Genomic DNA, 143,215 nt, shown 5'->3' with positions numbered 1-143,215 from the left:
TCACTCCACTCTCACTCCACTCTCTCACTCCACTCTCACTCCACTCCACTTTCTCACTCCACTCTCTCACTCCACTCTCTCTCACTCCACTCTCTCACTCCACTCTCTCACTCCACTCTCACTCCACTCTTTCACTCCACCCCCACTCCACTTTCTCACTCCATCTCTCACTCCACTCTCACTCCACTCTCTCACTCCACTCTCTCACTCCACTCACTCTCTCACTCCACTATCTCACTCCACTCTCACCCTCTCACTCCACTCTCACTCCACTCTCTCTCCACTCTCACTCTCCCACTCCACCCTCTCACTCCATTCTCACTCTCTCACGCCACTCTTTCACTCCACCCCCACTCCACTCCACCCTCTCACTCCACTCTCTCACACTCCACTCTCACGCTCTCACTCCACTCTCACTCCACTCTCTCTCACTCCACTCTCACACTCTCACTCCACTCTCATTCCACCCTCACTCCACGCTCACTCCACTCTCACTACACCCTCACTCCACCCTCACTCCACTCTCACTCCACCCTCACTCCACGCTCACTCCACTCTCACTCCCTCACTCCACTCTCACTCCACTCTCACTCGCTCATTCCACTCCCACTTTCTCATTCCACTCTCACCCTCTCACTCCACTCGCACTCTCCCACTCCACGCTATCACTCCACTCTCTCACTACACTCTCACGCTCTCACTCCACTCTCACCCTCTCACTCCACTCTCACTCCACCCTCACTCCACTCTCACTGCACTCTCACTCCACTCTCACTCCACTCTCACTGCACTCTCACTCCATTCTCCACTCTCATTCCTATCTCACTCCACCCTCACTACACTCTCACTCCACCCTCACTCCACCATCACTCCACTCTCACTGCACTCTCACTCCATTCTCCACTCTCATTCCTATCTCACTCCACCCTCACTCCACTCTCACTCCACCCTCACTGCACCCTCACTCCACCCTCACTCCACTCTCACTCCACCCTCACTCCACTCTCATTCCACTCTCACTCCACCCACACTCCACCCTCACTCCACCCTCACTCCACACTCACTCCACCCTCACTACACCCTCACTCCACTCTCATTCCACTCTCACTCCACCCTCACTCCACTCTCATTCCACCCTCACTCCACCCTCATTCCACTCTCACTCCACCCTCACTCCACCCTCACTCCACCCTCACTCCACTCTCACTCCACTCTCCACTCTCATTCCTCTCTCACTCCACCCTCACTACACTCTCACTCCACGCTCACTCCACTCTCACTCCACCCTCACTTCACTCTCACTCCACTCTCACTCCACCCTCACTCCACTCTCACTACACCCTCACTCCACTCTCACTCCACCCTCACTCCACTCTCACTCCATTCTCCACTCTCATTCCACTCTCACTCCACCCTCACTCCACCCTCACTCCACCCTCACTCCACTCTAACTCCACTCTCACTCCACCCTCACTCCACCCTCACTCCACTCTCATTCCTCTCTCACTCCACTCTCACTCCACCCTCACTCCACTCTCACTCCATCCTCACTCCACCCTCACTCCACCCTCACTCCACTCTCCACTCTCACTCCACTCTCACTCCACCCTCACTCCACTCTCACTCCACTCTCACTGCACTCTCACTCCACCCTCACTCCACCCTCACTCCACTCTCACTCCACTCTTACTCCACTCTCACTCCACCCTCACTCCACTCTCCACTCTCACTCCACCCTCACTCCACCCTCACTCCACTCTCACTCCACTTTCACTCCACCCTCACTCCACTCTCATTCCACTCTCACTCCACCCTCACTCCACTCTCACTCCACCCTCACTCCACCCTCATTCCACTCTCACTCCACCCTCACTCCACTCTCACTCCACCCTCACTCCACCCTCATTCCACTCTCACTCCACCCTCACTCCACTCTCACTCCACCCTCACTCCACTCTCACTCCACTCTCATTCCGCCCTCACTCCACCCTCACTCCACTCTCACTCCACTCTCACTCCACTCTCTCTCACTCACTCCACTCTCACTCTCCCACTCCACCCTCTCACTCCATTCTCACCCTCTCACGCCACTCTTTCACTCCACCCCCACTCCACTCCACTTTCTCACTCCACTCTCACCCTCTCACTCCACTCTCTCACTCCACTCCACTCCACCCTCTCACTCCACCCTCTCACACTCCACTCTCACGCTCTCACTCCACTCTCACTCCACTCTCTCACTCCACTCTCACTCCACTCCACTTTCTCACTCCACTCTCTCACTCCACTCTCTCTCACTCCACTCTCTCACTCCACTCTCTCACTCCACTCTCACTCCACTCTTTCACTCCACCCCCACCCCACTTTCTCACTCCACTCTCACTCCACTCTCACTCCACTCTCTCACTCCACTCTCTCACTCCACTCACTCTCTCACTCCACTCTCTCACTCCACTCTCACCCTCTCACTCCACTCTCACTCCACACTCTCACTCCACTCTCACTCTCCCACTCCACCCTCTCACTCCATTCTCACTCTCTCACGCCACTCTTTCACTCCACCCCCACTCCACTCCACTCTCTCACTCCACTCTCTCACACTCCACTCTCACGCTCTCACTCCACTCTCACTCCACTCTCTCTCACTCCACTCTCACACTCTCACTCCACTCTCACACTCCACTCTCACTCCACTCTCACCCTCTCACTCCACTCTCTCACTCCACTCCCTCCACTCTCACTCTCTCACTCCACTCCCTCACTCCACTCTCACTCCACTATCTCACTCCACTCTCACCCTCTCACTCCACTCTCACTCCACTCTCTCTCCACTCTCACTCTCCCACTCCACTTTCTCACTCCACTCTCACGCTCTCACTCCACTCTCACGCTCTCACTTCACCCGCACTCCACCCTCACTCCACCCCACTCCACCCTCACTCCACCCCACTCCACTCCACTTTCTCACTCCACTCTCACTCTCTCACTCCACTCTCTCACTCCACCCCCCACTCCACTCTCTCACTCCACTCTCACTCCACTCTCACTCCACTTTCTCACTCCACTCTCACTCCACTCTCTCACTCCACCCCCCACTCCACTCTCTCACTCCACTCTCACTCCACTCTCACTCCACTCTCTCACTCCACTCTCACTCTCTCACTCCACTCTCACTCTCTCACTCCACCCCTCACTCCACTCCCTCACTCCACTCTCACTCCACTCTCACTCCACTCTCTCACTCCACTCTCACACTCTCACTCCACTCTCTCACTCCACTCTCACCCTCTCACTCCACTCTCTCACTCCACCACCACTCCCACTCCACTTTCTCACTCATTTCCTCTAACCCAGGACCGTGCATGGAGGGGGGGGGGGGGGGGATTGCGGGGCCCGGGGCACCCCCACCCCCTCCGACGCCTTCAACCTCCACCGGACGAATTACATCTCGCGGCATGACGTCGAGTCGCCGTACCCTCTGGGACGGCTCCACCCCTACCCGCTACTACCCCTCCCACACCACCTCCAACCTTACTCACTCTAAGTTTAACCCGTGGTAGGGCTTTCGCGAGCAATGTTATCCACAATAGAGGGGGGGGGGGAAGTTTTCCCTGCGGGAGAGTGCGCGTGGGGGTTAGATGGCGTAAATGTAAATGTGTCGTCAAACCCACCACCACCCGACGCAGCCAATTAGTAGACAAAACGTGCCAGTGAGTTACGAGTACAGCGATGTGTTGGAAAGTAAACCCACGACATTTGCAATTCGAGTTACGACGTTTCGCTGGTGATTACAACCGCCTGCATCAGTGCGATAGCCACAATTGTAAAGAGAAATTCTCCCGTTTCGGTCTATAACTTTACCCCTTCCACCACGAGCTAACCTGAAGACACGACCTTTCTCTCTCCCTTACCTCCAATCTATACCCCTCAACCCGACCTGATCCTTACCCCTGACCTCAACACCCCCCCCCACACACACACACTACTCCTAGCCCCCCAACTCTGACCCCGGAGTCTAACCTCCCCACTCCCGGACCCGGCAGCTCGTTTGCGCTGAGTGGATAATCGTTGCGTGCGCTAAAGGCCACGATCTCCCCACTGAGACATCGACCGCGGACTTTGGCCATTAAAGGCCATCGATCGGGTGCCGCCCCCGCAGCCTCCCGCCCCGCCCCCACCCCCAGCATGCCCCAAGCTTCACCGTAAACACGGGAAATGTCAGCGGCGTTCCAAATTAAATTCCCACTCAATGGGCGAAATGGGTGCCGTCGACAAAGAGGCAAAGAGGAAGAATCCAGCAGCCCGTGCAGCCCCGCACGGAACTTCTGGTGGCGAGTGGCGGCCTGCATGATGGCGGCCACGTCACGCGAGTGTGGACCAACGCCGCCACTCCCGGTTGCCTTTGTCTCCCTCGTGCCGAGGCATGCGTGTGATGGACTTCGTTCGCACCGTACGTGGCCAAACGCGCTAATTCGAGGGGCAGTGTTGAGTCTATGGTGCAGTGTTGAGTCTATGGTGCAGTGTTGAGTTGATGGTGCAGTGTTGAGTCTATGGTGCAGTGTTGAGTCTATGGTGCAGTGTTGAGTTGATGGTGCAGTGTTGAGTCTATGGTGCAGTGTTGAGTCTATGGTGCAGTGTTGAGTTGATGGTGCAGTGTTGAGTCTATGGTGCAGTGTTGAGTCTATGGGGCAGTGTTGAGTTTATGGGTAGTGTTGAGTCTATGGTGCAGTGTTGAGTCTATGGTGCAGTGTTGAGTCTATGGGGCAGCGTTGAGTCTATGGGTAGTGTTGATTCTATGGGGCAGTGTTGAGTCTATGGGTAGTGTTGAGTCTATGGTGCAGTGTTGAGTCTATGGTGCAGTGTTGAGTCTATGGTGCAGTGTTGAGTCTATGGTGCAATGTTGAGTTGATGGTGCAGTGTTGAGTCTATGGTGCAGTGTTGAGTTTATGGGTAGTGTTGAGTCTATGGTGCAGTGTTGAGTTGATGGTGCAGTGTTGAGTCTATGGTGCAGTGTTGAGTCTATGGGGCAGTGTTGAGTCTATGGGTAGTGTTGAGTCTATGGGGCAGTGTTGAGTCTATGGGTAGTGTTGAGTCTATGGGCAGTGTTGTGTCTATGGGCAGTGTTGAGTCTATGGTGCAGTGTTGAGTCCATGGACAGTGTTGAGTCTATGGTGGCAGTGCTGAGTCTATGGTGCAGTGTTGAGTCTATGGGCAGTATTGAGTCTATGGTGCAGTGTTGAGTCTATGGGCAGTGCTGAGTCTGGTGCAGTATTGAGTCTATGGGCAGTGTTGAGTCTATGGACAGTGTTGAGTCTATGGGCAGTGCTGAGTCTATGGTGCAGTATTGAGTCTATGGGCAGTGTTGAGTCTATGGACAGTGTTGAGTCTATGGTGCAGTGTTGAGTCTATGGGATGTTGACATTTTTTTAGGGCTGAGTCGACCTGGAAGAGGAGTCTCACCAGGACCGGTTGAGATAATCGCCATCATTGGTGTCGGCGTTGGTGGGTTCCGTGGGCGGCAATCTAACTCGGACCTCTGCGCCGGGTTCGTAGCGCAAGGGCGCGCTAACCGCTGCGCCACCGCTCCCCCACATCTCCCCGCACAAGCGCAGAACAAGGATCTCATTGAGAGAAATCTCAAATACCCCATAAAAGCAACACGACTGGCCCTGTCAGGGGCAGTGCTTCCCAGGTAGCGAGCGATAAAACAATCGCACATCACGGGACCCGATGTTTCAACTTGTATTGAGCCTCATCAGCAGGGCGTGGCCAGGTCAACAACTGCCAACAACGATGCCGCCGGCTCTTTACAGGCGAGGCACTCAACAAAGACAAAGATCCCCCGTGTAGCCTCTAACAGACTGTTGGGGCAAGTGCTGTAAGCGAGTAGCAGCAGCGCCTATGAAGGAGACAAAGACAAAGATCCCCCGTGTAGCCTCTAACAGACTGCCGGGGCAAGTGCTGTTAGCGAGTAGCAGCAGCAGCACCTATGAATGTGACAAAGACAAAGATCCCCCGTGTAGCCTCTAACAGACTGATGGGGCAAGTGCTGTAAGCGAGTAGCAGCAGCGCCTATGAAGGAGACAAAGACAAAGATCCCCCGTGTAGCCTCTAACAGACTGCCGGGGCAAGTGCTGTTAGCGAGTAGCAGCAGCACCTATGAAGAAGACAAAGACAAAGATCCCCCGTGTAGCCTCTAACAGACTGCTGGGGCAAGTGCTGTTAGCGAGTAGCAGCAGCGACTATGAAGGAGACAAAGACAAAGATCCCCCGAGTAGCCTCTAACAGACTGCTGTGGACAAGTGCTGTAAGCGAGCACCTACGGAGGCCGCCACGGTGGCACACGAGGGGGTGGGTGGCCAGCACCCACGCCCGGCCGCCTTTGTCTCCCCAGTGGCGATCTTTACAAATTGCACCAGGTACTCGTTTGAGGCTGAGTTGAGTTAGGGGAGGCACCACCACAACATCACCACCACAACATCACCACCACAACATCACCACGACAACAACAACCACCCCAAACACGAACGACGTCCGAAGGCCCGCGTTGCGGCGAGCGGGCCTTGGTCCAGCAGTGGATCGAGCAAAACAACTTTAAAAAAACCACGGGGCGCCTTTGTGTGAGCGACACGAATATCTCGCGGTCTTGATGAGACGGTGCTGGCTGAGGGTGTCGTGGCCAGCCCAGCGTGGCGCCTAATGCCCTCAAGTGATGAGCCCGTGGCCGGTGCAATTAGCGACACCAATTATTGGCGGGAAATTGCTCGGTTATTGGATCTATCGATTGCACCCCTCCCTCCTCGTGACCCCCACAACCCCCCACCAACACCTCACCCCACCCCACGTGACCTACACCTCACCACCACCATACTCACCCTAAACCAGCCATCCTCACCCCAACACCTCACCACCACGACACTCACCTCAAGATACCTCACCTCGAGCTCGTGACACCTCACCACCACCATACTCACCTCAACGACACTAGCCCTCACCACCACGACACTCACCTCGAGCTCGTGACACCTCACCACCACCACACTCACCTCAATGACACTAGCCCTCACCACCACGACACTCACCTCAAGCTCGTGACACCTCACCACCACCATACTCACCTCAACGACACTAGCCCTCACCACCACGACACTCACCTCAAGCTCGTGACACCTCACCACCACCATACTCACCTCAATGACACTAGCCCTCACCACCACCATACTCACCTCAAGCTCGTGACACCTCACCACTACGACACTCACCTCAAGCTCGTGACACCTCACCACCACCATACTCACCACCACCATACTCACCTCAATGACACTAGCCCTCACCACCACGACACTCACCTCAAGCTCGTGACACCTCACCACCACGACACTCACCTCAAGCTCGTGACACTTCACCACCACGACACTCACCTCAATGACACTAGCCCTCACCACCACGACACTCACCTCAAGCTCGTGACACCTCACCACCACGACACTCACCTCAATGACACTAGCCCTCACCACCACCATACTCACCTCAAGCTCGTGACACCTCACCACCACCATACTCACCACCACCATACTCACCTCGACCTCGTGACACCTCACCACCACCATACTCACCTCAATGACACTGGCCCTCACCACCACGACACTCACCTTACTCCCGCAACAGCCCCTCACCCCAAGAACAGCTCACCAACATGGTACACACAACTCACTCTCATAACGCTAACCTCGCCACTACGACCCTCACTCACCTCACCTACGGACACCTCACCTCAATGGCACCCCTCACCTCCATAACGCCCCCTCACTCGCGTAACGCTCACCTAACCCCAGTGACAGCTCACCTCACCTCACCCACCACGACACACAACTCACTCAATATCTCCCACGGCTCTGTGCACGCCACATCACCTCCCCCCCCGCCTCCCTGCTCCTCACCAAACTCCCACCTGCACCACTCACCACAACTCTCGCCTCAACCCTCACCGAACCTGCAACGCGCCCTCAGTACGGTGCGAAAGAAGTTCAACGTTGCCCAGATGGCCCCTCACCCCGCTCACCACCCCCGTGGTGTCTCTGCTGCCCTCTGCTGTCGAGAGGCGGTATCGCGGGCAACGACAACGACAAGAATATAAAACACGTAAAATTTTGATTTGAAGCTTTCGTGACTGCAGGGATTCATATTCTTGGTTCTTTCGGTAAAGTCACCACGTAGAAGGGAAACAATAAGATAATAAAATATATTTTATAAAATAAAAAAATATATATTTTTATGATTTTATTGTTTCCCTTCTACGTGACTTTACCGAAAGAACCAAGAATAGAAAACACGTTCGTTCGGAGTGGGCAGGTAGGAACTTGGTTGGACAGCGCATCCGTGCGATCCGTGTTGGATTACCGTAGTCGTGTTGGAGGTGGTAGCTGTTACCATTGCATCTGATGATGATTCTCGATTTATTGCTGATGTTGCTCTTTAAGTTCATGCAGGTCGCTACCCCTGTGCTGTGACGCCGCCTCCTGCGTGCACCACGCGCGCCAATCCACCTGACCTGGTCCTTGATCGGCCACGATGCCGTCGTGATCGCGCACCACGGTGCACGATGTTGAGCAGGGCGTAGACGCCGCAGTCGGAGCCGCTCGGTTGCTGCGGCACAAGAGCACCGTGGCGATCGCCACCGGCGCGCTCGCCGGCTCGGCGCGCACGACCCGGGCCACCACCGCGCTGGCGAAGGCCGCGGTCGTGTTGGCGTTGCGCGACTGTCCCGCGCAAGCAGCCATTGAGTCTTAACAGCATGGCAGTCGACCTTGGTGGGCACGTGGCGTTGACGATGACCATATGATTTGCGGATTTGCGTACGGAGGATATCATACTTTGTTCAAGCTAAAAACAACACTCACCAAATACGGATACAAATTAGTGCCCAAACTCCCAATTATGCGGATGGGATTCCGGATATGCACGACAGACAGACAGACAAATAATCCCTGGTGGGCAGTGTGGAACCTGTTGTTCCTACCTGTAAAACTACAAACTATTATTGTGTTGCGATCGGAACGTCGTGGTTTTTGTTTGCTTTTATTTTTAATTTACCTTTCATTTACATTTTATTTTTTATTTTCTATCTACGTGACTTTACCGAAAGAACCGTGAATACGAATTACTGCAGGCGCGAAAGCTTTAAGTAAACATTTAAGTCAAATTTTCATCTTGATTTAAAGCTTTCGCGACTGCAGGAACTCACAGAAAATAAGAGATCACGACGTTTCGATCAGGGCAGGCCTGGTTCATCATAGCCACGTCGAAGTCACCAAGTCAAACCAAGTCAAGTCAAACTCGCCGTAATACTGGTTCGAGACTTGGGTCTGGGTGTCTCTCTCTGTCTCTCAGAGGTGTTCAAAATGGCCTTGTCAGGGACACGGCAACCTGGTTCAAGTCCCAGCCCGGGGTCTGGGTATCTCTCTCAGGGTGGTTTATAATGGCCTTTCCCATGTCACTGATGACCTGGGTTCAAGTCCAATCCCTGGGTATCTCTCTCAGGGGGGGTTCATAATGGTCTTTCCTATGTCACTGAATACCTAGGTTCAAGTCCAAGCCCTGGGTATGGGTGTCTCTCTCAGTGAGTTCATAATGGCCTTTCCCATGTCACTGAATACCTGGGTTCAAGTCCAAGCCCTGGGTATGGGTGTCTCTCTCAGTGAGTTCATAATGGCCTTTCCCATGTCACTAAACACCTGGGTTCAAGTCCCAGCCCTGGGCATGGGTGTCTCTCTCAGGGGGGGTTCCGAATGGCCTTATCAGGGACACGGATTACCTGGGTTCAAGTCCAAGCCCGGGGTATGGGTGTCTCTCTAAATCGGCTCAGAATGGCTAAGTTTGCCTCCACATTCAGAAAATTGCATTTAGATTATTGAGATTATTGAGATGATTTTGCTGCTGTGGCTTTCCGCATGGTATATGACTTTGTTAGGCTGTCATTTCTGACAGCCAGGTCGCTTCTGAAGTTAATGGCTAAGTGGGCCTTACCTGCCAAGATACAATAAACACAGTTTAGTTTTATGCGCGTATACATTTGAAAGTTATTTACCTTTTCTATACGTTGCACTCCTATCGTGTTTTTGTAATGTTTGTTCTACCATTATGGCCTGCCCCCTTACTGGACATCTGTAGAGAAAAAAATAGCTGGATAGCTTATCGGATTCCTCCAGTTCCTAATAGATTCAGATATCAGAGACACCGATGACGTCACGCCGATGTCGCCGCGTTGGTTGCGTCATGTACACGGTGCAGATGTTGATGACGTAATCGCCGCGCGGATGGCGTCACGTCGCCATGGCTTCCTTCGCGCCGGGAGATCCCATCACCACAGTGGTGGTGAGCGGCCGTGATGGTGGTGGTGGTGTGCTGATGGTGTGGTGGTGTGGTGGTGATGGTGTGATGGTGGTAGTGATGGTGTGGTGATGGTGTGGTGGTGATGGTGGTGGTGTGGTGATGGTGTGGTGGTAGTGGTGTGGTGATGGTGTGATGGTGGTAGTGATTGTGTGGTGATGGTGTAATGGTGGTGTGGTGGTGATGGTGTGGTAAGGCGATGGTGTGGTGAGGAGCCGTGATGTAGTGGTGATGGTGGTGTGGTGGTAGTGATGGTGTGGTGGTGATGGTGGTGGTATGGTGGTGATGGTGGTGGTGTGGTGGTGATGGTGTGGTAATGGTGTGGTGATGGTGGTAGTGATGGTGTGGTGATGGTGTGGTGATGGTGTGGTTATGGTGTGGTAAGGCGATGGTATGGTAAGGAGCCGTGATGTAGTGGTGATGGTGGTGTGGTGGTAATGATGGTGTGGTGGTGATGGTGGTGTGGTGGTAATGATGGTGTGGTGGTGATGGTGTGGTGGTGATGGTGTAAGGCGATGGTGTGGTGAGGAGCCGTGATGTATTGGTGATGGTGGTGTGGTGGTAGTGATGGTGTGGTGGTGTGGTGGTGATGGTGTGGTGGTGATGGTGTGGTGGTGGTGTGGTAATGGTGTGGTGGTGGTGTGGTGATGGTGTGGTAAGGCGATGGTGTGGTGAGGAGCCGTGATGTATTGGTGATGGTGGTGTGCTGGTAGTGATGGTGTGGTGGTGATAGTGTGGTGGTGATGGTGTGGTGGTGGTGTGGTAATGGTGGTGTGGTGGTAGTGATGGTGTGGTAAGGCGATGGTGTGGTGAGGAGCCGTGATGTAGTGGTGATGGTGGTGTGGTGGTAGTGATGGTGTGGTGGTGATGGTGGTGGTGTGGTGGTGATGGTGTGGTAATGGTGTGGTGATAGTGATGGTGTGGTGGTGATGGTGGTGTGGTGATGGTGTGGTAAGGCGATGGTATGGTGAGGAGCCGTGATGTAGTGGTGATGGTGAGGTGAGGCGCCGTGATGGTGTGGTGGTGTGGTGATGGTGTGGCGAGCAGGCGTGATGGGGCTGGTGATGGCGTGGTAGAGTGGATGGTGGTGGTGACGGTAGTGTTGACTGGTGATGTTCGTGGCGGTGTTGATGATGGAAGTGATGTTGGTGATGGTAGTAAAGTTGATGGTGATGGTGTTGATGTTGGCGATGGTGGGGAGCGGTGGTGCAACGGTTAGCACGCTGTGCTACGAACCCGACCACCCGAGTTCGATTCCCACTCACGGCCACCACCAGTGACGATTATCGGAACCGGGCACGGGGCTCCCCTAGGTCGACTCAGCCTCAAATGATCACCTGGTGCGGTGTGTGTAGTAAACATCGCCACTGGGGAGACAAAGACGGCCGGGCCTGGTGCTGTCCACCCACCCCCTCGTGTGCCACAGCGCCGGCCTTCATAGGTGCTGCTGCTACTCGCTAACAGCACTTGCCCCGACAGTCTGTCAAGGCTACACGGGGGATCTTTGTCCTTGATGTTGGCGTTGGTGATGTTGGCTCCTTCGATTATCACGGTTGGCTACGTACAGTGCGAAAGAAGTTCAACATACATACGTGATGTTGGTGTTGATGGTGGTGGTGTTGATGGTGGTGGTGTTGTTGCTGGTGATGTTTATGATGTTGGCGTTGATGATGTTGGTGGTGCTGATGGTGACGTTGATGTTGCTGGTGATGTTGATGATGTTGGCGGTGGTGATGTTGGTCGTGACGGTGTTGATGCTAGCGGTGTTGATGTTGATGGCGGTGTTGACTTTGACGATGTTGACGTTGACGGTGTTGAAGTTGTCGGTGATGATGTTGGTGGTGTTGATGGTGGTGTTGATGGTGACGTTGATGTTGCTGGTGATGTTGATGATGTTGGCGGTGGTGATGTTGGTCGTGACGGTGTTGATGTTAGCGGTGTTGATGTTGATGGCGGTGTTGACTTTGACGATGTTGACGTTGACGGTGTTGAAGTTGTCGGTGATGATGTTGATGTTGGTGATGGACCCAGGAGCGGATTGAGATCCACAAACTGCGCCAGGGAGAGAACCTCATCCTGGGCTTCAGCATCGGGGGCGGCATTGACCAGGACTCAGCGCAGAACCCATACTCACTTGACAAGAAGGACAAGGTACTGTCTCCCCGCCGTCTCCCGTTGTCTCCCCGTCTCCTCTCTCTCGCTCGCTGTCTCCCGTAGTCTCCCCATCTGCTGCCTCCCTGTCTCCCACTTTCTCCGCTGTCTCCCGCTGTCTCCAGCTTTCTCCGCTATCTCCCTGCTGTCTCCGCTGTCTCCCACTTTCTCCCCATCTCCCGCTGTCTCCCGCTGTCTCCCGCTGTCTCCCACTTTCTCAGCTGTCTCCGCTGTCTCCGCTGTCTCCCGCTTTCCCCACTCTCTCCGCTGTCTCCCACTTTCTCCGCTGTCTCCGCTGTCTCCCACTTTCTCCGCTGTCTCCCGCTGTCTCCCACTTTCTCAGCTGTCTCCGCTGTCTCCCGCTGTCTCCCACTTTCTCAGCTGTCTCCGCTGTCTCCCACTTTCTCCGCTGTCTCCTGCCGTCTCCCGCTGTCTCCGCCGTCTCCCCGTCTTCCGCTTTCTCCGCTGTCTCCCGCTGTCTCCCACTTTCTCCGCTGTCTCCAGCTGTCTCCCGCTGTCTCCCGCTGTCTCCCACTTTCTCAGCTGTCTCCGCTGTCTCCCACTTTCTCCGCTGTCTCCAGCTGTCTCCCGCTGTCTCCCACTTTCTCAGCTGTCTCCGCTGTCTCCCACTTTCTCCGCTGTCTCCTGCCGTCTCCCGCTGTCTCCGCCGTCTCCCCATCTTCCGCTTTCTCCGCTGTCTCCAGCTGTCTTCACTGCCTCCCACTTTCTCCGCTGTCTCCGCTGTCTCCGCCGTCTCCGCCGTCTCCGCCGTCTCCCCGTCTTCCCGTCTTCCCCTTTCTCCGCTCTCTCCCGCTATCTCCCACTTTCTCCCACTTTCTCCCACTTTCTCCGCTGTCTCCCGCTGTCTCCCGTCCTCCCGTAGGTGCTGCTGCTCGCTAACAGCACTTGCCCCAACGGTCTGTTGAAAGGCTACACGGGGGATCTTTGTCTTTGCAGGGTGTGTACGTGACCAGGGTGAGTCAGGGAGGGCCAGCTCAAGCGGCGGGCCTCCGTGAGGGAGACAAGATCATGCAGGTGAGGAGGTGGTGGTGAGGAGGTGGTGGTGAGGAGGAGGTGAGCGTGCGCGGGGATGATTGCTCAACCCAGCACCCCGTACTGGAGATCTGTGAAAAAGAGCTTTGTGGCTCGTCGGATTATTCCAGTCTAAAGAGTCCGATTCTGAAAAACAAAAGAGTGATGACGAAAGTGACGATGGTAGTGACTGTGACAGTTGATGAGAGTAACCATGGTGATGGTAGTGACTGTGACGGTTGATGAGAGTAACCATGGTGATGGTAGTGACTGTGATGGTTGATGAGAGTAACCATGGTGATGGTGGTGGCGATGGTAGTGACTGACGGTTGATGAGAGTAACCATGGTGATGGTGGTGACTGACGGTTGATGAGAGTAACCATGGTGATGGTAGTGACTGTGACGGTTGATGAGAGTAACCATGGTGATGGTAGTGACTGTGATGGTTGATGAGAGTAACCATGGTGATGGTGGTGGCGATGGTAGTGACTGTGACGGTTGATGAGAGTAACCATGGTGATGGTGGTGATGGTAGTGACTGTGACGGTTGATGAGAGTAACCATGGTGATGGTAGTGACTGTGATGGTTGATGAGAGTAACCATGGTGATGGTAGTGACTGTGATGGTTGATGAGAGAACCATGGTGATGGTAGTGACTGTGATGGTTGATGAGAGTAACCATGGTGATGGTGGTGGTAGTGACTGTGACGGTTGATGAGAGTAACCATGGTGATGGTAGTGACTGTGACGGTTGATGAGAGTAACCATGGTGATGGTAGTGACTGTGACGGTTGATGAGAGTAACCATGGTGATGGTAGTGACTGTGATGGTTGATGAGAGTAACCATGGTGATGGTAGTGACTGTGATGGTTGATGAGAGTAACCATGGTGATGGTGGTGGCGATGGTAGTGACTGTGACGGTTGATGAGAGTAACCATGGTGATGGTAGTGACTGTGATTGTTGATGAGAGTAACCATGGTGATGGTGGTGGCGATGGTGGTGACTGTAATGGTTGATGAGAGTAGCCATGGTGATGGTGGTGACTGTGATGGTTGATGAGAGTAACCATGGTGATGGTAGTGGTGATGGTAGTGACTGTGACGGTTGATGAGAGTAACCATGGTGATGGTAGTGACTGTGACGGTTGATGCGAGTAACCATGGTGATGGTGGTGATGGTAGTGACTGTGATGGTTGATGAGAGTAACCATGGTGATGGTAGTGATGGTAGTGACTGACGGTTGATGAGAGTAACCATGGTGATGGTAGTGACTGTGATGGTTGATGAGAGTAACCATGGTGATGGTAGTGACTGTGATGGTTGATGAGAGTAACCATGGTGATGGTGGTGGTAGTGACTGTGACGGTTGATGAGAGTAACCATGGTGATGGTGGTGACTGTGACGGTTAATGAGAGTAACCATGGTGATGGTGGTGACTGACGGTTGATGAGAGTAACCATGGTGATGGTGGTGATGGTGGTGACTGACGGTTGATGAGAGTAACCATGGTGATGGTAGTGACTGTGACGGTTGATGAGAGTAAGCATGGTGATGGTGGTGGTAGTGACTGTGATGGTTGATGAGAGTAACCATGGTGATGGTAGTGGCTGTGATGGTTGATGAGAGTAACCATGGTGATGGTAGTGACTGTGACGGTTGATGAGAGTAACCATGGTGATGGTAGTGACTGTGACGGTTGATGAGTAACCATGGTGATGGTGGTGGCGATGGTGGTGACTGTGATGGTGATGGTGGTGGCGATGGTGGTGACTGTGACGGTTAATGAGAGTAACCATGGTGATGGTGGTGATGGTAGTGACTGACGGTTAATGAGACTAACCATGCTGATGGTAGTGGTGTTGGTGATGTTGGTCGTTGTAGTGACTTTGACGAAAGCAGTGACGCTATTGGTGATGGTGTTGGCAATGACGGTGATGGCTGTAGTGTCGATGATGATGATGGCGGTGGTGTCAGCGTTGATGATGATGATGGCGGTGGTGTCAGCGTTGATGATGATGGCGGTGGTGTCAGCGATGATGATGATGGCGGTGGTGTCAGCGTTGATGATGATGATGGCGGTGGTGTCGGTGATGGTGGCTACGATGTTGCCCGCGTCTGTCGGTGACGATGTCGTCGACGACGGTGACGTCGCGGGCGACGATGCGGGTTGACGTCGCGGGCGACGATGCGGGTTGACGCCGTGGGCGGTGGTGGCGGTGGTGCAGGTGAACGGCTGGGACATGACGATGGTGACGCACGACCAGGCGCGCCGCAAGCTCACCAAGCAGGGCGAGGAGGTGGTGCGGCTGCTGGTGACGCGGCGCTCGCTGCAGACCGTCGTGCACCACGCACAGCACATGCTGTGAGGGCAGCGCCACCGAGGGGGGCAAGGGGGGGCAGGGCTGCAGGGGGACACGGCCCAGTGGGACAGGGCCCAGTGGGACAGGGCTCAGCACGGCAAGGGCTCAGCACCTCAGGGGTAAGGTCACAGAGAGAGGGGGGGGGGGGCTGGTGGGACCGACCACAGAGAATCCATTTCAGCTTAGCGAGGTGCGCAAATGGATGGGACCGGACGTTCCGCCACCCTCCCCCCTCTCTGCTGCCGGTGCCACGGAGTTGCAGACTCCGAGTTCGATTCCCAGCGCTGCCGACGCGGTGGGGGGGGGGGGAGGGGGCAGGGGAACGTGGCGCCGGGTTTATTCAAATCGGCGCCTGCTGAACGAGAGGTGTTCTGAGTCGGGCGTAACTTATGCAGTTTCCTCATCCAGCGTCTTATCACTTCGGTGTTTCCTATGCAGGTTTACAGAGCTGCGCGACGCGTGTACAACGAACCAAACACAAAAAGCCGTCACGAGCGTTACATTGTTTACACTCCCATCAATTGGCGATTACGTCTTCACGATATGTAGAAGACTGCAGAGCTTGTGGCGAGGTGGGAGATATTTGGTGCCGGCTCAACGCGTGGCTGCTGCTGCTGCTTCCCCGCTCCTGGCGCCTCTGAGTTGTTCCCTCGCTGAGCGAGCGTCACGCTGCGGCCGTGTGTGCGTGTGTGTGCGCGTGTGTGTGCGCGTGTGCGTGTGCGTGTGTGCGCGTGTGTGTGCGTGTGTGTGTGCGTGTGTGCGCGTGTGTGTGCGTGTGTGCGCGTGTGTGTGCGTGTGTGTGCGTGTGTGCGTGTGTGTGCGTGTGTGCGCGTGTGTGTGCGCGTGTGTGTGCGTGTGTGTGTGTGCGTGTGTGTGCGTGTGTGTGCGTGTGTGCGTGCATGTGTGTGTGACGCGGCGTTGCGCGAGTGGAAATCATCCTCACAAACGGTAAGAAAAAACTCGACAGCACTGTGGGCTTCAAAAAATCAAAACTTATGCAATCCGTGATGACGTTTCAGGGCCAATGGTCCCCTCTTCACAGCACGTGGAGGTGCAGTGTTGAGTCTATGGTGCAGTGTAGCGTCTATGTGCAGTGTTGAGTCTATGGTGCAGTGTTGAGTCTATGTGCAGTGTTGAGCCTATGGGCAGTGTTGAGTCTATGCTAAGTGTTTTGAGTCTATGGGCAGTGTTTAGGCTACGGACAGTGTTGAGTCTATGGGCAGTGTTGAGTCTATGGGCAGTGTTGAGTCTATGGGCAGTGTTGAGTCTATGGACATTGTTGTGTCTATGGGCAGTGTTGAGTCTATGGTAAGTATTTACACCATTGGAAACCTCATTTGCCAGTAACAAAATATGATAATTGTTTTTTACCCTTTTATCTGGCAACAAAACTGATACCTGCGTTCCGACCGCAGGTATTGTGGTCAATGTAAACATGACTCCTTGTAAAAAAGGTGTCAGTTTTGTTGCCAGATAAAAAGGTAAAAAAACAATTATCATATTTTGTTACTGGAAAATGAGGGTTCCAATGGTGTGAATGCTTACCCCGAGCTCTCATACTCTGGTGGTGCATTGCCTTTGAGTTGTGCGCCTTTTGGCGTCTTCTGGTCCAACACCATGTGAGACGAGGCTCTAAAGAAAGCTGTCTCGGGTGTGGACCAATCAATTTCAAGGACAGTGCACACATTATCAGAGTTGTTTTTTGTTTGCGTTCCGACCGCAGGTATTGTGGTCAATGTAAACATGACTTCTTGTAAAAAAGGTGTCAGTTTTGTTGCCAGATAAAAGGGTAAAAAAAACAATTATCTACGGTAAGTGTTTTGGGTCTATGGGCAGTGTTGAGTCTATGAGCAGTGTTGAGTCTATGGGCAGTGTTGAGTCTATGGTGCAGTGTTGAGTCTATGGGCAGTCTTGAGTCTATTGGCAGTGCTGAGTCTATGGGCAGTGTTAGTCTATGGGCAGTGTTGAGTCTATGGTGCAGTGTTGAGTCTATGGTGCAGTGCTGAGTCTACGGTGCAGTGTTGAGTCTATGGGCAGTGTTGAGTCTATGGTCAGTGCTGAGTCTATGGGCAGTGTGAGCGTATGTAATGTTGAACTTCTTCCGCACTCTACGTAGCCGACCGTGCTAATCTGCGGTGCGGGGGGGGGGGGGGGGTAAGAACTGTGTTGTGAAGAAGGCCCCTTTACCGAAACGTCACCTATTTTATATGAATAATTTGACATTTTATTTTCAAGGCCACAGTGTTATCGACGAGCTATTGCCGAGTCGTTTGTGGTAGCAGCGGCGCAGGATGACTTGTCGTCACCACAGCGGTGTTTGTGTGCGGTCTCCCGAATCGTTTTCCGCGAGTTTTCTGCAATCGAGCGCTTTGTGTAGGCAGTTTTTTTATATATATATCGAGGGTACCCCTTTTTATAATTATCGACCCGGTTTTATACCTCTCGGATTTGTATTCCCCCGCCACCACCCACCCCTATGCAGTGTAAAAGTCGACGCTTCTTATGCGGCCGCTGTTCAACGCGTTGTGGGGGGGGGAGGGGGTGGCGGATGGCCCTTCCACACTGCCATGCAGTTTTCACTGAATCGGCGATTCTCGCGCGGCGTTTCCACGTCGGGTGTTTTTTTCAACCGGTCGGTATCGAGCAGTGTTATTAACAAAAAGAGTTATTAAAATAAAGAATAGAAAGTGACGTTTCCTCGCAGCCGTGTCCGTCCCGGAGAGGAGTCGTGCGCGGTGTTGGGACGCGAGAGTGCCACGTGACCCCCACACCCCCGCCGGGACCACCCGGAGGAGATGGAGCGGGGCTGTAATCACGAGGAGCCACGTCTCAGGATCTGAACTCGCGAGTCTATGGTGCAGTGGTGAGTCTATGGGGCAGTGTTGAGTCTATGGTGCAGAGTTGAGTCTATGGTACAGTGTTGAGTCTATGGGGCAGTGTTGAGTCTATGGTGCAGTGTTGAGTCTATGGGGCAGTGTTGAGTCTATGGTGCAGTGTTGAGTCCATGGGCAGTGTTGAGTCTATGTGCAGTGTTGAGTCTATGGTGCAGTGTTGAGTCTATGGTGCAGTGTTGAGTCCATGGGCAGTGTTGAGTCTATGGGCAGTGTTGAGTCTATGGGCAGTGTTGAGTCTATGGGCAGTGTTGAGTCTATGGTGTAGTGTTGAGTCTATGGGGCAGTGTTGAGTCTATGGTGTAGTGTTGAGTCCATGGGCAGTGTTGAGTCTACGCGCAGTGTTGAGTCTATGGTGCAGTGTTGAGTCTATGGTGCAGTGTTGAGTCTATGGGCAATGTTGAGTCTTTGGTGGGGTGCAGTGTTGAGTCTATGGGGCAGTGTTGAGTCTATGGTGCAGTGTTGAGTCTATGGGGCAGTGTTGAGTCTGTGGGCAGTGTTGAGTCTATGGTGCAGTGTTGAGTCTATGGGGCAGTGTTGAGTCTATGGTGCAGTGTTGAGTCCATGGGCAGTGTTGAGTCTATGGGCAGTGTTGAGTCTATGGTGCAGTGTTGAGTCTATGGGGCCGTGTTGAGTCTATGGTGCAGTGTTGAGTCCATGGGCAGTGTTGAGTCTATGGGCAGTGTTGAGTCTATGGTGCAGTGTTGAGTCTGTGGGCAGTGTTGAGTCTATGGTGCAGTGTTGAGTCTATGGTGCAGTGTTGAGTCCATGGGCAGTGTTGAGTCTATGGGCAGTGTTGAGTCTATGGTGCAGTGTTGAGTCTATGGTGCAGTGTTGAGTCTATGGTGCAGTGTTGAGTCTATGGGGCAGTGTTGAATCTATGGTGCAGTATTGAGTGTATGGGTGGCAGTGTTGAGTCTATGGTGCAGTGTTGAGTCTATGGACATTGTTGAGTCTATGGGCATTGTTGAGTCTATGGGCAGTGTTGAGTCTATGGTAAGTGTTTTGAGTCTATGGGCAGTGTTGAGTCTATGGGTGACAGTGTTGAGTTTATGGTGCAGTGTTAGTCTGGCCAGTGTTGAGTCTATGGTGCAGTGTTAGTCTGGGCAATGTTGAATCTATGGGTAGCAGTGTTAGTCTATGGCAGTGTTGAATTTATGGGTAGCAGTGTTAGTCTGGCCAGTGTTGAGTCTATGGTGCAGTGTTAGTCTGGGCAGTGTTGAATCTATGGGTAGCAGTGTTAGTCTGGCCAGTGTTGAGTCTATGGGTAGCAGTGTTAGTCTGGGCAGTGTTGAGTCTATGGGTAGCAGTGTTAGTCTATGGCAGTGTTGAGTCTATGGGTCGCAGTGTTAGTCTGGCCAGTGTTGAGTCTATGGGTAGCAGTGTTAGTCTATGGCAGTGTTTCTTAACCTGGTGTGATGATGATTGAGAACTTAAGGCGTGCTTACTGCAGTAAAGGTGAAGAACCATTGGTCTATGTACGTTGAACTTTTCACGTCGTGTATAGCCAACCGTGCTAATCGGAGGTGCAGTGTTGAGTCTATGGGCAGTGTCGATCTATAGGCGGTATGTACGTATGTTGAACCTCTTTCGTACCGTACGTAGGCCACCGTGCTAATCGGAGGTGCGGGGGGGAAGGACAAACCAAAACAAAAAAAGCAGTTCGAAATAAAATTAGTTTTCCAATCTAGACGACGATTTAAGAGTGCATTGCGAGCACCGAGCTTCCCGGGCCGGATGAAGCCTTTAAATCGCGGCACCAAAGCACTGCTCACACAGCCTGGACCAGGAATCTCACTCGTCACATAGCAGCCGAGCTGACCCACGCGCGGTTAATAAACGTGGGTTTTTTAGTTTTTGTTGTCAAGCACAGAACCCAAGGTCGAGCGAGCAGCTTGCGGTTGGAGCGTTGCGAGATCTCATCCTTGTTTGGGCGGTGGGTCAAGTCGGCCCATCATCCCTCCAGGGTCTATAAAATGAGCACTACTTTACGGCGGAAGACAGCAGTGGTTGTCTTGTGTGGACTCGTTCCCCCCCACCCCGGCCCACCCAACACGTGACAGGAATGAGGATTTTCCACCAGTGGCTCGGCGGAACTGTGCACAGTGAGCTGATCACGGATGGCCTCGGTGCTCGGTGGAAGCCGGAAATCACCCTTTCACTTTGTTGTTGTCATGCACCACCACCCCCTGCCCCCTCGCGCGAATGCAAGAATGAAACTTTGGGAAGCCGTACGAGAATTCACGCAGAGGGCGGCCGAGAACGCTTGCACCTCCGATTAGCGCGTTTGGCTACGTCCGGCGCGAGAAGAAGCTCAACGTACATACATACATACGTGCACCGTGCATACAACAGGGGCCGGCGTTGGCAGAGAGGCGGCGGAGACGGCATCCAAAAGCAAAACCCTGGGGAGTCTCTCCGCAGATGGCGCCTTACGCCGCGCTCGCTCCCCACCAAACGATCCCCACCTGGGGCCTCGTGTGGCTTTGGGAATGGCGCTCGGTACACGAGTCTCTCCTCCGTGGGCCTGACGGGCGTGGAAGACTTCTGACCAAGCACCCCCCCCCCCCCCCCAAGGAGGGGGTTCTCGCTTGGCGCCGTGGTCCGTGCGGTTCTGTCAACGACCACGAGAGAACGCCACGTGTCCCCAGGCCCCCTGGGGGGGGCGCTGCGAGTTGGGAACGGCGCGTGATATGCGATGCGTGACATGCTGCGACACGCTTTCCGCGCATTCTCCACGTACACACTCCAAACACACGACGCGCCAACACAAACACGCCACTCCCAAAACACTCCACGCTCCAACAAACACACTCCGCTCCCAAACACTCCACGCTCCAACAAACACACTCCGCTCCCAAACATTCCACGCTCCAACAAACGCGCACACGCACACCGAAAGGGCACTACCCATGCTCCTCTCAAAAACACCCCCACACGCTCCGTAACACTCCCAACGCAACTGCCACTCCTCTCCCGAAAACTCCACGATAGACTGCCACGTTCCATCCCAGAAATACTACCCCCCCCCCCCATTGCTGCACACCGCACCACTCCTCTCCAAAGCACTCCAGCGTGAACCGCTGTGTTCCACAAACACTTCACACGCCCCAAAACGCTTCCAAAACAGTTTGGGGGGGAAAAAAAAGACATTTATTTGCACTTGAGACGAAAAGTGGGGGGGGAGTAAACTAAGTGAAAAACAGCAACGACAACTGCACGCACGCGCCACGGGGACTCGCTGGGACTCGGGGACTCGCGGGGACTCGGGGACTCGCGGCGCTGGGACTCGCGCCACGGGGACTCGGGGACTCTGGGGGACTCAGGAACTCGCGGGGACTCGGGACGCGGGGACTCGGGGGGACTCAGGAACTCGCGGGGACTCGGGACGCGGGGACTCGCGCCACCGGGACTCGCGCTGGCGCTAGCGGGCGCTCTCTGTCGCGCTGCCACCGCCGATCGATTGGGGGACCGATTGGGATCAAAGCTACAGGAAAGCGTTAACCACGGGGTTTGTAGATTCTCACCCAACTATATTACAGCTCATTAGTGGGGGGGGGGGGGGGGTACTGGATGTGGTGTGTTGGGATGGGTGGCCAACCCAGACTGAGCTGCTCACGCAGCTCTTTTTCAGAGGCGATCTGGCCCGTCGCAAATGATAGCTCGCGCGAAGCCGCTTGCCGTCATCGCGTGGAAATTTAAAGCGGCAGCCAACCACTCTTTTTAAGTGCGTGATGCCGATTCTAATTGTGGAGGGGAGGAAAAAAAAAACGGGAGGATCCGGAGAAAAATCCACACGACCAGCAGGAGGCGTCAGGGTCGGGATCGAACCCACGACCTCCTGCATACCACGAGAGGTAGCTGACATCTCCAAGCCACCGTGGCCACAGGGCACCGGCGAACACACAACCGCCCGGAACACCACATCCAGTAAACCACCACTCGGGAGAACGGACGCCACCAGCTGCCCGCGACACACCCAGAGTGAATTATTGCCCAGAATAGGAAGAGGTATCTGTTCACCCCCCATCTATTCTCGGGACCACCACCCCGACGACGACGCCCTCCCCTGTGGTGACGCGCCTGCCGCTTCCCCCGAGTGGGCGCGGAGGGTGGCGTGGAACGGGGTGGGGGGGGGGGTGCAGGACTGCGAACGGCAAATTAAACCACGGGCGTCTTCGTCGGCTCAACGACGACTCGGGGCTCCTCAAGATGCTCTCCGGCGCTTTAGACGGAGAAGAAGGCCTCACCGAGACCGTGTTCCACGACGGCTCGTCAACGGTGGCGGCGGCGGGAGGTGGGTGGGGGCGCTCGGTGGAATGAGCACATGGTTGCAGCTACTGCCATAAATGTCGCTGGTTCTGACAGCCCGAGTATAAATCAGCGACGCGATCAAATACCAGCGGCTCGTGCCAGCGTGTGTGTAATGCTCACACGAAGATGCAGATGCCCCCCCCCCTCACTGCCCCCCCCCCCCTGCCGTGTATCCGACACAGGCTGCTGGGGAAAGTTCTATTATGTCCAAGGACGGGTGTATATTGTTCAGCTCATGATTATTAATGAGGGGGGGTTGCCCCATGTGGAGTGACGTCACCCACTAATTATTATTGGGGAGGGGTGTGGCATGTGGAGTGACGTCACCCACTCATGAATATTAATGAGGGTGGGCCTCATGTGGAGTGACGTCACACGGGGGGGGGAGGGTGGGCCTCTTGTGAAGTCACACACGGGACGGACAGACATTTATGGATGATTGCAGTCGGTAACTTGACCAGGTAAGGCCCAGTACAAAGGCAGAAGTGGCCTGGCAACAAATGACCGTGCGACAAAGTGCCTTGCCATCGTGTAAAAATTTATAGCAGACAAATACTCTTAAGCGCGCGACGTCGATTCTCAATGTGGGAGGGGGAAAAGGACCCGGAGAAAAATCCACGCGACCACGGTTAGAGACACGCAAACTCCAAATATACAGCAGCAGCAGGCGTCAGCGTCGTGATCGAACCCCAGGCGAAGGAGCTAACATCTCGCCACCGCGGCACCCCCCTGCACCTACGAAGGCCGGCATGGCACACGAAGGTGGTTGGTAGTGGCGGTGTAGCCAGCACCACTACCGGATCCTGTACCGAGTCTTCCCCACAACCCCCCCCCCCAGTGCCGGTGTCGCTAACGTGCCAGGTTCTGATTGAAAGCCAGAGTTGACTTATGGGAGGGTGGGTCAAGGTATCGCGAGTGAAACGTGCTAGCCGTGGGTGGGCTATCGCATCCGGGTCGCCGGGTTCGTAGCGCGGTGCGGCCAGCCAGTGCCACCGTGCGTGTCTGCGCGCACACACACACGTGTCTGCGCGCACACACACGCACACACGTGTCTGCACACACACACACACGTGTCTGCGCACACACACGTGTCTGCGCACACACACGTGTCCAGACGCGCGCAGGCACCGCGAGTCATTCCTCGACCTGCGCCCACCTCTCTCGCCGCGTCCACCCCTCCCTCTCGCCGTTTAAGTGCTCGGTTATGGTCAACTCGGCCTATCGTAAACATCACCATCTATTTGGGGTCATTAAAGTGTACCACCGTCAGCACCTCCGATTGGCTTCGGACGGCGAGAAAGAAGCTCAACATACAAACACACGACCCTATTCAACAGATTGGGTCCTGCCATGGGAATGTGGAATTTGGAGATGTTTGTCTCGAGTTCCCAGACACCTGTGCCACTAAACGGGGGGGGGGGGGTCCAAAAACACAACTTTCAGAGTCTTGCGACTGCACACGTGTACACGAGCACACGCCATGCACCAAGGTGCTGCCCTAGCAATGTTGAACAAGCCCGGGCCTATCTTACGATCGCAAACAACGCAGATTCTAGCGTCCCTCTATAGATTTGCCTCCGTCATGTATTTTATATACTTTGTATATATATACACACACACACGCCATAATACTTGCTCAAGCAACAATTTTTTGTACACGGGGCTTATATATACACACACACAAACACACGTACATGGCACGTGTGTACACGCGCGCACACACACACCGACAATGGTAGCTTTTAACACTCTCGCGGAGCGCAAGCGAGCACATCGCCACCGTTACTTTCATTTCCGCCGCCCCACTGTTCCTACACAGTGAATGCCGCGCAGGGCCCAGGAACTAGCATTAGATACCACCCGCTACCCGCCCCGGAACATGGATTGGAAGCCACGGGCCCCGAGCGGCTCGTGTTTGGTTACCGTCGAAACAACTGTAGTGGTATTTCTCCGTTGGCTGTTCGGCACTTACCGGGATGGGGGGGGGGTGTCACTCCCACGCGGTCACCGCGGAGGGGAGTCTTGCGCAAGGCAGCCGCGGGGGGCGAAGACAACGGAGCCCTGGAATCAGAATAAAGGGCCCTGAAACTGGAATTTGGACGCTCGGACCAATCAGTGGCGGCGTCCCCCTCTGGGGCTCACGAGGTGAACGCCCCCCTTTACTCGAGCCGCTCGATGACGTCGAGCTCGCTAAATGGGCGACACGGAATGGAATGATTTCGATCGGGGGGGGGGAAGGGGGGTGTCGGTGCTAAGGAGGATTGAGGAACGGGCGACGGCGATAGAGAGGTTCCACTTTAGGGATCACGAAGGGAGGAACGGAGGGAGCTTAAGGAGGGGGGGCAGCTTCGTGTACAGGGGGAAGTTGATTCTAGTGGAGGGGGGCAAGGGAGGGAGACGGATCGGAAATGGGGATTGGGCACGGTGAGATTGAAGGACCAAGAGAGACCGAGAGAAGATTGGGAAGGAAGAGGACGAGTGAGGGAGGGGGAGACATGGAAGAGGAAGGGACGAGGGTGGGGCGAGGCCATCGAGAGATTTACAGACGAGCACCATCGTCACCATCCTCCTCGTCCATTAGCTGAGCACGGTCCCCCTGGTTCCCCCATTCTCCCGACGGAGCACGTCGCGCGTACAGGGACGAGAGCTAGGGGGTTTAGGATTCAGACTGAGGCGTTAATAGTTATGGGTTGAAGGTCTGGGGGATAGGGTTTAGAGTCAGGGTAACTACGTGACTTTACCGAAAGAACCAAAGAGTATGGATTCCTCCAGTCACGAAAGAAGCTTCAAATAAAGATTGTAGAGTAAAGGTTTAGGGGCAATCGGTTTGGGGTGAGGGTCAACGATTTGGGATTACGGTGTCAGGCTGGGGGGGGGGGGGGTGTTTGGGAACCGAGCTTGGGAAGTCGCGGTCAGGGTCAGGAGGTCGAGGCTACGAGGCCGGCAGGAGGGAGCGCAGAGCGTCGCGCGTCGCCGGGGCCAGCTGCTCGGGGAAGCGCACGCTCAGCTCCACCACGAGGTCCCCGCGCCGCCCGGGGGCCTTGGGCAGCGGGAGGCCCTCCCCTTGCACGCGGCGACGCCAGCCCGGGGACACCACCTCCGTCAGCTCCAGCGTCATGTGGCGCCCGCCCAGCAGCGGCACGCGGACGCTGCCCCCGCACAGGGCCTGCGAGGCAAAGCGTGCGGCCGGTCACGGGGGGAGGGGAGGGGGGGTGTCTGTCACGCGGCGGGTCATGCGGTCGCGGGACTAGCGTGTAAGACATTGGGCGAGTACGTGCGCCGGTTATCAAGTGAACGGGTGGATTTGCGATGTATTAAGAGGGTTACGCGGGCGAGCTGTAAGGTGTTAACAGGGCGAGCTGTACGGTGTTAAAAGGGCAAGCTGTTACACAGGCAAGCTGTACGGTGTTAAAAGGGCGAGCTGTTACACGGGCGAGCTGTTACACGGGCGAGCTGTAAGGTGTTAACAGGGCGTGCTGTTACACGGGCGAGCTGTAAGGTGTTAACAGGGCGTGCTGTTACACGGGCGAGCTGTTACACGGGCAAGCTGTAAGGTGTTAACAGGGCGTGCTGTTACACGGGCGAGCTGTTACACGGGCGAGCTCTAAGGCGTTAACAGGGCGAGCTGTTACACGGGCGAGCTGTTACACGGGCGAGCTCTAAGGCGTTAACAGGGCGAGCTGTTACACGGGCGAGCTGTTACACGGGCGAGCTCTAAGGCGTTAACAGGGCGAGCTGTTACACGGGCGAGCTGTTACACGGGCGAGCTGCAAGGTGTTAACAGGGCGAGCTGTTACACGGGCGAGCTGTAAGGTGTTAACAGGGCGTGCTGTTACGTGGGCCGAGCATTTCCGCGCAAACACGAGGCGAGCGGTCGCACCGACCTCGCACAGGGAGACGCTGGCGACGTGCACGAGGTCGGAGCCTTCACGCTTGAACTGGGGGTGGGGGCGGTCCTTGAGCACGAAGACGACGTCGGCGGGGATGCTGCGCCCTGTGTCGTCGCCCTCGCGCGGGAACGTGATCTTGGTGCCCTCCTTCCAGCCCTTCTTGATCTCCACCTCCAGGATCTTCTCCTCGACGCGCGACGAGCGCCCGTCGGCGCCCGCGCGCGTCCGCGAGATCTTCATCTTCTTGGTGCAGCCCGTGAGCACCTCCTCCAGCGACACTGGCAGCTCGCGCACCACCGCCGGGTCCTGCTCCTGCTGCCGGCCCCTGGCGCCGGCCCCCGCCGGCCCGACGCCGCCAAACCGGATGTTGCCGTTGCTGGACGCGCCGGGCATCCCCGGCATCCCCGGCATACCCGGCATCCCCGGCATGCCGCCCATACCCGGCATGCCGCCGAAACCGAAGGGGCCGAACGGGTTGGCGCCGGCGCCGGCGCCGCCGTCGTCCGTGTCCATGGACTCGCGGCTCTGCGTGAACATGCGGAAGGGGTCGCCGTCGCCGAAGAACGAGCGGAAGGTGGCGTGGGGGTCGCCGTGGAACTTGTAGTTGAAGAAGGTGGCCCCGTTGCCGCTGCTGCCGCTGTTGAACCTGGTGCCTCCGTTGCCCCGGAGGCCTGCGGGAGACAAATTTTTCCGCGTCACCAGGTGAGGCCCCGCTGAGCTAGGTGGGGGTTCTTTTTCAGAAGCGACCTTGGCCATCACAAATAAACGGCCCGAAGAAGTGGCTCATCATCACGTGGAAATGTACAGCAGCAGCTCAACACTCTTTAAACGCGTGACGTTGCTTCTAAAATGTGGAGTGAGAAACCGGAGAAAAATCCACGCGAGCACAGGGAGAATTCGCAAACTCCAAATATACACAGCAGGAGTCAGGGTGGCGATCGAACAGACGACCTCCTGTATACCTGGCGAGTTCATATCTCGCCACCGCGGTGCTTGGAGCTGGTTAGCCAACTGTGCTAATCGGAGGCCGAAAGGGTTCCGACGGCTCGGTGCTTGGAGCTGGTTGTTTCGGTTAGGAGGTGTGGGAAAAGAGGATGACGGGAAGGGGGGATTGGGGAGTCGATGAGATTAGTCGAGGGGTGGGTCACTCACGATGCTGGCGCCATTCTCATGCGGTGTGACCGATGAGGACCGTGATAGGAGGCTGCAAAAACAGCCGTAAATACACGACGCATGCAAGCTTGACCGTGCGAGACGGCGGACCATGCGTTGGCGACTGTCGCGTGTGCGCGTAAACCCTGCGACCAGAATTGGATTCCCGCTCACGCCCAACGGCGTCGGTGACGATTATCCGAATCGGTTCTGGGCCTCCACGAGGTCGAACTCGGCCTCAAATGAGCAACCCTGCTGTGACGTGTACAACATTGGGGAGACAAAGGCGGCCGGAAGTTGTGCCGACCACACCGCGCCCCCTCATGTGCCATGCCGGCCTTCATAGGTGCTACTTCACTAACAGCACTTGCCCCAACAGCCTGTCAAGGCTATACGGGGATCTTTGTCTTGTCCGTGAGACTGTAGTTGTAGTCTACGTGCGTAGGACTGTGTGAGGTGTGAGTAACTATGGTCTGCGCGAGCGTGTCCGCACCTGTACATAAGCCTCTGATCTCTGTGTGAGTAACTGTGTGAGTAACCGTGTGTCACACCATGCATCTGTACCGACTGTGTGCGTGTATGTATGTACTGTATGTTAAACTTCTTTCCCACCGTACGTAGCCAACCGTGCTACTCGGAGGTGCGGGGGAAGGACAACAAAGAAAACACAAAAAGCAGTTTCGAAAGAAGTGAGTTTGTCAATCGAGATGATTTAAAAGTGCAGAGCTCCAGTGGCTTTCTAATATCGGAAGGAGAGCGTTCCAGACGGCCGCAGAAGCGCATCCGAAAGCGCGCGATGCGGTGACCATCCTTGGTTCGATGGTTAGCCAAAAAGCTGCTTGCGTGCGTGGCCCTGTGTGGTCTCCAGAGAAGCGGGAACTCTGCATCTGGCAAAGCTCAGAAGGCCGAGAGTGCGTCTCGCGTTTTTGGAAAAAACATTCCCGGTTTCCTCTCCGAGCGCACGGCCTCACGTGACCCCCCACCCTCACGTGACCCCCCCCTCACGTGACCCCTACGCGTGACCCCCCCACCCCCACCACGTGTGCCCCCCCCCCACAGCCCCTCTACGTCACGGCTCCCCAACCATTGGCGGCTTGCCCGACACCACTTCCAAACCGTTCCATGTAACAGCAGAACCCACAAGGACCGTCCGCTTCTGTCAACTGCTTCAGAAAGCCAGATTCGACTACGGGACCTTGGCATGGGTGGCGCAGGGGGGCTCAACAATTGGACTCCCAGTCCCCTACACCCATCGGGTGACCTTACTCCCCTCGAACTCCGTGAGTTTCACTTCCACCGCCGAGTCCCCTACCATTCCCTGTTCATCACTTCCCTCTCCGGGAGTCGCGGTCTCTCAGGTCTACGCCTTCCTCACAGGACCCTTAGCGGGATCCCCACGGGAACCCCAAGTCTACCCCCAACGGAACCCCCCTCCCCTTAGCCTCTCTAATTCCCTAATACAACAACACAAAGACCCCCCCCCCCGCCGTCATCCTCTCACCCAGGTAGCTACAGTTCTCACCTGGTCACACACAAATAATCATCAACTCGACACTTGGAACTCGACTCTCACAGTCCTCATCCCATTATCATTTAGCCCACCCCACCAACCCCACATACCCCCACCACAGACCCCCAATTCTCTCCACGGGTGCCCGCCTCCCCCCCACGAAAAGTCTCAGCTACCCTCACTGCACCTAAATACCCCCCCGTACCCACTCCCCTCAATCCCCCCCTACTGCCCCCCCACACCTACCCCCTGTACTACTCCCCCCCCCCCCAAACCGACCCCCTGTACTACCCGCCCCCACACCTACACCCCCTACTACCCCCCCAAACTACCCCCTGTACTACCCCCTCCACACCTACCCACTACTACCCCCCCACACCGACCCCCCTGTACTACCCCCCACCTACCCCCTGTACTACCCCCTCCACACCTACCCCCATGCCCCCCCCTGTACTACCCCCCACCTACCCCATGTACTACCCCCCCCCCCCCACCACACCTACCCCCTACTACCCTCCCACACCTACCCCCTGTACCCCTCCCCCCACACCTACCCCCCCTCTACCCCCATGCCCCCCCCCCCATCACGTCAGGCTGCCCCCGCACCTTCCTCGCCGTACGAGTCGTAGACGCGGCGGCGCTCGGCGTCGCTCAGCACCTCGTAGGCCTCGGCCACCTCCTTGAAGCGCTCCTCGGCCCCGGGCGCCTTGTTCTTGTCCGGGTGGAACTTGAGCGCCATCTTCCTGTACGCCTTCTTCACGTCCTCGTCGCTCGCATCCCTCGCGAGGCCCAGCGTCTTGTAGTAGTCCTTAGACATCGCGGCTGCGGCGGATTTCTGGCGCAAGACTTCTCCCCGCCTGTCTGCGGCTACCGCAGATACCTACTGCGGCTGCCGCGGATTTCTAGCGCAAGCCTCCTCCCCGCCTGTCTGCGGCTACCGCAGATACCTACTGCTGCTGCCGCGGATTTCTAGCGCAAGCCTCCTCCCCGCCTGTCTGCGGCTACCGCAGATACCTACTGCGGCTGCCGCGGATTTCTAGCGCAAGCCTCCTCCCCGCCTGTCTGCGGCTACCGCAGATACCTACTGCGGCTGCCGCGGATTTCAAGCGCAAGCCTCCTCCCCGCCTGTCTGCGGCTACCGCAGATACCTACTGCGGCTGCCGCGGATTTCTAGCGCAATATTCCTCCCCGCCTGTCTGCGGCTGCCGCAGAAACCTACTTCGGCTGCCGCGGATTTCTAGCGCAAGACTCCGCCGCTACTGCTGCCTTCGGGCAATTCCAACTGCCTACCGCGGCTGCCGCGGATTTCCAACGCGGCCGCTGTTATTACTGCGGCTGCCGCGGATTTCTAAACCCCCCCCTGTTCTTCTGTGCAGCCCACGAGCATCAAAACAACCCCCCGAATAGTAAATCCCTCCCGCAAAGCTAACAACGTACGCCTGTTAAACTCGTTACGGTATTCCGCAATTATACCTTACATTTGCGAAAGAGCGTTATTTTTTCGTAATCTATATACGATGTAGTTTTGTTTTCATATACACATCTGACAATCGCGTGAACTCGACGGAAAGAAGTTTTTAAAAAATATATATTTATTTAAGAAAGTTTTTGCGCGAGCCACTTGCTAGCTTGTCGCAGTTCGAACGCCGCTCCCCGACGTCTCCTCAGGGCCTCCCTCAGCGACAGCGCCGGACGAACTCGCCACTCGCAGGCGAACGCTGCTGCTAGCCGACTGGCGGGGCTGGGTGGGGGGCAACCCGCCTTTATATAGACGAGGGGCGGGGTGAGGGGGCGCCCTGACGTCACGTCCGTGAACCGTCCAGAACGTGCGCGAGACGTCCCTCGCGCGGCGTCACTTCCGCCCGCGGCGAGCCGCGCCCCCCCCCCGCCGCCGCCGCCAACCCCCCCACGCGGCAACCGCAGCACGTGGGACCCCCACGCCACACTGCCACAACACGTGGGGACCCCCCCCACACTCACCACCACACAGCCACAACACGTGGGGACCCCCCCCCACTCACCACCACACAGCCACAACACGTGGGGACCCCCCCCCCACTCACCACCACACAGCCACAACACGTGGGGACCCCCCCACTCACCACCACACAGCCACAACACGTGGGACCCCCCCCCCCCACACACAACACGTGGGGACCTCCCCCCCACTCACCACCACACAGCCACAACACGTGGGGACCCCCCCCCCCCACTCACCACCACACAGCCACAACACGTGGGGACCCCCCCCCCCCCCACTCACCACCACACAGCCACAACACGTGGGACCCCCCCACTCACCACCACACAGCCACAACACGTGGGACCCCCCCACACACACAACACGTGGGACCCCCCACGTGGACCCCCCCCCACAACACCAGTCACAACACGTGGGACCCCCCCCACCACACACAACACGTGGGACCCCCCCACGAGGACCCCCCCCCCCCACAACACCAGTCACAACACGTGGGACCCCCCCACCACACACAACACGTGGGACCCCCCACGTGGACCCCATCCACACAACACGTGGGACTCCCCGCCCACCACAGAAGAGTTTTGCTTGTGTGAATGAGCATTACGTTGAACTTCTTTTGCACCGTACGTAGCCAACCGTGCTTATCGGTTGGTTGGCCGATTAGCACGGTTTTTGACCCCCCCCCCCTCGTCACACGGCGTCACAAAAAGTCAGACCCCCCCTCAAATATGACGTCACAAAGCTCTGCCCATACCCCCCCAAAAACCACATTTCCATTTTTAAAATAAAACATGCTTAAAATCGCTTTAAACTATTTTCATTGTAGTGCGTATCTAATGTGGCGCTGCACTCTGATGTTGTAGGAGTGTTGTTATAACAATCAGTGTTGTTACAACAATTCTATATTTAAAGTTGCGCATTTTTATGTGACGTCACATTTCTCAAACCCCCCCCCCTCGTCACACATCGTCACAAATTTCTGACCCCCCCTCCCCAGGTACGTGACGTCATTTATGGACGGCCCCTTATGCACCTCCCAGAATGTCTTGGGGGGCGGCGATTGTTGGCAATGGCGGAGCCAGAATTTTCAGGTAGGAGGGGAGGGCAACCCCTCCAGCAATGAAAAATGATAGAGTTGTTAGTAAGTAAGGAGTTGTTAGTGAGTAAGGAGTTGTTAGTGAGTAAGGAGTTGTTAGTAAGGAGTTGTTAGTAAGTAAGGAGTTGTTAGTGAGTAAGGAGTTGTTAGTAAGTAAGGAGTTGTTGGTAAGTAAGGAGTTGTTAGTAAGGAGATGTTAGTGAGCAAGGAGTTGTTAGTAATGAGTTGTTAGTGAGTAAGGAGTTGTTAGTAAGGAGTTGTTAGTAAGGAGTTGTTAGTGAGTAAGGAGTTGTTAGTAAGCAGGGAGTTGTTAGTAAGTAAGGAGTTGTTAGTAAGGCGTTGTTAGTGAGCAAGGAGTTGTTAGTAAGCAAGGAGTTGTAAGTAAGGAGTTGTTAGTAAGTAAGGAGTTGTTAGTGAGTAAGGAGCTGTTAGTAAGGAGTAGTTAGTAAGCAAGGAGTTGTTAGTAAGTAAGGAGTTGTTAATAAGGAGTTGTTAGTAAGGAGTAGTTAGTAAGTAAGGAGTAGTTAGTAAGTAAGGAGTTGTTAGTAAGTAAGGAGTTGTTAGTGAGGAGTTGTTAGTAAGGAGTTGCTAGTAAGTAAGGAGTAGTTAGTAAGTAAGGAGTTGTTAGTAAGTAAGGAGTTGTTAGTAAGGAGTTGTTAGTAAGCAAGGAGTTGCAAGTAAGGAATTGTTAGAAAGTAAGGAGTTGTTAGTAAGTAAGGAGTTGTTAGTAAGGAGTTGTTAGTAAGTAAGGAGTTGTTAGTAAGGAGTTGTTAGTAAGTAAGGAGTTGTAACTAAGGAGTTGTTAGTAAGTAAGGAGTTGTTAGTAAGGAGTTGTTAGTAAGGAGTTGTCAGTAAGGAGTTGTTAGTAAGGAGTTGTTAGTAAGGAGTTGTTAGTAAGTAAGGACCTGTCCCTTGCTTTTTATTCGACGTGTGTGCTCGCTGAATGTGTTGATGCCTTCAGGGAAGTCGTGTGCTGTATACGCAACTGCGCCCAATTCTGAGTCACTTATAACTGCTTTGCCGTTACGTATTGCCAATTATGGACTCAGACTATTGTCCTATCATCTCATAGAGTCCCTGGCACGTAATAATATACTACACAGTGGCAGTGGGCGTCGCAAAATGCCGATTTATTACTAATAAACCCCAATGATCCGATCGAGATTAGGGATTTCGATCGGATCATTTGGGGGGGCACGTGCCACCCCACCTCCCCCCACTGGCTCCGCCAATGATTGTTGGGATGCATCGCTCGGAAATTAATCTCCGGGGGGGGGAGGGGGGGAAAGAAAGCTTAGTTGAATACAAAGAGCTGAAAACGTGAATTCTGGCCAGCCCTCGGCTTACGAAGGGAATTCGTTCCTGGGACCCGTTGGTAAGTCGAACGGTGCCTAAGTCGGAACACTATAACCTGGTCCCGTGACATAGCCTCCTCAGCCCGAGCTATACGTGCTCTGATTCGTGCATTGCCTTTGTACTGTCCGCCTGTTGGCGTTGCTCTCTGGTCTGACACCGGCAGTGAGACTAGGCCATAGACAAGGCTGCTGCTGCTGATGTCTCTGGTGGAGGCCAATCAGTCCCAAAGACAACGCCCGAAATATTAAATATCAGAGAACGTTTGTGTTCGCATGTTCACCACAAGAACCGCGTGCGTGGCTGATGACGCAGACATGATTCCATGCAGAAGGTTGCGGCTTGATGTTTTAACATCTTAACCCAAACTGTTTTAAACCTATTCTTACATTTTGATCCAGGCAAAGGGGGGGGGGGGGGGTCCCGTGAAGTAGCTCCACACCCGAGCTCTCAATGTCTGTCCTGAGAGTGGCATTGTCTTTGTGCTATTCGCCCTTTGGCAGTACTTGATGCCGTGCGTGATGTTTCTATTCGGTGTTTGAACATCTGAACACAACTCCTTGTTGTGTACTTCCAGAAAGGGTAAAACGCCCATGATTATTTTTAATTCTCTTGACGGTCTCGATTTAAATGCCCATAGGGCAAGTTGCGCGCTTCTTAGGCCCACGGGAACTCATCAGCAGTGGCCAGCAGCAGCAGGTGTCGCTGTACGCCCAGAGATGGCGAGGGGCTTGGGACCGCTACCGAGGTTCAAGCGACGTGGGGTTCGCGACAGCTCGGAGGCTCGGCTCGAATCGACGGTCAGGGGAAATCGCTCCCTCGCCTCGTCTCTTGCTCGCCATGGGATGGGGGGGGGGTGTCACAGCCGCGTAGCTTGAAGGGTGTCAAGTTCGACTCTGTGAATTAAGCGAGTGGGGTTCATTGATTCATAATAAAGGTTTTGGGTTAGATCGCGTTTATTTATAAATGTGTCGTAACCCTCCACCACCCGACACGGCCAATCAGCAAAAAAAGTGTCACGTTGACAAAAGACAAATAATTCACTACTTCAGCCCACCGGTGTGTTGAAGAGTCACGTTTGTCAACGTGACACTTTTTTTGCTGATTGGCCGTGTCGGGTGGTGGAGGGTTACGACACATTTATAAATAAACGCGATCTAACCCAAAAACCTTTATTATGAATAATATTGGTCGCGAAAGCCTACGTGTTAAACGGGGTTCATTGAGCGAGCGAGCGAGAACGAGCGCGAGTGAGCGGTGGTGCGGCTAAGAACCCAAGTTCGACTCCCGCTCATGGACACCACCAACACCACCGGTGACGAGTATCCTAACCGGTCCTAGGCCCCCTCCCCTAGGTCGACTCAGCCTCAAATAAGTACCTGGTGCGGTGTGTAAACATCGCCACTCTGAAGACAAAGGCGGTCGGGCGTGGTGCTGACCACCCACACCGTCGTGTGCCGTGCCGGCCTTCATAGGTGCTGCTCGCTAACAGCACTTGACCCAACAGTCTGTTAAGGCTACACGGGGGCTCTTTGTGTTTGTCTTGAGGGGTTGATTGAATGTGTGAATGGACGATTGGGGTGAATGTGTTCGGAGAGTGAGTGGATGGGTGAGTGATTTATCGGGTGAGTGATTTATCGGGTGAGCGAGTGGGCGATTAGGTGAGTGAACCAAAGAGTGATTGGGTGGGCGAGCGAGCGAGTGAGATTGGTAAGCAGTTCACCGAGCGGGTGGGTGAGCGAGTGAGTGTTTAACCGATTGGGTGGGTGAGCGAGTGAGTTGGTGAGCGAGTGAGTTGGTGAGTGGTTAACCGAGTGGGTGAGCGAGTGAGTTGATGAGTGGTTGAGTTGGTGAGTGGTTAACCGAGTGGGTGGGTGGGTGAGCGAGTCAGTGGTTAACCGAGTGGGTGGGTGAGCGAGTGAGTTGGTGAGTGGTTGAGTTGGTGAGTGGTTAACCGAGTGGGTGGGTGAGCGAGTGAGTTGGTGAGTGGTTAACTGAGTGGGTGGGTGAGCGAGTGAGTTGGTGGGTGGTTAACCGAGTGGGTGGGTGAGCGAGTGTATGGGTGAGCGAGTGGGTAAGTGGTCGAGTAGGTGGGCGTCGACCGGTGTCCCAAGCCGTGTGGGGTGAGGTGTCCGACGTGGTTTGTCGCTGACACAGAACGAGGGGATCATCCCTCTTAAATTCGATATTTTATTCGCACAAACAAAACGACACGTACAACAGCACACGGTTGAAAATCATCCCCTCCTCCCCCCCCGAATATTAACCACAATAACCACATAATAACCGCATAGCAACCACCACACCCAGGGCAGTGGCATTGGCCGTGTTGACCTCTTGACCTTGACCAGATGGCTCAAGGGCGCCGCTTGCAGGGGGTCGCCTTGGGGTTAAGGCGAGGTCAGGTCGGGTACAAGTGAGGTCGGGGTGAGGTCAGGTGATCGCAGCTGCGTCGTTCTTGCGTCAGGCGTCTACTCGCTGCTCCCCCCCCCCATCTCAAACCCACGCTTCCCCACCACAATTTCTCTCGCACCACCATCTGACAGCCTCTGACAGCTCACGTGCCCAGGAACCGCTGCTGCCCTTTTCTTTGGGGAGGGGGGGGGGGAGCTGCCCCCATCGTGAGGGGATCATCCCCTCGTCTGCTGCCCCCCTGCCCCCCTCCTGCCCATTCCCTGCTGCCCCCCCCCCACCCCGCGCCACGTGAGAGGGCAGCCCCTCCCTGCTGCCTCCTGCCACTGCAACCTTAAGGGGGTTGCCTCCACCCCTCCACCGCCGCATCCTCCACCACAGCCCTCCCCCCCCCCCCAACTCCTGCTGCCCCCCGGCACTTAGGGGGGTAGGGTGCTGCCCCTTGCTCAGAGCAGCAGGGGCAGCAGGGCACGGCGCATGCTGGGGTAGCCCGGGAACTCCTTGACGTAGGCGGAGTGGCGCTCGCGTGCCCACACGGCCATCTGGATGAAGGCGAAGACGGCGAACACCCACACTGCACACGGACAAAAGGCAAAGGTCCCCCGTGTAGCTTTAACAGGCTGTTGGGGCAAGTGCTGTTAGCGAGCACCTATGATGGCCGGCACGGCACGGCACACGAGGGGGCGGGTGGCCAGCAACCACGCCCGGCCGCCTTTGTCTCCCCAGTGGCGATGTTTACACACCGCACCAGGTACTCATTTGAGGCTGAGTCGACCTAGGGGAGGCCCAGGACCGGTTCAGATAATCGTCACTGGGTGTTGGCCGTGAGCGGAAACCGACGCTACCGCTCTCCACACACGGTTATTTACATTGCATGAATACTACAACATACACCAGACACACACACACACCAAAGTATACACACCCTGTCAACACGCACACACGCCACACCGTGAACACCCCTCACCTGAGAGCGTGTGGGTCATGACGGCGAAACTGAGCCACGACCCAACCTGCAACGACATGAGGTCACCGTTAGCCACAAGCAGGGGGCGTGCGGGGTCACGGTCAGGTGTTGAGGTCAGAGATGAGTAGGTCGAAGGTTAGGGCTCTAGGCAAGGCTGGTCAGCGGTCGTGGTGATGTATGTATTGTATGTTGGACTTCTTTCGCACCGTACATAGCCAACAGTGGTCAAACAGTGAGAGATTGGGTCAGGATGAGGGCTTGGGGTCAGGGGTCGTGGTGAGAGATTGGGTCAGGATGAGGGCTTGGGGTCAGGGGTCGCGGTGAGAGATTGGGTCAGGATGAGGGCTTGGGGTCAGGGGTCGTGGTGAGAGATTGGGTCAGGATGAGGGCTTGGGGTCAGGGGTCGCGGTGAGAGATTGGGTCAGGATGAGGGCTAGGGGTCAGGGGTCGTGGTGAGAAATTCGGTCAGGATGAGGGCTTGGGGTCAGGGGTCGTGGTGAGAGATTGCGACAAGATGAGGGCTTGGGGTCAGGGATCGTGGTGAGAGATTGGGTCAGGATGAGGGCTTGGGGTCAGGGGTCGTGGTGAGAGATTGGGTCAGGATGAGGGCTTGGGGTCAGGGGTCGTGGTGAGAGATTGGGTCAGGATGAGGGCTAGGGGTCAGCGGTCGTGGTGAGAGATTGGGTCAGGATGAAACTCAATTATTCTAAAATTATTTTTCTTTACCGGGTAAGGCCCCACTGAACTATGTAGCTATTTTTGTCAGAAGCGGCCTGCCTTTCACAAATGATAGCTCAACAAAGTGGTGGCTTCATCATCGCGTGGACATTTCTAGCAGCCAAATACTCTAAACGCGTGACGTCGATTCTAAATTTGGAGGGGGAAAACCGGAGGACCGGAAAAAAAATCCACGTGACCACAACATGGAGAGCGAGAGAGACACGCAAACTCCAAATATACAGCAGCAGCAGGCATCGTCAGGTTTGGGATTGAACCCACGACCTCCTGTATACCGGGCGAGGTAGTTAACATCTCCTAGCCACCGTGGCGAGATGTTAACTACCTCGCCCGACCTACACTGGGTCGGGGGGGTCGTGGTGTGAGATTGGGTCAGGAGGAGGGGTTTGGGGTCAGGGGTCGAGGTCAGGGGTCGGAAGTCGTGCCTCGTAGGTGTAGTTGGGGCACGAGACGAGGGCGAACGGCCAGGTGAAGGGGTTCATGCCGGGCGATGGGTACGGGAGTCTGCTGCGGCCTGCAACCACAACCACCACCACCACGATTACAACCACAGTCATCACAACCACCACAACAATTACAATAACCACCATCACAACCACGATTACAATTACAATAACCACCACAGCAATTACAACAACCACCACTACAACCACGATTACAACCACCACAACAATTAAATAACCACCATCACAACCACGATTACAACTACAATTACAATAACCACCACAACAATTACAACAACCACCACCACAACCACGATTACAACCACAACCACCACAACAATTGCAATATCCACCACAACAATTCCAACCACCACTACGATTACAACCACAGTCATCACAAACACCACAACAATTACAACAACCACCATCACAACCACGATTACAACCACCACAACAATTACAACAACCACCACCACCACAACCACGATTACAACCACAACCACCACAACAATTACAACCACCAAGACGATTACAACCACAGTCATCACAACCACCACAACAGTTACAACAACCACCATCACAACCACGATTACAACCACCGCAACAATTACAATAACCACCGTCACAACCACGATTACAACTACAACCACCACAACAATTACAACCCCCAAGTGGGGGGGGGGGGGGGGTGAGTGTAAGGGAGGGGGAGTTGAGGGTGAGGTGGGTGGGGGGTTGCTGTGGAGAGGGTGAGGGAAGTGAGGGGGGGAGTGAAAGAGGGTGAGGGAGGTGGGGGGGTGAGTGTAAGGGAGGGTGAGTTGAGTGTGAGGTGGGTGGGGGGGGTGCTGTGGAGAGGGTGAGGGAGGTGAGGGGGGGAGTGAGAGAGGGTGAGGGAGGTGAGGGGAGGGGTGAGTTGGTGTCTAACATTAGCCCGACCTACACGGGGAATGCGAGCAACGGGAGCAATGGCAGCGTAGGGAGATGGGGGGGGGGTGGGAAGGTGAGGAGGGTGGGTGAGGGAGCTGGGTGGGTGAGGGAGCTGGGTGGGTGAGGCAGCTGGGTGAGGGAGCTGAGTAGGTGAGGGAGCTGGGTGAGTGAGGGAGCTGGGTGGGTGAGGGAGCTGGGTGGGTGAGATAGCTGGGTGGGTGAGGGAGCTGGGTGAGTGAGGGAGCTGGGTGGGTGAGGGAGCTGGGTGGGTGAGATAGCTGGGTGGGTGAGGGAGCTGGGTGGGTGAGGGAGCTGGGTGGGTGAGGGAGCTGGGTGGGTGAGGGAGCTGGGTGGGTGAGGGAGCTGGGTAGGTGAGGGAGCTGGCTGGGTGAGGGAGCTGGGTGGGTGAGGGAGCTGGGTGGGTGAGGGAGCTGGGTGGGTGAGGGAGCTGGGTGGGTGAGGCAGCTGGGTGAGGGAGCTGGGTGGGTGAGGGAGCTGGGTGGGTGAGGGAGCTGGATGGGTGAGGGAGCTGGGTGGGTGAGGGAGCTGGGTGGGTGAGGGAGCTGGGTGGGTGAGGGAGCTGGGTGGGTGAGGCAGCTGGGTGAGGGAGCTGGGTGGGTGAGGGAGCTGGGTGGGTGAGGGAGCTGGATGGGTGAGGGAGCTGGGTGGGTGAGGGAGCTGGGTGGGTGAGGGAGCTGGGTAGGTGAGGGAGCTGGGTGGGTGATGAAGCTGGGTGGGTGAGGGAGCTGGGTGGGTGAGGGAGCTGGGTGGGTGAGGGAGCTGGGGGGTGAGGAAGCTGGATGGGTGAGGGAGCTGGGTGGGTGAGGGAGCTGAGTGAGGGAGCTGGGTGGGTGAGGGAGCTGGGTGGGTGAGGGAGCTGGGTAGGTGAGGTAGCTGGGTGGGCGAGGAAGCTGGATGGGTGAGGTAGCTGGGTGGGTGAGGGAGCTGGTGGGTTAGGGAGCTGGGTGGGTGAGGGAGCTGGGTGGGTGAGGGAGCTGGGTGGGTGAGGGAGCTGGGTGGGTGAGGGAGCTGGTGAGTGAGGTAGCTGGGTGGGTGCGGGAGCTGGTGAGTGAGGTAGCTGGGTGTGGGTTCTCACCAGGGGTGTGTAGGTCACGAAGACTGATGTGGATGAAATAGCTTCCCAGCTGACAGACCTACATCACACCACACAGCACCATAACATCATACCATCAGACCATCACACTACACACCATCACCCTACACACCATCACACTACACACCATCACACTACACACCATCACACCATCACACTACACACCATCACACCACACACCATCACACCACACACCACACACCATCACACTACACACCATCACACTACACAACATCACACTACACAACATCACACCACACACCATCACACTACACACCATCACACTATACACCATCACACCACACACCACACACCATCACACTACACACCATCACACCACACCTGTGTTCACAACACACACCATGGGTAGGTAGTGAGTGGTGGGTGGTGAGTGATAGTGGTGAGTGATGAGTGATCGTGGTGAGTTGGTAGATGGTGAGTGGTGAGTGATGAGTGATCGTGGTGAGTTGGTAGATGGTGGGTGGTGAGTGATAGTGGTGAGTTGGTAGGTGGTGAGTGGTGGGTGGTGAGTGATAGTGGTGAGTTGGTAGGTGGTGAGTGGTGAGTGATAGTGGTGAGTTGGTAGGTGGTGAGTGGTGGGTGGTGAGTTATAGTGGTGAGTTGGTAGGTGGTGAGTGGTGGGTGGTCAGTGATAGTGGTGAGTGGGTAGGTGGTGAGTGGTGGGTGGTGAGTGATAGTAGTGAGTTGGTAGGTGGTGAGTGGTGGGTGGTGAGTGATAGTGGTGAGTTGGTAGGTGGTGAGTGGTGGGTGGTGAGTTGGTAGGTGGTGAGTGGTAAGTTGGTAGGTGGTGAGTGGTGGGTGGTGAGTAATAGTGGTGAGTGGGTAAGTGGTGAGTGGTGAGTGAGTAGGTGGTGAGTGGTGAGTGGTGGGTGGTGAGTGGTAGGTGGTGAGTGATAGTGGTGAGTGATAGTGGTGAGTAATAGTAGTGAGTGGTGGGTGGTGAGTGATAGTGGTGAGTGGGTAGGTGGTGAGTGATAGTGGTGAGTGGGTAGGTGGTGCGTGGTGGGTGGTGGGTGATGAGTGGTGGGTGGTGAGTGATAGTGGTGAGTGGGTAGGTGGTGAGTGGTGGGTGGTGAGTTGGTAGGTGGTGAGTGATAGTGGTGAGTGGTAGGTGGTGAGTGGTGGGTGGTGAGTGATAGTGGTTCATTGCTTACCGTAAAACACATCATGCCCAGCGCCGTTAGTCTGTAGGCTGCAACAGAGAAGAGACACTCACCCAACCACACTCACCAAAACCACACTCACCATTCAGCCTCACCCAACCACACTCACCATTCAGCCTCACCAAAACCACACTCACCAAAACCACACTCACCATTCAGCCTCACCCAACCACACTCACCCAACCACACTCACCAAAACCACACTCACCATTCAGCCTCACCAAAACCACACTCACCACCACACTCACCCAACCACACTCACCATTCAGCCTCACCAAAACCACACTCACCAAAACCACACTCACCATTCAGCCTCACCAAACCACACTCACCATTCAGCCTCATCCAACCACACTCACCAAAACCACACTCACCAAAACCACACTCACCCAACTACACTCACCCAGCCACCAAAGATCCCCCGTATAGCCTCAACAGACTATCAGGGCAAGTGCTGCGAGCGAGTAACAGCAGCAGGAGCAGCAGCAGCGCCTACGAAGGCCGACACGGCACACCAGAGGGGGTGGCCAGCAACCACGCCCGGCCGCCTTTGTCTCCCCAGTGGCGACATTCACACACACACACACACCCCACCAGTTACTCGTCTGAGGCCGAGTCGACCTAGGGGAGGAGGCCCAGGACCGATTCAGATACTCGTCACCGGTGCTGCCGGGTTCGTTAGCGCAGCCGCGTTCACCGCTGCACCACCGCTCCCCGACCACAAAGACAAAGGATCGCCCCCGTATAGCCTCAACATACCTTTAGGGCAAGTGAGGTTAACTCTGTGCCTCTCTACCAAATGCCCACCCAGCTCGAGTGGGAACAAGTGGTCACAACACGTGCAGTGTGGTCCCCAAGAGGACGTCATATATATGAGAAATTATGTTCGACGTTTCGGCCGATGGGCTTTGTGGGTGCTCACAGGGCGGCGTGTAGAGCGGGTGGTTGATGTAGTAGCCCATCCAGGCGGTGAAGATCGCGTGGCACGTGCAGTCCTGTGGGGGTGTGCACACACACACACCGTGTACACACACACAGTGTACACACACACACACAGTGTACACACACCGTGCACACACACACACCGTGTACACACACACACTGTGTAAACACATATACACCGTGTAGACACATACACACCGTGTACACACACACCGTGTACACACACAGTGTACACACACACCGTGTACACACACACACTGTTTACACAGTGTACACACACACACCGTGTACAGACACACACACCGTGTACACACACACACAGTGTACACACACAGTATATATATACACACACACCGTGTACACACACACCGTGTATACACACACCGTATACACACACACCGTGCACACCACGTGTACCTAGGGCACCCCTACTAAGATTCAGGGACCCCACAGGGCCTGAGGGCCTCTGGGCGAGGCGAGTGCCCCCCCCCCCCCTCGTTGAGGGTAGGGCCCCCAGCGCCCCCCCCCCAGCCCCCCACTCACGATGACCATGCTGGTGAGCGGCATGGTGCCCCGCGATATCTTGTGGACGAACGCCGCCTCCAGCAGACACTTGATGTAGTGGAACGAGTGGCAGATGCAGGCCAGACTGGGGGGACACGTGGGGGGGGGCACGTGGGGGGGGGACACGTGGGGGGGGGCACGTGGGGGGGGACCACGTGAGACACGGGGAGGGGGTGAGACACACGCTGTCCAACCACCACACTGCAGGTCACTACTACAACACACTCGCTCGCCCGCTCCACCACCACACCACCAGCCCAAGCTCTTACAGCATCAACAACAACAACAACCTCGCTCAACTCAACACGCGAGATTACGGCACTCACTCTGTCCGATTACAACTTCAACAGTGCCGTCTGTTGCTGGCCGCTTGGCAGCAACTGTGATAGATAGATATACAAATGGAAAGCCAAACATGACCCCCGAACTATATCCACACATCCATCAACGGTGACCCCGTAACCCTGTGACCCTGGCCATGCCCATGTGGCCCCCCCGTCATTGCCCCCCCCGTCTGTGCCTCCGTGCTCCCCCTCCCCTGGCCCTGCCCCGCCTGCCCCCCCCCCGCCACTCACTGGACCACGCGGTGGGGGCTGAAGGAGCAGACGTCATCCTCGGTGTACACGGGGTACACGCGCAGGTAGAAGAGCAGGTAGACGATGAACATGCACGTGTACTTCACCAGGAACGCCTGCACGCATGCACAAACACAAAGACAGAGATCCCCCGTGTAGCCTTAACAGACTGTAGGGGCAAGTGCTGTTAGCGAGCAGCTATGAAGGCCGGCACGGCACACGAGGGGGTGGGTGGCCAGCAACCACGCCTGGCCGCCTTTGTCTCCCCACAACGCACCAGGGTGCTCATTTGAGGCTGAGTCGACCTAGGCGAGGCCCAGGACCGGTTCAGGTAATCGTCACCGGTGTTCGAACTCGGGTCGCCGGGTTCGTCGTGCGACACGCTAGCCGCTACACACACAGACACACAGACACATGTACACACACACACACATGTACACACAGACACATGTACACACACACACACATGTACACACACACACACACATGTACACACACAGACACATGTACACACACACACAGACACATGTACACACACACACACATGTACACACACACACACACATGTACACACACACACACAGACACATGTACACACACAGACACATGTACACACACACAGACACATGTACACACACACACAGACATGTACACACACACACAGACACATGTACACACACAGACACATGTACACACAGACACATGTACACACACAGACACATGTACACACACAGACACATGTACACACACAGAGACACATGTACACACACACAGACACATGTACACACACACACAGACACATGTACACACACAGACACATGTACACACACAGAGACACATGTACACACACACACAGAGACATGTACACACACACAGAGACACATGTACACACACACACACACAGAGACATGTACACACACACAGAGACACAGAGACACGTACACACACACAGACACATGCACACACAAAGACAAAGATCCCCCGTGTAGCCTCCACCGTGTGCGTTGTCCACCTACCGTGGTCTTGTCCACCTGTGGGCCGAGGTCGAACATAAACAGCACGGCCGTAGTGGCCACTGGGAGGTTCTTGAGCACCTCCTCGTCCCGGATCGCTCGGCCTCCTGTGGAGGGACGCCAAGGGGCGGCGGGTGGGGGAAGAGGTGTTGGCGACGTGGTGGCTAAGAGATGTTAACTACCTCGCCTGGTTTACAGGAGGTCGGGGGTTCGATCCCGATCCCAACCCTAACGCCGGCTGTATATTTGGAGTCTGCGTGCCTCTCTCTCTCCCTGTGGTGAGATGTTAACTACCTCGCCTGGTATACAGGAGGTCGTTGGTTCACTCCTGACCCTGATGCCTGCTGCTGTACATTTGGAATTTGCGTGTCTCTCTCTCTCTCTGTGGTGAGATGTTAACTACCTCGCCTGGTATACAGGAGGTCGTGGGTTCACTCCTGACCCTGACGCCTGCTGCTGTATATTTGGAGTTTGCGTCTCTCTTTCTCTGTGGTGAGATGTTAACTACCTCGCCTGGTGTACAGAAGGTCGTGGGTTCACTCCTGACCCTGATGCCTGCTGCTGTACATTTGGAGTTTGCGTCTCTCTCTCTCTCTGTGGTGAGATGTTAACTACCTCGCCTGGTGTACAGGAGGTCGTGGGTTCACTCCTGACCCTGATGCCTGCTGCTGTACATTTGGAGTTTGCGTGTCTCTCTCTCTCGCCGTTGTCGCATGGATTTTTCTCCAGCTCCTCCGGGGTTTTCCCCGCCACGTTCAGAATCAACGTCAAGCGTTTCGACTATCCGACTGCATGAAATGTCCACGTGATGCTCCGCTTGGTTGAGCTCTCATTCGTGATGGCCACGTGGTCGCGTCTGTAAAAGAGCTACTGCACATAGCAGCTTAGTGGGGCCTTACCTGGCAAGGTTATAGTAGTTAAGGGCCCCCCCCCACACACACAACGTCGGGGATCTTTAGGGTGTCTGTGTGGGTCACGTTTGCCTCTGCGACTTAGGTGTGTGTGTGTGCGTGTGTGTGCATCATCACACTCACTCGGATCGACTTTGAAGCAGATGCGTGCCGGGTACATGGCCGGATCTGAGAGCATAGACCAACACGGGCGCACACACACACACAGATAAAGACAAAGATCACCCGTGTAGTTTTCAACGGACTGTAGGGGCAAGTGCTGTTAGCGAGCAGCACCTATGAAGGCCGGCACGGCACACGAGGGGGTGGGTGGCCAACACCGCGCCCGGCCGCCTTTGTCTCTCCAGTGACGATGTTTACACACCGCACCAGGTACTCATTTGAGGCTCAGTCGACCTAGAGGAGGCCCAGGACCGGTTCGGAAAATCGTCACCTGTCGTCAGGTTCGTAGCGCAGCGTAGCGCTAACCGCTGCACCACCGCTCCCCAGGTACACACACACACACAGGTACACACACAGGTACACACACACCCACAGATATAGGCAAAGGCAAAGGTACCCCCGTCTAGCCTTTCATTGACTGTTGGGCCAAGTGTCGTTAGCGTGTTGGCACCTGTGAAGGCAGGTACACACGCGCCTCTGTGTATATACGTGCGTGTAAGTACACACGTGTGTGAGTACACACGTGTGTGAGTTATACGTGTGTATGTGTACATGCGTGTACACGTGTGTGTGTACGTGTGTGTGTGTGTGTGGGAAGCGGTGGTGGAGCGGTTAGCGCTACGCTGCGCTACGAACCTGGCGACCCGAGTTCAATTTCCGCTCACGGCCACCACCAGTGACGATTATCTGAACCGGTCCTGGGCCTCCCCTAGGTCGACTCAGCCTCAAACAATCACCTGCTGCGGTGTATAGTAAACATCGCCACTGGGGAGACAAAGGCGGTCGGGCGTGGTGCACCTAGCCTGGCACGGTAGGAGGGTACAGCTGGTGGTGCATCTACCGGTCATCTCAGTCAGCCGACCCATGGCACCTGCCGGGTCTGTCCCGTGACCTCCTGCACCTAGCCTGGCACAGTAGGAGGGTACAGCTGGTGGTGCATCTACCGGTCATCTCAGTCAGCCGACCCATGGCACCTGCCGGGTCTGTCTCGAGATCTCCTGCACCTAGCCTGGCATGGTAGGAGGGTACAGCTGGTGGTGCATCTACCGGTCATCTCAGTCTGGCAACCCATGGCACCTGCAGGGTCTGTCCCGTGATTTCCTGCACCTAGCCTGGCACAGTAGGAGGGTACAGCTGGTGGTGCATCTACCGGTCATCTCAGTCAGCCGACCCATGACACCTGCAGGGTCTGTCCCGTGACCTCCTGCACCTAGCCTGGCACAGTAGGAGGGTACAGCTTGTGGTGCATCTACCGGTCATCTCAGTCAGCCGACCCATGACACCTGCAGGGCCTGTCCCGTGACCTCCTGCACCTAGCCTGGCACAGTAGGAGGGTACAACTGGTGGTGCATCTACCGGTCATCTCAGTCAGCCGACCCATGGCACCTGCCGGGTCTGTCCCGTGACCTCCTGCACCAAGCCTGGCACAGTAGGAGGGTACAGCTGGTGGTGCATCTACCGGTCATCTCAGTCAGCCGACCCATGGCACCTGCCGGGTCTGTCCCGTGACCTCCTGCACCTAGCCTGGCACAGTAGGAGGGTACAGCTGGTGGTGCATCTACCGGTCATCTCAGTCAGCCGACCCATGACACCTGCAGGGTCTCTCCAGAGACCTCCTCCTGTCAGCAGCGAGTCTTTGATACTCCAGGTGATAGCCTCAAAGTGCACCTAGCCTGGCACAGGCGCCGTGGTGATGTCACCATCACTTTGTGGAGAATGGCGGCTATTGGTAGTGTCGTGATTAGCGCTACGCTTCGCTACGAACCTGGCGACCCGAGTTCGATTCCCGCTCACGGCCAACACTGGTGACGATTATCTGAACCGGTCCTGGGCGTCCCCTAGGTCGACTCAGCCTCAAATGAGTACCTGGTGCGGTGTGTAAACATTGCCACTAGGGAGAAAAAGGCGGTCGGGCTTGGTGCTGTCCACCCACCCCCTCGTGTACCGTTCCGGCCTTCATAGGTGCTCGCGAACAGCACTTGCCCCTACAGTCTGTTAAGGCTAGACGGGGGATCTTTGTGTATACGTGTGTGTGTGTGTATGCGCGTGTGTGAGAGTGCACGTGTGTGTGAGTACATGCGTGTGTGTACACGTGTGTGTGTACACGTGTGTGTGTACACGTGTGTGTGTGTGTGTGTCTGTGACGCACGGGTTTTGTTGAAGAGCGCCTTGAGTTCGCCCACAGTCACGGTCGGGTGGACCTGCAGCACACGTGGCCCGCCGTCACAGTTACACTCCTAGTCCCCGCCAGATCCCTCATCCCAGATCCAGATCCCTCATCCCAGATCCAGATCCCTCATCCCAGATTCCAGATCCCTCATCCCAGACCCATATCCCTCATCCCAGACGCAGAACCCTCATCCCAGATCCAGATCCCTCATCCCAGATCCAGATTCCTCATCCCAGATTCCAGATCCCTCATCCCAGACCCATATCCCTCATCCCAGACGCAGAACCCTCATCCCAGATTCCAGATCCCTCATTCCAGATTCCAGATCCCTCATCCCAGATTCCAGATCCCTCATCCCAGATTCCAGATCCCTCATCCCAGATCCCTCATCCCAGAATCCAGATCCTTCATCCCAGATCCAGATCCCTCATCCCAGATTCCAGATCCCTCATCCCAGACCAAGAACCCTCATCCCAGATTCCAGATCCCTCATCCCAGATTAAAGATCCCTCATCCTAGATCCCTCATCCCAGATTCCAGATCCCTCATCCCAGATCCCTCATCCCAGAATCCAAATCCATTGTCCCATCCTTAATCCCAGACCTCAGATCCCGCACCTGTGAAAACCAGCTCTGTAGCTGATCGGATTGATTCTGAGATTCCACATCCCTGTATCGGTTCATGAAAGTCTCCCAGACTCTCGTCCACCCACAGTCCACCCCCCCTCCCAAAGGGCGAATCCAATTGGGGCCAGGGGGGGGGCGATGGGAGCGATCGCCCCCTCCTCCATTGATTGATATTTACCAGGTACAATGCACCCGACGTACATGAGTTGTATCTAATTATTATTAAAGTAGGGATGTATGGGGCCCTATTTAAACATCTTGACATATCAGGGACCCCCCCCTACCCCACCCTACCAACACCCTCCCCCCCTGGGAGGTGTCTAGATCCGCTTCTGCCCCCCCCCTCTCTCTCCACCCCCCACCCCACCCCCGACCTTACCCCGCGTATCACAACCCCCCGCCTTCCCCCCTCCTCTCTCCCCCCCCCCCACTTCTTCCCCCGCCCCCCACCCCCGCAGCTGTGCACGCGCGCAGAAAATCCTCGCTCGTTTTAGAAGCAGCCGCGGGGTTTGCGAGGAGACCCCCGGGGACTCGGGAGGGGTGGGGGGCACGCGGGATATGGGGGGGGGGGCTGCAGATGGGGGGGGGGACAATAAGGAAGGAGGAAGAGCAGGGGGCGGGGGCATTCCCAGGGATGAGCCCACGTGGTGTCGTAGTTGTTCAAGATGAGCTTGTTACTTTATTATCAACTTGGACTGTTGAGCCCTAACGGGAGAGCTCTCGACGAGTCTCGCGGCGGCGACGATGCTGTCAAGTTCTTTGGGGGGGTTTTGTTGTTGTTGTTGCGCAGTCAATGGGGGGAGGAGGAGGAGGAGGGGGGTGGAGGGTGTACAACGATTCGCGGCTGCCGATGACCTCCGTTGTGTAAAGTCCCGACCGAGTTAAGCGTGGGGCCAACCCTTGCGCGTCACACCGCGGCGTCCGCTGACGTCTTGGCCGTGAACGAGCAGACGGAACAGGCTGGCGAGAAATTTCGATTGAAAGCTTTCGTGACTGCAAGGATTCATCTTCTTTGGTTCTTTCGGTAAAGTCACCACCACGTAGAATGAGAATAAAATAATACATTGATAAAATAAAATAACACAATAATATTCTCACGACGTTTCGGCCACAACACAAGCGGCCTTCATCAGGTGAAGGGGACGAGACCAGCGCTGTCCTACCAGACAGTCTCGTCCCCTTCACCTGATGAAGGCCGCTTGTGTTGTGGCCGAAACGTCGTGAGAATATTATTGTGTTATTTTATTTTATCAATTTATTATTTTATTCTCATTCTACGTGGTGGTGACTTTACCGAAAGAACCACAGAAGAGGCTGGCGAGAGTGTATCGAAGCCGCTGTGCTTCTACGGTTAGAGCGCCGCAGAGGCGCTGCACACCGCAGCATTTGCCAGGGCGGCCGCTCGTCATTCCAAATCCGTGAACCACTGCAGACAACAAACGGTAGCGAACGCGCTGCCGCTGGGCTACTGTCACGTGATTGATGATGGTGATAATGGTGGTGGTGGTGGTCGTGATGGTTATGATGCGGATGCTGGTGATAATGAGTGTTACCATGATGATGGTTGTGATTCGGCTGCTAGCAATGCGCATTACGGCGCTGGTGATGATGGTTATTATATCAGGACGATAATAACTTGGTTATAATGATACAATTTTAATAACACAATTATAATGCGGATTTAGACGGCGTCTAGCTGCGACCGCATCGATAGACGCTGTCCAGGAATGAGTCGGGAGAGTTCATTCCATGTGCCATGAAACAAGAGCTATGGAGAAGGGTCATTGCCTGAAACGTCGCCTCTTATACTGTCCGTAGACTCAACACTGCCCATAGACTCGACACTGCCCATAGACTCAACACTGCCCATAGACTCAACACTGCCCCATAGACTCAACACTGCACCACAGACACAACACTGCCCATAGACTCGACACTGCCCATAGACTCAAAACTACCCACAGACTCAACACTGCACCAAAGACTCAACACTGCCCATAGACTCAACACTGCCCATAGACTCAACACTGCACCATAGACTCAAGACTGCCCATAGACTCAACATTGCCTCATAGACTCAACACTGCCCATAGACTCAACACTGCCCCATAGACTCAACACTGCACCATAGACTCAACACTGCCCATAGATTCAACACTGCCCATAGACTCAACACTGCCCATAGACTCAACACTGCCCATAGACTCAACACTGCACCAAAGACTCAACACTGCCCATAGACTCAACACTGCCCATAGACTCAACACTGCACCATAGACTCAAGACTGCCCATAGACTCAACATTGCCTCATAGACTCAACACTGCCCATAGACTCAACACTGCCCATAGACTCAACACTGCACCATAGACTCAACACTGCCCATAGACTCAACACTGCCCATAGACTCAACACCGCACCACCTTATAGCACGGCTGGCTACGTACGGTGCGAAAGAAGTTCTACATAGGATGCACACATGCTGCCAACGCGGCAGCGGCAGCATCAGCAGATATAATTAAGTTCATGAACACGGAGCGATATGCAAGCAGTCACGGGCAGGAGGAGGCAGGGAGGGGGAGCAGAGGGGATGGGAGGGGTGGGCAGGGAGGGAGGGAGGGAGCCGACAGCGTAGGCGACTGGGGGAGGAGAGGGGGAGAGGGGGGGATGGGGGGGGGGCGGGGGGGGGTTGGGGGAAGAGAGTTTGGGGAGGTCCCTCTGAGCGAGGAGTGCCACGGGAGAGGGAGAAGATCCCGTGACAGCAAACACAGTCGATCGCTAGCTGGTGACCACTTCGTGATGATGACTACGTGATGATGATGATGATGACTACATGATTATGATGCTGATGATAACTGGGTGGTGATGATGACTACGTCATGATGATGATGACTACATGATTATGATGCTGATGATAACTGGGTGATGATGATGACTACGTCATGATGATGATGACGACGTTGAATGGAGGTGGTGATAGTTGATGGTGGTCATGGTGGCGATGATGGCTGTTATAGAACATTGTGATGATGATCACAATGAAGCACATCCGTGATGATGATGACGATCTCTCACCTTGTCAATGAAGCACAGCCGTGATGATTACGATGATGATGACGATCTCTCACCTTGTCAATGAAGCACATCCTCCGTTTGCTGTCGGGGTCACGGATATCCACCTCGAAGAAGGTGGACCTCACCACCTTGCGCTCCACGGCGCTCCTCTTGGCGCCCTCCATCAGGTCGTGCACGAGCAGCTTGGACAGATCAAAGAGGGACCTGAGCTTCATGTGGGGCGCAGCCATCGCTAGACCTCACCTCCCCTCTCCTCTTCCTACTCCCTCCCCTCCTACTCACACCTCCCCTCCTCCTTCCTCCCTCCTCCTCTCTCGCTCCTCCTCCTCTCTCCCCTCCTCCTCCCTCCCTCCCTCCCTTCCTCCTCCTTCCTTCCTCCCTCCTCCTCCCTCCCATCCTCTTCCTCCTCCTCCCTCCCTTCCTCCTCCTTCCTTCCTCCCTCCTCCTCCCTCCCTTCCTCTTCCTCCTCCCTCCCTTCCTCCTCTCTCCCCTCCTCCTCCCTCCCTTCCTCCTCCTTCCTTCCTCCTCCTCCCTCCCTTCCTCTTCCTCCTCCCTCCCTTCCTCCTCGTCCTCCTCCCTCTCTTCCTCCCTCTCTTCCTCCTCCCTCCTCCTCCTCCCCTCTTCCTCCTCCACCTCCTCTCCCTCTCTTCCTCCTCCCCTCCTCCTCTTCCTCCCTCCCCTCCTCCTCTTCCTCCTCCCCTCTGGCCTACCACCGACAAATCTTCGTGGTCCAACGGGCGACGGGGGCCGCCAGCGGTCAGAGCGCGCCTCGTTTGTCGCTCGTCTCTTCCCACCACGGCGTTCGGGACGCTTCCCGTGCCTGTGGAGACTTTGTTTTTCACCTCCCAAAGTGCTCCTCTGAGAACCACACTCACGTCTTTCTCTTGCGTATCCGTCTGTGTAACGGGACCACTTGGAGGACGGGGGGGGGGGGTGTTTAACTCTATAGTTTTAATGGTAAGAAGTTTTTTTTTGGGGGGGGGGTTACATTTAAAACTGGGATTGTGTTGCCAAGGGCTGTTGTGGATAATGCTACAGATATTAAAACTGAGTTTTATTTATTACTTCCTCTGCCCCCACCCCCACCCCGTACCACCTCCTCCCTAAACCCTGGGGGGTAGTCGACCTTCCTCAATGTCTCAATGGCTCGCCCAGTGACACTCCACCCCACCACTCCACCCCACCACTCCACCCCACCACTCCACCCCACCCCACCACTCCACCCCACCACTCCACCCCACCACTCCACCCCACCCCACTACTCCACCCCACCCCACCACTCCACCCCACCACGCGCGTCCTTCGCTCTCGAGGGAACCTCCAAAAGGACGACTCGAGGAGCTCGCGACGATGGCTCAAAAGAGATCCCTCCCAAGGTCGACTCGAGGACTCTCAAAAAGGGCGAGGAGAGATTTCAAAAGGTCGACTCCAAGACTCTCAAAGGAATGAGAAGAGACGTCAAAAGTTCAACTCGAGGACTCTCAAAAGGACGCGAAGAGACTTGAAAAGGTCGACTCAAGAAGTTGACTCAGGATCCCACCAAAAGGAGCAACAACCTCCTCCCCCACCTCGCTCCCCCCTCCCCAAAGAAGTCGTCTGGGAGACCTGATGGCCACGCACCAGGCCGCGTGAGAGGTCACCAGCTGTAGTGGTGTGACCCCTTCGCTGGGCCGCGTGAGGGGTCACCAGCTGTAGTGGTGTGACCCCTTCGCTGGGCCGCGTGAGAGGTCACCAGCTGTAGTGGTGTGACCCCTTCGCTGGGCCGCGTGAGAGGTCACCAGCTGTAGTGGTGTGACCCCTTCGCTGGGCCGCGTGAGAGGTCACCAGCTGTAGTGGTGTGACCCCTTCGCTGGGCCGCGTGAGAGGTCATCAGCTGTAGTGGTGTGACCCCTTCACTGGGCCGCGTGAGAGGTCACCAGCTGTAGTGGTGTGACCCCTTCGCTGGGCCGCGTGAGAGGTCACCAGCTGTAGTGGTGTGACCCCTTCGCTGGGCCGCGTGAGAGGTCACCAGCTGTAGTGGTGTGACCACTCTTATGACGCGGGGGTGGGGAGCGCGTCCCACCCGGTTCCTCACCGCCTCCCCCACACCTCTTGGTTCACGTCTCTTCTCCTGATCCCCCCCCCCCCACCTCGATCGTGCCCTCGTAATTATTCGAACGTCGAGGCCACTTGCGATTTCTCTCGCTCGCTCGCGATGTTGATGCTGATGATGATGTCGACGACGATGTTGATGATGATGTTGTTGTTGATATCCGCTTGTGTTCTTCTCGAAGGACGGCCTCGTCTTTGGAAGAGCCGAGTACGATACGTGACTGGCCCAGTCGCCGCACATCACCAGCCCCTTACCTACCCCCTACCTAGCCCCTACCTACCCCCTACCAACCCCCTACCTACCCCCTACCTACCCCCTACCAACCCCCTACCTACCCCCTACCTACCCCCTACCAACCCCCTACCAACCCCCTACCTACCACTCCTTCCCACAACTCCAGAGGGGTTAGGGTTGTCTGGTGTGCTCCGGTTCGACCCGGGGTGGTGATGGTGGTTGATGGACGTGGGAGGATGTGAGGAGGCAGGGAGTGAGGAGGAGGCAGGGAGTGAGGAGGAGGGGGGTTGTGCGTTGAGTTCCGGCACCCGGACTCGAACCGTGACGGCCCTGATGGGTTTGGGGGGCGGGGGGGGGGGCACCCGACCCCGGTTTGCCCGCGCAGAGCCCGGATGGACGGAGGCGCCACGCATTCACTGAGTCCGCACTGACCACCACCAGCAGCACTGTGGTACCGTAGGGGTCAGATGACCCCCACACACTACCCCCCTCCCCCTCGAGAGACACGCGGAGACGCAGAACTGCAGAGAGACGCCGGCACATGGAGACACAGGCGCACAGGGGCAAGAGACGTCGGATCGAGACGGAGAGACGCGCAGAGTTGTAGAGACACGGAGAGAGAGTCACGCAGAGTTGTAGAGACACGGAGAGAGCGAGCGAGGCACGGAGGCAGTCGCTCGGAGCCACACAGAGTGAGAGGCAACAGTCAGAGGGCACAGAGAGACAGAGCCGATTAGAGACACGCGGAGGAGCTACAGAGAGGCAGAGACTCTCCGTGAGACAGGCAGAGACACAGAGCTAGAGAGAGACACACACAGAGACACTCGGGAGACAAGCAGAGACATGGAGCTAGAGAGAGACACACAGAGACACTCGTGAGACACACAGAAGAGTGACAGAGAGTGATGACCCAGACACACAGAGCTAGAGAGAGACACAGATACACTCGTGAGACACACAGAAGAGTGACAGAGAGTGATGACACAAACACACAGAGCTAGAGAGACACACAGAGACACTCGTGAGACACACAGAAGAGTCACAGAGAGTGATGACACAGACACACAGAGCTAGAGAGACACACAGAGACACTCGTGAGACACAAAGAAGAGTCACAGAGAGTGATGACACAGACACACAGAGCTAGAGAGACACACAGAGACACTCGTGAGGCACACAGAAGAGTGACAGAGAGTGATGACACAGACACACAGAGCTAGAGAGACACAGAGACACTCGTGAGACACACAGAAGAGTCACAGAGAGTGATGACACAGACACACAGAGCTAGAGAGAGACACACAGAGACACTCGTGAGACACACAGAAGAGTCACAGAGAGTGATGACACAGACACACAGAGCTAGAGAGACACACAGAGACACTCGTGAGGCACACAGAAGAGTGACAGACAGTGATGACACAGACACACAGAGCTAGAGAGACACACACAGAGACACTCATGAGACACAGAAGAGTCACAGAGAGTGATGACACAGACACACAGAGCTAGAGAGACACACAGAGACACTCGTGAGACACACAGAAGAGTGACAGAGAGTGATGACACAGACACACAGAGCTAGAGAGACACACAGAGCTAGAGAGACACACAGAGACACTCGTGAGGCACACAGAAGAGTGACAGAGAGTGATGACACAGACACACAGAGCTAGAGACACACAGAGACACTCGTGAGACACACAGAAGAGTCACAGAGAGTTATGACACAGACACACAGAGCTAGAGAGACACACAGAGACACTCGTGAGGCACACAGAAGAGTCACAGAGAGTGTTGACACAGACACACAGAGCTAGAGAGACACACAGAGACACTCGTGAGACACACAGAAGAGTCACAGAGAGTGATGACACAGACACACAGAGCTAGAGAGACACACAGAGACACTCGTGAGACACACAGAAGAGTGACAGAGAGTGATGACACAGACACACAGAGCTACAGAGACACACAGAGACACTCGTGAGACACAGAAGAGTGACAGAGAGTGATGACACAGACACACAGAGCTAGAGAGACACACAGAGACACTCGTGAGACACACAGAAGAGTGACAGAGAGTGATGACACAGACACACAGAGCTAGAGAGACACACAGAGACACTCGTGAGACACACAGAACAGTGACAGAGAGTGATGACACAGACACACAGAGCTAGAGAGAGACACAGAGACACTCGTGAGACACACAGAACAGTGACAGAGAGTGATGACACAGACACACAGAGCTAGAGAGACACACAGAGACACTCGTGAGACACAAAGAAGAGTCACAGAGAGTGATGACACAGACACACAGAGCTAGAGAGACACACAGAGACACTCGTGAGACACACAGAAGAGTCACAGAGAGTGATGACACAGACACACAGAGCTAGAGAGACACACAGAGCTAGAGAGACACACAGAGGCACTCGTGAGACACACAGAAGAGTGACAGAGAGTGATGACACAGACACACAGAGCTAGAGAGACACACACAGAGACACTCGTGAGACACACAGAAGAGTGACAGAGAGTGATGACACAGGCACACAGAGCTAGAGAGACACACACAGAGACACTCGTGAGACACACAGAAGAGTGACAGAGAGTGATGACACAGACACACAGAGCTAGAGAGACACACAGAGACACTCGTGAGACACACAGAAGAGTCACAGAGAGTGATGACACAGACACACAGAGCTAGAGAGACACACAGAGACACTCGTGAGACACACAGAAGAGTGACAGGGAGTGATGACACAGACACACAGAGCTAGAGAGAGACACACAGAGACACTCGTGAGACACACAGAGACACTCGTGAGACACACAGAAGAGCGACAGAGAGTGATGACACAGACACACAGAGCTAGAGAAACACACACAGAGACACTCGTGAGACACACAGAGCTAGAGAGAGACACAGAGACACTCGTGAGACACAGAAGAGTCACAGAGAGTGATGACACAGACACACAGAGCTAGAGAGACACACAGAGACACTCGTGAGACACACAGAAGAGTGACAGAGAGTGATGACACAGACACACAGAGCTAGAGAGACACACAGAGGCACTCGTGAGACACACAGAAGAGTCACAGAGAGTGATGACACAGACACACAGAGCTAGAGAGACACACAGAGACACTCGTGAGACAGAGTCACACACAGAGTCACACACACGGCTATTTCAAGAATATTTTGATGTTTTTTCCTGGATTTTCTGTTTGCACATGCACAAAGTCACTTTAAGATGTTTTCTTGTTCATGTTTTTGTTTTATTGTTTGTTGCGGTTGCACCCGATTCAAGAGCCGAATGGCTCACATGGCTATGCCAAATAAATGAAAACTATGAAATAAATAAATATATCCCTGCAAGTCGCGGCCACCCGGCCCGAGAGACCGCAGGGTAGACGCGGAAGCCGCCCGTCTCGCCTTCAATCCTTCCCCGGACTTCATCAACCTTCATCAACCTTCGTGGGGGAGTCGTCTGTCCCCCCCACCACCATCACCCACCATCACCCACCACCACCCACCACCACCACCACCCACCACCACCCACCACCACCACGCACCACCACCACCCACCACCACCACCCACCACCACCACCCACCACCACGCACCACCCACCACCATCACCCACCACCACCACCCACCACCACCACCCACCACCACCACCACCCACCATCACCCACCACCACCCACCACCACCACCACCCACCACCACCAACCACCCACCACCACCACTACCCACCACCACCACCCACCACCACCCACCACCATCCACCACCCACCACCACCCACCACCACCCACCACCATCCACCACCACCATCCACCACCACCCACCACCACCACCCACCACCACCCACCACCACGCACCACCACCACCCACCACCACCATGCACCACCACCACCCACCACCACCACCCACCACCACGCACCACCCACCACCACCACCACCATGCACCACCACCACCCACCACCACCACCACCATCCACCACCACCCATCCACCACCACCACCCACCACCCACCACCACCACCCACCACCACGCACCACGCACCACCCACCACCACCCACCACCACCCACCACCACCACCATCCACCACCACCATCCACCACCACCATCCACCACCACCACCACCCATCCACCACCCATCCACCACCCACCACCACCACCCACCACCACCACCCACCACCACCACCACCACCACCCACCACCACCACCCACCACCACCACCACCCACCACCACCACGCACCACCACCACCTATCACCGAACTTCCCCGGGCCTTCCCCTTGCCAGATCTACACCACGCGAGGCCTTCTCCCTCAGAGACCACCGCTGCTGCAGGAATGTCCGGCAATGATCGAAGCCCTTGCCCCCAAGTGTCCCTGCTCCTCCTCCTCTCGCTCGCTGTCTCCCTCCCTCTCTCGCTGTCTCCCTCCACGAGTGTTACACACACAAAGACAAAGATCGCCCGTGTAGCCGGCACGGCGGTGATGGGGCAAGTGCTGATAGCGAGCACACAGTTTGCTGCGCGTCCTCAGTTTTATATCCATCCCCTGCACCTGGTTGGGGGGTGGTGGTGGTGGGGGGGGCGGTGGTGGGGGGAAGGGGGGTGGTGGTAGTGGGGGGGGGGTGGTGGTAGTGGGGGGGGGGTGGTGGTAGTGGGGGGGCGGTGGTAGTGGGGGGGGCGGTGGTAGTGGGGGGGGCGGTGGTGGGGGGGCGATGGTTGGTGGGGGGTGGTTGGTGGGGGGGGTGTGATAATGAACCACCATCGTTACGAGCGATTGCTCACTTCACTGATACCAGCGGTGTTCTGTCGCTACAACTGAGATTTGTGTTGTTTTTTGAGTCGAGCGTGCCACGAGCGTGAATGTTTAACTCAGACCACGCGGGTCCATTACGAGATTCACGTCTCGCTCACTGCGCCTGGAACCCCCCTGGGGAGGTGGAGGAGGAGAGGGGGAGGTTGTGGACGGCGCTCAAGCACGGCTGGTTCTGAACCGGTTTCGGCACCGGTTCTGGGCCGATCATCGAACCGGTTCGAGGCTACCCCGGCGAGTTCTGCTGGGAGACGCGGAGTGCCCGATGTCACGCGAGCATAGCGAGCGGGTTTAATCAATACAGTCTACAATACAGTCTACAATACAGTCTACAATACAGTCTACAACACAGTCTACAACACAGTCTACAACACAGTCTACAACACAGTCCACTATACAGTTTACAACACAGTCTACAACACAGTATAGTCTACAATATAGTCTACAACACAGTCTAGTCTACAATACAGTCTACAACACAGTCTACAACACAGTCTAGTCTACAATACAGTCTACAACACAGTCTACAACACAGTCTACAATACAGTCTACAACACAGTCTACAATACAGTCTACAACACAGTCTACAATACAGTCTACAACACAGTCTACAATACAGTCTACAACACAGTCTACAATACAGTCTACAATACAGTCTACAACACAGTCTACAATACAGTCTAGTCTACAATACAGTCTACAATACAGTCTACAACACAGTCTAGTCTACAATACAGTCTACAACACAGTCTATTCTACAATACAGTCTACAACACAGTCTACAATACAGTCTACAATACAGTCTACAATACAGTCTACAACACAGTAGTCTACAATACAGTCTACAACACAGTCTACAACACAGTCTAGTCTACAATACAGTCTACAATACAGTCTACAACACAGTCTACAACACAGTCTAGTCTACAATACAGTCTACAATACAGTCTACAACACAGTCTACAATACAGTCTACAACACAGTCTACAACACAGTCTAGTCTACAATACAGTCTACAATACAGTCTACAACACAGTCTACAACACAGTCTACAATACAGTCTACAATACAGTCTACAACACAGTCTAGTCTACAATACAGTCTACAACACAGTCTACAATACAGTCTACAACACAGTCTACAATACAGTCTACAACACAGTCTACAACACAGTCTAGTCTACAATACAGTCTACAACACAGTCTAGTCTACAATACAGTCTACAATACAGTCTACAACACAGTCTACAACACAGTCTAGTCTACAATACAGTCTACAACACAGTCTACAACACAGTCTACAACACAGTCTACAATACAGTCTACAATACAGTCTACAACACAGTCTAGTCTACAATACAGTCTACAATACAGTCTACAAAACAGTCTACACCACAGTCTAGTCTACAATACAGTCTACAACACAGTCTACAACACAGTCTAGTCTACAATACAGTCTACAATACAGTCTACAACACAGTCTACAATACAGTCTAGTCTACAATACAGTCTACAACACAGTCTACAACACAGTCTAGTCTACAATACAGTCTACAATACAGTCTACAACACAGTCTACAACACAGTCTAGTCTACAATACAGTCTACAACACAGTCTACAATACAGTCTACTAGACGGGCATGTGCTGTCCGAAGGGACACACACACAGTACAAAGACAAAGATCCCCCGTGTAGCCTCTAACAGCCTGTTGGGGCAAGTGCTGTCAGCGAGCAGCACCTACGAAGGCCGGCACGGTGGCGCACGAGTGGGTGGGGTAGCCAAAGACAAAGATCCCCCGTATAGCCTGAACAGACTGTTGGGGCAAGTGCTGTTAGCGAGCACCTATGAAGGCCGGAACGGCACACGAGGGGGTGGGTGGCCAGCACCACGCCCGGCCGCCTTTGTCTCCCCAGTGGCAATGTTTACTACACACCGCACCAGGTACTCATTTGAGGCTGAGTCGACCTAGGGGAGGCCCAGGACCGGTTCAAATAATCGTCACCGGTGTTGGCCGTGAGCGGGAATCGAACCCGGGTCGCCAGGTTCGTAGCGCAGCGTAGCGCTAACCGCTGCACCACCGCTCCCCAAAGACACGCGCACACAGCGAGGCGCACACACACACACATCACAACAACAACAACAACATCGCTCTCCCATATCCCCATATAAGTTACATTATAACACCCCGGCGTAACCAATCATCACCACCCCCCACTCCCAACTCAACCTCGCATTCTGATATAATGCGGTATTCCCGGATAGACCCCCCCCCCCCCCCGTGCACACGAGCCCCTATAAATATAGAGAGGGGTAGGGTCCCCTCTCCGGGGACAACAGCCCCCCCCCCCCCCCCCGCGTCTCAGGGCACACGCCGCCCCCCTCACCGGACGTGGTGCGGATCGGCAGACGCAGGAGAGCGGGGGACCACGCAGCTCGGAGCACGCGGTTAGACTCCGGGGCGCTGTCCCCTGGACCCCCGCCCACCCCTCCACCCCTCTCACCGCCCCCTGGCCGCTGCCCACCACCCGTCCCGCCCTCTCGGACCCCGGCGCCGCGACCCCCCCCCATTCCCCACCCCCCCAGGAACGAGGGGTTCGTGGCGGGGGGACGGGGGGGGAGGGTAGAGAGGCGTGACCCCTGAACCCGTCAACCCGTCAACCCCACCCCGTCCCTCGCCCGCATTGCCACTCTTCCACCGGAGGATGATGAGAGTGTTGATGATGATGGTGTTGATGGTGATGGTGGTGATATATGATGATGGTGATGATGATGGTGATATTGATGGTGATGATGGTGATGATGGTGATGATGGTGGTGATGTGGATGATGGTGATGATGTTGATGATGATGGTGATATTGATGGTGATGATGGTGATGATGGTGATGATGGTGGTGATGTTGATGATGGTGATGATGTTGATGATGATGGTGATGTTGATGGTGATGATGATGGTGATGATGGTGGTGATGTTGATGATGATGGTGATGTTGATGATGGTGATGGTGGTGATATATGATGATGGTGATGATGATGATGGTGATGATGTTGATGATGGTGATGTTGATGATGATGGCGGTGATATATGATGGTAATGATGGTGATATTGATGGTGATGATATTGATGATGGCGATGATGCTTCTGCTGATGATACCACTGCTGATGATACCACTGATGTTGATGTTGAGAATGCTGCTGATATTGATGATGCTGCTGCCGATGATGCTTCTGATGATGATAGCGATGGTGCAGCTAGCGTGGAAGAGTAGACCAAAGACTCCCCGATTGTCGCTCTCGCCGAGGACCCCTTCCGTCAGCAGTGGCGCGGGTGAGCAGTTGCAGAGTTGCGCCTTAACTTAAGGGTAGGGGGGGGCCCTACCGGGGGGCCCTACCCGAGACAGGTGGGGAAGGAGGGGGGGAAGGAGGGGGGGTCCCCCCTTAGCCCCCTCCACACCCCTCCCCCCATAGCTCCAGCCCCTCCCCTCCACCAGCTGATGTCCCCTTCCCCGTCTTCCATCCTCCCCCCAAGTCTAATTTTACCCCCTTAGTCAATTGTCCTGGGATGGGGGCACGCATTCCCATAATGCATGGGGGGAGGGGGGCGGTAAGGGGGGTAAGGGGGGTAATGGGGGGTGGGCTAGTGCCGGGGGGGGGGTTAAGGGGGGGGGACTAGTGCCGGGGGGGGGTTAAGGGGGGGCTAGTGCCGGGGGGGGCGGTAAGGGGGGTGGGCTAGTTCACTTTTAAATCTAGATTCATAGCGAAGTTCTTGAGAACTGCTTTTTTGTGTGTTCGTTTGTTGTCCTTCCCACCCGCACCTCCGTTACACTACACACTACGTGACACTGCACTACTTTACACTACACTACACACTACTTTACACTACACTATACACTACGTGACACTGCAGTACTATACACTACACTACACACTACTTTACACTACACTACACACTACGTGACACTGCACTACTTTACACTACACTATACACTACTTTACACTACACTATACACTACGTGACACTGCACTACTTTACACTACACTACACACTACGTGACACTGCACTACTTTACACTACACTACACACTACTTTACACTGCACTATACACTGCTTTACACTACACTACACACTACGTGACACTGCACTACTTTACACTACACTATACACTACGTGACACTGCACTACTTTACACTACACTATACACTACGTGACACTGCACTACTTTACACTACACTACACACTACGTGACACTGCACTACTTTACACTACACTACACACTACTTTACACTGCACTATACACTACTTTACACTACACTACACACTACGTGACACTGCACTACTTTACACTACACTATACACTACGTGACACTGCACTACTTTACACTACACTACACACTACTTTACACTGCACTATACACTACTTTACACTACACTACACACTACGTGACACTGCACTACTTTACACTACACTATACACTACTTTACACTGCACTACTCTACACTACACTACACACTACGTGACACCGCACTACTTTACACTACACTATACACTACTTTACACCGCACTACTTTACACTACACTATACACTACTTTACACTGCACTACTTTACACTACACTATACACTACTTTACACTGCACTACTCTACACTACACTACACACTACGTGACACTGCACTACTTTACACTACACTATACACTACGTTACACTGCACTACTTTACACTACACTATACACTATGTTACACTGCAATACTTTACACTACACTATACACTACGTTACACTGCACTACTTTACACTGCACTATACACTACGTTACACTGCACTGGTTTATACTACACTATACACTACGATACAAAGATCCCCCGTATAGCCTTAACAGACTGTAGGGGCAAGTGCTGTTAGCGAGTAGCACCTATGAAAGGCCGGAACGGCACACAATGGGGTGGGTGGGCAGCACCACGCCTGACCGCCTTTGTCTCCCCAGTGGCGATGTTTACTACACACCGCACCAGGTACTCATTTGAGGCTGAGTCGACCTAGGGGAGGCCCAGGACCGGTTCAGATAATCGTCACCGGATGTTGGCCGTGAGCGGGAATTGAACCCGGGACGCCGGGTTCGTAGCGCAGCGTAGCGCTAACCACTACACCACCGCTCCCCACACTACGATACTCCACACTACAATACACACTAGACTACACAATACATTGTACAACTACTATACACTACACCACGATACCAAATAAAAAACTCGTTTACTCACAACTTATTTTCGTACTTAAGTTTGACATCTTCCCCGCACCTCCGATTAGCGCGGTTGGCTACGTACGTTGCGAAAGAAGTTCAGCACGCATACGCAGCGTATCCTAAACCCGCATACGCAGCGTATCCTAAACCCGCATCGCTCCCAGCGTTCCGACTGTGGCTACCCTAAACCCGAACCCGCTAGCTGCCAGCAACATCTGTAGGACTACCCCCTCATACCTCGAAACCTACCCCCCAGAATGCCGGCCACGCAGTACCGAGTCAGGGGGGTGCCTTTCTGCAGGACCATCAGTGGTGGATATTCCACATTCCTATGGCGGGGGGGGGGCGAGCATATGCCACCTGTGTATTTGTCTCCCTCCATATTTGGTAAACGCGCGTTTCGGTGTGTCTGGCTGCTGTACATTTCCACGTGGTGATGATGATGATGGTGGTGATAAACCCACTTCGTTTGGACTATCATTCGTGACGGACAGGTCGCTCCTGAAAAATTAGCGACGTAGCTCAGTGGGACCTTACCTGGGTCAAATTAAAACAACAACAATATTATCTTCTTTTTGTTACATGCATAGAATGGAATCCACTGTTGACTTCGTCACGCGCTGGTACTAATCGTTTATCGACCCCGGGAGAGATGCTGATGAGCCGAGTCGACTCCCCGAGATCCTGTCGGCCAGCGGTTGTAATGCGCGTGTGTTGGACTTCTTTAGCACCGTACGTAGCCAACCGTGCTCATCGGAGGTGCGATTTGAGTGCAGTCGAGGAGAGAGAGAGAGGGCAGCAGATCTGCGGTGCTGGGCTTGTTCCTCTCCCGGTGCTCGACACGCACTTGAAGTCAAATAAGTAATATATTTTTTTAAACTTCTTTTTTATAAACACGCTTTTATGAAATGTGCCGTACTAGTAAAGTAAGAACTCCACGACTCCAGGAAGTGACCACGAAGCTCGCCACAACGCAAGGAACCGTGTTGAATTACAGCCAACGTCAGTTGAGCGTGGACAATTAGACCCAAGGCGAAACATAACGTATAACAAAAAGAATGTTTAAAAAATATATATATATTTTATGATAGAATATAGCATTGTCATTAGTATGACATAAATATACCAAGTTTGCGGTCGATACCAAATTGGGAAGTGGGTTAAAATTGAGTTACAAGATTTGAGGATACAACAACAGACAGAGTTAAGCGAAAGAGTGGAAAACAAACGCCCCCCCACCCACCCCTCGGTTCGTTTGGGATTCATGGCCAACAAACGTCTCATTGTAGCAGCAGAAGCAGCAGCAGTAGCAGCAGCCTCTTGAACAAGAAACGAGCCAGACAGTCTTCGGAATCTTTATGTCGACTGTAGGAGGAATCCGTTGAGTTCTGAAGCTCTTCATTCACCAGATGCCCAGTAGAGTATTGAGACTCAGCGAGCCGTGAAACTGGTATCAAACTTTTGCAATTAGGTGAAGTGGTTTATCCATGCCGGGCGGGGGGGGATTTCTCTCCTTCAAAAAGCTTGACGTTTCGGGATCACCCCCTGCCCCCGCCCTTGGGAAGCTTCTGGATCATCCGACTCTGACTTGGGACTTGAAACTCTGGGATTAAACTCCCAGAGTCTCCCCTCTCTCTCGCGCTTGGGGTTTCTCTACAAGTTCTCTGCTTCAACTCTCAACTCAACTCTCACTCAACTCAACTCTCACTCAACTCAACTCTCACTCAACTTACTGAACTCTCACTCAACTCAACTCTCACCCAACTCAACTCTCACTCAACTCAACTTTCACTCAACTCAACTCTCACTCAACTTACTGAACTCTCACTCAACTCAACTCTCACTCAACTCAACTCTCACTCAACTCAACTCTCACTCAACTTACTGAACTCTCACTCAACTCAACTCTCACTCAACTCAACTCTCACTCAACTCAACTTTCACTCAACTCAACTCTCACTCAACTTACTGAACTCTCACTCAACTCAACTCTCACTCAACTCAACTCTCACTCAACTCAACTCTCACTCAACCTACTGAACTCTCACTCAACTCAACTCACTCAACTCAACTCTCACTCAACTCCTCGTTCGAGACAGCGGCTGGCCAAACCAGCCCTGGGACATGACCCTCCCGTGAAGAGCTTGAGTCAATCCGCTGCTGGATGGATAGACGAACGCGGGCATTTGCCCTCCCCATGCACGCCCCCCCCCCCCCCCCCCCATTGCGAGCAGTGGTGGCGGTGTGGGGGTTATTTAATAATACTTCACCACTGACGGTCAGCTCAGTGCTGAGCGGTGCAGGGCGTTGAGCATAGACGGGTGGGAGCATAGCACAGTACAGCACAACATCGAGTTGTCGCTACTGCTGCTGCTCGTGCTGCCCACGTGGGCCACAGCAACGGGCAACAAGCCTAGAGCACCTGCAGGGCACGTTCCGGGTGACTTGGTCACACACAATGGTTAAATAAAGGTGTCCCCCTCGTCACATCTTGGTTAAATAAAGGTGTCCCTCTCGTCCCATCTTGGTTAAATAAAGGCCCCCCCCCCCCAACGTCCCAGCGTGGTTAAATAAAGGTGTCCCTCTCGTCCCCCTGTGGTTAAATAAAGGTCCTCCTCCCCCTCTCGTCCCAGCGTGGTTAAATAAAGGTCGTGAATGCAGTCGTAGCAGTCAGGGAGTCAGGAACTGAATCAATTGGCGGGACCCCGGGGTGCCATCAGTGCCCCGGGGTGCGACAAACCGCGTGGCGACACGAGTCTTGTCGCCTTACCGACAACAAACCGAGTGGTCAATCGATTGCCCTCGTCGGGAGCTACTCGGGGACACTAAGTTTCGTAAAAAGTTGAAAAATTACACAAACACGTTAAATTCACTGCCTGGGGGGGTGGCCGGGCTCGCCTAGGCAAAGAAGCTGAGGATCGACGGCTGACCGGAGGGCGTCGGACGCCCCCCGGGGCTCGCGTTTGGCCGGTGGGGTGGCGCCCATCGTGTCGATCGCCGTGTTGCTGGCGACGAGATTGGGCGGGGTGGCTGGACAGTAGTCGAGGCAATCGGCGGGGGCTGATGCCCCCCTTCCCCGCTCCCCATTACGTGGGGGCTGATCTCCCCCTCCACACTCCCCGTTATGTGGGGGCTGATCTCCCCCTTCCCCGATCCCCATTACGAGGGGGCTGATCTCCCCCTCCACACTCCCCGTTACGTGGGGGCTGATGCCCCCCTTCCACACTCCCCATTACGTGGGGGCTGATCTCCCCCTCCACACTCCCCGCGAGCGGGTGGGGTGAGACGTCTGACCCCTCCACCCCCACTCGCCGCTCGCGGCTGTTCAGAGTTAATTAGAGTTAATTAGAGTTAATCAGAGTTAATTAGAGTTAATTAATGATTTCCACTAAGCCGTTGTTGTGTCCGTCCGGCGTCCTTGCGGGATCGCGAGTGGGCGAACTGAAAAGTAATAATTGTTGCCCCCCCGGGGGGTCCCGCCAAATGATTCAACTCCACACCGCGCACGCACGCGGTGCGGAGAGTGGCGAGGCTGGCCCCTAGTGGGGGGATGCGTGGGTTCATTGATCGCCGTCAAGAACGTCGTGGGCCAATGCTGTTCACCTGTAGGCTGCAACAGAAAATATAAACTCACAACTCACCCCAGCCACGCTCACACCAACCACGCTCACCCCAACCACAACTCACACCAACCACGCTCACCCCAACCACAGTCACACCAACCACAGTCACACCAACCACGCCTCACACCAACCACGCCTCACACCAACCACGCCTCACACCAACCACGCCTCACACCATCCACGCTCACACCAACCACGCTCACCCCAGCCACGCCTCACACCAGCCACGCCTCACACCAACCACGCTCACCCCAACCACGCCTCACACCAACCACGCCTCACCCCAACCACGCCTCACACCAACCACGCCTCACACCAGCCACGCCTCACCCCAACCACGCCTCACACCAGCCACGCCTCACACCAACCACGCCTCACACCAACCACGCCTCACACCAACCACGCCTCACACCAACCACGCCTCACACCAACCACGCTCACCCCAACCACGCCTCACACCAACCACGCCTCACACCAACCACGCTCACACCAACTACGCTCACCCAACCATGCCTCACACCAACCACGCCTCACACCAACCACGCTCACCCAACCACGCCTCACCCCAGCCACGCCTCACACCAACCACGCCTCACACCAGCCACGCCTCACACCAGCCACGCCTCACACCAACCACGCCTCACCCCAACCACGCCTCACACCAACCACGCTCACACCAACCACGCCTCACACCAACCACGCTCACACCAACCACGCCTCACACCAGCCACGCCTCACACCAACCACGCCTCACCCCAACCACGCCTCACACCAACCACGCTCACACCAACCACGCCTCACACCAGCCACGCCTCACACCAACCACGCCTCACCCCAACCACGCCTCACCCCAACCACGCCTCACCCCAACCACGCTCACACCAACCACGCCTCACACCAACCACGCTCACACCAACCACGCCTCACACCAACCACGCCTCACCCCAACCACGCTCACACCAACCACGCTCACCCCAGCCACGCCTCACCCAACCACGCTCACCCCAACCACGCCTCACACCAACCACGCCTCACCCCAACCACGCCTCACCCCACCACAACTCACCCAAACCACGCTCACCCCAACCACGCTCACCCAGCCACGCCTCACACCAACCACGCCTCACACCAGCCACATTCACCCAGCCACGCCTCACACCAGCCACGCCTCACACCAACCACGTCCACCCCAACCACGCCTCACACCAACCACGCTCACACCAACCACGCTCACCCCAACCACGCCTCACACCAACCACGCCTCACACCAACCACGCCTCATACCAACCACGCCTCACACCAACCACGCTCACACCAACCACGCTCACCCCAACCACGCCTCACCCCACCACAACTCACCCAAACCACGCTCACCCCAACCACGCTCACCCAGCCACGCCTCACACCAACCACGCCTCACACCAACCACGCTCACACCAACCACGCTCACCCCAACCACGCTCACCCAGCCACGCCTCACACCAACCACGCCTCACACCAACCACGCCTCACACCAACCACGTCTCACACCAACCACGCTCACCCCAACCACGGTCACACCAACCACGCCTCACACCAGCCACGTTCACCCAGCCACGCCTCACACCAGCCACGCCTCACACCAACCACGTCCACACCAACCACGCCTCACACCAACCACGCCTCATACCAACCACGCCTCACACCAACCACGCTCACACCAACCACGCTCACCCCAACCACGCCTCACCCCACCACAACTCACCCAAACCACGCTCACCCCAACCACGCTCACCCAGCCACGCCTCACACCAACCACGCCTCACACCAACCACGCTCACACCAACCACGCTCACCCCAACCACGCTCACCCAGCCACGCCTCACACCAACCACGCCTCACACCAACCACGCCTCACACCAACCACGTCTCACACCAACCACGCTCACCCCAACCACGGTCACACCAACCACGCCTCACACCAGCCACGTTCACCCAGCCACGCCTCACACCAGCCACGCCTCACACCAACCACGTCCACCCCAACCACGCTCACACCAACCACGCCTCACACCAACCACGCCTCACACCAACCACGCTCACCCCAACCACGCCTCACACCAACCACGCCTCACCCCAACCACGCCTCACCCCACCACAACTCACCCAAACCACGCTCACCCCAACCACGCCTCACACCAACCACGCCTCACACCAACCACGCCTCACACCAACCACGCCTCACCCCAACCACGTCCACCCAGCCACGCCTCACCCCACCACAACTCGCCCAAACCACAACTCGCTCAGCCACCAAAGATCCCCCGCATAGCCTCAACAGACTGTTGGGGCAAGTGCTGCTGGCGAGCGACAGGCCTGGAACGGCACCACGAAGGGCTTGGCTGCCCAGCACCACGCCCGCGCGCGCCTTTGTCTCCCCAGCGACGGCGTTCTCCTGCACAACCGCACCAGGTACTCATCTTTGAGGCTGAGTCGACCTAGGGGGAGGCGGCTGCTGGACTGGGACCGCTCGCTGGGTTCGTAAGAAGCGCCGCGCCACGTGTATTGTGGTTCATGCAGTGACATGATTCCTTGTTAAAGGTTTCCGTTTGGCGTTTTAACATCTCCACGCCTGTTTTGTTTGCCAGAAAAAAAGGGGAAAAACCTCTTCTCAACATCATCGTTGTTACTCTTTGGTCCTTTCGGTAAAGTCACGTGGGTAGAAACTTAATTTTAAAAAAATCACGACGTTTCGAGCGCAACACAAGCGCGAAAGCAGCGATGTCTGCTGCCTTGTGAAGCTGTTACCAGCAAGAGTTTAGATAAGTTTTATCACTGTTGTTGTATCCATCCCATCAGCAGCACCCGCATTCCTTCCATCCTGGGAATGCAAAGTTTCAACACAAAGCTAAAGAAACTAAACCCTGGCACCGGTTTACAACATCCAATGTCTCATCGGCCGGTCAGCATTGCTTTAAAAAAAATTGCTGGTGAATTGCCAGACGTTCCAGGCAAGAACCCCCACCCGACTCTCTGTTCAAACGGTGGCGTAGCGCCACCTAGCGGCGGACACCGGGTAACACATCCCTGGCACTGCACCGTGATGGGGCTCTCTCTCCTTGCCTCTCTCTGCCCGTGTCTCTCTATCCCAGTGTCTCTCTCTGCCCGTGTCTCTCTCTCTGCCCGTGTCTCTCTCTCTCTGCCCGTGGCTCTCTCTCTCTCTCTGCCCGTGTCTCTCTATCCCAGTGTCTCTCTCTGCCCGTGTCCTTCCCTCTCTCTATCCCAGTGTCTCTCTCTACCCGTGTCTCTCTCTCTCTGCCCGTGTCTCTCTATCCCAGTGTCTCTCTCTGTCCGTGTCTCTCTATCCCAGTGTCTCTCTCTATCCCAGTGTCTCTCTCTGCCCGTGTCCTTCCCTCTCTCTATCCCAGTATCTCTCTCTGCCCGTGTCTCGCTCTCTCTCTCTCTCTGCCCGTGTCTCTCTATCCCAGTGTCTCTCTCTGCCCGTGTCTCTCTCTCTCTCTGCCCGTGTCTCTCTCTCTCTCTCTGCCCGTGTCTCTCTATCCCAGTGTCTCTCTCTGCCCGTGTCTCTCTCTCTCTGCCCGTGTCTCTCTTTTTTACGATCAGAGGAAACAAGAAGATGCTCGGTGTAGTCGGCACTTTGCTCCGTTCATCATTTCGTTTTTTTTATTTTTTTATGCTTTGCTTTATGTAACCCCCCCCCCCCCCCCCTTTAAATGAAAGACCCAACAAAATATATTTTTCTTTTTTTTCTGCTCTCCTTACCCCTTCCCTCTCTCTCTACCCCCCTCTCTGCTCCTCCTCTCTCTCTACCCCCTCTCTGCCCCCCCTCTCTCTGCCCCATCTCTTCCTACTCCATTTCGCTCTCTCTCGCTCACTCTCTCTTTTTTTGTAACTACGACAAGTGCTGCATCTGCACACAGCCCTTCCCACAGTCCTACGGCCTCCGACGAGTAGCTCAGATCTGCATGCAGAGCTCTCCGTCATCTGACACCGAGCACGCGGCCTCCTCCAGCGCCCAATGCTCCTTGAAGGCCGGCACGGCGTGGGTCAGCCGCGCATGGCGGAACTCCAGCCCACACACCCTGGCTCCGACCAGAGCGCGGAAGATGCCCAGGCTGCTGGCCGGACGTTGCCCCTCCAGGGCCACCTTCCTCGCCCTGTATATGGCGAGCTTGGCGTAGCCGAAGAGCACGTTGACCAGCCCCTGAAGATATTGGGGTCCGTCGCCCTTCGGGTATCCAAAGATGAGGACCGTCGGGGAGAAGTGGAGGCTGAACCTTAGGAGAATGTTTCTAAGGACCTTGAACAGCGAGTCCAGGCTCTTGAACTCCACTGCCCGTGTCTCTCTCTCTGCCCGTGTCTCTCTATCCCAGTGTCTCTCTCTGCCCGTGTCTCTCTCTCTGCCCGTGTCTCTCTATCCCAATGTCTCTCTCTGCCCGTGTCTCTCTATCCCAGTGTCTCTCTCTGCCCGTGTCTCTCTATCCCAGTGTCTCTCTCTGCCCGTGTCTCTCTATCCCAGTGTCTCTCTCTGCCCGTGTCTCTCTCTGCCCGCGTCTCTCTATCCCAGTGTCTTTCTCTGCCCGTGTCTCTCTATCCCAATGTCTCTCTCTGCCCGTGTCTCTCTATCCCAGTGTCTCTCTCTGCCCGTGTCTCTCTCTGCCCGTGTCTCTCTATCCCAGTGTCTCTCTCTGCCCGTGTCTCTCTCTCTGCCCGTGTCTCTCTATCCCAATGTCTCTCTCTGCCCGTTTCTCTCTATCCCAGTGTCTCTCTCTGCCCGTGTCTCTCTCTCTGCCCGCGTCTCTCTATCCCAGTGTCTCTCTCTGCCCGTATCTCTCTCTCTCTGCCCGTGTCTCTCTCTCTCTGCCCGTGTCTCTCTCTCTCTCTCTCTGCCCGTGTCTCTCTCTCTCTCTCTGCCCGTGTCTCTCTATCCCAGTGTCTCTCTCTGCCCGTGTCTCTCTCTGCCCGTGTCTCTCTATCCCAGTGTCTCTCTCTGCCCGTGTCTCTCTATCCCAATGTCTCTCTCTGCCCGTGTCTCTCTCTCTGCCCGTGTCTCTCTATCCCAGTGTCTCTGCCCGTATCTCTCTCTCTCTGCCCGTGTCTCTCTCTCTGCCAGTGTCTCTCTCTCTCTGCCCGTGTCTCTCTATCCCAGTGTCTCTCTCTGCCCGTGTCTCTCTCTCGGCCCGTGTCTCTCTATCCCAGTGTCCCTCTATCCCCGCCTCTCTTCTCGTGTCTCTCTCTCCCCGTGTTTCTCTCTCCCCTCAAGTCGACCCCAACACCCTGTCCCCCCCCCATCTGCCGCAACTCTTCACAAAGTTCTGTGAATGGAGGGGGACAGTTCGTCTCATTCCCATTCACCAGGAGCTCAACAACGTCAACAACTTCCCTCCGCCATTCCTTCACGTCACGCAACAAGCCCCCTTTTGAACCCCACGCGCTTAACCTTAAACAGTGCCAATTGAACGTCCCGGGCGAAAGACGTTCAACACGCATACGTGGTGTCTCATAAGCCCACATCCCTCCCAGCACCCCTCTGTAGGACTACCCCTATACCTCTAAACCTAACCCCAATTAAGCTTTGACAGCTGAATGGAGTTCAAAGGAACTCACAGACAACCATCAAAGAGCCAACGCAGAAGATCGTGTTGTCTCCTACAACATCAGAGTGCAGCGCCACATTAAGTACGCACTACAATGGCAATAGTTTAAAGCCATTTGAAGCATGTTTTATTTTAAAAATGGAAATATGTTTTTTGTTGGGGGGGGAGGGGCAGAGGTTGTTGACGTCATATTTGAGGAGGGGTCTGACTTTTTGTGACGTTGTATTTGAGGAGGGGTCTGACTTTTTGAGACGTCATATTTGAGGGGGGGTCTGACTTTTTGTGACGTCATATTTGAGGCGGGGTCTGACTTTTTGTGACGTCATATTTGAGGAGGGGTCTGACTTTTGTGACGTCATATTTGAGGAGGGGTCTGACTTTTTGTGACATCATATTTGAGGAGGGGTCTGACTTTTTGTGACGTCATATTTGAGGAGGGGTCTGACTTTTTGGGACGTCATATTTGAGGAGGGGTCTGACTTTTTGTGACGTCATATTTGAGGAGGGGCCTGACTTTTTGTGACGTCATATTTGAGGAGGGGTCTGACTTTTTGTGACGTCATATTTGAGGAGGGGTCTGACTTTTTGTGACGTCATATTTGAGGAGGGGTCTGACTTTTTGCGACGTCATATTTGAGGCGGGGTCTGACTTTTTGTGACGTCATATTTGAGGAGGGGTCTGACTTTTTGTGACGCCGACCTGTTTGTTAACAACAACACGCATACGTGGTGTCTCATAAGCCCACATCCCTCTCAGCACCCCTCTGTAGGACTACCCCTATACCTCTAAACCTAACCCCAATTAAGCTTTGACAGCTGAATGGAGTTCAAAGGAACTCACAGACAACCATCAAAGAGCCAACGCAGAAGATCGTGTTATCTCCTACAACATCAGAGTGCAGCGCCACATTAAGTACGCACTACAATGGGAATAGTTTAAAGCCATTTGAAGCATGTTTTATTTTAAAAATGGAAATATGTTTTTTTTGGGGGGGGGAGGGGCAGAGGTTGTTGACGTCATATTTGAGGAGGGGTCTGACTTTTTGTGACGTTATATTTGAGGAGGGGTCTGACTTTTTGTGATGTCATATTTGAGGAGGGGTCTGACTTTTTGTGACGTCATATTTGAGGAGGGGTCTGACTTTTTGTGATGTCATATTTGAGGAGGGGTCCGACTTTTTGTGACGTCATATTTGAGGAGGGGTCTGACTTTTTGTGACGTCATATTTGAGGAGGGGTCTGACTTTTTGTGACGTCATATTTGAGGGGTCTGACTTTTTGTGACGTCATATTTGAGGAGGGGTCTGACTTTTTGTGACGTCATATTTGAGGAGGGGTCTGACTTTTTGTGACGTCATATTTGAGGAGGGGTCTGACTTTTTGTGACGTCATATTTGAGGAGGGGTCTGACTTTTTGTGACGTCATATTTGAGGCGGGGTCTGACTTTTTGTGACGTCATATTTGAGGAGGGTCTGACTTTTTGTGACGCCATATTTGAGGAGGGGTCTGACTTTTTGTGACGTCATATTTGAGGAGGGATATGACTTTTCGTGACGCCGTGTGACGAGGGGGAGGGGGGTCAAAAATCGCGTGACATCATTTATGGACGGCCACCAGACCCTTCGGTGACAACTCTCAACAGTTGCTGCTGCGCCTTGTCACTCGGCTTGTTTCAAGCGTGCTTCGTCATTGACTAAGACTCTTCCTCTTTGTCTGTAACACTGTGCCTGCACGTGTTTTATAAATATATGCATTCGAGAAGATATATTGGTTACATGTCTTTCTCTAATTAGGCATGCAAAAAAACCAGGGTCACATTTGTTTTTGTTTTTTAGGCACAGTAGGCACAGTGCCTACTGTGCCTACTGTGCCTATTGGATAATACGGCCCTGGTGGGTGAGTGAGTGGGTGGGTGAGTGAGTGGGTGGGTGAGTGAGTGGGTGAGTGAGTGAGTGGGTGAGTGAGTGGGTGAATGAGTGAGTGGGTGAGTGAGTGAGTGGGTGAGTGAGTGAGTGGGTGAGTGGGTGAGTGAATGAGTGAGTGGGTGGGTGAGTGAGTGGGTGAGTGGGTGGGTGAGTGAGTGGGTGAGTGAGTGGGTGGGTGAGTGGGTGGTTGAGTGGGTGGGTGAGTGAATGAGTGGGTGAGTGAATGAATGAGTGGGTGAGTGAGTGGGTGGGTGAGTGGGTGAGTGAATGAGTGAGTGGGTGGGTGAGTGAGTGGGTGAGTGGGTGGGTGAGTGAGTGGGTGAGTGAGTGGGTGGGTGAGTGGGTGAGTGAGTGGGTGGGTGAGTGAGTGGGTGGGTGAGTGAGTGAGTGGGTGAGTGAGTGGGTGAGTGAGTGGGTGGGTGAGTGAGTGGGTGGGTGAGTGAGTGGGTGGGTGAGTGGGTGGATGAGTGGGTGGGTGAGTGAGTGAGTGGGTGAGTGAGTGGGTGGGTGGGTGAGTGAGTGGGTGAGTGAGTGAGTGGGTGAGTGAGTGGGTGGGTGAGTGAGTGGGTGGGTGAGTGAGTGGGTGGGTGAGTGGGTGGATGAGTGGGTGGGTGAGTGAGTGAGTGGGTGGATGAGTGGGTGAGTGGGTGGGTGAGTGGGTGGGTGAGTGGGTGAGTGGGTGGGTGAGTGAGTGGGTGGGTGAGTGAGTGGGTGAGTGAGTGAGTGGGTGAGTGAGTGGGTGGCTGGTTGACCGTAACAACGGATAACGACGCAACGCTGCCCGATCCACCAATACGAAGGAGACACCACAGCGACGACACTACTACTGCGCTGCTCCTGCTGACGTGGCTATCTGATTTGACCACCTGCTCTGCATCTACATCACTGGACAAGAGCTTCAGAGCTCATCGGATTCCTCCACTATAAATAATCAGATTCTGACGTCAGTCTCCAGCGGGGTGAGGGGGGCGGGGGCTCTGCTCTCATCTCCGAGGCGATTGGCTCACAACGGCCGCCATTGCGATGCGCGAAGTTTGAGCGCATCCGATTGGCCCACAGCCGTTAAAGGCGTGTCGCCCGCGCATCCAATGGGAATGACGCACACGGGGGGTGGGGTGGGGGAAGATTTCGCTGTGCCGTTATCTTGGTATAAAGGGGGGGTGTGAGGGACCACGTCACGTGACCAATTTGTGTGGGCGATGACGTCACCGGGGCGTGGTGCCAAGCCGCCTCCTGGACAGGCAGCGGCAATGTCTTTGAAACTTGCAAGGATTCAGGGTACAAGCCACTTATTTTTTTTGTCACAACAGAATATAATGTTTTATTTAAAGCTTTCGTGACTGCAGGGATTCATGTTCTTGGTCCTTTCGGTAAAGTCACCACGTAGAAGGGAAACAATAAAATAATACAAATATATAACACAATAAAATTCTCACGTTTCGACCGCAACACAAGCAATCATCATCAGGTGTTAATTTTATTGTTTCCCCTTCTACGTGACTTTACCGAAAGAACCAAGAATATAATTTGGCATTTTAAGTTCGTTACCTCTTCAAAATGTATCCCTCCCCACCGCTATGCCTCCGATAAACAGTTTTTTTAAACAAATTTATTATTGGTGTGTTTGCCTGGTATTCGATTCCTAATTAGTGTGGCGATTCACATGTCAATAAAAAACTGGTCAGGGGATATTTTATATTTATTTAAATAGATAACTTCATTGATCGATCTCCTTTGGTTCTTTCGGTAAAGTCACGTAGAATGAGAATAAAATAATAAATTAATAAAATAAAATTACACAATAAAATTCTCACGACGTTTCGGCCACAACACAAGTGGCCTTCTTCAGGTGAAAGGAACAGACCTGTCGGGACGACAGAGCTTCAATGAACGTTGTTAAGATTCGTAGCGTCTTTTAAGCTGGTTTAGAGAAGTGAGGCACCTTGACAAAGGGGTTTACATATCAAACAGTAGAATTTAGCATTGAAATAGCTGAGTGATTAGCTTGTAACTGGTCATAGAAATAGCTATGTTAAAGTCAAAGCTTAGACATCCACAGAGGCACCTGGTACAAATCAAACAGGATAATTTAGCATTGAAATAGCTGAGTGATTAGCTTGTGACTGGTCATAGAAATAGCTATGTTAAAGTCAAAGCTTACACATCCACAGAGGCACCTGGTACAAATCAAACAGGATAATTTAGCATTGAAATTCATTGATCGATTTAAAGCTTTGGTGACTGTGTGACTTTACCGAAAGAACCCAGAAGACAGATAACTTCAGTACTCAATCGTGTAACTATTCGTGTACCAAATTAAATCATCAGGTAGGATTTAAAAATCTGGTAAACACACCAAGTCTCCAACTCGTATCATCCACTCGCTTATGTGCCGTGAAAAAGGCCCATTCCCCGAAACGTCACTTACGATGTTTTCCCTTCCTCCTTTTAATGCCGCACACACGGTCTTTTTATTGATACACGAAACGTGTTCAGTTATTTGTTTGTTTGTAGACCACTGCCAACGCAGGATGTCTAGATTTCAATTATTTATGGTGGGCATTGAATTCTACTACGGACCCCGCATGCTGTTCTTTAGTAATTGCCAATAACGCTCTCTTTTAAGTGCTCTCGCCATGGCTTACATTAGACTTTAGCTCCTGAACAATATGCCATACGCAAGAAGATTGAGATTTTTTTGTATACAGAGACCCACAGAGATACTTAGAGACCCATGGAGATACATAGAGACCCATAGAGACCAATAGAGTTACATAGTGACCCATTGAGATACATAGAGACCCATGGAGATACATACAGACCCATGAAGATACATAGAGACCCATAGAGATAGTGACCCATTCAGATACATAGAGACCCATGGAGACCCATAGAGATATATAGTGACCCATTGAGATACATAGAGACCCACAGAGATGCATAGAGAGCCATGGAGATACATAGAGACCCATAGAGACCAATAGAGTTACATAGTGACCTATGGAGATACATAGAAACCCATGGAGACACATAGTGACCCATTGAGATACATAGAGACCCATGGAGATACATACAGACCCATGAAGATACATAGAGACCCACAGAGATGCATAGAGAGCCATGGAGATACATAGAGACCCATAGGGAGTTTGTGTGGCTCTCTCTTCCTGTGCTGAGATGTTAAGTACCTCACCTGGTACGCAGGAGGTCGTGGCTTCAATCCCGACCCCTGACGACGCCGGCTGTATATTTGGAGTTTGCGTGTCTCTCTCTCTCCCTGTGGTGAGATGTTAACTACCTCGCCTGGTATACAGGTCGTGGGTTCAATCCTGACCCTGATGCCTGCTGCTGTACATTTGGAGTTTGCGTGTCTCTCTCTCTCCCTGTGGTGAGATGTTAACTACCTCGCCTGGTATACAGGAGGTCGTGGGTTCAATCCTGACCCTGATGCCTGCTGCTGTACATTTGGAGTTTGCGTGTCTCTCTCTCTCCCTGTGGTGAGATGTTAACTACCTCGCCTGGTATACAGGAGGTCGTGGGTTCACTCCTGACCCTGACGCCTGCTGCTGTATATTTGAAGTTTGCGTGTCTCTCTCTCCCCGTGGTCGCGTGGATTTTTCTACGGGTCCTCCGGGGTTTTCCCTCCACATTTAGAATCAACGTCACCACGCGTTGAGAGTCTGTGGCCGCTGCTTTCAATTTCCACGTGAAGAGCCACTGTGTTGAGCCGTCGTTTGTGCTTGCCAGGTCGCTTGTGACAATGGAGCTTATACAGCTCGGTTGGGGCCTTAACTGGTAAAATAACAAAGTTCAGTTTAATTAGTTTAGGTTAGAAACGCATTGCCCATCGGATTCCTCCAGGACGAATATTCTGATGATTGCGAAATATTCTGATGGTTAAATATTCTGATGATGGTGAAATATTCTGATGATAGTGAGATATTCTGATGATGGTGAAATATTCTGATAGTGAAATATTTTGATGATGGTGAAATATTCTGATGATAGTGAGATATTCTGATGATGGTGAAATATTCTGATAGTGAAATATTCTGATGATAGTGAAATATTCTGATGATGGTGAAATATTCTGATGATAGTGAAATATTCTGATGATGGTGAAATATTCTGATGATAGGGAGATATTCTGATGGTGAAATATTCTGATGATGGTGAGATACTCTGATGATGGTGAGATATTCTGATGATGGTGAAATATTCTGATGATAGTGAGATATTCTGATGATGGTGAAATATTCTGATGATGGTGAGATATTCTGATGAAGGTGATATATTCTGATGATGGTGAAATATTCTGATGATAGTGAAATATTCTGATGATGGTGAGATATTCTGATGATGGTGAGATATTCTGATGGTGAAATATTCTGATGGTGAAATATTCTGATGATGGTGAGATATTCTGATGATGGTGAGATATTCTGATGATGGTGAAATATTCTGATGATGGTGAGATATTCTGATGGTGAAATATTCTGATGATGGTGAAATATTCTGATGATGGTGAGATATTCTAAGATACGCAATCGAGGAGTGAAGTGTCCCTAACCAAACATGGCCTGTGGGGGCGTCATGGGTGAGGGGGTGGTGAGAGTGAGGGGGGGGTGAAGGGAGGAGGGGTGTGGTGAGGGGGGGGGTAGTGGAGGGGAGGTGAGGGGTGAGGTGAGATTGGGGGAGAGGGAGTGGGGGGGTGTGGTTGAGGGGAGGGGTGAGTGGAGGGGTGAAGGGTGAGGGGAGGGGTGAGGGAGAGCACCACGTGATGCAGGCGTTGCTGAGCTCGGTGATCCGCACGGTCAAGCAAGGAGCGGGCGCAGTCGTGGCCTGCAGCATGGTGACATTGACTACAGTACACGCATACAGTACACGCATACAGTACACACCACACAGTATATACATACAGTACACACATACAGTATACACCACACACATACAGTATACACCACACACATACAGTATACACCACACACATACACTACACACCACACACATACACTACACACCACACATACAGTATACACCACACACATACAGTATACACCACACACATACCCTATACACCACACACGATCCGTGTGGCATGGTAACTGTAGTATAATACTCTCGTATACACAGTACAGTATACAACCACGTGATACCATGCATAATCCATAAGTAAATACGCGCCTACTCTCACCACACTGCAGGTCACACCAACAACACACTCACCCACTCACTCACCCTCTCACTCACCATACTGCAGGTCACAGAAACAACACACTCGCCCACCCACTCATTCACTCACCCTGTCACTCACCACACTGCAGGTCACACCAACAACACACTCACCCAGCCACTCACCCACCCACTCATTCACTCACCCTGTCACTCACCACACTGCAGGTCACAGCAACTCACTCACCCACCCATTCACTCACCCACCCATTCACTCACCCTGTCACCACACTGCAGGTCCACCAACAACACACTCACCCTCTCACTCACCACACTGCAGGTCACACCAACAACACACTCACCCAGCCATTCACTCACCCTCTGCTCCATACTGGAATTCCCTTTTCCGGTCATCATCATTGTCGTCGTCATCATCGTCATCATCGTTATCATCATCACCATCGTTGTTATCATCATCGTCATCACCATCATCGTCATCATCATCGTCGTCATCATCGCCGTGATCATCGTTATCATCGTCGTCATCATCACCATCATTGTCATCACCACCATCGTCGTCATCATCACCATCATCGTCGTTATCATCGTCATCATCACCATCATCGTCATCATCACCATCGTCGTTATCATCATCATCGTCGTCATCATCATCACCGTCATCGTCGTCATCATCACCATCGTCGTCGTCATCATCACCATCATCGTCGTCATCATCACCACCATCGTCATCATCACCATCATCGTCGTTATCATCATCGTCGTCATCATCATCACCGTCATTGTCATCATCACCATCGTTATCCTCATCGTCATCACCATCGTCATCGTAGTTATCACCATCGTCGTCATCATCGTCATCATCGTCATCATCATCGGCATCATTGTAGTTATCACCATTGTCGTCATCATCATCGTCATCATTGTAGTTATCATCGTTAACATCACCATCGTCGTCATCATCATCACCATCATCGCTATCATAATCGTTATCATCACCATCGTTATCATTATCATCGTCATCATCACCGTCATCATCATCGTCATCACCATCGTCGCCTCTTTTTTCATCCTTAATTTTTTTTTTAAACCTGGCACAATTCAAGAATTGTGTCGACGACGGTGTTTTATGATTTGACCTGAACAGTTACTGGCCCCCGTGCAAGTGGATCACGGGGACTGCCACATGCACACTCGCTCAGGGGCCATACATTTAGTAGGTAGAAAAAATCTGTCAAAACTTCACCCCCCCCCCCCCACGAATCCTATAGAACGGCAGCTATTTAATCCACGCAGAAACGATCAAGGATTAATAATATGAACGTGTTTAAGCAAACAGATCGTCCACCACCGGACTCTTTAACTAATTTTAAGGTCCATGCAGACAAAATAACACAAGCAATCATCATCAGGTGTGGTTTTCACACCTGATGATGATGATTGCTTGTGTTGCAATCGAAACGTCGTGAGAATTTAATTGTTTTATTTTTTATTTACCGAAAGAATCAGGAATATGAATCCCTGCAGTCACGAAAGCTTTAAATCGAAATTTATTATCGAGGCTTCATCCCCCACCCCCCCCCCCACCGTTTGGGGCCGTCCATAAATGACGTCACGCACCTGGGGGAGGAGGGGGGTCAGACATTTGTGACGATGTGTGACGAGGAGGGGGGTGTTTGAGAAATGTGACGTCACGTCAAAATGCGCAACTTTAAATCAACATAGACAACACGTTCTACTTAATTAAATATACTTTTTAATAAATGTTTTCTCCTACAACATCAGAGTGCAGCGCCACATTAAATACGCACTACAATGACAATAGTTTAAAGCGATTTGAAGCATGTTTTATTATTTTGTGGGGGGATGGGGGGGGCAGAGCTTTGTGACGTCATTTTTGAGGGGGGGGTCTGACTTTTTGTGACGCCGTGTGACGAGTGGGGGGGGTCAAAAATCGCGTGACGTCATTTATGGACGGCCCCTTTCCTATGCGTGCGCATATTGTCAGTAGACCCCCCCCCCATACGCAAGCGAACGCATTTGGGTTAACCCCCCCCCTCCCCCCTCCATGCGTACGCACTATATGGATGGCCCCTAAGTATGTATACTCTACCACGCGAATACCATACACTTATACCATGCAGATATCATGTATTCCACAAATACCATGCACGTATGCCATGCAAATACCATATACAAATACCGTACACGTAATACACTACAAATACATACCGTATGTGTCACAACCCATAATGTTTATACCCAGGATTCTTGTCCAGGGAAATTGAGTGTTTCAGGTCCGTGCGGCGTACAGCCGTTTCAACGCGGGCAACAACAACAACAACACGTTGTCTATGTGTTCGTGTTGCTTTGCTTGTGATGGGACTTTGTAGGATGAACGTCGAGATTTATAAAGGGCACGGGGTGACCAACAAGGTGTGAATTGGTCTGTAATAAGGTCGAGCACTGATATGGCGTTGACAGGTTTTGAAATACCATAGACCATGCATATACACTGCGAATTCTTATATACTGTACCCTTATCCTAGATACAACCATATACGGATACACCGTAGTATACGTACATATTCTGTACACAAAGTACATAAACTATATTATATCCACACACGTACATACATAAAAAAATATGTACTGTATATAATAGGCGACGTTTCGGGCATCGACCCTTCTTCAGAGCACATGGAAATCGCACGAGTCGGCGTACGCTTGCATTGCAGTCGACCGTGTGCGTGCGTGAGCCCAAGCCAGGAGCTTGGGCTCCATCGTGAGCCGCTTGTCCAAGCCAGGGCTGGCTGTGAGCAGCTGCAGCTGCGGCTTTGGTTGCGGCGGTGGAGTAGGTTAGGGTGAGGTGTTCCGGTTAGAATCTGGGGTAAGGGGTGAACCCCTCACCCCGCGTGTCTCCCTCTCACCCCGCGTGTCTCCCTCTCACCCCGCGTGTCTCCCTCTCACCCCGCGTGTCTCCCTCTCACCCCGCGTGTCTCCCTCTCACCCGGCGTGTCTCCCTCTCACCCCGCGTGTCTCCCTCTCACCCCGCGTGTCTCCCTCTCACCCCGCGTGTCTCCCTCTCACCCGGCGTGTCTCCCTCTCACCCCGCGTGTCTCCCTCTCACCCCGCGTGTCTCCCTCTCACCCCGCGTGTCTCCCTCACACCCGGCGTGTCTCCCTCTCACCCCGCGTGTCTCCCTCTCACCCGGCGTGTCTCCCTCTCATCCCGCGTGTCTCCCTCTCACCCGGCGTGTCTCCCTCTCACCCAGCGTGTCTCCCTCTCACCCCGCGTGTCTCCCTCTCACCCCGCGTGTCTCCCTCTCACCCCGCGTGTCTCCCTCTCACCCCGCGTGTCTCCCTCTCACCCCGCGTGTCTCCCTCTCACCCCGCGTGCCTCCCTCTCACCCCGCGTGCCTCCCTCTCACCCCGCGTGCCTCCCTCTCACCCCGCGTGTCTCCCTCTCACCCCGCGTGTCTCCCTCTCACCCCGCGTGTCTCCCTCTCACCCCGCGTGTCTCCCTCTCACCCCGTGTGTCTCCCTCTCACCCCACGTGTCTCCCTCTCACCCCGTGCCCCCCTCAGGCCTCGTCAGCAGCTGAGTCGTGGAAGGAGGCCAAGAGTCTGTACGAGTTTAGCGCCACTGACATCGACGGTGCCAAGGTCTCTCTCGACAAGTACAGGTAGCCACTGCCAAGCAATTCCACATTCCTCTGGCGGGGTCCACAGTCCTACTCCCTCTGTGGGATGGGTGACCCCACTGCTTGAGCGGCCACAAAGTGGTTTTCCCACTTTATCTGCCCGTGCGGGATGATGGCATGTTATGACGCGACAGATTGCGAGGACGCAGGGAGGTTCTTCATCCAGCAGTGGATAGACCGTGGCTCATGATGATGCTATGCATTAATGTGTGCATGTCTACATTAACATGTGTATATGTGTGCGTATGTACGTGTGTGTGTGTGTGGGGAGCGGTAGTGCAGCGGTTAGCGCTACGCTGCGCTACGAACCTAGCGACCCGGGTTCGATTCCCGCTCACGGCCATCACCAGTGACCATTATCTGAACCAGTCCTGGGCCTCCCCTAGGTCGAATTGGCCACATATGAGTACCTGATGCGATGTGTAAACATTGCCACTGGGGAGACAAAGGCAGCCGGGCGTGGTGGTGGCCACCCACCCCCTCGTGTGCCGTGCCGACCTTCATAGATGCTCGCTAACAGCACTTGCCCCGACAGTCTGTTAGGGCTACACGGGGGATCTTTGTCGTCGTTTGCGCGTGTACCGCGCACGCGAGATGGCGCGATGGCACCAGTTCGCGACCTCCTGTATACCAGGCGAGGTAGTTAACATCTCCTCGCCACCGTGACGCCGACCTCCCCGACCTCCCCCCCCCCCCTGCATGCCCCCCCCCACACAGGGGTCACGTTTGCATCGTGGTGAACGTGGCGACCAAGTGAGGGCGGACGCCCGTGAACTACATCCAGCTGGCCGACATGCACGCCCGGCTCGCTGGGGGGGAACACGGCCTCCGCATCCTCGCCTTCCCCTGCAACCAGTTTGGTGGGCAGGTCCGTGACCCCCCCATCCCCACTCCCCCCACTGCAACTCACCTCCCCCCCACTCACCACTCTCCCCACACTCCATTCCCACTCCTCACCCTCCAGCCACCCCCACCACCCATTCCCACCCCCCACTCCTCACCCCCCCAGCCGCCCCCACCCCTATGTAGCCATAGCCCCAAAGCCACAAAGTCTACTCGATGTGGTGTGCCGGTGACATCTCCGAGCCGGGCACAGCCACCTGACCCTCCCCCCCCCCCCCCTTAAATCTCCGATACGATGAAACCCCTGCTGCCCCGTTATCCCTCAAGACCCCTCGGATCCCTTCAAACCCCTGATGCGTAAAACCCCGATACCCCTTTAAACCCAACTCCTTCGACCCGATCCCTCCGATCCCTCAAATCTCTGCTGCATCCCCTACAACGCCACGGGGTCCCTACAGCCTCCGATCCCCTCGCCCGCCATACCCGGTCACGGCACCGCTCTCCGTGCCCGCCGACTTCACCGGGGTTCATCGCTGGCTGCGCCCACAGGAGCCGGGCACGGACGCGGAGATAAAGGCGTTCGCCGAGGGCACGTACTCAGTCAAGTTTGACCTCTACAGCAAGGTGGAGGTGAACGGGGACGGCGCCCACCCGCTGTGGCGCTGGATGAAGAGCCAGCCCAACGGCAAGGGCACGCTGGGGAAGTACGTGGCGCTGCACGTTGCGCGTCACAGTGTAGCGCGCCACACCACGGCACACCACGGCACACCACGGCACACCACGGCACACCACGGCATGGCGAACCTGCCACCCCTTCACAACGGGCTGGCATGGCACGCCAACGTGTTGTTTAATATGGTGGGGGATAGCGTGGTGATTAGTGTGGCGGTGGTCGTGTTGTGGTGGTATTTAGTGTTACGGTCTCTCGTGTGGTGGCAGTGGTGCGGCGGCAGCGGTCTGGCGTGCAACGGTGGCGGTGTAGTCGCGGCTGCGCCCACGGCACATTTAAAGGAGTTGGTGGGCCTAATGAGATCTCTCTCTCTCTGTGCGACCTCCCTTCCCCCTCCCCCCGGCAGTAACATCAAGTGGAACTTCACCAAAGTAAGGCCCTGCCACGCAACAACGCGCCGTGGTCTCGCCTCGCACCCGTCACCCGCTCACTCGCGTAGCCCACGCTACACCATCGTCGTCATCATCACTCGCACGCGACGACACCATCGTCGTCATCATCACACTCGCAGGCTACACAATCATCGTCGTCATCATCATTCGCACGCGACGACACCATCGTCGTCATCATCACACTCGCAGGCTACACAATCATCGTCATCATCACACTCGCAGGCTACACAATCATCGTCATCATCACACTCGCAGGCTACACCATCATCGTCATCATCACACTTGCAGGCTATACAATCATCGTCATCATCACACTCGCAGGCTACACAATCGTCGTCATCATCACACTCGCAGGCTACACAATCGTCGTCATCATCACACTCGCAGGCTACACAATCATCGTCATCATCACACTCGCACGCGACACAATCATCGTCATCACACTGGCAGGCTACACGATCATCGTCATCATCACACTCGCAGGCGACGACAACATCGTCATCATCACACTCGCAGGCTACACAATCATCGTCATCATCACACTCGCACGCTACACAATCATCGTCACACCCTACGTCATCAAACTCGCACCCTTGCAGCGCAGACACCCACTGTCCGTCCCCGCCCCCCCCCTCCCCCGCTCGTGGAGTGTTGAACAGAAGTTAAATAGGGAAGGGCGGCCGGTATGAAACCTCGGTTAGGCTGGGGTATTTATACTTCCGTCGCGCCGGCGAGGAGAGAGGGGGAGGGTGGGGAGCTCGGACAACCCCTGCTCCCACTGCAGCGTCGTACGTCCCGTGAACACCGGCACTGGGGAGTTGAAGGCGGCCGGCCGTTGTGCTGGTCACGCCACCCCGTGCCGTGAAAGTCTTTACATTGTGGCTACTCGCTAACAGGACTTGCCCCCTCTCCCCCCGCCGAGTCTGTCAAGGCGACGCGGGGGGGGGGGGGGGAGCTGTTGTCGTTGTACGCTTTGTCATCTTGTTGCATGGTTGTCCGGTGCACCTCGTGGCGGGGAGTGGTGGCGCAGCGGTCAGTGCCCTGCGAGCCTGGCGGCCCGAGTTCGGTTCCCGCTCACGGCCAACACCAGTGACGATTATCGGAACTGGTCATGGGCTTCTTCCCTAGGTCGACTCAGCCTCAAAATGAGAACCCGGTGCGGTGTGTAAACATCGCCACTGAGGAGACAAAGGCGGGCGGACGTGGTGCTGGCCACCCATCCCCTGTTGTGTGTCGTGTCGGCATTCAGAGGTGCTGCTCGCTCACAGCACTTGCCCCAACAGTCTGTTAAGGCTACGCGGGGGATGTTTGCCCTTGTTTCCCCACAGTTCCTCATTGATAAGGAGGGCCACGTGGCCAAGAGATACGGGCCCATGGACGACCCCGTGGTGAGCATTATTCCCCCTACCACCCACCCGTACCTCCTCCTCTTGTCCACCCACTCCCCACTGCACTGCCAAACTCAATGGAATTAATGTCTAAACTTGTTTTTTTTATTTTACCAGGTAAGGCCCACTGAGCTACATAGCTCTTGTTCAGAAGCGTCCTGGCCACAAATGATAGTTCATCTAAAGTGGCTGGCCTATCACGTGGAAATGTATATCAGCCAAATCCTTTGAACGCACGTTTCTGAATGTGGAGGGAAAACCCGGAGAAAAATCCACGCGACCACGGGGAGAACACGCAAACTCCGAATATAGAGGCGTCAGGTTCGGAATTAAACCCACGACCTCCTGTTTAGGAGGCGAGGTAGTTCACGTTTCACTGTGGCGCCCCAATGTGTGTTGAGACTCAGCGAGGCCGTGCCTAGGTAAAGGGCCTAATTAGGTTAGGCCACGTCACCATCTGGCCAAAAAATTGTCGTCAAAACCCCCCCCCCCCCCACCATCCGACACAGCCAAACAAATTAAACCGCGACACGGTGTTCGAGCGTTTTCCTTTCTTCAGCACACTCACGCGACGATTCGTTTACAACTACGTCACGCATCGTCGGGACAAGATCCAGCCATTGATGTTGTTATAGGGATGCCGCGGTGGCGAAATGTTAACAACCTCGCCTGGTAATACAGGATGTCGTGGGTTCTATCCCGACCCTGACGCTTGTTGTACATTTGGAGTCTGCATGTTCTCCCCGTGGCCGTGTGAGATTTTTGTCCGGCTCCTCCGGTTTTTCCCTCCACATTTAGAATGTGCAACACGCGCTTCCGAGGATTTGGCCGCTGTACATTTCCACGTGATGACGAGCCACTGCGTTGAGCTGTCATTTGTGGCCATAGTTCAGTGGGCCTTACCTGGTAAAATAAAAAAATAGTTTAGCTTTAATAGATAACGATACCAGACGTGACGCCACGGAGTAGCGAGTCCAGGGAAGAACTTGGTGGTAAAAAATAAACATCGTCTTATTTTTTTAACTCGCAGAACAGCCACCGGTTGAAATAAAAAAAAGTTGTAGTTTTAAATAGTTCTCAGACGGCATGGCGTTTTGAGCGCAGTGTATACACATTCCAATTCTTCTCTCTCTGTTCGTGTGTGGTCATTGCTGTGTGCCCTGGTCCCCCGTTGCGCTCCACACAGGTGATCGAGAAGGACCTCTCCAAGTTCTTGTAAGCGCTCCTGAGAAGCCACGAGGCCGCCAGTGTATCCGGCCAGTCTCTCAAGCCCCTGACCTCTCTGACCCCTGAGCCCTGCCCCCTGCCCCCCCCCCCCCTCTCGGCCTGGGCCTATGACGAGCGGCCTCACAAACCGGGCGACCGGTGGAGGCTGCCCCGAGCCTTTCTGGGCGTGCAAATTTAACCAGGCCGGTGAGGGGAGGGGGGGGAGGTGGTGGTAACGGAAGACGAGGGGTGGGGCGATGGCTTACGTGGCGTGTGTGTGTAGATGTAGGTGTGTGGAAGGGGGCGTTGTGTCTGTGCGCGTACGATAATGTCTGTGCCTGAGGTTGCGTGCGTAGGAGAGCGCATGCACGGATGTGTGTAGGCGTGTGTGCGCGCGTACGAGTGTGTATACGAGCGCATCTACGTACGTGCGTGTGCATAATAAGTGCGGGTGGGTGTGTGCGTGGGTCAAACGAGACCGTGTATTGGACACATGAGTACGCACGTGAGTACGAGTGTGTGCATCTGTGCCTCCTGGTGCGTGCATGAGTGTACGTGTGGGTACGAGGGTGTGGGAACGTGCATATGACTGTGTACGTACGTTGAACTTCTTTCGCACCACCGTACCTAGCCAACTGCGCTCATCGGAGGTGTGGGGGGAAGGAGAAAGCTACACAAAGAGAGGTTCTAAAGAAATTCGTTTTCAATCTGCGTGCAAAAAACGCAAACTCTACTCGCTCATTCACACTGCATGTGTGTGCATACGAATGCATACGTGTGTGCATCTGTGGGGAGCGGTAGTTTAGCGGTTAGCACCATGCGCTACAAACCCGGCCACCTGCGTCCGATTCCCGTTCACGGCCAACACCAGTGAGTATTATCTAAACTGGTCCTGGGCCTCCCATAGGTCGACTCAGCATGCAATGAGTACCTGGTGCAGTGTGTAAACACCGCCACTGGGGAGACAAAGGCCGCCGGGCGTATTCACTGGCCACTCACCACATCGTGTGCCGTACCGGCCTTTCTTAGGTTCTGCTCACTAATGGCACTTGCCCCAACAGTCTTAAGGCTATACGGCGGTTCTTTTTTTTTCTCTGTTAAGGTGTGGATGTGTGAACTGATGAAAGCCCCCTTCGAGTAGTTGGATGCACGGTTGGATTAAAGCTTTGACCCTTCCTTGACGTCCGCGTCGTTATTCTGAAGCCAAAAGTATCCCCGCGAGCGTGTCGCGCCGCAGGGAGGCGTAGCGGGGACACTCGCACCGGTACAGCAAGAAGAGCCTCTAGGTTCGATTCCTGACTCGGGCAACTTTCTGTGCGGAGTTGGTGCGTTTCTCCCCCTGTTCTGCAGTGGTGCGAGAGTGAGTGGAGTTTGTATGTTCTACCCCTGTTCTACAGAGTGGAGTTTGTAAGTTCTCCCCCTGTTCTGCAGAGAGTAGAGTTTGTATGTTCTCCCCCTGTTCTACAGAGTGGAGTTTGTATGTTCTCCCCCTGTTCTGCAGAGAGTGGAGTTTGTATGTTCTCCCCCTGTTCTGCAGAGTGGAGCTTGTATGTTCTCCCCGTTCTGCAGAGTGAGTGGAGCTTGTATGTTCTCCCCCTGTTCTGCAGAGAGTGGAGTTTGTACGTTCTCCCCCTGTTCTACAGAGTGGAGTTTGTATGTTCTCCCCGTTCTGCAGAGTGAGTGGAGCTTGTATGTTCTCCCCCTGTTCTGCAGAGTGGAGTTTGTATGTTCTCCCCCTGTTCTGCAGAGTGGAGTTTGTATGTTCTCCCCGTTCTACAGAGTGGAGTTTGCACGTTCTACCCCTGTTCTGCAGAGTGGAGTTTTTATGTTCTCCCCCTGTTCTGCAGTGTGGACTTTGCACGTTCTACCCCTGTTCTGCAGAGAGTGGAGTTTGTATGTTCTCCCCCTGTTCTGCAGAGTGGAGCTTGTATGTTCTCCCCCTGTTCTGCAGTGGTGTGTCCACGTTCTCCCCCTGTTCTGCAGAGTGGAGTTTGCACGTTCTCCCCCTGTTCTACAGTGTGTGTGAGAGCGAGTGGAGTTTGTGTGTTCACCTGTTCTGCAGTGTGTGACAGTGAGTATAGTTTGTATGATCTTCCCCTGTTCTGTAGAGTGAGTGGGTTCTCCGGTTTCCTCCCATAACTATAAAACCCCATAACAATGTAACCGGTAGCGGCCAAAACATCCACATGGCCTTCCTAGGAGTGCACCTCATTTAGGTTCAACACAAGCAAACATTTGACCACTCTTTGGACATTTCAGTATTTCAAAGCATAAGTAAACGGGGACATCGGCAAGTTATTTATTACAAACACGGTGAAAAAACGCGAGTTTATTTTTCCTTTGTACAAAGCGTCACGTGACCTCGCTCGCGTCCTCCACCCCCGGACGCTGACCGGCAGCTCCTGGGAGGTTCTGCCCCCACCCCGCCTCCTCACCGGCACCCTCAGAGGAGGACACGGACCAACGCCTCTCTCTTGCTACCCCTGCCAAATCCCACACCACCGCCTCCCCTCTACTCCGCTTCCCTCCGCCGACTCTTCGATCCACGCCGCAGCCGAGCCATTCTTATACTACAAATGCGACGTCGATTCTCAATAAGTGGAGGAAATGGAAAAAACGAAACGGTGGATCCTCCCCTCCCCCCCGAGACAAATCCACGCGACCACGGTGGGGGGGAGGGAGACAGAGTGACGTGCAACACTCCAAATACACAGCAGGCATCAACTCTCGATGCACGTCTTGAGAGAGAGCCTTCACTCCTCACCAGCAACATGGGGGGGGGGGGTAGAGGGGTGGGCAAGGGGGGGGGGTAGAGGGGCGGGCAAGGGGGGGGGTAGAGGGGCGGGCAAGGGGGGGTGAGGGTAGAGGGGCGGGCAAGGGGGGGTGAGGGTAGAGGGGTGGGCAGGGGGGGGTGAGGGTAGAGGGGCGGGCAGGGGGGGTGAGGGTAGAGGGGCGGGCAAGGGGGGTGAGGGTAGAGGGGCGGGCAAGGGGGGGTGAGGGTAGAGGGGCGGGCAAGTGGGGGGTGAGGGTAGAGGGGCGGGCAAGTGGGGGGTGAGGGTAGAGGGGCGGGCAAGGGGGGGGTGAGGGTAGAGGGGCGGGCAAGGGGGGGTAGAGGGTAGAGGGGCGGGCAAGGGGGGGTAGAGGGTAGAGGGGCGGGCAAGGGGGGGTAGAGGGTAGAGGGGCGGGCAAGTGGGGGGTGAGGGTAGAGGGGCGGGCAAGTGGGGGTGAGGGTAGAGGGGCGGGCAAGGGGGGGGTGAGGGTAGAGGGGCGGGCAAGTGGGGGGTGAGGGTAGAGGGGCGGGCAAAGGGGGGTGGTGGGGGGGGGTCTGTCCCACCCTGAGAGACCTCCCCACCCCCCCCCCCCAGTGTCGCCGTGAGACGCCGCGCCGCAGCGTCCATTCCCTCCTCGTCGTCGTCACGGCACGAACGGCGGCACCCTCCTCCAGAGGCCGCCGCACAGGCAGCTGCGGACCCAGCGCTGCTCCCAGCACTTGAAGGGCCCCGCCGCCTGCACCTTGCTCAGCGAGCGCAGCATGGCGATGCATCCGCACCTGAGGTGACGGGAGGAGGAGGAGGAGGGGTGGCGACGTTAGCCGACCCGTCGCCTGGCGTGCGAGCTGGTGGTGGGGTTCCAGATCCCGACCCCCGACGATGTGGAGTTTGCGCGGTTCTCTATCTCGCTCTCGTGGATTTTTCTCCGGGGGTCCCTCCGGTTCCCCCCCCCTCCCCCCCGCGTTTATAATCGACGTCACGTGTATTTGGCCACTGCCGCTATAAATTTCCACGTGGTGATGATAAGCCACTACGTTGAGCTACGATTTGTGCTTAGGGTCGCTTCTGAAAAAGAGCAATTATAGCTCAGTGGGCCTAACCTAGTAAAATAAAAAAAGTTTTAGTTTTTTCGACTGGAGGATGAGGAATCCGATGAGCTACAAACCTCTTTTTCACAGATATCCAGTCGGGGGGGGGGCACGGGTTGTCAGGAAGTTATAACAGAGAATGCAACAACAACAAAAACGAGGACAGGAGTGATAAATACAGAAAAGGTAAAGCAAGTGACGAAATATAAAGGCACGAAGTACAAATTACACAAGTACGTGAATTCCTTACTGACATGTCAACACCAAATGCAAGCTTGGAGGCAAGGCAGCAAAACAACAACAGGTCCCGACCACACCAAGACAACAACAACAACAGGTCCTGACCACACCAAGACAACAACAACAACAGGTCCCTACCACACCAAGACAACAACAGGTCCCTACCACACCAAGACAACAACAACAGGTCCCTACCACACCAAGACAACAACAACAGGTCCCTACCACACCAAGACAACAACAACAACAGGTCCCGACCACACCAAGACAACAACAACAGGACCCGACCACACCAAGACAACAACAACAACAGGTCCCGACCACACCAAGACAACAACAACAGGTCCCTACCACACCAAGACAACAACAACAGGTCCCTACCACACCAAGACAACAACAACAGGTCCCTACCACACCAAGACAACAACAACAAAACAACAACAACAGGTCCCTACCACACCAAGACAACAACAACAACAGGTCCCTACCACACCAAGACAACAACAACAAAACAACAACAACAGGTCCCGACCACACCAAGACAACAACAACAACAGGCCCCGACCACACCAAGACAACAACAGGTCCCTACCACACCAAGACAACAACAACAACAGGTCCCGACCACACCAAGATAACAACAACAGGTCCCGACCACACCAAGACAACAACAACAGGTCCCGACCACACCAAGACAACAACAACAACAGGTCCCGACCACACCAAGACAACAACAACAGGCCCCTACCACACCAAGGCAACAACAACAGGTCCTGACCACACCAAGACAACAACAACAGGTCCCGACCACACCAAGACAACAACAACAACAGGTCCCTACCACACCAAGACAACAACAGGTCCCTACCACACCAAGACAACAACAACAACAGGCCCCGACCACACCAAGACAACAACAACAACAGGTCCCGACCACACCAAGACAACAACAACAACAGGTCCCGACCACACCAAGACAACAACAACAGGCCCCTACCACACCAAGGCAACAACAACAGGTCCTGACCACACCAAGACAACAACAACAGGTCCCGACCACACCAAGACAACAACAACAAGTCCTGACCACATCAAAACAACAACAACAACAGGTCCCGACCACACCAAGACAACAACAACAGGTCCCGACCACACCAAGACAACAACAACAAGTCCCGACCACATCAAAACAACAACAACAACAGGTCCCGACCACACCAAGACAACAACAACAACAGGTCCCTACCACACCAAGACAACAACAACAAGTCCCGACCACATCAAAACAACAACAACAACAGGTCCTCGGTTACCCTGCACAATAAAATGTAACTTCCTATACTACATGGAGGGGGGGGGGGAGCCGGGACGGGGGAAGGGGGCAGGGAGGGGCGCTGCAGGGGGGGCAGGGAGGGGGAGTCGGCGTCGCCACTCACCTGGTGCACACCTTGATGTCCTCGGTGGGGTTCACGCCCAGGTTGACTCGGCGCAGGTTGTCCAGCTTCTGGTGACCCGGGGACCTGGCGAGGTCGAGGGAGGGGACGGGGAAATTCCGCCGATGTAACAGCCACCACGCCGCACGTGCGCCCGAGGTGCGGCGAGCGCCGGGAACGCGTGGCGTCCCCCCCCCACCCCCCCAACCGAGCCCACGGGATCCGGCGAGCGCGACGATCCAATACGGCGACGCTCATTGCCGTCGCGACCCCGGCGGCGACGGCCGTCGGGTCCCGGCGGCCCGCGGCGGCGGCGGCGGCGGCGTCGCTCACCGGGCGAGCACGTGCGTGTGGACGGGCACGGGCCCCGGCTGCCCGGCGTAGGCGATGCCGCGGCCGAAGGCGACGCGCGACGGCGGCTTTCCCGGCGGCAGGCGGCCCGACACGCCGTCCGGCGAGGGCAGCCAGTCGGCGGAGGGCAGCACGAGGTGCGAGGGCAGCAGGCAGCACTCGTCCAGCAGGCCGTCGTCCGGCTCCAGCCCGTGACCCTCATCCCGGCCTGCCCGAGGCGCGCGGGGCGAGGGGGAGGTTATGGAGGCCACCGGCTCGGTGAGTGCGCGGGGACGCAGCGGGTCAGCGTACGGTTTGCGTACATTTTTCTCCGGGTACTCGAGGTGGCTCATCATCGTGTGGAAATTTATAGCAGCCAAATACGTTGTGGGCGCCACGGTGGCTAGGAGATGTTGACTACCTCGCCTGGTATACAGGAGGTCGTGGGTTCGATCCCGACCCTGACGATGCCTGCTGCTGTATATTTGGAGTTTGCGTGTCTCTCTCTCTCATCATCATCATCATCACGGTGGCTATGAGATGTTGACTACCTCGCCTGGTATACAGGAGGTTGTGGGTTCGATCCCGACCCTGACGATGCCTGCTGCTGCTGCTGTATATTTGGAGTTTGCGTGTCTCTCCCTGTGGCCACGTGGATTTGTCTCCGGGTCCTCCGGTTTTTCCCTCCAAATTTAGAATCAACATTACACATTTAGAGTATTTGGCTGCTGCTATAAATTTCCACGTGATGATAAGCCACTTATTTGAGCCATCATTTGTGATAGCGAGATCGGTTCTGAAAAAGAGCTACGTAGCTCAGTGGGCCTTAGCTGGTAAAATAAAATTGTTCAAATAGTTCACTCGTACCCGCGGGCAACACTGGCGACGAATAATCTACACCGGTCCTGGGCCTCACCCCTGAGGTCGGCCCAGCTCTGTCTCGCCACTGGGGAGACAAATGTGTGCAGTGGCCGGCCCTTGTACAAATTGGCACTTGGCTCCAACAGTGCGCTAAAGGCGGCTACACGGGGGATCTTTGTGTTCGGTGTACAGATGCACGTTTACGTACCACGCGCGTACCCCCCGCGCGTTCACCGCACTTACAGCAGAGCCAGAGCTTGGTGAGGAGCTTGAAGAGCAGCGAGAGGGAGTCCTGCGTGTCCGAGGTGGCGGTGAATACGGGGAGGCAGGCGTGGTTCATGAGCCCCCAGATGCGCACCACCACCAGCAGCTCCCGCAGCATCGCGAGCGCCGGGCCGTCCCGCAGGAAGGACACGCCGGGCCGCGAGATCGAGCCCTGGCGACGGCACACGAAGCACCGTCACGGCACACGAAGCACCGTCACGGCACACGCAACGCACCTTCACGGCACACGCAATGCACCGTCACGGCACACGCAACGCACCATAATGGCATAAGCACAATCACGGCACACACTGTCACGGCACACGCAACGCACCGTCACAGCACGAGCACAATCACGGCACAATCACGGCATACACCGTCACGGCACACGCAACGCGCCGTCACGGCACACCGGATCACCACGGCACGCCAAAACACACCAGGTTACATGACGATCATGTTGAATAATGTTTAGTTTCACATGCAGCGCGAGTGTCTCGCAATCGCCCAAGAAGCATAGACAACGAGGCAGAAGGTGGCAGCAGCCAGGCGGGCGAGTAGCCGGCAGCGCTGCCAAAAACTGCCCTCCATATATTAAGATGTTTTCAGCCAATTAATGAGTGTTTATTACACGTGGGAGGAAAATTGGGCTGCACGGAGAGTCAGGGCGCGGCACCTCCTTGAGGAGTGCGAGCGTGCGAGGGGGCAACGCTCTATCCCGTACAGAAGTGCCCGATATAATGGTGCGGGGCCGCTAGCCACAGTGGCGGCTGTGGTACCTGGTTGGGCAGGCTGGCCAGCAGGTAGAGGGTGAAGTCGGCCACCCACTGGATCAGCTGCTGCAGCGATTGCAGCAGCGGCGTGTCCAGCACAAACTCCTCCGTCTTCAGGTTCAGCATTACCTTGTCGATGTCTGCACCGCGCACACAATGTCCCCCCGCCCGGTATAGCCTTTAATAGACTGTTGAGGTGATGTTAGAGTAGCACGCGCCCCCTCCCCAGCCCCTGTGTGTGTGTGTATGTGTACGTGTGTCTGTGTGTGTGGAGCGGTAGTGTGGCGGTTAGTGTGCTGCGCTACGATCCTGCCAAAGATCAGTGACGATTATCTGAACCGGTCCTGGGCCTCCCCTAGGTCGACTCAGCCTCAAATGAGTTCCTGGTGCGGTGTGCAGGAAACATCGCCACTGGGGAGACAAAGGTGGCTGGGCGGGAGTGGTGCTGGCCAACCACCCCCTCCCTTCGTACACCGTGCCGGCCTACTCACTAACAGCACTTGCCCCAACAGTCCGTTAGAGTTTCGATTTAAAGCTTTTGTGCCTGCAAGGATTCGTCTTCTTTGGTTCTTTCGGTAAAGTCACGTAGGATGAGAATACAATAATAAATTGATAAAACATAACACAATAAAAATTCTCACGACGTTTCGGCCACAACACAAGCAGCCTTCATCAGGTGTCTGGAGGACAGCGCTCCAGCGCTGTCCTCCAGACAGTCTTGTCCCTTCACCTGATGAAGGCTGCTTGTGTTGTGGCCGAAACGTCGTGAGAATTTGATTGTTATTTTATTTTATTATTTTATTCTCATTCTACGTGACTTTACCGAAAGAACCAAAGAAGTTGAGTCCGTTAGAGGCTATCCGGGGGGGGGGGGGGGAGACACTGTCTTTCTGCGTGGGCACGTGGGCACGTGGGCACGCGGGCACACCGGTGTCCGTGTTCTTGCTGCAGATCTCGGCGAGCCTGTCGCCGGGCCCGCGGTCGGGCGTGTGCAGCAGCGTGGGGCGCAGCAGGGACTTGAGGGTGCAGGATACGGCGTGCAGCAGGAGGCGCGTGTGCAGGTCCGCCGAGCGCACCGCCGTGCCGGGGGACAGGCGGTAGAGCCAGGCGCGCAGCGCCAGCACGCGCGTCTGCAGCGCCTGCACACGGGAGACGAACCATGAACTATCTTTTTTTTTTTACTTTTTACCAGGCGAGGCCCTGCTGAACTGTTGTAGTAGTAGCAGCAGAGCTGTTTTTCAGATGCGACCTGGCCATCGCAAATGATAGCCGACACGAAATGGGCAGCTGCTGATCGTCATCGTGTGGAAATGTATGGCGGCGGCCGAACACTTGAAAACACGTCGTGACGGGAAGAAACCCGAGGACCCGGAGAAAAAATCCACGCCATCAGGGGAAAAAGAGAGAGACAAGCAAACTCCAAATACACAGCGGTCGTCGGGGTCGCGATCGTAACCCACGACGTGGCGCCCCCATTGTAACGTCAACATCTGGATCCTGTCCCGACGATGAGTGTCGCGGTTCCCAACGAATCGTCGCACGAGCGAGCTGAAGAAGGCAATAATCGGCGCGTCGTGAAAACGCTCGCACACCCGTGTGGAGGTTTTAATTTGTGTGGCCTCTCAATAGCAGCCTGGTGGGGGGAGCAACACTCCCGCCATTCGCCCACGAAGCGGCGGCGGCGACGGCGGCGACGTCACCGCGGGCGCCCGTGCCAGCCCCCCCGGGGCGCAGCATTCCACCTGCTGCAGGGGTTGGGCCTGCCGCGCGTACTCCTCGGCGAGGCGGTCGGCGAGGGGCGCGGCGGTGCCCGGCTGCACGTGCAGCAGCACGTCCCAGGCGTCGTGGCCCGTCACCAGCCCGTACTCCAGCAGGAAGAGGAGGTTGCGCAGCGCCGCGCCGGCCTCCAGCGGGTGGCCCAGCCACGGGGAGACGCGCGACACGCTCACCTGCACGCGGGAGTGACGCGCGCCGCGGGGGGGGGGGGGGGGCGGATACATGGGGTCGCGGAGGTCAGAGGTGGACAAGAGACAACAGCAGCAACCGTCACTCGCCACTAAGTGACGGCGACATCACCACGGCACCCGTGCCAGGCCAGGTGCACTTCGAGGCCACGTGAAGTGTCGAAGGCTCGCCGGCAGGAGGTCACGGGACAGACCCAGGTGCCGTGGGTTGGCTGCCTGAGATGACTGGGAGAATGCACCAGCATCTTGATCAAGTTTAAGGTCACGGTTCCGGTCTGGGTTAGGGTCAGTTAGGAGCTAAAGATTAAAGGTTCTGGTCATGGTTCGGGGTAAGGTCAGGGGTTGAGGTTAGGGTCAGGGGTTAAGGTTAGGGTCAGGGCAGCGTGGTGATGCAACAGCCCCTCCTCTCCCCCCCCCCCCGCCCACCCCTCACCTTGCCGCTGTTCTCCACGGCGAGCAGGGCACAGCACGAGGGCGACAGCGCCACCGCCGAAAAGTGCGCCGCCTGGTGGGGCCCCGCGCCTCTCCCCCGCTTCATGGGCGGCTCCTCCGAGCCCCCGACGACGCCGGGGCCCCCGCCCACCCCGGTGCCCCCCCTCGACATTCCCCCGACCCCGCCGAGGCCGCCGAGGCCGCCGCCGCCGCCGCCGCCACCCGCGCCGCCGCCGCCCCCCATCGGGGAGAAGGCGCAGAGCTTCTGCAGCGTGAGGCGGTGCAGCACGTGCACCGAGCCGTCGCAGAACGCCAGCACCAAGCCTGGCGTCGCGCGCAACAGACACAGGTGCCCACCCTGGTTACAGCCTTCGGACAGGCTGTTGGGCAAAGCGCTGTCTGGTCGCCAGCGAGTAGCAGCGCCTACCGAAGGCTGGCACGGCACACGATCGGGGGGGGTGGGGTGGCCACTACCACACCAGTGCTGGCGATGGTGCCGGTGGCGATGCGTGTGGGCCGTAGATGTTGCTGGTGGTGCCGATGGGTTGCGGTGCTGGTGGTAGTGAAGGTGATGGACCGTGGGGAGCGGTGGCGCAGTGGATGGCGTGATGCGCTGGTTTGATTTCCCGCCGCTCGCGACCAACTCAACCGAGTACCTGGTGCGGCCTTCATAGGTGCTGCTCGCTAACAGCACTTGCCCCAGCAGTTTGTGATATTTGTCTTTGGTAATCATTGTAGCTGTGCCGGTGATCGGGAAGAGGGTATGACGATGTCGATGGTTAAGAAGGTTGCGACGGTGTGCTGGTGGTGGTGTCGATCGCAGTTGTGCCACCGATTATTAGGGGTGCCACGGTTACGAGATGTAAACTCCCTCGCCTGGTATGCAGGAAGTCGTGGATTGAAACCCGACCCTGACACCTGCTGTATATTTGGACTTTGCGGGTCTCTCTCCCCGTGGTGGCTTGGATTTGCCTTGGGGTCCTCCGGTTTTTCCCTCCACATTTAAATCAACGTCACGCGTTTAAAGTATTTGGCTGCTGCTATAAATTCCCACGCGACGGTGATGATGAGCCCACTTCGTCAAGTTATAATTTGTGGCAGCCAGGCCGCTTCTGAAAGAGAGCTATAGAAAGCTCAGTAGTGCGCCTTACCTGGTAAAATAGAAAAATGTGTAATAGTTTTAATAGATTATGATGATGATGATGGTGGTGGTTTTGCCGGACGTGCCGCCGCTGGTTACCGAGCCCGGGGAAGAACTTGGTGTCCCCGGCGAGCTTCATGTCGGCGCTGGAGAGGGAGATGGGCAGACGAGGCAGCGCCACGGAGCTCACGCGCTCCAGGTCGCTCGTAGTGGACAGGATGCGCCACTTCTGAACGCTCGGCTGCTTGTCTCCTGGCACCGACAAGGAGACAAGCGCGAAGCGCGCACGCAGAGCAGCGGGTGGTGAGCGATAGTGGCGAGCGGTAGGTGGTGAGCGCATTGCTCTGTCTGTATGGCCCACAATAAAGGTTTTCTTGTTTGGTGACAGATCGCGTAAATATGTGTGCCGTTAAAACCCACCACCACCACTCGACACAGCCACTTAGTAAGGTTTGTCATGTAAAAAAAAAACGTGCCAATTAGTTACTCGAATTGTAAATGTTGTGGGTTTACTCTCCGACACACCGGGCATTCTGAACTATAAACTAATTGGCACGTTTTGTTTCCGTGACAAGCCCTTCCTAAGTGGCCGTGTTGGGTGGTGGCGGCGGGTTCAACTACACATTTATATTTACGCGGTTTAACCCCAAAAAATCTCTATTATGGCTAATATTCGTCGCGAAAGCCTACTACGTGTTAAACTGTCCATACACAGGTCTTGACACCGGTCGCACTTAGGACCCGCGTACATTTTCAACGAGATGTAATGTACTCCACTCTCCCCTCCTCGCTCTCCCCCAGCAACCGTGTCCCTCCCCCGTCCGCCCGCGCTCACCGAGGGAGGGGATCTGCTGGAAGAGTTTGTTGAGGGGCAGCCCCTCCTTGCGCAGAGACCAGCACTCCACCACGCTGCCCTGCGCGCTCGACACGCACACCACCACCTGCCGGCGCAGGTGGCACCACGCGCGCCGTCACCCGTTACCACCACCGTGCACCGTCACGCGTTACCACCACCGTGCACCGTCACGCGTTACCACCACCGTGCACCGTCACGCGTTACCACCACCGTGCACCGTCACGCGTTACCACCACCGTGCACCGTCACGCGTTACCACCACCGTGCACCGTCACGCGTTACCACCACCGTGCACCGTCACGCGTTACCACCACCGTGCACCGTCACGCGTTACCACCACCGTGCACCGTCACGCGTTACCACCACCGTGCACCGTCACGCGTTACCACCACCGTGCACCGTCACGCGTTACCACCACCGTGCACCGTCACGCGTTACCACCACCGTGCACCGTCACGCGTTACCACCACCGTGCACCTTCACGCGTTACCACCACCGTGCACCGTCACGCGTTACCACCACCGTGCACCGTCACGCGTTACCACCACCGTGCACCGTCACGCGTTACCACCACCGTGCACCGTCACGCGTTACCACCACCGTGCACCGTCACGCGTTACCACCACCGTGCACCGTCACGCGTTACCACCACCGTGCACCGTCACGCGTTACCACCACCGTGCACCGTCACGCGTTACCACCACCGTGCACCGTCACGCGTTACCACCACCGTGCACCGTCACGCGTTACCACCACCGTGCACCGTCACGCGTTACCACCACCGTGCACCGTCACGCGTTACCACCACCGTGCACCGTCACGCGTTACCACCACCGTGCACCTTCACGCGTTACCACCACCGTGCACCGTCACGCGTTACCACCACCGTGCACCGTCACGCGTTACCACCACCGTGCACCGTCACGCGTTACCACCACCGTGCACCGTCACGCGTTACCACCACCGTGCACCGTCACGCGTTACCACCACCGTGCACCGTCACGCGTTACCACCACCGTGCACCGTCACGCGTTACCACCACCGTGCACCGTCACGCGTTACCAGTGGTGGCGACATTGATACCCTGCGCCTGTGCCAACTGCGTGCGATCCCCTGTGCGCATGTGCGCTAATTTGCGTTGTGTGCGTGCTCTCGAGGGGTCCCCGTGGTGTTCCCGTGGTGTCCCCGTGGTGTCCCTGGTGCTCGTGTCCCCGTGGTGTCCCCGTGGTGTTCCCGTGGTGTTCGTGCCCCCGTGGTGTTCGTGTCCCTGTGGTGTCCCCGTGGTGTTCGTGTTCCCGTGGTGTCCCCCTGGTGTCCCTGTGGTGTCCCCGTGGTGTTCGTGTCCCCGTGGTGTTCGTGCCCCCGTGGTGTTCGTGCCCCCGTGGTGTCCGTGTCCCCGTGGTGTCCCCGTGGTGTCCCCGTGGTGTCCCCGTGGTGTTCGTGCCCCCGTGGTGTTCGTGCCCCCGTGGTGTTCGTGCCCCCGTGGTGTTCGTGTCCCCGTGGTGTCCTCGTGGTGTTCGTGTTCCCGTGGTGTTCCCGTGGTGTTCCCGTGGTGTCCCTGGTGCTCGTGTCCCCGTGGTGTCCCCGTGGTGTCCCCGTGGTGTTCGTGTCCCCGTGGTGTCCCCGTGGTGTTCGTGTCCCCGTGGTGTCCCCGTGGTGTTCGTGTTCCCGTGGTGTCCCCGTGGTGTCCCTGGTGTCCCCGCGGTATCCCTGCGGTGTCCCCGCGGCGTCCTCGTGGTGTCCCCGGCGGTGCGTATCCCACCTGCTCGGAGTTCTCCCGCGTGACGAAGCGCAGGTGAGACACGGCCGGGTACTTGTCTCGTCGCGACGGGTCGGAGGAGCAGCGGAGGAAGAGCGACGGCAGAAGCTCCGTCTCCACGCGGCACTTCTCGCTCACCACGCTCAGCGTCAGCCTGACACGCCACAAGACGACGCGCACGTGGGTCACAAGGGGTCACAAGGGGTCACACAGGGATGCGTGCGGGGTCACACAGGGGGACACGCAGGGACCACATATGGGGACAAGAGGATCACACGGGGACACACAGGGTCACACAGGGATGTGTAGAAACACACGGGGCGATACAAAGACACAGGAAGACACATGGGGATATATGAAGACAACACAGGGATAAGTGAAGGTACACGGGGACACACAATCACATGGGGATACCCGGAATAAGGGGACGACTTATGATCCAACAGGTGAAGCACACGGATGAGCCGACAAGACAGATGAGCCGACATATGATTGGGAAGGTGAGCGGAGAGGCAAGCTGAGAGGTGTTTGCACAAGTGATGGGGGATAGACAAGTTGACACAAAGGCTTGCGTACGAGCATGTGAGCAGACAGGTATGTGAGCAGATAGGTGAGCAGAAAGGTGAGAATACAGGTGAGAATACAGGTGAGCAAAAAGGTGAGAATACAGGTGAGGATACAGGTGAGAATACAGGTGAGCAGAAAGGTGAGAATACAGGCGAGAATACAGGCGAGAATACAGGCGAGAATACAGGCGAGAATACAGGCGAGAATACAGGCGAGAATACAGGCGAACAGACAGGCAAGCGATCATGTCACACCGGTAGAAGTGGATGGGCGAGGAGCTGCTGCCATCCGACGTGGCCACCACGACGTGGCCCGCGGGTGTGAAGGCCGCGTCGGCGGCGGCGACGCGGGCCCGCGGCCGCGACAGGGGCCGCACGGCGCTCAGCAGCGCCCCGCCGGGCCTCAGGAGCCACACGCGCGCCAGGCCGCTCGCCGACACCCCCACCCAGCCGTCGCCCGCGCGCCCCCCGAACGCCGCCAGAGACGGGTGGAAGCGCGCCCGCGAGAACTTCTCACCGAAGCTCATGGCGCCCACCTGCACGGCAGCGGGCACAGCAGGGGTGGGGGGGAGTGGCACAGGGGGAGACAAAGGGGTCAGTTTTGAGGCATTCAGAATGGTGGTGGCGCACGGAGCTATGCACTTTTAAAATCTCAATTTTAAAACTAATTTCTGTGGAACTGATTTTAGTGTTGAGTCTGTTGTCCTTCCCCCCGCACCTCCGATTAGCACGGTTGGCTACGTACGGTGCGAAAAAAGTCCAACATGCGGTACATATGGGTGGCTATAATAGGTGCTCGCTTCCAGCGCTTGTGCCAACAGTCCGTGAAGGTTACGCGGGGGGGGGGGGGGGGTGATCTTTGTTTTTGTTGTTGTGTGTGGGGAGCGGTGGTGCAGCGGTTAGCGCGCTGCGCCATGAACCCGGCGACCCGAGTTCGATTCCCGCTCGCGACCAACACCAGTGACGATTAACTGAAACGGTCCTGGGCCTCTCCTAGGTCGACTCAGCCTCAAATGAGTAGCTGGTACGGTGTGTAAACATCGCCACTGAACAAACAAAGGCGGCACGGCGTGGTGCTGGCCACCCACCCCTTCGTGTGCCGTGCCGGCCTTGATAGGTGCTCGCTAACTTTACTTGCCCCAACAGTGTGTTACAGGCTATACGGGGGATCTTTTTATTTGTGTGCTATCGTGGAGGAGGCTCGTGAAGGACACTGCGGAGGACAGGGAGGAGCAACGCTCACAACAATGAGCGGAGCGCCGGGCGACTAAAACGCTCAGTCAGTCAACCCATGGCACCTGCAGGGTCTGTTCCGTGACCTCCCGTCAGCGAGCCCCTCAACATTTCCCGTGACCCCCTCCAAGTGCACCTTGGCCTGGGCACAGGCGCGGCGCGGTGACGTCACCGTCACTTAGTGGCGGCTGCTGTTTGGGTATTGTGGGTATCTGTGCGGCCGTGTGCGTACCCCCCCCCCCCCCCCGCTGTCCCCCCTCGGCCTCTTGCCTTCTCCACATGCAGGTCGAGCTTGATGCCGTTGTGGAGCCACGCGAGCGCCAGGAGGGGCTCGCCGTCGGGGCCGCCCTCGCCCACCGCCTCCCAGCCGTTGAGCAGGTGCTCGGGCGTGGCCCAGCAGCGCACGCGGCCCCCCGCGTCCGCCGACAGCAGCCGCGCTCCTGCGCGCGGCGACGGACGGGCGGGCGGGCGGCACGCGCGGCCGAAAGCGATTCGGAATCAGAATACAGGTCCGTGTTCTCCTACAACGCGGTAGCAGTCGCGTTCCCGAAGAACACCGCGTTCTCATGAGTAATACGTAATACGGGGGGGGGAGTACGGGGAGGGGGGGGGGGAGTACGGGAAGGGCGGGGGAGTACTGGGAGGGGAGTACGGGGGAGGGGGGGAAGAGTACACGGGGAGAGGGGGGGGGAATACGAAGAGAAGCACACGAAGAGGAGGAGCACACGAAGAGGAGGAGCACACGAAGAGGAGGAGCACACGAAGAGGAGGAGCACACGAAGAGGAGGAGCACACGAAGAGGAGGAGCACACGAAGAGGAGGAGCACACGAAGAGGAGGAGCACACGAAGAGGAGGAGCACACGAAGAGGAGGAGCACACGAAGAGGAGGGGCACACGAAGAGGAGGGGCACACGAAGAGGAGGGGCACACGAAGAGGAGGAGCACACGAAGAGGAGGAGCACACGAAGAGGAGGAGCACACGAAGAGGAGGAGCACACGAAGAGGAGAAGCACACGAAGAGGAGCACACGAAGAGGAGGAGCACACGAAGAGGAGGAGCACACGAAGAGGAGGAGCACACGAAGAGGAGGAGCACACGAAGAGGAGGAGCACACGAAGAGGAGGAGCACACGAAGAGGAGGAGCACACGAAGAGGAGGAGCACACGAAGAGGAGGAGCACACGAAGAGGAGGAGCACACGAAGAGGAGGAGCACACGAAGAGGAGGAGCACACGAAGAGGAGGAGCACACGAAGAGGAGGGGCACACGAAGAGGAGGGGCACACGAAGAGGAGGGGCACACGAAGAGGAGGGGCACACGAAGAGGAGGGGCACACGAAGAGGAGGGGCACACGAAGAGGAGGGGCACACGAAGAGGAGGAGCACACGAAGAGGAGGAGCACACGAAGAGGAGAACACGAAGAGGAGGAGCACACGAAGGAGCACACGAAGAGGAGGAGCACACGAAGAGGAGGAGCACACGAAGAGGAGAACACAAAGAGGAGAACACGAAGAGGAGGAGCACACGAAGAGGAGGAGCAGACGAAGAGGAGGAGCACACGAAGAGGAGGAGAACACGAAGAGGAGGAGCACACGAAGACGAGGAGCAGACGAAGAGGAGCACACGAAGAGGAGAACACGAAGAGGAGAACACGAAGAGGAGGAGCACACGAAGAGGAGCACACAAAGAGGAGGAGCACACGAAGAGGAGGAGCACACGAAGAGGAGGAGCACACGAAGAGGAGGAGCACACGAAGAGGAGGGGAGTACGGGGAGGGGGGGGGGAGTACGGGAAGGGCGGGGGAGTACTGGGAGGGGAGTACGGGGGAGGGGGGGAAGAGTACACGGGGAGAGGGGGGGGGAATACGAAGAGAAGCACACGAAGAGGAAGAGCACACGAAGAGGAGCACACGACGAGGAGGAGCACACGAAGAGGAGGAGCACACGAAGAGGAGGAGCACACGAAGAGGAGGAGCACACGAAGAGGAGGAGCACACGAAGAGGAGGAGCACACGAAGAGGAGGAGCACACGAAGAGGAGGAGCACACGAAAAGGAGGAGCACACGAAGAGGAGGTGCACACGAAGAGGAGGAGCACACGAAGAGGAGGAGCACACGAAGAGGAGGAGCACACGAAGAGGAGGAGCACACGAAGAGGAGGAGCACACGAAGAGGAGGAGCACACGAAGAGGAGGAGCACACGAAGAGGAGGAGCACACGAAGAGGAGGAGCACACGAAGAGGAGGAGCACACGAAGAGGAGGAGCACACGCACCGGACTGGTCCCACTCCAGGCAGGTGATGACGTCGCTGTGGCCGGACCGCACCGTGCACACGTCCCACGGGTGCTCGGGGTCCATGATGTGGATGGGGTAGCTCGTGTGCTCTGAGACACGGACACACAAGTGGCAAGGAGTAAAACCCCAAGTTAATTGACAGTCGATCATCGGTATTTATCCTGCTGCTTGCAGCATTATCCGGCGGTCCCGGGCCGATCCGGCAAAATCGCTCCAAAGGCTGTAACCAGTCCGGCGATCGTCAGACACAATATTTATATTTGTCTGTTTGTACGTTTATTCATGCCAAATTCACGTAGTTAAACACATTTAAAACACAAAAAAACGCATACGCACCACCTAAAACAATGTTATGCAAGAATGTGCAAAAATAAGCTATTTAAATTATATTGTGGTGAATTATTCGGCATTTGGAAAACCCGGCGCCCCCTTCCCCCCGGATAATTTACGATCGACTGTAATTTACTGCTGACACGCGTGTCGGCTTCCCGGCACAAATCTATAAAAAAAATATGTTTATTTTACCAAAGGTAAATAGTTCTTTTTTAATAAGCGACCTGGCTAACACAAACGATAGCTCAACGAAGTGGCTTATCATGTGTAAACATCACTACCGGGGAGACAAAGGCGGCCGGGCGTGGTGCTGGCTACCCCACCCCCTCGTGTGCCACAGTGCCGGTAGCCTTCATTGGTGCTGCTACTCACGAACAGCACTTGCCCCCAACAGTTCGTTACACACGGGGGATCTTTGTCTTTGGAGTCGAGTGTGCCGGATTGCTTCGGGGAGCTTGTTACAAACACACACGCAGAACAAGACTCCTGAATCTCCGAGAACCCCAGCCCCTCGGTACCCTAAACACATCCCGACAGCTCCCGCGGGGACCCTCAACGCAGCCCAGACCCCCCACGCGTGCAAAAAACTGTACTCCGTAAACCTCTGAATGATCGATACCTCACAGACTCCCGAATGAGGTAAGAACCTACAGATCCCTCAATAACAGGTCCTTTATTGCGAAAGATTCCCAAAGACCCCTGAATGTGAGAGACCCCTCCCCCCACCCCACCACCACCACAAAGCGAACCCCCGAATTACCCCGTCCCGCGTCCACCAGGAGGGGCTGCGGCCTAGTCATCTTGGCCGGGGGAAGCCTCGAGCTCTACGGCTTTGCCTGACCGCCTCCCACCCCCCACCACCAACCCACGGCAGGTTACCTCCGCGAACCATCCGTGCCGTCTCTCACCGCCAATGTCGCCGTGCGGGCCCCGTCGCTCGGACGTGAAAGCGATGAGGTTGCGGCACGACCAAGCGCAGGCGAGGGGCACCGCGGGGCAGTAGGCGGCCCGAGGCTTCCGCGGGAAATCGCACGAGTAGACGACCTCCATGACTACCCGAGGCGCCGATCGGATCGATCCAACTGCGGTGGGCGATGATGTAAAGGGAATCGATTCTCGGGGGCCGGGGATAGCCCCCCCCCCAATGGGGGGGGGTGAATTATAAATCCACAAAATTGTAAACTAGGCGATAGCATAATAGCATAATAGAGTTTTTTTGGGTTAGATCGCGTAAATAGATAAATGTTGCGTCGTTAAAACCCGCCACCATCCGACACAGCCAACTAGTAAGGGTTGTCACGTAAGCAGAACGTGCCAATTCGTCGATATCACTTGTTAGGAAGGGTGTTTATTGCAGTACATCAGAAATATTCAATCTAAAATAATGTCCCGCTCATGATTATTAACGACACTGGTTAATGCGAACTTGATTCCTTGCATAACGTTCTATTTGGTGTTCGACTATCTTAAAACAACTCGTGTTTTATTTCCATAAAGGGGGTAAAAACCTATTATTATGTTTCCACACTGCCTTACGTATTATCCGATGACAATAGCCACTTCATATTTTTTTTTCTTGCTGTGGTGTTCCCGCCTGATGAGGATTGCTTGTGTTGCGATCGAAACGTCGTGATTTGTTTAATTTTATGTTATTTTATTTCTACCTACTACCTACGTGACTTTACCGAAAGAACCAAAGATTGTGGATTCCTGCGGTCACGAAAGCCTCAAATCAAGATTGATAATAAATTTTGATTTAAAGTTTTCGTGACTACAGTAATGAATATTCTTAGCTCTTTACCGAAAGAGCTAAGATTAAGATTGATAATAGTAACAATTAAAAAATCGCACTTTATTTACAAACGCGCACTTGGCGGCCACCGTCGACGTGGTGGGGGGTGGGGCAAACCCCTCGCGCGGTTCCCGCCAAAACGTCACTGCGGATCGGCGGTGATGGGTGGGGGGAAAGCCGCGAGGTTGAAATGCGCCGCCGTGATTGGCCGAGTGCGATTTCCTTCGCCAGCCAACGGGGTGCTGTGGGCAATGCGAATGGCGCCATTGAGGGGCCTCGCGCGTGCCGCCCGCCCCACCGCCTCGCTCGCGTGAGCCGCTGCTCGGCGTGAGGGGAAATTGTAATCACCTAAAAACGAATTTATAAACTTTCATTCGCAAGTTGGGTACGTTAAATAAGCAACAACAAAAAAACGAGAGAGAGTATCGACACGCAAATTCAACGCGGCCACGCGTCTCGCAATAAAGGTACAGATTTAACATTTTGAAATTGAGTGTTGGATTCTTTTTTTTAAGGCCTTGGGATAGAGGCCTGGTGGGTCCCTGTGTCATCGCGTGAGGGCTGCACTGGTAAAAAAAAAAACTTTTTTTTACAAACGTTTAAAAAGTTTTATTTTTCGGATAAATATTTACCTCAAAAATGTTATTCATGTGTAGCGTTCGTGTGTCCGTGACCAAAAATCACCCGCTGGAATCTGGCACGATAAGCAGCAGTTCCGAGTCCGGATAGCGCTCGGATGTGCAACTCGTGCGAGGCGGTTTCGGATACTCTGTCATCATTGTACTGCGCCTCATCGTCTGTTGAACTGCACTTCTGTGGTTACACGTCTGTTTGTGCCCCCCCCCCCCCCCCCATATCTTTACTAACCCGCACTGACCAGCGTGAATGTGTCAAATAACCCACCGTACGGGTGCCCATCATCCAGCGGTGGATTGCTGCTGGATGAGATCGATACATCTAAATTTGGAGCTCTCTGTGAGCAGTGCACCACCTTAACGTGGAAGACGGCACTGCAGAACTACTACAGAGCCTCCTTCAGCTGCCTCTCATCCACGTTCATGCTGTGCACCTTCTCGCATGCACTGCAATATTTTTTAATAAGTCCTTGTATATAGCGTCGTTCGTTCTTATTTGCATCCCGCGAGTATTTTGTCACATTTCAATCCGGAAAGGGATGTGTATCGTTCGCAAAAGCTAAAAATGCGTATGGAAACACACTTTCGGTTACCCAACGTGCACGCGATTGTTTAAAACTACGCGTTAAAGACCCTGTGATATCACAATTCGCATTTAGCACGCTAGAGTTGAGGGCAGTTTCGTATTGTACACTGATGACATGTTTACGCTTCCCGTCTTCATATATAATCTTATGAAAGTCGATGTGTGTGCTTCATTGGTACTGGTAGTAACATTATCTGAGTAGAGTGGTGGTACATTGGAATCCCGTCAGCGGCGAACATCAGTGGCGAGTGATGTCTCGTGGTGGTGAGATGTTAACTACCTTGCCTGGTAAACAGGAGGTCGTGGGTTCGATCCCGACCCTGACGACGCCTGCTGTATGTTTGGAATTTGCGTGTCTCTCTCTCCCCGTGGTCGCGTGGATTTTTCTCCGGGTGCTCCGGTTTTTCCCTCCACATTTAGAATTAACGTGCGTTTAGAGTATTTGGCTGATATAAATGTCCACGTGATGTGCCACTTCCTTGAGCTACCATTTGTGGTCAGGTAGCTTCTGAAAAGAGCTAATATAGCGCAGTGGGCCTTACCTTGTAAAATAAAAATACTAAAAAATAAGACTGATCCGGCCCTCCACCCATCAACACTGAGCAGCGTGGTGAAGTATGGTCAAACAATTTCCCAGGACCCACCATGGCATTGGGAGGCCTGAGAATGAATGAATGGCTGCAATTGATTGAGTAGCATCATCTACGGTGTGGGTTGCATTGGCAGGCGTTGTCATGGCAGCGTCGGCGGTGGCTTTTGGCGGCGCGGTGATGGTGCCAGCGGGCGGCTCGGCCGCAGCGGTGGCGCTGGCAGCGGCGGCTCGGCACGTGGAGCGAAAGCTGATGGAGGAGCGACTCTATCCTGAGCTCTCGGAACAGCTGGGGGTGCCGAACCACAGTGCGTTTGGCCCTGTGCAGTGACATGGGACACAGAGAGGCACACACGTCTCTACACACACCTCGCAGCGCACGTAGCCAACCGATTAGCATGGTTGACTACGTACGGTGCGAAAGCAGTTCATCATACATACCTACACAACGGTTCTTGTTTTATCCAACTGGAAAAGTCCAATTAGGTTTGATTTGTTTTTTTCTCTAGCACTGCAGTTTCTCCGAACACAATTTCAGTTTATTTGTCTAAGCACGCTTCATGAATGTGACTTTCTTGGATAAGTAAATTACATTTTTATTAATAATTATATTCAGGGGGGTACTGCATCGGAATTTTGACCACTCCTTCCTTATAACAAGGCGACAGCGCTCAGAAACCCCATTGCCTGGATACTGAGAACTTCTGCGGCATCTGTCACGTGACTCTATCCTCGGTGTCCCCCCCCCCCCATCCCATCACCCCCTGCCCCCTCCTGCCCGTGCAACAGCAATGGCCACAGTGTCGGGAATGAACGAGTTGGACTACCCATCCCAGGCGCCAGGCGCCATGCTTCACCCACCGGAGGTTGGCGCCATCAAGAGGGTTCCACTCCCGCCCGAGCTCGTGGAACAGTTTGGCCGTATCCTCACGCCGCGAAAGTGTAGCCCCGCGTCTCAGGTTGCATTGAGGGGGGTTGGTGGTGTGGAGGGTTAAGCGTTTAATAACTCGCATAAAATAATGATGAACGGTTTATGCTGTTATTTTGGGGGGAAACTTGCAGTTTTTTAATTGATTTAATCATTTTTCTCTGCCAAAAAAAATCAGCGTAGTGTCTATCAATGTAATTATTTGCTGCAGATTTCTAGAATCGACGTGTCTTTACTCAAAGGAGTGCTCCACAGTGCTCATGTCCCCTTCTGAGGATGCTGCTTGGAATATTAAGAACAAAAGATAAAAAAAAACTAAATCTGTACACACTGTAGGCCAGACACCTACCTGCTACATTGCCCACATCCACACATCACTACTTCAGCCAAACCTTGCAGGTCCTGTGCATGTATCACGAGCGTAAAATTAGCTTCGTAATTGATGAATAAGTTCATGCCTCCTGTGTTCTCCTTAATGCACCTAATGGAATAGACATGCAGTGTAACTGCATGCTGGGAGTGTTCCCTGAGCTGGGCCGTGCCTGGCTAACTATCGACAATGACATCTTCATGTGGAACTACGATGATGGGTGAGGTGCACTGGGAAACGGATCACTTGACATAACATAGTACCATCACACTGCCATACATAGCAGGCGTTACCAAAAATATTTCCAAAATTCTAAACAAACGCAAGATCCAGGTCCGATTCAATACAGTACACAAAATCCGGGATCTGATCCCATCCGTAAAGGATGTCATTCCTGACTTACAGTACCCCGGTGTTTACAAATTGAGTTGTACCTGTGGTGACTGCTATATCGGGGAGGCGAAACGATATATTTCTGACCGAATTCGCGAGCACAAATCAGATTGAAACATGGCAGAACGAATTCTTCGGCCGTGGCTGATCATTGTTTCAACACAGCGGGTTCTCATGACATTATTTTCTCCGAAACCAAAGTACTATGCAAACCTCCCGGTTATCACCAAAGATTTGTCCATGAAGCCATCCAGATATACAAACATAGACACAACTTCAACCGAGAGGATGGTTTCAAATTGAGCAACTTTTGGAAAGATGTCATCAACCAAGTCAAACGTTAGCTGGCTGATAATTGTACAGCCGTTTCCGTTTCTACCAGGATGGTGCTTGCTCTCGTGCAGCACGCCATCGCTCCCCCCGAACCCCCTGCAGCATAACAAAAGGCGGCTTAACTTAGCCCTCCCCTCCCCACCCATGTCCCTTCCTGGCTCCTTCCCCCCCCCCTTAACCTGTATATAAGCTCGGGTGTCCCAGAGCTGTTCACTTGATGCAGCGAACTTTGTTGTGTCTGTTCCACCTGAAGACGGAAGCTTGTGTTGCCTCCGAAACATCGTGATTTAATTTAGTTTTATTTTATTTTACCTACGTGACTTTACCGAAAAAATCAAAGAGTATGAATCCTTGCAGTCACGAAAGCTTCAAATCTAGAATAACATAGTAACTTAACTTCATACTCTCGTCCCTTATACTTTCTTTACCTTTGCCTTCACATCCTCGTACCTTCCACCAGGTATGAGGAGCAAGGTTTTTAGGATACACACCTGGCAGCCTGTGGGCCAGATGCAATCCACAAGTAACCTCTCCCTGTTTTAAAGCAACGTTTACATAATTATCTTTTTGAAGACTGATGTCCATAGTGTATTCTCCCGATCCTAAAACACTTTTTTTAAAATTATGCAGCCCTAGAAAGCTTTGTCGCTGATGGGACACTTAATTTTACATGTGAAGGGAGTATGTTTTGTTAATTACATTATACACAACGACAGTCATAGTTGTTGTATTATGTACCAAAGCTTTGGGTGCATCTTACATTCCATAGTCTCATAAGCTGGAGAATGTTTTATATATAAATGATTGGATATTTGCTTAAAACACGTAGACTTTTACGAACAATATATAATAAATGTATTTTTTTGGTTAGATCGCATAAATATAAATGTGTCATTAAACCTGCCACCGCCTGACACAGGCAATTCGTAAGGTTTGTCACGAAAAAACGTGCCAATTAGTGACTAGTTCAACACACTGGTGTGGTGGAGAGTAAACTAATTGGCATGTTTTGTTTATGTAACAAATCTCACTAATTGGCTGTGTCCGGTGGTGGCGGGTTTAACAACACATTCATATATATGCGATCTAACCCAAAAAACCTGTACACTGGTCCCTCGGTGAACAGTGACATTGGTTAACGAACGTTAACATTTTCGTGGAGCGGATTTAAAAAAGCGGTACCTGAGGGACTACTGTATTATTGCATCTTTGCTGTCGTTAATGTGCGTGTCTTGTTTGTTCCCAGCGGTGACCTTGCTTACTACGATGGCATGAGCGAGGCCATCCTCTGCGTTGGTCTCGTCAAGCCCAAGCCAGGTGAGCACTATGCCAATGGAAAAAAATAATTTCACAGCCCCTCGTAACTGGTTCATAAGGGGCCTCGCTTGCACAATCAAATCTATGGCAGTTTATTTTACATCCTTTTAAACAGTGTCCATTCTTAACACTTTTGTTGACACTGTTGCCTCTCGATAGCAATGTGGTGCTGTGGATAGTGCAAATGTGCCGATGTTGATCATGTTAATAAGATTACGGTAGCAGGGGAGGTGTGATGGTGATGGTGACGCTGGGTGGCGCGATGATGTGATGCCGATGGTGGCGCGTTAACGGCGGTGACGTAGCCTAGCGGTATGGCGTTCACTGTTGGTTTTGTTGCAGAGGTTCACGGTTGCAATCCAGTGTCCACCCTGATCGTTACTGTGGGTGTATTAATCGTGATAATATACACTGCTTCACAGTGACGTCATTGGCAAGAGTAGGCCGTTGTGTGCCAACGTTGCGGTATACATTTTCCAGATTCGAAAAATACCGGCAAATTACGCATGTGGAACTATACAAAGCGATAAGCGCTACCTATCGGCAGACTTTTGCTAATGAGACTCCTGGTCTCTCTGGGTTCTCACCTGGTTCCGCAAAATATAAAAATTTACTAAGCTAATATGGTAATGCTGCTGGACACCATGTTGGTGCAGTAGACAATGCTGCTCCAGTGACTGGCGTGACAGCCCGGCGCTGTTGCCCCCTGTAACGCCATCCTTCTGCATGGTGCAGGCATCTTCCAGCCGCACGTGCGCTACCTGCTGGTGCTGGCGACGCCCGTGGAGATCGTCGTGCTTGGCATGTGCGCACCATCAGGAGCCCCAGGTGAAGTAAAACTCGTGGCTAAACGAGTGAGCGAGCGAGTGGTCTTGTGTTCCACACCCCAACATGTCAAGTGCTTATCCCCATAGGTAAAATACTCTGTGTGTGCATGTGTGTGCTTTCGTGCGTATGGAGGGCTAGCGCGTTGTGCTACGAACCCAGCAAAGTGGGTTCGATTCTCGCTCACGGCCAACACCATTGACGATTATCTGTAGCGGTCGTTGGCCTCCCCTAGGTCGATTCAGCCTGAGTACCATGTATGGTATGTAAACATCGCCACTGGGGAGACAAAGGCGGCGGGGCGTGGTGCTTGCCACCCACCCTCGCGTGTGCTGTGCCGGACTTAATAGGTGCTGCTCGCTAACAGCACTTGCCCCAACAGTCTGTTGAGGCTATACGGGGATCTTTGAATGCGTGCGTGCTTGTCACTATGGGGAGTGATGGTACAGTGGTTAGGCCTTTCCGCTAGCAGCGGCAGGAGCACCGGTAATCGTGGTGCCTGTTTCGCAAAATAATTATTGGTTGATGGTGTGCCCACTGCAGGTGATGGGGGAGCTGAGGGCGAGGGGCTGCTGCTGCTGCCCGAGCCCATCTACTCGTTGCCCACGGACAACACGTACTTCCAGGCGGTGTGCGGCACCACGACGGGCCGTGTCTTCCTGGCGGCGCGCGACGGATGCCTCTACGAGCTTGACTATCAGGTGCCCCACCACCAGACGCGTGCACGCTGTCCCCGACCGTGTGCTGGTCTGAAACAATTTTTCTTCTTATGCTTACTTTGATGTAAAGTGCAGACTCAACTATTATCCACGAGGTCTTTCTGGCCTGTTAATGTGCTCTGAAGAAGGGCCATTGCTCGAAATGTTGCCTGTTATATATATTTTTTCCCGGGCCATTGGGCCATTGAGACGTTATCGTTTCCTCCAGCGATATATCGCTGCCGCTCCCTTTCCACTTCAACGTCGACTTCCTTTGAGACAACTTTCATCCTGTTCAGTGACATAAAACAGGTGTTAAGATGTTCAAACACCAAATGGATACCTTTTTGCAAGCAATGAAGTCTGCATTAACCACACGTACCTGTGGTGAACATGCAAACAAACATGACAGCCTTCGTTATGGCTTAGTTCTCACCAGTGTCAAACCAGAGAAGGCCAAAAGGCGAACATGACAAAGACAATGCGCATATCAGAGCATTTATAGCTCGGGTTGAGTAGCTGTTTGGTGTTTGAACATCTTAACACCTTCGATTTAAAGCTTTCGTGACTGCAGGGATTCATCTTCTTGGTTCTTTCGGTAAAGTCACGTAGAAGGGAAATAATACAAATAAAACATAATACAATTAAATTCTCACGACGTTTCGGCCACAACACAAGCAGCCGTCCTCAGGTGACGAAACAGAACTGTCGGCATTGGAGCGCTGTCTTTCCGACAGTTCTATTTCTTCACCTGAGGACGGCTGCTTGTGTTGTGGCCGAAACGTCGTGAGAATTTTATTATCTTTTATTTGTATTATTTTATTATTTCCCTTCTACGTGACTTTACCGAAAGAACCAAGAGTATCTTAACACCTGTTTTATTGCCAGAAAGGGTAAAACCTATTTTTTCATGCTTTGATACTGGCAACAAAGGTCCCATTATATTTTACATCCAGTCAGATAGTGGTCTTACCTCTTCACGATCCTGTGTAGCCAGTCACTATTCTTTCCTGGTCACATGTCTGAAATATTGCAGTTTTCCTGCACTTGGTAGCCTTGCTTTTAAACCCTGGCATTTTTTAAACCACCGGGATGGAGGATGGGGGAGGGCAACCTATGTGCCGCATATGGACTGCAACTTAATTTCGCTCGGCCTGTGTCCACATGAAGCCTACTGCTTTGGAAAGGTCCGCACTTTTTTTTCCATCACTGAAAGCACCTTTGGGCGCATCTGTGGCGAGATGTTAACTACCTCGCCTGGTATGGAGGAGGTTGTGGGTTGGATCCCATCCCTGAAGCATGTTGTGTATTTGGAGTTGGCATGTTCTCTCCGTGGTCGCTTGGATTTTCCTCCGGGTCCTCCGGTTTTTTCCGTCAACATTTAGAATCAATGTGCGTTCATAAGATTTGGCCTGCTATACATTTCCACGTGATAAGCCACTTTGTTGAGCCATCATTTGTGATGGCCAGGTCGCTTCTGAAAAAATAGCTATTTCGCTCATTGGGCCTTAATTGGTACAATAAAAAAAATCGTTCAGCTTTTAGTTACCTGGTCTAAACCATGACCTAAACACCTGCCTTGGTCTAAGCCGTGCTTTCCTCTTGTGCATGGTGGCTGGCGCTATGTGCGTGCTCTGCTCCTGCTGCCGCGGCGCGGTGTGGCCGGGAAAGGCTGAGGCCGGCTGGTTCAGCCACCGTTGCAGGAAGATAAACCACTCCAAGAGCTTCCTGTGGGGACTCATGCCCTCGGTGCTGCAATTCGGCTTCAGCGAAGAAGGTATTGGGCACACATACACGCACACACACACATTGGCCACACACATACATAGCAGTCACACACAAATACACAGCAGTCACTCGCACAGCAGTCTGCACGCACACAGCATTAAATTCAGAGTCTATATCCACACATGCACATTAACCACCGTTACGATAGTTCATACATTTACACGTTGGTCTATGCACATTATTCACACATGCACATTGGCCACACACACACACAAAGATCCCCCATATAGCCTTAACAGACTATATAAAGGCCAGCAGGTACACGAGAGGGTGGGTGGCCAGCACCATACCCGGCCGCCTTTGTCTCCTGAGTGGCGATACTTAAACACTGCACCAGTTAGTCATTTGTGGTTGAATCGATCTCGGGGAGGCCCAGGACCGGTTTAGATAGACGTCATTGGTGTTGGTCGTGAGCGGGAATCGAACTCAGGTCTCCGGGTTCGTAGCGTAGTGCACTTACCACTGCGCCAACGCTGCACCTTTGGTTTATACATATTCACACATGCACGTTGGCCACACACACACATACAGCAGTCCCACATACACGGCATCTATACACACTCATACAGTGGTCTCGACACATACACACATTACTTACGCACACATTGGGTCCCAAACACTAACATTCCTTCCTACACACAGCAGTTCACAGCACACTGTTCCACACGCATGAGCGCATACATACACACGCACACACTTGCCGCACACTATGGCGTACTCGCGCAATAGAGCATGCATGCACGCACGCTTATGCATTTTCTCTAAATGCCCACCCCCTAACACGTGCACAGACCCTGTGGTGCAGATCGCCATGGATGACTCGCGGCACGTGCTCTACACACGCACGGAGCGCGGCTGCCTGCAGGTGTTCGACCTGGGCGCCGACGGGCACGGCATGACGCGCGTTGCCAGCCTCTCGCACAGCAGCATAGTCAACAATGCCGCGCACGTCGCCAGGTGTGAAGGGGTTGATGGATCGCGTGGAGTTTGGGCGCTCGTGTGTGTGTGTTGTTAACTTGGTGTCAACTACTGTGTGCATCTGCCAGTCATCACAGTCGGTCAACCCATGGCACCTGGGTCTGTCCCGTGACCTGTCAGTGAGCCTTCGACACTTCACCTGGCCTCAAAGTGCACCTGGCCTGGCATAGGCACCTGTGGTAATGTCACCGTCACTTAGTGGCGAATGGCAGGTATTGGTTGTCTTGTTTGGTACTCTCACCTTAACTGGCACTTCAGCAAGCGGTTAGCGTGCTGCGCTACGACCCCAATGGACCCAAGTTCAAATTCCCACTCACGTCCTACATTAGTTCTACATATCTGAATTGATCCCGTGCCTCCCCGAGGTCAGCTCGGAATTAAGAATTGGTACCTGGTGCGCTGTGTAAATATCAGTACTGCGGAGATAAAGGCAGCTGGGAGTGGTGCTAGCCACACCACTCTCTCTTGTGTCATGCCGGCATGAATATAAACGCCGAGTTAACATTGTGCCCAGAGTTCAATTAGTCAGCATTTAAAAACAATTCAATCCACGGACTAAGACTTGACGAACATGTTGTCTAGCCAAGGGTTAAAATGACACACGCGAACTTAATGACGACACTGGTGTGGAGGGAGTTGTCATACCTGCTGCTGCGTATTGACGCATTGAAGCTCTAGTGTGCTAACGACACCATGTGTTCGCCGCTCTGCAGGTCGGTCGACCGTTCCAACTTCAAACCCATCATCCACATCTCGGCCATCGAGAAGTCTGAGTCCCTGAACTGCCACCTGCTTGCCGTGACCCACACGGGTAAGCGGCTGCCGCAGGACTGCATGAGGTGCAGTGCACGGATTACCGCGGTTATTACTGGCTGGGGCGCCGCGGTGGTGACATGTTAACTACCTTGCCTGGTATACAGGAGGTCGTGGGTTCGATCCCAACCCTAATGCCTGTTGTATATTTAGTTTACTTATTCTTGGTTCTTTCGGTAAAGTCACGTAGAAGGGAAACAATAAAATAATAAAAATATAAAACAATAAAATTCTCACGACGTTTCGACTGCAACACAAGCAATCATCATCAGGTGTGAAAACCACAGCAAGAAAATTTGAAAAAAGTTTACTTGTTATCTCTCTTCTTGGTCATGTAGCTTTTTCTCTGGGTCCTCCGGTTTTTTCCCTCCACATTTAGAATCAACATGTGTTTAGAGTATTTGGCTGCGATGAATTTCCACATGATGATAAGCCCACTTGGCTGCGCTATCATTTGTGGCCAGGTCGATTCTGAAAAATAGATACATAGCTCAGTGGGCTTTTCCTGGTAAAATAGTTTATTGTGTTTTTGAGAAGGGTTAATTGTTAATAGATTAATTAATTGATACGCGAATGCATATTTTAGTAACGAACCGATCGGAACCCATTATTACAGCTCATTGTCATTTTACTGCCGGATATAGGCCTTAACGCACTGTGTTGGTCATGGGGATTTTTTCACTGTACTCCTCGCTGGTCATTGCGGATTTGTGAGGTTGGTGAACTGGTCATAAGTTGTTTAATTTCTTGAATGCGATTATCAATAATGCAAAAAAAGGCAAGATAAGTGGTGAGTAATATTTGTGTCCGTTCTGGGCTTCTTCTAGGCTGATACAGCCTTCAATGAGTAACTGGTGTGGTGTGTAGAAAAAAGCACTGGGTTTGGTTCTGACCATACCATCCCTTCTCCCCGTGTCTCTTACCGGCCTTAATTCAATGCCCGATCCATAAATATACGAAGGAAACATCACAGCGATACACTCCAGTGCTCCTGGTGCGGTTATCTGGCTTGACCACCTTAATCTGAAATTGTAGTTGTTGCTCTGCGTCTACATCAGCAGCCGCATGAAAGAAGAAGACCGGCCTTAATAGTTGCTTGCCAAGAGCATTTGCGCGAACAGTCTGTATGGCTGTACGGGAGATCGTTGTAAATTTGTCACCGTGTTACATCTGTCCCCAGGCGTGCGCCTCTACTTTGCCGTGCGGCCATTCCAGTCGACGCAGGACCGGCCCAGCGGCCTGTCGCTCGTCCACGTTCGCCTCCCGCCGGGTTTCTCCGCCAGCGCTGTGTCCCAGAGGCCGGCGCGCGTCCACAGAGCCCTCTACAGCCGCGGTGAGAATGCATTTGGACACGGCCACGAGTTGGTTCGTAGTTCAAGGCTACGGTCACGGTAACGCTGTAATTACCCCGGTTTGCATCCCCCCCACACTACCCTTAAAGGCGTTTAAAAATGAAGTCGCCGCGGTGGCGAGATGTTAACTATCTCACCTGGTATACAGGAGGTCGTGGGTTCGATTCCGAACCCGATGCCTGCTTGTATATTTGGAATTTGGACGTTCTTCCCGTGGTCACGTGGATTGTTCACTGTGTGCTCCGGTTTTTTCCTCCACATTGAGAAATGTGCGTTTTGAATATTTGGCTGGACTAAATTTTCATTTGATAAGCCACTTTGTTGGACTATAATTTGTGGCCATGTCGCTTCTGAAAAATAGCTCAGTGGGCCTTACCTTGTAAAATAAAAATAGTTTAGTTTATTTTTTTATTAATACCAATATTGTCGCCTCAACCCCATGCTTGCATCGCTGACAGCATTGTCCGTCCTTTCACGTATCCGTCGCCTCTCAGCCTTCGTCTCCACCTTACCCTTTAAATGTCTTTGATGCACGTCGTTTCGATGTTCGTCGCACTTTTGAAGAAGCCATGCCTGACGTAAAACACGTATTGCTGTATTTAGTAAAAAATTCACGGATGAGGAGCGGGAAAATAAGTACTTCACGGATAAGGCGGCCGAATGTATCCCCGAGCACACCACACGCTCGTGTGCTGTTCCCATTCTGGTTTTATGAGGTACATTGTGCTACACACCCGACAACCCGAGTTTGATTCCTGCTCACAGCCAGCATCAGTGATGAATATTTAAACTGGTCCCGTGCCTCGGCTAGGTCGGCTCAGCCTAAATTAATACCTGTTCCAGTGTGTTAAACATTTGCAACTCGGGAGACAAAGATGGCCGGGCCTGGTGCTGGCCAACCCCACCCTTCCTCATGTGCCGAGGCGTGCCGGCCTTCATAGGCTTTGTTGCTTGCTAACAGCACTTGCCCCAGCAGTCTGTTAGAGGCTACAACGGGGGGGGGGGATCTTTGTGTGCTGGGCAGGCACTCTGCTGCTGGCAGCTGCGGAGAGTGAAGACAGCGACACGCTGTGGTGCATCGACAACGCCTCCTACCCGTTCCGTGGACAGCTTATGGAGTCGCAGGTATTATAAACAAACGAAAAACTATTAAGCCATGTTTTATTTTAGCAGGTAAGCCCCCGCTGAGCTATATGGAGCTCTTTTTCGGAAGCTGTCTGGCCGCCACAAATGAAAGCCCCAACGAAGTGGCTTTTCGTCACGTGTACATTAATAGCGGCCAAAAATACTCTGAACGCATGTTGGTTCTACATTTGGAGGGGAAAAACTCTCGAGGACACGGAGAAAAATCCACGTGACCACAGGGAGAGAGAACATGCAGACTCTAAATATACAGCAGGCTCAGGGTCGGGATTCAACCAACGACCTCCTGCATAAGAGGCGTGGCAGATAACATCTCGCCACCGTGAGAGAAGGCTCAACCAGGACACACGGTGAGCTGAAAGACCCTTCACTCTGTCAGTTTCGTTTTGTTGGCCTTCGTCTGCACCTCCGATTAGCACGGTTGGCTACATACGATGTGAAAGAAGTTTAACGCACATACGTACGTACATGGCCATGCCCACTCAGCCACACTGGCCGAGCTAACACAGTGAGTGGCCTCCTCGCTCTTTCTGATTTAGGCTTTGTCTGCTGCTCATAGCCCCTCCCCCCCCCCACCGTTTGCCTGCATCACGACTTGAGGATGAGGTTATCGTATTTGAAACTGAGGCTAAAATTCCGATTTTCGCAAATACTAGTGGTTTGTGGCGTATGATGTGTTGTGTACGGTATGTTGTAATGAAGCTGTGGTGTGTTGTGGTGTATTGTGCTGTGGATTGCTCATGGTGGTAGTGTATGTGTAGCTCGTTTTCACCGGTTATGGTATGTTGTGATGTGTGTGTGTGTGCGCAATAATATTGTTGTGGTGTGACGCGGTCTGTGTTTCGTGAGTCATACTTAGCGTCCGCTGCGTTGACACGCGCATGTTTGTGTGCAACCCGCGCTTGCTGTGGTGTGTTGCGGTGCGACTCGTGTGCCCGTGTAACTGCTTTATACTCGGTGCTGCTGCTGCTGCTGTGCCGTGCAGGTGACGATGGGTGCGGAGGTGCGTGCCTGGGCGCTGGAGTGCGTGGGTGGCGCTCCCCCTGCCCGTGGCATCACACCGCTGAACGGGGACCGCGTGCCCCACACCGAACCTCCGTCCGTCGCGGTTCAACACGCCACACCACCACCACGCTTCATCCTCCTCTCTGCACAGGTGGGAAGCCACCCGTGCACCTGGCCAATCCTGCTGAGATGGTGACGATGATAATGACGGTGGTGTTGGTGTTGGCGATGGCGATGATGGTGGTCATGACGGCAAAAATTATGGTTGGTGGTGGTGATGGTGATAAACGTTGTGTTTTGGTGAGGATGTGAATATTGATTGTGATGATGATGGTGGTGATGGTGATGATAGTGATTATATCGGTAATTGCGGTGATGATGCGGCCTCTGATTCTAACAAGGGTGATGTCGACGATTGCGACGATGTTAACGTTTTTGGTTGCGGCAGTGATTATTGATGATGCTGATGCTCTTGGTGATTGTTGTTGCGAATTATCATGCTAGTTATACCCCCCCCCCCGCCCCATTCCACCCTCCATCTGTGCTGCCTGCAGGGAAGCTACCTTTTCCAGAAGTTGCGTCCCGTTGAGCAACTGCGACACCTCCTGGTGAGCGCCGCCGGTGGCGAGAGCGACGACCTGCAGCGCTTCTTCCAGCTGCACCACGTACGTCCCCCGCCTGACCCCCGACCCCTGACCCAATAACCTTGCATTCACTAGGACTAGGCGTGTAACAATTTGCCCTCTTTGCCCGTGATTCGACGAGTTGTCACCATTTGTGAGGGTCTTGATTTGATTCGGGAATGGATTATTTCTCATCTCTTTTGTGCCGCCTTGTTCAGTACTTGCCGCCTCGTTTGTTTTGTGTTGTGTTTGTACTTCTTCATTTTTTCTGTGTACTGACTGTGGCGTGTGACACTTTGTGTTTGACGCTGGGCATGTGCAGGAGGACCAGGCGTGTGCCACCTGTCTGATTCTCGCTTGCTCACGGGCGGCGCACGATTCTGAGGTGTCGATGTGGGCGGCTCGAGCTTTCTACAGGTACGTGCGCCTCACATGCGGAGGGTGTGTATATGTGTGTCTCCCTCACAGAGGGAGATGCGTGTATCACAATCGAGTGTTACAACCTTGCGTTGCAACCTTAATAGGTGCCACAACAGTCTGTTAAAGGCTACACAGAGGGTTTTTTTGGGCTTATTCATATGCATGTGTGCTTGTGTGCACATATGTATGTGTGTGGTGTTGGCCACCCACCCCCTTGTGAGCCGTGCCTGCCTTCATAGGTGCTCGCTAACAGCACTTGCCCCAACAGTCTCGTGAGGCTATACGGGAGGGTCTTTGTCTTTGCATATATGTGCTGAATCAGTAGTGTAGCGGTTCGCTCGCTGCGCTACGAACCTGGTGATCTGAGTTAGATTCCCGCTCACGGCCAACACCGGTGACGATTATTTGAACCGGTCATGGGCCTTCCCTAGGTCGACTCAGCCTCCAATGAGTACCTGGTGCGGTGTGCAAACATCACCACTGGGGAGACAAATGCGGCCAGGCGTGGTGCTAGCCACCCACCCTCTCTTGTGCCGTGCCGCCCTTCATAGGTGCTACCCGTCAACAGCACTTGCCCCAGCAGTCTGTTCAGGCTATAGGGGGGTTATTTGCCTTTGTGTGCATGTACACGTGTGTGTGTGTGTGTGCTTCAGGTACGGAGGAGAAGCTCAGATGCGTTTCTCCGGCATGCTGCCTCAGGCGGTCCCTCTGGGTTCCTCCTTCACCCCCTCGGCACAGAGTGAGAAACTTTTTTTGTCCTCCTTTTCCTCCCCAGCATCCGCACTGAGCTTTGTAGATGCACACGTTTGTACGTGTAAAAGTCCTCTGTTGATCCACTGCTGGATGAATGCCTCCCACATGTCCTTTGGTCATGTGGGGGGTGTTAGCCATGGCCGGGAATTGAACTCGGGTGTCCGGGTTCATAGCGCAGTGCTAACCCCACTATCCTTTCTCCCTTTCCCCCTGGTTTGTGATCCTGCCTCCCAGAGACCATGCTGAACTTCGGTAGTCCTGTCGCAAGCTCCACTATGCTGCGGTCGCCTGCAGGAGGTCAGAATCAGAGTGTTTATTTATCGTGGAGATGTCCTATGAGCTATATGAAGCTCTTTTTTCCACAGATGTTTCAGTAGGGGCGAGTCAGAATGTTACAACAACAAACAATACAAAAACACAACAGAAGTGAACGTTACAAAAACAAACAATATAAAAACACGATGTGAGTGCAAAGTTATAGGAAAGGTAAGCAAATCACTAAATATAAATACGTAAAGGTAAACAAGTTCAAATTACATAAGTACACTAATTTCATCGTCCGTCTTTTCTCGTATCCGTCATCTCTCAGCCTTCGTCTTCACCTTACCCTTGAAATTTCTTTGATACACGTCGATTCGATATTCGTCGCACTTTTTCAGAACTCGTGCCCTATGTAAACCACCGGGGTATTACTGTATTTAGTAAAAAATCATGGATGAGGCATGGGAAAATAACTACTTTACGGAAAGGTCACGGAATAAGGCGGCCGAGTGTAGCCCCGGGCACACCACCCACTCGTGTGCTATTCCCATTCTGGTTTTATGAGGTACATTGCGCTACATACCCGGCAACCCGAGTTTTATTGCTGCTCACAGCCAGCACCAGTGATGGAATATTTAAACTGGTCCTGGGCCTCTGCTAGGTCGGCTCGGCCTAAATGAATTCCTGATGCCGTGTGTAAAACACAACAAGTAGTTGTAAAACTGATGTATTAACACTGCCTGTCTTTCCCCGTCACCGCCTCTCCCATCCGTGTGCATTTCTTTCTCGTAAGTGTTGAGCCCTCAACAGGCCGGCCTCGCTGCGCCCGGGACGGACGCGGCTGGTGCTGGGCTCGGCCCGGAGGTGGTGTTCTCGGGCCGGCACGATGGGACGTGTCTCTACCTCGCTCGCATCCTCAGGTGAGGGGGAGCGGGCCTGCTCGCAGGGTCATGATCACCACGATGCGTCGTCATCGTTGGCATCATCATTGCCATCGTGATGATCATTTTTATGATTATCGTCATAATTACAGTCGTTATCAATGTATGTTGAACTTCTTTCGCGCCGTACGTATCCAACCGTGCTATCGTGTTTATATTAATTTCCCCCATCACGATGATCGTGGTCATCATCATCGTTATCATAGTCGTCGTCATCACCGTGATTGTGATCATTAACCATCATTGTAATGTGCGGTCATTGAGACAGCAACTCCACAGCACAGTGTGGAATGAAGATATTGGAACCCAGCATCAACTTGAACGACGACGAAACTCATGGGCGGCAGGGGCAGCCAGGACAGCGCCAACAAGTCAGGCTGCAACCCCACGTCCCTGGTCCAACCTTGTCCGATCATCCCACCCTCATTTCTCGTTGCAGCAACTTCTGGGACGGGAACGTGGTTCTTGAGCATACGATTAAGGAGGGCAACCGGCAGCTCATCACCGTGAGTGTTTTGCTTCGGTGCCTTTGCACGCGTCATGGGAGGGGCTGTTTGCATGCAGAGGAACCCCCCCCTCCACCCCGCCCTCACCCTGGTAGAGTAAATTCAAGTAATAATAAAATACAGCGCAAATTTCCTTTCCGTTTCTCTTCTCTCACACCCTTGTCTTCCCTTGGTTTATTCACGCACGTTGCTGTTGGTCGTCTGCATGCTGTGTGCACCCAGGTGCTGTGCTATATCCTGCACCTGCTGTTGAAATAAAAAAATAATGTTAAACCACCCCCACCCACCACAGACTTAACAGAGCGGCTTTCATTTGCCTTCTCAGCTCGACAGCGCCGTGGCGGTGGCGCAACTGGACGACATGATCACTCGGCTCGAGGGCCTCGTTGAATTCCTGGACAAGGACGCGCAGTTTGCAGGCCCCTCCCTGACCAGGTGCGGTTGGCAGCAATGGCAAACCTCTCAACCCCTTTATCAGTGCTCTAACGTATTACAGACCAATTCAGACCTGATTGGTCACCCCGTGCCCCCTATAAATCTCAACGTTCATCCTACAAAGTCCCATCACAAGGGAGAAATGCAAACAAATCGACACATTTTTTTTTTTGCCCATATTTTAACGGCCGTACGCCATATGGACCTGAACTCAATTTCCCTGCACAAGAATGCGGGTGAACCGTATTGGTTGACAGGTATGCAATGGCGAGGTTTAAGTTTTTACGCGCATGTTGTGCGTACGTACGTACGTACACACTACTCATAGCCCAACCGTGCTTATTGGTTGTCGTCGGATGCACGTTAAATGTTGGCAGCCGCGGCATCCTTTGTGCGAGTGTTTACTCCGCCCAGCATTTACCGCCGCAATTGGTTGAACGATATTTAATTTAACCAGTTAAGGCCCCCTCAGCTATATATATTGGTCTTTTTCAGAAGCCACCTGACCGCAAATGATAGCTCAATGAAGTGGCTAATCATCACGTGGAAATTTGGAGCAGGCAATTTCTCTAAACGCACGTGTCGAATCTGGAGGAAAAAATCCTCGCGACCACGGGAAGGGAGACACGCAAACTCCAAATATACAGCAGGCGTCAGGGTGGGGATCAAACCCACCCACGACCTCCTGTATACCAGGCGAGATAGTTAATATCTCGCCGCCATGGTTAATTGGGCTTGAGCAGCACAAGTCGTGGCTGGGAGGGACCAGCTTGTCAATTGGTTTATATATCTGCTTCTTAACGTAGGTTTTTTGCGAACCCACTAAAATGTGTGTGTGTTTGCGTGTGTACTTGTGTGTGTGCTGAACGGTTGTGTAGCGGTTAGCACGTTGTGGTACGAACCCGGCGACCGGAGTTCGATTCCTGCTCCCGGCCAACACCTTTGACAATTATTTCAACCGATCCTGGGCCTCCCCTAGGTCGAACTCACCCTTAAATGAGCACCTGGTGCAGTGTGTAAAATCATTGTCACTGGGAAGACAAAGGCGGTTTGGTGTCGTGTTCGCCACCCCACCCCCTTGTGTCTCATGGCAGCCTTCATAGGTGCTCGCTAACAGCACTTTGCCCCAACAGTCTGTGAAGCTATATGGGGGTCTTTGTCTTGTGCGTGCTCAGTGGTTTCGCCACATCATCGGCCGTGCCCCAGAGGCTGCTGGGATACCCCCGGGTGGACGGTGGTGGAGGGCAGCACCTGCAGCAGGAGATGCAGCGCAAGTACAATGGTAAGGGTGAAGATTTCCCTGACAAAGAAATATAATGATTATTGATCATAACTTCTTCACGATCATCATCATCATTTGCCATGTTCAATCCGCTGCTGGATGAAGGCATCCCGAAAGCTGCCGCTACCACACATTGTCGATTGTGTTTCGGTCAAAGTGAATCCGAACGTACTGAATGTAAAATGCTCTTCGCTCACAATCGTATATCGCACCATATTTCCCCCCCTCACCCAACCAACCCTGCCCACCGCTCCCACCCTCCCAAACCCCCCTCCCCTCCTAGCTGAGGCCCAGGCACACGAGCGAGCTTCCCTGCAGCAGGTGGGCTCGCTGGTGCACCACGTCATCCAGACGCTGGCGCTCTGGAAGCTGCTGTGCGAGCACGGCGTGCCCGTCCTCACCGCCGCTCTGCCGCCGGTGAGCCTCTGTTGCTGGAGGCCAGTCGTTTTACGACGTGGTCTAGCGAGGAGCGCTGAAAGCACGAAACCGGGTCTCGGCATTTTTTTCCCCAAGCAGTCGCCGACGTAAAGACGTTTGTGTCGTAGGAGGAGTTCGATTTGTTTATTATTTAAAGTGGATAATTTTACTATTTAATTAAGTAAAGTCTTGAATTAGCAAATTCGCTGCTTGTGTCTGAGCAAGCTATGAAGAGCCTCTTGAGGGACAGAACATATCCAGCTTGAATCATGGACCTCAGTGATGCTGCTGGTTTAATGTCTGTAGTGCGGCGGTTAACACGCTGCGTAACGAACCCGGCGACCCGAGTTTGATTCCCGTTCACGGCCACCACCACCACCAGTGACGATTATCTGAACCGATCCTGGGTTTCCCCTAGGTGGACTCGGCCTCAAATGAGTACCTGGTGTGATGTGTAAACATCGCCACTGGAGAGACAAAGGCGGCCGGGAATGGTACTGGCTAAACCACCCCCTCGTGTGCCACCGTGCCGGCCTTCATTGGTGCTCGCTAACAGCACTTGTCCTAACAGTCTGTTAAGGCTATACGGGGGGATCTTTGTCTTTGTAACCTGACAATTAAGAACCCCTTAACAGAGTTTGAGAGGTTCACGAGTGGTGGCACAGTGGTTCGCGCACCACGCCGTGAACCTGGTGACTTGAGTTCGATTCCCACTCACGACCAACATCAATGACTAATATTTTAACCAGTCCTGGGCCTCTCCCCTAGGGGTAACTGATCCTGAAGTGAGTACAATGTCCAATCTTTACAAGATGTTTATTTGCTCACTGTATGGCACTGGAGAGACGAAGGCTGCCAGGAGTGGTGCTGATCACACTACCCCATTTGCACGCTGTTCTGGCCTTAATATGTGATCACTAAACAGCGCTTCCCCTCACGAACCTGTACAAGGCTACAACGGAGGATGTTCGTTATTGTTTTATGATCTCACCAAGCCAGTTCTCGGAGCGCCACACACTCACCCGTGTATGTGCGTGCAGGACATACGCGACACCCTGAAGGCCATGAGCCTACAGGAGCTGGTGCTGCGGGGCGACGCCGTCACCGGCGGCCTCATCACGGCGCTCATCAACCGCTACATTGGCGACTTGGCCTCCACGGACTCCATCAGCCAGCACCTGCGTGCCGCCTGCCCCCTGCTCTACAGCGTCGATGACGTCACCTGCTCCAAGGTGCGACCACCGTCATCATCTGGCGCTAAGTTACGGGCATGTATTACAAATGTAAATGGTTGGGCGCCGAGTGTGAAGACGATGCAACGAGATCCGTGACTGTCCTCGTGACACAGGCCAACGAGCTGCTGCAGAAGTCGAGGCAGCAGTTGGGCGGCGCGGAGCGTGAGCGTGCGCTGCGCGAATCTCTGCAGCTCTACCGCCTCATCAGCCACCAGGTGGACCTGCCGCTCGTGTGCAGCCAGTACCGGCACGGTGAGTGAGGCCCTTGGTGTACAACTAAAATGGAAAAACTACGAAGAATTAAACTACTTTTTATGTTATCAGGTAAGGCCCACTGAGCTATGTGGCTCTCATTTAGAAGTGACCTGGCCGCACCTGATAGCTCAACGAAGTGGCTGATCATCATGTGGAAATTTTTAGCAGCAGCCAAATACTCGAAACGCATGGCATTGATTCTAAATGTGGAGGGACAAAACGGAAGGACCCGGAGAAAAATCGACACGACCACTTGAAGAACATGCAAACTCCAAATATACAGGTTTCAGGGTCAGGATCAGGATCGAACCCACGTCTGTTTCATACACATGGAAACTTAGCATTATCAGAATAGAATCTGAATATTTATACTGGAGGAATCCAATGAGGTATCAATTTAGAGTTTTTTTACAGATATAGTGTAAAAATGTATGCCATCGCTGCTTATGACGACACATTAATTGGATGATGGATAATGAGCGAGTGTGTGCGCGTGTGCCCCGCTGCGTGTGCAGTGCGGTTCTACGAGGGTGTCCTGGAGCTGTCTCTCGGTGCGGCCGAGAGGCTCGACCCGCAGGGTCTGGGCCTGCACTTCTACAAGAACGGGGAGCCCTCCGAGGACGCTCAGGGCCGCCAGGCGTACATGGAACGGTAAGGGACCCCCCCCCCCCTGCCCCTTACTGTGACCTGCCAGCTGGCATTCGACACTCCACGTGGCCTTAAAGTAGTGCACATAGCCTGGCGCGAATGCCGTGGTTGTTGTTACATGTGCGTGCCTGTGTGTGGTGCAGGCTGGAGTGCTATCGCTGTGTGACGGACATGCTTCAGGAGCTGGTGCAGGCGTCGCGAGCGCCCGTCCAGTCCCCGAGCGTCCCGTCGCACCCGGGCCCACCGGCCGCGCCGGCTGACACCAGCCCCTTACCCAGCACGGAGCAGGCTGCACAACACGTGAGGAACAAATACAAAGGTCCCCCCTATAGCTTTAACAGACTTTTGGGACAAGTACCGTTGGCGAGTAGCACCTATGAAGGCCGGCACGGCACGTGAGGGGATGGGTGGCCAGCACCACTCCCGACCGCTTTTTTCTCCCCGGTGGCGATGTTTACACACCACACCCGGTACTCATTTGAAGCTGAGTCGACCTAGGGGAGAGTCCCAGGACCACATGAGATATTCGTCACTGGGTTTGGCCATGAGCGGTAATCGAACTCGGGTCATAGCTGGGCTCGTAGCGGAGCGCGCTAACCGGTACACTACCAATCCCCTCACAACACACGAGGAACACACACAAAACAATACAAACGTATACATGCGTGTAAGTGCACAACAACAACAGTGACGGTGACGTCCCGACGACACTAGCTGCACTTTGAGGCCACCTGCTGCATCTGAAGGTTTGCTGGCAGGTCACAGGACCGATCCAGGTGTTGTCGGTTAACTGAGATGCACCACCTTTGCTCACCGTTGGAAGCAGCGCACGGACACAGGCAGTGTTCACTTGCACACAGGCAACGTTTGCACACAGATAGCACACACGAGCGCTGCACACACGCACACACACCCACTCAACAGCAGTAGCGATAAGCAATGAGCTGTGGTCACGCGTGATGTGACAAAGCTGGCTGCTGGCCCTCCCTGTCCCCCCCCTCCGTGCAGTATGAGCAGATGCTTCGTTTGGCTCAGCGCTGCACAGACGAGCTCTTCCACATCTCCCTCTACGAGTGGCTCGTGGCTGCTGGCCTCCCAGACAAGCTGCTGGAGGTGATGATGATAGTTGTGACGACGGTGGAGATAATGATGAAGGTGGTGGAGGTGAAAATGATGATGATGATGATGCTGGAGAAGAAGATGATGGTGCGTGTGATAATGTTGATGGCGATGATGTTGGAGGCAATGGGGATTGTTGTTGGCGTTGGTAATGATCGCGACGATGACTGGGTTTTTCCACTGCGGAACCCAAGCCATGCTGCTGACATCGCATACATGAACAGGTTGAGCCTCTTGTATGGCAACAATGATTACCAGACCCCCCACCCCCTGGCCCTGCTTGGCCTCAAGCCAGATTCAGACATCTTGTGATGCCAAACACATGACAGTTTTGTTATTTGACTTGGCTAATTTTCCCACGAGAAAAAAAAACGACCACACACACACACACACCCTGTATTGCTCCCGCTTGGGATTTGTTTTTTGAATGTTATCCAACGTCCCATCCGGACGTTCTCGTGCAGGTGTCGTCGCCGTACCTGCAGCCGTACCTGGTGCGCATGAGCTCCCTGCAGCAGGACAAGCTCACCTACCTGGACCTGCTGTGGCGTTTCCACCAGAAGTCGGGCGCCTTCGGTGCCGCGGCCCGTGTGCTCGCCCGCCTCTCCGACATGAGCAGGTGCGCCCGCCGCCACCACTGCCATGTTCTTCTACTTCTTCTCCCTCTTCTCCCTCTTCCTCTCCTTCTGTCGTACGGCTGACGTAGATGCAGAGCAACAAACTACAATTTCAAGATTCTGATGATCAAGCCAGATAACCGCATCAGGAGTAGCGGAGTGTATCGCTGTGTGTATATCGTGCGTACGTTGAACTTCTTCTGCACTATGTAGCCAACCATGCTAATTGGAGATGCGGGGGAAGGGACAGCCAACTAAACACAAAAAAATAACACAGTTATTGGAAAAAGTGTTCGATGCAACTGGCCAGAGGCCCTTTCTCAATGTGCCTGTAAAAGTTTAATTCTCCCATTCCGTACCGACTGCTTTTTCTTGCATCGATAACCCCCGGGGGGCCCTCTGCCTTCTTGATAATTTTCTCGGCTTATAAGTTTTCGCCCTCCCGCACATTTAACACGCGCAGCACGGAGGTGACGTTGCAGCAGCGCATGGAGTACCTCGCCCGCGCCATCCTCAGCGCCAAGAGCTCGCCGACCGTGCCGCCCCACGCCGCGGACGGCGAGTTTCTGCACGAGCTGGAGGAGAAGATGGAGGTGAGGAGGGGAGGGGTGGCCGTTGTGGGCAGCGGGTAGTGGTGTTAGCAGTTACAGTCCTGTGCTGCGCTACGAATCCGGCGACCCGAGTTCGATTCGCGCTCACGACCAACGCCGGTGACGATTATCTTAATTGGTCCTGGGCCTCCTTCCCTAGGTTGACTCGGCCTAAAATGATTACCTAGTGCGGTGTGTAACCATCGCCACTAAGCAGACACAAAGGCCCTGGCGTGGTGCTGGCCACACACCCCTCTCGTGTGCCACAGATACACGGTCGTTAACTAAAACTTTTGAACAAAAAAACGCAGAGGCAAGGTAGGAGCCACGCTTAGAATTGCGTTGAGAGACAGAGAGAGGAACGCACCTATTAGGGAACATACACAGGTACATTTAATACAATTTTAAACTGTTTCCGAAAGCCAGGTGGGCTTAGGCAGGACAAATCGCGGATGTGCCTCTTGCGATGTGTTTGCGGCATTATGCCAGCATTTTACTTCCTGAAGACGCCCGATCGAATCGACAAACATCATGCCAAACAACACACGCTGCAATCTGAAGATGCTAACGAAGAGCTCGAGCTGTTTGTAACAAATCTCCGATATAATAACTGCAAAAAAATTAGCGATGTTTAGCAATAGCAGGGAACATTGAGAAAGAGGACCGAAAAAAGTTGGGTTTGAGATACATTCATGATGAAGGTTTTTTTCGGGTCAGATCGCGTAAGTGTAAACGTGTCGTTAACGCACCACCACTCGTCTCGGCCAATTGGTAAGGTTTGTCACGTGAACAAAACGTGCGTGTTGGTTACAACTCCAGCACGCCGGTGTGTTGGAGAGTAAACCCACAACATTTACAATTTGAGTACTGTGACGTTTTGTTGATAATTACAACCAGCTTCATCGGGCGATTTTTTTTATCATGATATGTATGCGAGCCGGTCACATATGCGTCTCCGTACGTCGGTAAGCGTCCTCTGGGTGGCGTGTGCTGTGCCCTGAGCAGGTAGCGCGGATTCAGCTGCATATCCAAAAGACCCTCGGCAAGAGCTATGGCGCCTATCCCGGCATTGCAGAGGCACTCAGGCAGCTGGACTCTCAACTGATGGACGTCACCAAGGTACGTACACGTGACACGGCAGCAGAACGGCACAACGTGTGCATCTCCTCGCCTCCGATTGGCACGGTGGGCTACGTACGGTGCGAAAGAAGTTCAACATACATACTTGGGTCACACAGAGATCCATAGACTCACACAGAGATCTACAGACCCATTTCTTGAGAACTGATTTTTGTGTTTAGTCTGTTGTCCTTCCCCCCCCCGCACCTCCGATTAGCATGGTTGGCTACGTACGTTGCGAATTAATTTCTACATACCTGCATACTTGACTGGCTGTGTAACTCCCGGTTATCCGTGGGCAGATTTATTATCCCTGTTGGCAATCCATCGTTCTTGTGAAAATATAAATATTGAGAACAGGGTATTTATCCCACCATAATCTGTGCCTTTTGTACACTACTGAGGGTGGTTAAAGTCGTTCCTGGGCTTTTGTCACCGATCGGTGCAAACCCACAACAAAACTTTAAGGCGGCCATGTGGGGTGAATTATTTTAGAATGGTCAGCAGGTGGCAGAGGTCGCTCCAAGCGTGCTCATTGTGCGTGAGGGAATGTGGCGGTCAGTGAGGCTTGTGCACGGCGGTGGAACACAGAGCAAGTGCTGAAGTTTTCTTGTACACGAAGGTACCGAGGCCAGCCGACAAACACAGACTAGTAACTCGTGCCTCAGTTACCGATTACTTCGGTAAGCAATGAAAACACACCACACATTCTACAATAAAAACACACCACACATTCTATAATGAAAACATACCACGCATTCCACGTCTGCAACCCCAGGCTACGTGGTGGGTAAGCAAATGCATATTTTTTACGGCTGATTTACATTTGTTTTGATTTTATCTGGGCAACCCCACCCCATTACAAAAATGTACTGTTAATGTGGAGCTGACCGAATAAGTGCTCCGATTGCTCTCAAAGTGTGGAGTAAGTGTTTTGACTTGACGGTTGTATTTGACTGCGTCGAATGTGGTGTTGCGTTGAATTCCTCATTGCGAAAGCACGCTCGCGTGTGTGTGTGCGTGTGTGTGCGCGTGTTTGTGCGCGTGTGTGCGCGCGTGCACTTGCACGGCCGTGTCAACAGCTGTACGGGGACTTTGCGGACCCGTACCACTTGTCGGAGTGCAAGCTCGCCATCCTGCACTGCGCCAGCCACGCCGACACCACCCTTGTCCAAACGCTGTGGCGCGACATCGTGGAGAAAGGCAGGAGGAGGAGGATGGGAGAACAGCACACTCCTACCGCACCACCACCACTCGGGCAAAGGGGGTTGTTAACCAATGATCGATTTTGTGATAATCTGTTGAACTTCTTTAGCGCCGTACGTAGCCAACCGTGCTAATCGGAGGTGCGTTTCCCAGTGCGCTTCTTCTACCCTTCCTGGTCTCCCCCTCTCACCATCTCACTGATCTCTGCCCCCCTCCCTCCCACTCCGTGCTCACAGAGTTGCAGGAGAGCATCTCCAGGAGCCCCGCAGACCGCATGCAGCTGCTGAACCAGAAGCTCGTGTCCCTGGGCAAGAGCTACAGCAGCACGCCACAGTACTTCCCGTTGGGTGGGTCCTCCGCACTGCTCAGCAATGTTGTTATTGTTTTATATATATTTTATTATTTTATTGTTTCCCTTCAACATGACTTTACCGAAAGAGCTAAGAATATGAAAAATGTTGTTGTTCTTCTGTATGTATGTATGTGCTGTACGTGGAACTTCGTTTGCTCCGTACGTAGCCAACCGCGCTAATCGGAGGTGCGGGGGGAAGGACGGCAAACTAAACACTAAAAGCAGTTCTCAAGAAATGGGTCTTTGTGTGAATCTATGTATCTCTGTGTGAGTCTACGGATCTCTGTATTAGTCTGTGTATGTATAACTGCTTTTGCACCGAACGTAGCCAACCTAAACGCACAAAGCAGTTTTAAAGAAATTAGCTTTCCATGTACATGATTTAAAGGTGCACATCTTCAGTGGCTTGATGATGATGATGATGCGATGCTAATGGTGGTCACGGTAATGATGTGATGGTTTGTTTTTATATTGAACTTCTTTCGCGCCGTACATAGCCAACCGCGCTGATCAGATGTGCGGGGGGGGGGGGGAACTCCTTGTCTTTGTGTCGCAGAGTTCCTGGTGCTGACGCTGGAGCAGCACGTGTGCACCCTGGGCTGGGACGAGGGCTTCGTGCCGCACACGCTGCTGCAGGTCGGCGCGGACCTGCCGCTGCTGCTGCACACCTACGACAAGGTCTTCCGCACCAAGGTGACCATAAAGGGGGGCGTTGGCGCGGGGGTTTATCATCGCCGTGACCGAGACGGCCCACGGTGACGCCCTGGCTAATTCTGCGTTTGTGGCTGTTTTCAAGCAGGGACAGCCCTGGTTAAAAACGGTGTGGGTGTTCATATTCTTAGTTTTTTCGGTAAAGTCACGTTGAAGAGAAACAACAAAATAATAAAATATAGATAAAACAATAAAAAAATTCTCACGACGTTTCAACCATAACTCAAACGGTCATCTTCAGGTGTGGGTGTTGTTAACCATGCGGCCGCCCTGGTTAACGCGGCGTTGTGGGTGTTTTTTTAAGCAGGGACCGCCCTGGTTAATACTGCGTGGGTGTTGTTCACCACGGCGGTGTGTGTGTATATTCACGTGCCGTCTGCTTTGCGCTGGACGTCAAAAGGGTCCCCCCGTGATGGCGCTCGAAAGTTGGTGGTTGCGGTGCACCTCCGATTTATCACGGTTTGGCTACGTATAGTGCGAAAGACGTTCAAGAATAGTTCAGGTGTGCCGGTTGTGACGATTCAAATTTTATAAATGGTCTTCTGATCTACTTAATTAGGGCGCTGCGGTTGAGAGATGTTAACTAACCTGGCCTGGTATACAAGAGGTTGTGGGTTTGATCCTGACCGTGACGATGCCTGCTGTCTATTTGGAGTTTGCGTGTCTCTTTCCGTGGCCGTGTGGATTTTTCTCCGGGTCCTCGGATTTTTCCCTCCACATTTAGAATTAACATTATGCGTTTAGAACACTTGGTCGCTATAAAATTTCCACGTGGACGATAAGCCACTTGGTCGAGCTATCATTTGTGATGGCCAGGTCGCTTCTGAAAAAGAGCTACTATATATAGCTCAGTGGGCCTTACCTGGTAAAATAAAAATAGTGTTTAGTTTACGCTATGCGGGAGATCTTATCTTTGCGCGTGGGAACGTGTGGGTGGCTGCACAGGACACGTGCTGGTACCGGCTCCGACAGCCGCTGCACCTGCTGCATTCAATCCGCTCCATCCTGAACAAGTACCTTCAGCAGCCGGAGACCGTGCCGCCCAGCGAGAGGTGCGTCGGCCGCCGCGTGGTCGTTCCGTCGGCATGGGGGGGGCGGGGGGGGGCAGTGTTGGCGGCCTACTGTGTGCTGCGTGTGGAGACTCGCGTACGCGTCTTGTGTTGCGTTTTAGTACGCGCGTGTGTTGTGTGTGCAGTCTGTTCTCCGATAACGCGGTGTGAAAGAGTTCGACATTCCTACATACGTACGTGCTTGGGTACCTGTCTTCCCGTTGGAAATGTCGTCGTGACAAACGGCGGTACGTCATTATTATTCTCGTGCATAGGATACAACGTCGTGCATATGGGGCACACGTGCCCTGCCGTAACAGGACACGACATTGCCTCATTTATGATTCAACACCCATTCGCCGCCTTAACGTTGGGGCGCGGGTTGTTGTAGACGGTTGTTCACCAACACCTGCCTGGACCTGATGGCCGACTACCTGATGGAGCTGAAGGCCATGGAGCAGAGTCTGGAGCTGCAGCAGACCGTGGGCAGCTTCCGCTCGCTGCAGGCCAAACTCGAGAGGCTCCTCTGAAGGGCCCCCCCACCTCCGTACCGGCTCGTCGGCTGCGCCGCACCGACCACTGCCGCCGCTGCCACCACTACCCGCTCACCCGAGGGCCCACTGCCTCCACCGTTTCTTGTCAGAACCTTCACCGTCAGTCACCGGTGTGTGTGTCTCGGTCATCTGCAGTGGCCGGTTCTTGACCACAGGGCCCGCTGTGGTCAACTTTGCCCGAGATAACCGTCGGATTTTGTCGCACGCGGCAGACGCGGAAGCAAGATGGGGTTGCTCCGCCTGTTTCTGATAATGCTGGAACGACGGGGGGGGGGGGGGGCGTGGGGGGGGCGGACACTCTTGTGGTGCTGTTTGTTTTTTATGGACGCTTTGAGATTTTCTAATTGTTGAATGTGAGTGAATGACAAATAAATGAATGTGATTAACTGAAGCAGGTGAGAGATAAACCATTGCCCTTCTGAATCTTTTTTTTTCCTTTGTAAGGGAGTCCGTCCTAGGTCGTACAAAATATCCCACTATTGAGAACTTTCCCATTGGCCAGCAGCAATAGCAGCTCCCAGGCCTTTAGCACCGATCAGTGTAAATTGGTGTTACTGCTTTTATCGAGGTTTAAGGCTTAAAATTCCCCTGTCGTTACAGTCGAGTGCAAACACGCGAAGATATGATTGGGACAAAACGAGCGAGCGAGCGAGCGAGTCGGGCCAAACGCGGTGGTGTAGCTTTTGGTTGCCATTTGCCCCTGGCCCAGTGCCGGATGAAGCTAGTGCGGGGCCTGTAGCATATGTTATAAAGGGGCCATAAATTAAAAAAAAACACGTAAATATGAAAACATTTTAAACTTGCGTCGTGAATTGTATTTTTTCATTTGCTGTACGGCCAGATAATCCGACAAATCGTTAACCTTAAACACCCAGTCGTTCATAAAAGTTTAAGGCAGTATAGCACTATTTTAACAGAGCAAGTGCAGAATCACTGAACCGAAATTGATAGCTTGAAACCATTTGAAAGTGCTGGGTCCGTAGCATGTGTAGCTACTTTTGCTACGAGGATAATCCGGCACTGGCCCTGGCACAACAAATATAAACTGCCCCCCCCCCCGTGTCTTAATTTTCTCCTCTACCGCTCTGCGTAGCTGGCGCGGTGGGGGAGCGGTGGGGGGGGGCCTGCAGTTTCGCCTGCCTGCCTGCACGCAATTCCATAGCTGCCGCCGCCGCTAGCCACGTACACCGATGAGACCCGGGACGCCTGAGCCGGTGGTGAGACCGGTCACAGGACGCACGGAAGATTCTCCCCCCCCGCCCCGCCCCCGCTCGTTTGTGTGTGCCAATGATGAATGAAAGTACTCGGAGCTGCCGACGGCTTGGTACTGTCGTGCCATTTTCCAACGCGGTATTTTTTAAGTCTCGCATATTTTGGAGCTCTCCAGTGGAATGATTTGGGCAGCTGATGTGTGTGGTTTTCTTTTGGCACGTGTGGTTTTGTTTTGGCACATAATGTTTTGCCTTTCGGGGGGGGGGGGGAGGGGGCTATAGGTGGCAAGCTTGGTCCCGGTGAAGTGTTTCTGGATTCCCACATGCGCCTGCGGAACATAGATATACCATAATTGTTTGGATTATAAAATACTCTGCAAAGTAAGACCCCGCACCCTTAAACGTGTGCTCGGTATCAATAAAGTTGTACAAATACACCCACGTAACCTGCCCCCCATTTTTTTTAAGATTCGCCCCCCCCATTTTTTTTGGTTTTTTGCTTTCAAATGGCTTAAGGGGGGGGGGGATAAGCGCATCTCATGATCTGTAGAATTCGGTCGTCGGTGTATTCATGTACAACATGATCGGCTGTTTCCTATTGTCTGCATAGCCCTTTGCACGCTCTTTGTTTTTTGCTAAACAAATTTGTTCACTCGACACAACATTAGTCGGATTGTTGAATTAAACAAAGGCTGGAATGGCAAGCGCCTCATCCACTAGTCGTGCCGTTGTGGGCGACGGCAGTGGCCACCCGGATGTTTCTGGAGGCACCCAGAGCCGAATGCCACGTGGAGGAGCCGGCGGGGGGGGGGGGGCCGTGATTGACGAATGCTAAAATCAAGCCCATTGTGGGGGCTTGACCGGACGATCGCCTGTAGCCCCTTAAGTGCATGTTAAACCCAAAAGGTTTAAGGCAGTTGAGAGGTTTCTCAAACGCTGCGTGATAATATTCGGCTGACCCGGTTGCAGTGAATCGACTGGCTGAGGTGACTGGCAAGATGCGCACCAGCTGTTGCCCCCTCCCCTGCGGTGCCAACTTGCTGTGTTTTAGTTGCCCGGAGCCACCGCTCATTGTTGTTGTGAGCGTCATTCCTCCGTTCTCCATTGTTGTTGAAGGGCGACTGCCTCCCAACTACCCAGTAACCTCAACGTGCCCCATAGCCTGGCACTGACCAATAGAGGCCTTCACGAGCCGCTTCCTCCACAGAGGGCCGATCTTAACACTTCTGGTACCAGTCATCGGCAAGTCCATGGGGCTCCTGCACCGTCAATTAGCACGGTTGGCTACGTACGGTGCGAAAGAAGTTCAACGTATAAACTAAACTTTTTTTTATTTTACCAGGTAAAGTCCGCGGAGCTACATAGCTCTTTTTTCAGAAGCGAACTGGCCACACATGAAATGCTCAACGAAGTGGCTTATGTGGAAATGTATAGCAGCCAAATACTCTCTAAACGCATCTTTCTAAATGTGGAGGGAAAAACCGGAGGACCCGGAGAAGAATCTACGTGACCACGGGAAGACAGAGACACAAACTTCAAGTATATACAACAGGCTTCGGGCTCGGGATCGAACCGACGTCCTCCTTCGCCACCGTGGCGTCCAATGTTCTGGAAAGCCAACAAACAGCCTGCCTGGCTAAACCTTTCGTATGTGTCGAGACGGAATGTGTCAAGTTAATTCGTTTTCTCGGCTTCTGCGGGAACTTAACGTTATCGGCTGGTGCCAGTAGAGCAAATCGCGTTGTGCTGTACAACTTCGGTTACTCGCCTTCAACCCACACTGTGACCTGGCCGTGGCGAAGTGAGAGTCAAAAAAAGCCTCAGCAGTGGATTTGCATAGGGCTGTACGTGCACATGTAAGACCAACCCAAGTTGGACTTTGTAGGGTCTTCGCGGATTTGTCTCCAGGGTAACGGGAGCGGCAGGTCGCTATTTATATTGGGAGGGGTGGAGAGGGCAAAATGCAACCCCGGTTAAATTCCCTTTAAGTCTGCGCGACTCGTTTTCGATCATTAATAAGTGAACGTGTGATGGATTCGAGGGACGACGCTAATTTTTTTAAAGTGGCATCACTGGTAGCCGGGTTTAAACCCCCCCCCCCCCCCCAAACAGAATCGGTAAACGATACGTTTCCCTCGCGTCACTGCGTCTCCACATTTAAATAAAGAACCCCCCCCCTTACCTTTTAACGACGGTTGTTCAGTGATTTGGTCAGTAAGCGAGTATAGGGAATGCGCAGGTATTCGTTCCGATAGCATCAAAAGTTACCCCCCCCCCCCACACTTTTTTACCCCCCAAAAAATAATTTTATATTCAATCGATGGATATTAATACATAAATATACTAACAACATTATGAACACACAACATGGAAAGAAACGCGGTTAATGAATGGATTAATTAATATTTACTGTACCTACAACAGCCCGTCGTTAACAGGGGATTGGTCGGTAAGCGAACTTTGGGCTATAGAGGCACTACACTACTATGCACTACACTATACACTACACTTTACACTCCACTACTATACACTATACACTCCACTACTATGCACTACACTATACACTACATTGCTATACACTACACTATGCACTCCACTACTATACACTACATTATACAATACACTACTATACACTGCACTACTATACACTACACTATTATGCACTACACTACTATACACAACACTACTATACAATACACTATACACTACACTACTATACACTACACTACTATACACTGCACTATACACTACACTACTATACTATACACTACTATACACTGCACTATACACTACTATACACTACACTACTATACACTACACTATATACTACACACTACACTACTATACACTGCACTATACACTACACTACTATACACTACACTACTATAGACTACTATACACTACACTATACACTACACTACTATGCACTACACTGCTATACACTACACTATACACTCCACTACTATGCACTACACTGCTATACACTAAACATTGGGCTCTATGGAGGCCCGTCGTTAAGCGGATTAGTCGTTAACAGGGGTGGTCGTTAAGAGGGGTGGTCGTTAAGAGGGGCGGGGCTCGCACGCCCTGAGCTACGTAGTCGTGACACTCGACGCTCAAAGTGCTCGTAACTCGATGCCAGCCGCGCCACGAGCGGGGTGCGTGTCGATTAACGCACCCTCCCGGCTCCGGCGTGGAGCCGACCTTGTTTCGCTCGCTCGTCTTGATTTGAACAAGCGCACTGGGTTTGAGTCTGAACTTTGACTATGCCGTGCGCGACACGCAACTCTGTTGACGATCCGTGTCTCCGCGTTCAAAGTGTCTCCCGCTCCGACGGGAGCTCATCCGTTTACGGCCCTGAGCGGGCGGTGACATTTCTCTCAAAACGTCTTGGCTGACCTCGGCGCCCATCACACACTGGACATCTGTTGGGGGGGGGGGGGGGGGGGGGGAGAGCTTCATAGCTCATCGGATTCCTTAGGTTTAAGTTAAGATTCCGATTCTATGGAGTGGGGGGAGGGGGAGCATTGGCGAATCTCCCCACCAGATGGGACAACTGCTGTTGACTTCTGCAAAAGTAGCACTTAAAAATTAAACTTGTTTATTTTACCAGGTAAAGCCCACAGGGCTGTATAGCTTTATTTTTTTTTTCCAGAAGCGTGCTGGCCACATGTGACAGCCCAATGAAGTCGCTTATCATTTGGACATTTATAGCAGCCAAATACTCGAATTGCATGTTTCTAAATGTGGAGGGAAAACCCGGAGTATCTGGAGAAAAGTCCACGCGACCACGAAGAGAGAGAGAGAGACGCGCAAACTCCAACTCAACAGCAGGCGTTAGGGTCGAGATCAAACCCACGACCTCCTGCATACCAGGCGAGGTAGTTAACATCTCACCATCGCGGCGCCCAATTTTATTTGACCGAATACGGGAGGGATGGTGGCATCCATGTATTCTTCCATTGTTTTAACTTGCAACTGGAACAATCCGCGCCGTCAATTACGGGAACTGGGAAATTCAACTCGACCGAAATGTGCTGTTTGTGTTCGCGTGCTTGATTGCTATGCC

General features: G+C 54.0%; 5 protein-coding genes, 1 long non-coding RNA gene and 1 pseudogene across 9 annotated transcripts; 3 read left to right on the top strand and 4 right to left on the bottom strand.

The window, feature by feature from the left end:
- Window positions 1–10,266: 10,266 nt before the first annotated feature.
- TAX1BP3 (Tax1 binding protein 3) lies at window positions 10,267–15,959 on the top strand. Its single transcript, XM_076065060.1, has 4 exons — window positions 10,267–10,374; window positions 12,421–12,540; window positions 13,498–13,575; window positions 15,804–15,959. Exons 1-4 carry the CDS (start codon window positions 10,333–10,335, stop codon window positions 15,942–15,944), a joined length of 381 nt encoding a protein of 126 aa, XP_075921175.1. The 5' UTR covers window positions 10,267–10,332; the 3' UTR covers window positions 15,945–15,959.
- A 7,705-nt stretch (window positions 15,960–23,664) lies between these two features.
- Window positions 23,665–31,452, bottom strand: LOC116943427 (dnaJ homolog subfamily B member 4-like). The gene is made up of 3 exons (XM_076065057.1): window positions 30,302–31,452; window positions 27,028–27,704; window positions 23,665–26,309 (listed from the first exon to the last, which is right to left on the bottom strand). Exons 1-3 carry the CDS (start codon window positions 30,510–30,512, stop codon window positions 26,076–26,078), a joined length of 1,122 nt encoding a protein of 373 aa, XP_075921172.1. The 5' UTR covers window positions 30,513–31,452; the 3' UTR covers window positions 23,665–26,075.
- Window positions 31,453–36,304: 4,852 nt separating this feature from the next.
- On the bottom strand, window positions 36,305–37,623 carry LOC142923976 (uncharacterized). The gene is made up of 2 exons (XR_012941095.1): window positions 37,508–37,623; window positions 36,305–37,114 (listed from the first exon to the last, which is right to left on the bottom strand). It is a non-coding gene; the product is annotated as an uncharacterized LOC142923976 (long non-coding RNA).
- Window positions 37,624–38,622: 999 nt separating this feature from the next.
- On the bottom strand, window positions 38,623–61,583 carry LOC116943443 (very-long-chain enoyl-CoA reductase-like). The gene is made up of 11 exons (XM_032956244.2): window positions 61,503–61,583; window positions 52,001–52,129; window positions 48,227–48,278; window positions 46,039–46,083; window positions 45,008–45,111; window positions 43,992–44,107; window positions 43,396–43,501; window positions 42,833–42,905; window positions 41,902–41,939; window positions 40,709–40,766; window positions 38,623–38,759 (listed from the first exon to the last, which is right to left on the bottom strand). The coding sequence occupies exons 2-11, from the start codon at window positions 52,109–52,111 to the stop codon at window positions 38,638–38,640; spliced, it is 825 nt and encodes a 274-aa protein (XP_032812135.2). The 5' UTR covers window positions 52,112–52,129; window positions 61,503–61,583; the 3' UTR covers window positions 38,623–38,637.
- Window positions 61,584–80,227: 18,644 nt separating this feature from the next.
- On the top strand, window positions 80,228–90,134 carry LOC116943513 (phospholipid hydroperoxide glutathione peroxidase-like; annotated as a pseudogene). The gene is made up of 7 exons (XR_004402982.2): window positions 80,228–80,360; window positions 84,285–84,382; window positions 85,118–85,268; window positions 85,793–85,947; window positions 86,320–86,344; window positions 87,694–87,753; window positions 88,940–90,134. The product of XR_004402982.2 is annotated as a phospholipid hydroperoxide glutathione peroxidase-like (transcript).
- Window positions 90,135–91,244: 1,110 nt separating this feature from the next.
- On the bottom strand, window positions 91,245–108,423 carry MED16 (mediator complex subunit 16). Its single transcript, XM_076065050.1, has 15 exons — window positions 108,206–108,423; window positions 106,943–107,053; window positions 104,941–105,110; window positions 103,693–103,973; window positions 102,875–103,025; window positions 101,092–101,197; window positions 100,356–100,508; window positions 99,117–99,439; window positions 98,462–98,668; window positions 97,648–97,858; window positions 96,726–96,859; window positions 95,926–96,118; window positions 94,825–95,050; window positions 94,495–94,578; window positions 91,245–92,509 (listed from the first exon to the last, which is right to left on the bottom strand). The coding sequence occupies exons 1-15, from the start codon at window positions 108,345–108,347 to the stop codon at window positions 92,374–92,376; spliced, it is 2,628 nt and encodes an 875-aa protein (XP_075921165.1). The 5' UTR covers window positions 108,348–108,423; the 3' UTR covers window positions 91,245–92,373.
- An 822-nt stretch (window positions 108,424–109,245) lies between these two features.
- NUP155 (nucleoporin 155) lies at window positions 109,246–139,858 on the top strand. Of its 3 annotated transcripts, none has more exons than XM_032956096.2 (35): window positions 109,246–109,556; window positions 111,037–111,207; window positions 111,689–111,820; window positions 112,321–112,417; window positions 114,170–114,240; window positions 114,976–115,068; window positions 115,609–115,766; window positions 117,435–117,540; window positions 118,343–118,508; window positions 119,243–119,340; window positions 120,523–120,675; window positions 121,719–121,819; window positions 122,823–122,993; window positions 123,397–123,507; window positions 123,788–123,882; window positions 124,539–124,624; window positions 124,873–124,935; window positions 125,693–125,819; window positions 126,280–126,346; window positions 126,672–126,781; window positions 127,957–128,063; window positions 128,347–128,480; window positions 129,521–129,712; window positions 129,829–129,967; window positions 130,486–130,621; window positions 130,762–130,918; window positions 131,627–131,731; window positions 132,202–132,356; window positions 132,818–132,947; window positions 133,950–134,063; window positions 135,146–135,266; window positions 135,506–135,616; window positions 136,178–136,314; window positions 137,278–137,384; window positions 137,773–139,858. In XM_032956096.2, the coding sequence occupies exons 2-35, from the start codon at window positions 111,045–111,047 to the stop codon at window positions 137,909–137,911; spliced, it is 4,152 nt and encodes a 1,383-aa protein (XP_032811987.2). In that variant the 5' UTR covers window positions 109,246–109,556; window positions 111,037–111,044; the 3' UTR covers window positions 137,912–139,858. The 3 variants fall into 3 exon arrangements, with proteins under 3 accessions (XP_032811987.2, XP_032812007.2, XP_032811997.2); XM_032956106.2 differs by lacking the exon at window positions 109,246–109,556 and adding an exon at window positions 109,590–109,658; XM_032956116.2 differs by lacking the exon at window positions 124,873–124,935.
- Window positions 139,859–143,215: the final 3,357 nt, after the last annotated feature.

Source organism: Petromyzon marinus, chromosome 1, assembly GCF_048934315.1.
Source record: "Petromyzon marinus isolate PM22_M1 ecotype Great Lakes invasive population chromosome 1, UKy_Petmar_22M1.pri1.0, whole genome shotgun sequence".
Classification (NCBI taxonomy): Eukaryota; Metazoa; Chordata; class Hyperoartia; order Petromyzontiformes; family Petromyzontidae; genus Petromyzon; species Petromyzon marinus.
The sequence above is the reverse complement of the archived record's forward strand: the minus strand, read 5'-3'. Positions and strand labels throughout refer to the sequence as shown.

Excerpts from the sequence above, each read along its gene's own strand:
- MED16 (XM_076065050.1), bottom strand. The coding sequence starts at position 108,347 with ATGGAGGTCGTCTACTCGTGCGATTTCCCGCGGAAGCCTCGGGCCGCC. Across the intron at positions 107,054-108,205 it reads CCCGCACGGCGACATTGGCG|AGCACACGAGCTACCCCATC; the intron begins GTGAGAGACGGC and ends TCCGTGTCTCAG. Across the intron at positions 97,859-98,461 it reads AGGCCCAACCCCTGCAGCAG|GCGCTGCAGACGCGCGTGCT; the intron begins GTGGAATGCTGC and ends TCCCGTGTGCAG.
- LOC116943443 (XM_032956244.2), bottom strand. The coding sequence starts at position 52,111 with ATGGAGGGCGCCAAGAGGAGCGCCGTGGAGCGCAAGGTGGTGAGGTCC. Across the intron at positions 41,940-42,832 it reads CCCGCTCTACACGCCGCCCT|CCTACAGACTAACGGCGCTG; the intron begins GTGAGCACCCAC and ends TCTCTGTTGCAG. Across the intron at positions 38,760-40,708 it reads TCGTGACCTACACACCCCTG|GCCGCAGCAGACTCCCGTAC; the intron begins GTGAGAACCCAC and ends TTGTGGTTGCAG.
- NUP155 (XM_032956096.2), top strand. The coding sequence starts at position 111,045 with ATGGCAGCGTCGGCGGTGGCTTTTGGCGGCGCGGTGATGGTGCCAGCG. Across the intron at positions 112,418-114,169 it reads ATGTGGAACTACGATGATGG|CGGTGACCTTGCTTACTACG; the intron begins GTGAGGTGCACT and ends GTTTGTTCCCAG. Across the intron at positions 129,968-130,485 it reads GTGCAGCCAGTACCGGCACG|TGCGGTTCTACGAGGGTGTC; the intron begins GTGAGTGAGGCC and ends CTGCGTGTGCAG.
- TAX1BP3 (XM_076065060.1), top strand. The coding sequence starts at position 10,333 with ATGGCTTCCTTCGCGCCGGGAGATCCCATCACCACAGTGGTG. Across the intron at positions 12,541-13,497 it reads CACTTGACAAGAAGGACAAG|GGTGTGTACGTGACCAGGGT; the intron begins GTACTGTCTCCC and ends TTGTCTTTGCAG. Across the intron at positions 13,576-15,803 it reads AGGGAGACAAGATCATGCAG|GTGAACGGCTGGGACATGAC; the intron begins GTGAGGAGGTGG and ends GCGGTGGTGCAG.
- LOC116943427 (XM_076065057.1), bottom strand. The coding sequence starts at position 30,512 with ATGTCTAAGGACTACTACAAGACGCTGGGCCTCGCGAGGGATGCGAGC. Across the intron at positions 27,705-30,301 it reads CGACTCGTACGGCGAGGAAG|GCCTCCGGGGCAACGGAGGC; the intron begins GTGCGGGGGCAG and ends TGTCTCCCGCAG. Across the intron at positions 26,310-27,027 it reads CCAGCGTCTCCCTGTGCGAG|GCCCTGTGCGGGGGCAGCGT; the intron begins GTCGGTGCGACC and ends TTTGCCTCGCAG.